The sequence below is a fragment of the Micromys minutus genome (genome assembly GCF_963924665.1).
Source record: "Micromys minutus genome assembly, chromosome: 8".
Classification (NCBI taxonomy): Eukaryota; Metazoa; Chordata; class Mammalia; order Rodentia; family Muridae; genus Micromys; species Micromys minutus.
This window is the reverse complement of record NC_137977.1, coordinates 66443121-66587299: the sequence shown is the minus strand read 5'-3', so window position 1 is coordinate 66587299 and position 144179 is coordinate 66443121. Positions and strand designations below refer to the sequence as shown.

At 44.1% G+C, this 144179-nt stretch overlaps 2 protein-coding genes across 2 annotated transcripts; one reads left to right on the top strand and one right to left on the bottom strand.

Annotated features, from left to right (window-relative positions):
* Positions 1–36418: 36418 nt before the first annotated feature.
* On the bottom strand, positions 36419–36754 carry LOC308423433 (V-type proton ATPase subunit G 1-like; the record flags this gene model as incomplete). Its single annotated transcript, XM_080920124.1, has 1 exon — positions 36419–36754. The coding sequence occupies one exon, from the start codon at positions 36752–36754 to the stop codon at positions 36419–36421; it is 336 nt and encodes a 111-aa protein (XP_080776250.1).
* Positions 36755–48063: 11309 nt separating this feature from the next.
* On the top strand, positions 48064–143440 carry ZNF236 (zinc finger protein 236). Its single transcript, XM_080919788.1, has 31 exons — positions 48064–48195; positions 57907–58049; positions 59250–59414; positions 65000–65178; positions 67609–67733; positions 70349–70521; positions 73083–73226; positions 76596–76799; positions 77624–77852; positions 87906–88178; positions 89146–89349; positions 92857–92998; positions 93584–93844; positions 97108–97364; positions 100767–100868; positions 101349–101500; positions 103215–103318; positions 103769–103920; positions 105305–105517; positions 108587–108869; positions 109911–110014; positions 111487–111852; positions 112422–112564; positions 112657–112897; positions 113302–113481; positions 122385–122572; positions 124093–124224; positions 127329–127526; positions 130334–130463; positions 132799–132975; positions 139406–143440. The coding sequence occupies exons 1-31, from the start codon at positions 48141–48143 to the stop codon at positions 139525–139527; spliced, it is 5541 nt and encodes a 1846-aa protein (XP_080775914.1). The 5' UTR covers positions 48064–48140; the 3' UTR covers positions 139528–143440.
* Positions 143441–144179: the final 739 nt, after the last annotated feature.

Genomic DNA, 144179 nt, shown 5'->3' with positions numbered 1-144179 from the left:
GAGGCTGGAGAAATGGCGCAGTGAGAAAGAACATTTGATGCTCTTTTGGAAAAACAGAGTTTAGGTTCTAACACCCACACTGGGTGTCTCATAACTGCCTGTAACTCCAGCTTCACTGATATGATTCTCTCTTCTGTCTTCCGCGGGTACCCACACACAGGTAGCATGCATTCAAATGAGTGCACACAAGCACACACACACTCACACACATGCACACATACACACACACAATCATTCGTATGCCTATGCACTGGGACAGTTAAGACAGTTCTAAGAGTCAAGTGTTGAGGCTGGGAGGATGGCTCAGTGGTTACGAGTGTTTGCTGCTTTATTACGGGACCAGAGTTTGGGTTCACAACACCCATGTTGAATGGCTCATGCATGCCTGTAACTTCAGCTCCAAGGAATATGATAGCCTGCTTTGACCTTTGTGGGCACAAGGCCAAGTACCAAGTAACTCTTATAAAGGACATACATTAAATAGGGGCTGGCTTTTAGTCTGAGGTTCAGTCCATTATTATGGCAGAAAGCATGGCAGCATCCAGGCAGACATGGTGCTGGGTGAGCCAAGGGTTCTTCATCTTGGCTGGAAGGCAGCCAGCAGGAGATTCAGGATCACACTGGCCAGACTTAAGCGCATGTGTGTGTATACACACACACACACACACACACACACACACACATACACACACACACATATATATACATACACACACATATATATACATACACACACACATACACACACATATATATACATACACACACATATATATACATACACACACACACATACACACACACATATATATACATACACACACATATATATACATACACACACATATATATACATACACACACACACACACACACACACACGACTTGAAAGCCCACCTACACAGTGACACACTTTCTCTAACAAGGCTATGCCTCCTCCACTAAGGCCACACCTACAAATATATCCCATGGGCCAAGCATATTTTAATTATTACACCCTAACATTCCTGTCTCTGCAAATTATTCTTCATCTTACTACAGCCTACTTGTAGGACCCCCTCTTCCCACCACACCTCCAATTCCAAATGCCCACAACTTGGTGTGGACAGGAACCCCTCAGCACAGATGCCCCTCTCAACCTTTTCCCCTGACCTAACTCCATTCCTTTCTTCCATCCACCTACCTGCAGAAGTAGACCAAAGATTTAAAGAGGGAAACAGAGCCCAAGGGGCAAAGCTCCTGCCCAACAAACATGGCCAGATATCAACACCTAGGATACTCAGTCACGACAAACCCAGGTACCGAACCACGAGTACAAAGAGGGGAACATGGACAGCGAGGACCGCATGCCTCCTCCACAACCCATAATGCTCTAGAGCAGGCTCTGAGAAACGAGTGTAATCGAAGCACAAGACAAGGACTTCAAGGCAGCAATTGTGGCTGTATCCAAGGACCTTAAAGAGGATACGAATAAATCCCACAGTGGAGTTTGCAAAAACACGGAAACAGGTAGACAGTGGAATAAAGAAGTGTAAATAAAGAACCGCTCGAGACATGAAGTAGAGAGAGAATCACTAAAGAAAACCCAAACAGATAAAATTGGAAATGAAAAATCTAAGAAGTTAAAACAAGAAGAAAGAAAACTAAAACAAACCAAAAATTTCCCCAAAACAAACAAACAGAAAAACAAAACAAAACAAAAAAACAAACCCTCAGTGGTAAGCTTCGCCAACATCATACAATAAACACAAGGAATACAGAATCCCAGGCATTAAAAGCAAGGTAGAAGAAATGGATAACTCAGTCAAAGAAAATGTTTAATCAAAAAAAAAAAAAAAATCCAGGCCCAAAACATCTAGGAAACCTGGAACACTATAAAAACACTAAATTTGCAACTCATAGGTATAGAGAAAGAAGAAGACTTTCAGGTCAAAGACACAGGAAATATTTTCATCGAAATCATAGATGAAATTTCTCTAACATAAAAAAGAAGGTGCCTCATCAAAGTACAGGAAGCATAAAGAACACCAAATAAATGATCAGAAAAGAAATTGTCTTTGACACATAATATTCAAAGTACTAAAAATGCAGAACAAGGGCCTGGAAAGGTGGCTCAGTGGTTAACAGCACTGGCTGCTCTCCCAGAGGTCCTGAGTTCAATTCCCAGCAACCACATGGTAGCTCACAACCATCTGTAATGGGATCTGATGCCCTCTTCTGGTGTGTCTGAAGATAGCTACTGTGTACTCACATACATAATGCAGAACAAAGAAAGAATATTAAAGGCTACAAAAAACAAGATCAAGTGACATCTAAAGACAGACCTACTAGAATAGCACCAGACTTCTAATAAAGAACTGGAAAGCCAGAAGGGCCTAGACTGATGTCCTACGAACTCTAAGAGACCACAAATGTCAGCCCAGGGTACTACGTCCAGAAGAATTATCAAACACAATAGATGGATGTGATAGTTTGTATATGTTTGGCTCAGGAAGTGACACTATTAGGAGGAATGTCCTTGTTGTAGTGGGTGTGTCCTTGTTGGAGGAGGTGTGGTCTTGTGGGAGGAGGTATGGTCTTGTGGGAAAAGGTGTGAACTTGTGGGAGGAGGTGTGGTCTTGTGGGAGGAAGTGTATCATGGTGGGCATGGGCCTCAGGACTTAGTTGCCCAGAAACCAGTCTTCTCCTAGAAGACTTCAGACGGAGATGTAGAACTCTCAGCTCTGCCTACACCATGTCTGCCTGGATGCTGCCATGCTCCCACCTTGATGATAATAGACTAAATCTCTGAACCTGTAAGCCAGCCCCAATTAAATGTTGTCCTTATAAGAGTTGCCTTGGTCATGGTGCCTGTTCACAGCAGTAAAAGCCTAACTAAGACAATGGAGAAAGAGAGATAATCCACATAAGACCAGTGTAAGCAGTATCTAGCTACAAATCCTGCTCCCAAGAAGGTATTAGAAGAAAAACTTCAATCTGAAGGGATTAATCACACCAAAAAAAAAAATAATACAAGGAATTAATAATCTCAGACCAGAAAACCAAAAGAGAGGACCCAGAGTATAACAAAATAACAGAAATAAATGTGCACTTTCTTTTTCTTCTTTTCAAAGGAGCTCTGGCAAAGTTTTCTTAAAGGAAAACTTTAATGTTCTCGCCAGTCAGTTCTGGCTTCTAATACTATCAGAGTCACCTGGGTCTGTGATAGCCCGTGTGCACACTCTAGTATTTCCCACACACTGTGCCCAACTCGGTGTTACTGACATTGTGGTGACGCGCACCAGTGTCAGCCAACATGGCGCAGTATTCTATTTCACATTTCCTCAAAGCTGGGCAGTTGTTGGCCAGGATAACCAACTTCGCTTCTCCTCATCTGGTCATCTTCAGAGTCTGTTTGCACCCAGCGCGTACTTTCCACTCTTCATAAAAAGCTGGAGCCTAGAGTTGATCGACTCCAGAGACTTCTTCGTCTTCTTTTTGGCCACCATCTTTTTGCCTTATGTGCGGGACAACTCCCAACCAAGATCAGCCGCTAAGATGGCCAGAGAGCAAGAATAAAAGGCAATGTGCATTGTCAATATTAATGGTCTCAGTTCTCTAAGAAAAAGACACACCCTAATAGAGTTGATGTGAAAATAGGATCCACCTTTCTGCTGCATCAAAAGATCACAACTTATCACCAAGGTAAAAGGATGGAAAATGATATTCCAAGCAAAGGGACTCAAGAAGCAAGCAGAGCAGCGTTTTATTGTCTGACAAAACAGGTAACAGACCAAAACTAACCAGAAGACATGGGGAAGGGCGCTAATCATCATCAAAGGAAAGCTTCACCAGGAGTTTGTTACAATTCTAAATGTCTATATACCAAGCAAGGTCATAAAAGAAACACTGTTACAGTGAAAATCACTTTCTTGACCCTCACTCTCACCAATAGACAGGTCATTCAGACAAAAACAAAAGAGGAGTTCATTCACAGTGAGCTAGGGAGAAAGGTCTTAAGAGTTCTTTTCTGAGAGCTATGCACAGTTGATGTCTTCTGGGAAAGGGAGAGGCCGTTTTCTTGAAGGGCGTATCCCCTGTTAAGTTGGCCACACCAGTGAAGGGCCTCACACCCAAAAGTGCAAGGGCAGCACAATATACACATACATACACATATAAACATATTTACACATATATATTTATACATACACATATATACATTTATACATATACACATATACACATATATAAACATATATACATTTACACACACATATACATATACACACATATACATATATACAAACACACATATAAAGATCCAGTGTAAGGACAGAGAAAGCTGATCAAAGGGACAGGCAGTGCTGACAGTATGAACCAAGGCTGTCCCAGTGAGACAGGAGGGAAAACAAGGTTGCTGGGGCATGTGAAAAGAAAGCACAGATGTAGAAGAGGCAGACATCGAAATCAGAAAGAAAAAAGCTCCCACTTAGAGTCATTTTGAGAGGGAGTAAAAACACTGCAGGAATTGGCCTTCTCTGAGGTGTGGCCTGCTAGGGTAGGGCATGTCCTGGACTTCGTCCAATAAGCAGTGTTCTTGCCAAGAGTCAGCGAGTGCTGCAGAAGAATGAAGCACACACGGTGGCAGGAGCCAGAAACCTCTTAACCCTCCCTCCTGCTGGACAGCCACAAGGGGCAGCTTGTGGGAAAGGCTGTGTGGGTTCTGTGGATGCCACAGGGTTGGCTTGACATTTCTGCATTTGTGTACATTTTGGAAGGGCAGAGAGGGCTCAGCTAGGACAGAGCAGGGAGTGCTTGTCCAGAATATGCACTTTATATGTAGGAGGGACTCTGTGGTACTGTGTGTGCCAAGCATGTAGGGTCGCAGAGGTGACCAAACAAACAACCCAAGCCTGAATCTCATATCCACTGTCAGTGGAATGCCTTCTGTGCTAAAGGTCGTGCAGAGGACTGGGGGAAAGGGGGGTTCCCGATGACTCATAAGTTGTGGGAGTGGGTTTTGGGCTCTTGGGTTCTCTCCAGTGATGCTGTGTCTCCTGTTACAGTGCAGAGAAAGAGTCCAGTGTATTATAGAAACCTGGGCTCTTCTTACCTCTTTCCATTCCAGGCCTTGTGAAAGCCTCGTGGCTTGCTTGGCCTATTTTCTAATAAAACCCAGGAGTTAACTGTAGGTCTGGGGTCAGTCAGAAGGGAGTGCTGTACAATAGTTTCTTCATACCTCCATCTGAAATCCATCTACACTTGCAGGCCTCAGGGGCATAATCAGCTCTTCCAGTTTCTCCCTCTGTGGCAAACGGGTGAGTCCTGTCAGCTGGAAAAGGAAAACTCTGGAACCTTAGGAGGCTGCTGGAATAATCTGGTTATTCACAGTAGGGGGTTCAAGGGTGAGTTTCATGAGGTGAGACTGTGGTTTTGTGGAACAGGAGTTACTTTCTGATTACGCAGGCCTGGCATCCCTCTCTTGTTTTCCTATGACCCCCAGTACATACATGTAGGCATGACCCCCGGTACATACATGTCTCACTGAGGACAGAAATAATATCATCAGTATTAATTTCATCATTCGGCTCTGCACATATGCCCTGCAGGCTCAGGACAACCCTCAAAAGTTATTTTCTCCCTCTTCTTCAAAGCCTGGGGAAGAAAAAAGAAACACAGAAATTGAACTAAATCTCAAAGAAGAAAGTAAATAATGGATCCTATTGACCTTTGCCCTCCTGCTGTATTCAGACCCTTGGGGGCATTAAGGTCTCAGGCTTAGCTCATGACCCCACTCTGTGCCTAGATAAAGTATCCCTTCATCTTAGTTTTACATTTCTGTGATACAATGTTGTGACTCATAAAAGAAAGTATTTAGTTTTAGTTTACAGTTTCAGAGGGTTAGCACCACAGTGGCAAAGCAAAGGCAGAACAGCTGAGAGCTCACATCTTGGTCTACAAGTAGGAGGGCAGGGAAGGAAAAGTGAGGGGGAGAGGAAAGAGGAGGAGAGAGAGAGAGAGAACGCGGGATTAACATGGGTTTATGAAACCTTAAAGGCAGCCCCCAATGACACAGTTCCTTCAACAAGGCCACGCTCTATCCCTCAATCTTTCCCAAACAGTTCCACCAACTAGGGACCAAGTATTCAAATACATAAGCCTATGGGAGCCGTTCTCATTCATCCCACCATACTCTCTGTGCCCAGACCAGCAGTGGGCGCCAACTCTGACCTCCACGGTCGCTAGCCAGGGACAACACACACAAAAGCTGTACATGAAAAAACGCTTTCATTCTCGGAGACTCCCCACTGTGGAAGAGGCAAGGCTTCCCAGGCAGAAGGCACAGACTGTTACACAAAGCAACACAGGTTTGTTCCCTCACAGGTCCGTAAGGCAAAAGTTCAACTTTAAGAGGTTGCAGGGGGGATGGGTGGGCTGTTTCCTTCCTTGGCCTCCTGTCTTGCTGTTCTGTTTCTCCCATTGTGCTTTCTGGCTTAATCTCATGTTGCTGGGGACTGGGCAGCGGATGGGGGCGCATCCTGCACCCACCCAGAGCCAGCTGGGGATTGTCTCGCTTCTGTAGAAGCTGAGATCGCAGAGACCAACCAACCAGAGGCCATGTGCAGTATAGCTTCATATTTGACCTTCATATTGGTCAGAGGCCTCTGGATAGAACTTTCCAGAATTAGCACCAGCACTAGAAACAGGAGTGCTTTCTGAGTGCACACATCAATGCCTTGGTGGGCACCCAGGCACACTCCTCATTGCTGTGTTTGCTTACGCCAATTCTTGATGTTTTGAACTCATCCCTGAGACTAGACAGCATCTTCCAGCAACCAACAAAGACGTTTATACCTCCACGGCTGAGAATTTTAAAGTGTCTTGGGGGACACTAAGACTTAGGTGATTCTGACCAAGTCCTCTATTAGAGTGTAGATTTCCCTCTGTGATTCACAATGAGGTCACTTGGAAAATGAAGAATACAGACTGGAGCATCCATCACCATTAGGAAAACAGTGTAGGACTGGAGAGATGGCTCAGTGGTTAAGAGCACTGACTGCTCTTCCAGAGGTCCTGAGTTCAAATCTTCACAATCACATGGTGGCTCACAACCATCTGTAATGGGATTCGATGCCCTCTACTGGTGTGTCTGAAGACAGCTACAGTGTACTTATATATAATAAACAATAAATAAACAAATAAATGTCTTTTTTAAAGTTTATAAAGTGTGATCTCACAGACCACACTCCTCCCAGTGTTGAATGTAAACAGACAGGCAGGTCTCACCACCCGTGATGCTTAGGTAGGAGGTGTTAGGGAAGAACTGGGAAACCGGTGGTTTTCCCTTCCAGGTGACCCAAGTGACTTTGCTTCTGTTTCTTACAACTGACCGCACCATCATGTTGGCATGACTCACAAGCATAAACAGGGCAGCTAGAGTGTTAGTTCTCCTCTTGCTGCTTCCCTAGAAAGAGTGGAGGGGGCTGGGGAGGTGGCTCGGTGTGTGAGCATGCTTACTGCCCAGCCTGACAACCAGAGCTCGATCCCAGGGACCCACGAGGAGGAGGAGAGGATTCACCCCGGAAAGTTATCTTCTGGCCACCACATGAGCACCAAGGCTTGCCATGCAACACCCGTCCCCCAGTGATTACATTTACATTTGTATAAAAGGCACAGATCTATCTGTTGCCGGAGAAAAAGGCAAAAAGAAAAGAGGGCAAGTAGCTCTTCTGAGTCTAGGAAGGGTGTCTGGACAGCCATGTAACATTTGCCTGCATCCGAATTTTCTAACTTGCAGTGTGACCTTATGTCCCACATCCATCTATCTATCTATCTATCTATCTATCTATCTGTCTGTCTGTCTGTCTGTCTGTCTGTCTGTCCGTCCGTCCATCCATCCATCCATTCATCAATCCATCTATTATTTTTATCCATCTACCTTCCTTTCTTGTTTTTTTTTTTATCATTTTGATTTGTCTTGTTTTGGTTTTTGATACAGGATTTGTCTGCCTGTACTGCAACTCACTCTGTAGAGCAGGCTGGTCTCAAACTCAGAGATATGCCTGCCTTGGCCTTCCAAATTCTGGGGTTAAGTACATCATCCAACACTTCCCAGTCGTGTCCCATCTGTTTTAGACAGCCACAGTTCCAAATATTTTGTTATTTTCATGCACACGTTCAGGTTTGTCAGGCTGTGAGTCCCCTTTTCTTTTTTCACTGGGCATCTATCTCTTCCAAGGGCATGTGCCTTTGGGCAAAGAGAAGGGAAAAATCAAGACAGCTTGTCTCTTCAACTCCAGACCAAAGTACACGGTGCTGCCTTCCTATGTGAGAGACTGACCTGGAGTCAGTAAGATGGATGATGTGTTAAATTGTTGGATGTGATCTGACAGGGAAGGGGTAGGGCCACAATCAGGTATGCCAGAATTCCGATGACAGAGGCCCAGCTGTGGGTAATTCACACACAGTTTAAAGAAGCTGCATACTATTCATGGTGGGGACCCTCACACATCAACTCAAGCAAGAAGCTGTCAAAATGCGTGTTGGAGAGAAGGCTCAGCAGTTGGGAGAAAGTTTTGCTCTTGCAGGCGACCCGGGTTTAGCTCTCAGCACCCATTTTCCCACAGCCACCTGTCACTCAAGATCTAGGGGATCAATTACCTGTTCTGTTTTCCTTGAGCCCCGGGTACATGCATGATACACAGACATACATGTGGGCAAAACAGTCATACACAGAAGAAAAGAGAAATCTTAAAAAGAAAGAAAAGAAACCATTGGAATGGAACATACAGGTTGAAGACAATGTGTTTCCTACACAGACCATTCAAGTGACTGTAGAAAGCATCCTACACTACTGGGATGTGACAGCCATGGGGACAGTAGGCAGAAGGACAGTGCTGACTGTGAAAGCAGAAGCCTTTGCTTTCTGTTCTCTTGTGCCCTCTGCAGGCATGTCTGAGAGTCTGGGAGCCAATCTCTGCCCGACTCCACCAACAGAAGGATGAAAAGGTAGAAGGAGACCAGGGCCTCAGTTCTGTAGTGCAGAGCTTGCCTAGTTTTCTGAACTGACTTCCATATCAACATATATACAGTTATCTCTGTATATAGATAGAAATAAAGATATATAGATATAAATAGATAGATAGAGATACACACAGAGACACATATACATACACATACATATACAAACATACACAAACGCACACACGGAGACACACACATACACACAGAGACATATACACATACACACACACATAGAGAGAGACTAAAAATGATTGCTAGCATTTATGATATTCATGTACATAAATATTGCTGACTCTTAACCAAAAGTTCAATAGAGCTGTAGTCTCCTCTTTCTAGATGCTAAAACTAGGGTCAATTGACATTACTAGAAACATGTTTGCTGACCTTTCTGCGAGTCCCACTGATAAGATGCTCTGTGCTTTACAGCATGGTGTCAGTAAAGCCTTGTGGGGCAGTGACTTGGAAGAACAGATACCTGTCATCTTCCTATGTTCATGGAAAGCCTTTGAACTCCTGACAACTAATACTGGGGGCTTCGAGTGTCAAGTTGTGGATTACTCATCGCGTCAGCCCCTCCCAGCTCCCTCAGAAAGCATCCTTTAACACATCCTCCTTGCTGAATGTTAAACGAACTTAAAAACAAACATTAAACTCTTTCATCCTAAATGGACCAGCCTGTGTGCCTGGTGGCAGATGACTGGATAAAGAAAATGTGGTATATACACACAATACAGTTTTCTTTAGCAGTGAAAGATGGAGTTATATGGCTGGGGCTGCACCTTCACCAACAGCCTCTCCTAGTACCAAGCTTCAGCTGCTCTCTATGACTCCTTACATGTCCAAGTTCAGCCAACAACATGAAGTACCACCTTGGCCACCTCTGGAGTACAGTGTCTGACCCTTCGAAAGCACCTCCCAGAAGATTTCACCTCAATGATGCTGGTCTCTTGATCACAGCTAATTTCTCAGTTTCAGCTGCTCCAGCAAAGCAAAGGTTTCATGTCATTACTTATGGTATCTTTCTAATCACATCTGATTCCTTAGCCCCAGCCAACTGGAACCATAGGATGTTAATTCAAATAACAAGTGCCCACTATAGTCTTTAAACTTAACCCTGAAACATCACAGGCCAAGCCTCCATCATCTGCATTGTCTTCAACCATCTCATCTTCCGTGAGCCTACAGAACAGCTGTGAATACTCCATGGCTTTTCTACCCCAAAGTTCCAAAGTACTTCCACAATCCTCCCCAAAATAAGATAGCCAGGTCTGTCTCAAACAACACCCCAATATCCTGGCACCAACTTGTCTTAGTTAGGGTTACTATTACTGGGATGAGACGCCATGACCAAAGCATCTTGGGGAAGAAAGGGTTTATTCCACTTGCACTTTCATGGTATTGTTCAACCTTGAAGGAAGTCAAACAGGAACTTGAACAGACCGGGATCCTGGAGGCAGGAGCTGCTGCAGAGGCCATGGAAGGGTGCTGTTTACTGGCTTGCTCATCATGGTTTGCTCAGCCTATTTTCTTATAGAACCCAGGACCACCAGCCCAGGGATGGCACCCTGCTCTATTAATCATTCATTTAGAAAATGCTCTACAAGTTTGCCTGCACCCTTGTTCCCTCCTTTCAAATGACTTTAGCTGTGTCAAGTTGGGATAAAGCTATCTTACACAGTCATTTTAAGTGACATAAGCCAATCTCAGATGAAGTGGAAACTTATGGTTTCTTTGGAATGTCAGTTGTATCAGATGGTGTATTGCTGGAGCAGACGCATAAAGGAACAGTTCACTTAAGTAGACACAGGTGAAAGGATGTTTTGCTAATGCAAACATGAAAGGACATGTGATATTAAGAAGGACCCAACAGATGGTGGACGACGCTGGATGGTATTGGTGCGCTTTACCATTGTTGATTGGTCCTCAGTTGTCATGACTTCTAGTGGTGTTCTGGAGGCTTCTGTGGACTCAAGCTGATTGGCAGAGTGATGTCAGCTGATACAGGCTCAAGTGGAGTTTTGCTAAGACAGACTCACGAGGAGAGACAAGACCTGTAGGACTGGCAGTGTTTGGAGGGAGTAATGGCAGGCTTGCATAGCTAGCTTTGCAGCACTTCACTAGTCTCTTGTCTTTGTCTTTGCTGATCTTCACTTCATGGAGAAAGGCATGGCAGACAACTTCTTCTGTTGTCCCTGCTGGGCCTGACTGCTCCTGCTGACTTGTGCTGATTCAGCAGATATCTGGCTGTTTCTGCTAAGTCATGCTATCCTGACTCCACTGAACTGTACTGCTGGTGTATTTGCCAAGTGTTTGCAAGTGGACCGAGTTGCCGCTGCTGACTCCTATGAACTGAGCTTCTGATTTCCTGACAATGTAGATTGGATTTACTTCAAAGAACAATTTCTAAACAGATCAACTTCCCCTGTATCCTAATAACCTTTCTTTCACACACTGGCAGGTGGTGGGATAGAAGGGAGGTTAAAACATTTAAGAACCCTTATTAAAAGTAGGGTTTGGAAAAAATCTAAGCCAACACTCAGAAGATAAATGTTTGTTTTACTACCACATCTATATCTCATATATCTAAATATGAATATATACATATACACACAAATATGGCATAGAAATAGATGGGAGATGAGAGGGAGATATCTAATGAAGTATGGGTGAGAAAGAGAGGTAATAGAGAAGGGAGAAAGGTAGATGATCATCTGTTTCATATGCAGGCTCCAGACATAACTTGTGTGGTATGTCCCAGGTAATTAGTCCTCAATGTCAATGCAGCTGGACTTTGAATCACCTAGAGGACATGCTTCTAACAATGTGTTTGAAGGTGTTTCCAGAGAGGTCTAGCTGGAGCCAAGAGAACCTGCCCCGAATATGGCGCAGAGCCATCACATGGGCTGAGCAGAAAGAGAAAACAAAGACAGTTGGGTTGGTCACTTTCCTGTTTCTGTGATAAAGCACCATGACTTATAGAAGAAAGAGCTTATTTGGACATACGGTTTCAGAGGATGCGAGTCCATGACGGCTAAGCAGGGACTCATCTCTTGACCCAAATGAGCACAAAATGAGGAGAGAGAGCTGGCAATCGTTAAAGTTTCTGAACTCTCAAAGCCTGCCTCTAGTGACATGCTTCCTTCCAGAAAACCTCCCTCTCCTCCCCAGACAGCACTTCCAACTAGGGACCAAACATTCAATTGCTGAAGACTAGATGTCTCCCATTCAAAGCACCACAGAAGTCAGCTGACTGCTCGCACTCCTGTCTCTGCTTCCTGATCTGCTCAGATGTGAGCACGCTCTGCGCTCTGGCAACAGGAGAAACCGTACCTTCAAACTGTGAAATAAACCCTTCTCCACTTAAGTATCTTTAAAAAATTAACTTCATCTCTAAGTTAAAATTAGAATAGAAAAATCTCTTTAGAGATGAGTTTGTAGCTCATTCGAAGAGTGCCTGCCTTAAGTGCACAAGTTCTGGGTTCACTTCCCAGCATTGAAAGAGAGGGCGGGAAACACTCTAAAACAAGATTTTAATGTACTATCAGTAGGTTTAGTATAACAAGCCCAGCAAGGGCTGTGGTGTGATAGTGTTTAGGGGGACCCGAGAGTAGTTAGTCCATGTCTTTGCCAGGCACAGACCCCAGTGGTCACATATGAACTTTTGAAAATGCAGTGCTGGACTGGATGCTTCCCTAACATGCATGAAAACCTTGGTTCCACCATATAAAACCAGGCATAATGGTACGCCCTTGTTATCCTAGAACTTAAGAGGTAGAGATGGTAGGGTCAGAAGCTCAAGGTCATTCTCAGCTTCCTACCAAGTGCACCTCCACACCTGACTGAAGGGGGTTGTTCTGATGCTAAGACTCTGTTCCCTAACTGGTTCTTGATTTGTCAGTAAAGAAAGCCTGGGTGGAAGATACAGATGGGACTCCTGGGTCCCAGGAGAAAAAGGCAGTTGTGAGAAAGGAGTTCTGCTATGATTTTGGGGGAGAACATAGCAACCATGTGAGGTCTTGGGGAGGAGCTGGGGCCTGTGGCCACTACTACAGGTGGGTGGCCAGGGATGTTTGACAGAGTCTAGGTAGAAGTTGCCACTAAGTTTAGGGCAGATGGAGACACAGAGATAATAAATTGGTAAGGGCGCACCTTTCTAGGCAGGACATAGTAATGCCCAGTAACTGTGCCAAGAAGGCAAATTGTAAAGAAATGAACTGTGTATGTGTGTCTTTTACCCACAGAGTCAAAGGAAGCTTCAAGGGCTGCACACAGCCACAGTCCTGAAGCTAATGGTGGGTAGAGCAAAAGGGAATCCAGGTGACGGCTGGTAGTGTGGTCGGTCCCGGAGCAAAGGCGGTAGTGTTAAAACTACACGCAACACCTGACAGTATTGCGCTTTGGTAGATAGGTGGGGGTGGGCTCTCACATAGTCCAGGTGGATAGTGGGGTGGAAAGGCACAAAAGGTAAAGCTTCAAGAGGAAGAGAAACAACAAAGACAGGTTTTTGTTTGAAAAAAGCCGCAATGAGGCAAAGCAGCTCATGGGATAAAAGTGCTCCCTGTGAAGCCTGGTGATCCGACGTGGATCCCTGAAACCCACACGGTGGAAGGAGAGAACCAACTCTTGCAAGTTGTCCTCTGATTCCCACATGTGGCTTGTGCTTGCCCCAAATCAATCAACCAATCAATCAATCCAATTAAAACAATATTTTCCACAAAATCTGATAGGTAAAGCAATCTATTTGATGAAATTATTTTGGCATTCTCTTTGCAACCCTTTTAATTTATCCTATGAAATTCCAATAAAACATTTAGATATGGATTTAAAAGCTTGTAGTTTGTGATGACTATTCTTGGTTGTCAATGTGAGTACATCTGGAATCAGTAAAACCAAAGTGCCTAGGTACACCTGCGAGAGATTTCTATGCATAGAGTCAAGAGATGGGAAAATCCATCTTTAATCTGGGCCACACCTTTTGCTAGCAGCCTATGTAAAAGACATGGAAGAAGGAAGCTTGCTCTTCTGCCTGCTCACTGTTTTCCCATTATCAAGTCCATCTCTTCACTGGCATTAGAGCCTACTTTTTCGGGATTCCAGGGCGAGGCAGTTGGCGGGTGGTGAAGAGTACCCTGGTTCTCAGTCAAGATAAGTGAAGCCCCGAGGAACCCTAAGGAATGGCATATGCTAGTTTCCTGAGAAAGCAGGCCCCTTCACGCTGCCACAAGCATCGCACTGCCCCCCCCATAAAGTGGTGTCAGTCATGCCCCAAGACACTTCTCTGCAGGTGAAGACATGACCACAGGTCACATAAGCTCCAGGCAGAAACAGGACCACACCCCCAGATATGTAGACAAGGTATTCCCAATCCCTCAGGCCAAGCCAATAGAAAGCACCTGTTGTCAGACTCTGAACCATTCCAAAAACTGTATGTATATGAGGGGACTGTTCAAAACTAAAGGTGCAAGAATCGTTCCATCATCTGAGAGCTTCTGTCATAGGAGTGTTAACACTGCTGTTTGGGAAGAGATGTCCTCTCCCGAAGCTTCTCGCACCCCGTGCCGGAGCATCCCACTGGCTTGGTTCAGCCTGGCCCTGCGCCTCATGGCAGCTGCAAAAACAGGAATCCAGGAGCTGAAGCGGCAGAAACAGTTTGCCCTTCCCTATATGGGGTTTCTCCTCTTAGCCTAAACCCACGCATCCAGCTGGACCCAGCATTGGAGGCAGCAGAAGCTACTACCGTCTCTAACCAGAGATCTCTGTATGAGGCTTCCAGCACCCAGCCTGGTCTAAAGTGTCACACTGCAGCATCTACTGAAAACCAGCTGGGACACAGTCTTGTAGACTGACCAACTGCTGGATTCTTGGGCTTTCCATTGGTAGATAGTGATTGCTGGACTAGCTGAACCACAGGCCTGTGAGCCACTCTGATAAATCAGTTCTGTTCCTCTAGAGAACCCTGGCTGATACACAGTTTATTCCTGAGTCTAGAAGATTCCATCTTAGATCTAGATGCTTCCTGGGAAAAATGAAATATCCCAAAACCAGAGTTAATAATAGAAGCCACCTGGGGCCTCAATGACTCTAAAAGGATGATTTGATTTGTCATAGCTTGTCTGACAACACAGTACAAACCAAATAGTTACAACACAAATTGCAAAATTAGCAGTTGGTGGAAACCAAGGAAAGAAGACAATAAATCTCTCACGATGGACATCAGGAGTCTCAGAACCGAGGGAAGGTTGGCAGTCAAGAAATATGGTAGAAAGGGTAAATGTAGAGTAGAGGGACTGGGCCCTGAAAACCTCCTGCTGCTGACTTGGTTGGGCTCCTTTGTCTTGCCTGGGCAATACCACAGGCTGTGCAAGTGCCTCTTACCCCACTCCACCCACCCCTCCCCATTCAGGGAAGACATCCAAGATATCGACTCTCTCTTCACCATGTAAATGTTTTATTGTATGTTTTAGGGCTGGAGAACCCAGATGAAATGGGGGAACTCCTTGGGTAAATCACTATCTTGTCCTTATCATTCTTTAATTCATTTAAACAAACAAAAACAAACAAACAAACTCTGTCCGTATATTTTTGGTAACAAAATTGATATTTCGTAGGCACAGATTATTTTTTAATAAGGGACCACAATAAAGTTAGTCCTCGTCAATTTCTAAAAGGCTATAATCAATTTAACTATCTTCCCTTCTGTTTTCTTTTTCCCTCATGTAGCCAAAGCTGGTCTCAAATTCACCATGTAGTTGAGGACACAACCTCTCAAGTGCTGGAATCAGGAGCACCCACCACCCTGCTGGCTTTATGCAGTGCTGGGAATTGAACTTATAATCAAGTACATGCTAGGCAAGCACACCACTCATTGAGCGACAGCCCTGGGCCCATAAAATGTCTTTTCTAATAGTCTTGTAGATCCTTAGGGACAACAGGAGTCATATGTTAATGGGTATCCCATTTAAATGGATAATTAGTGGAGTTTTTTTTTTTTTTTTTAAGTCGAATTTTACCGGGAAGACACTGTGGTAGCAGCTTAGGTCCATTTCCCAGTGGCATTCCTACCACATGTATCACTTGCTGTGACTGTCATGAATCTAGACCAGTCCCTGTAGGAGGCAAGTGGGGATGCAGCCTAGCTTTATTTCCAAAGATGTTGTCTTGCTGCATATCTCTTAAGAGTTGTCTCCGTTGCACACACGTTTCCCTTGGCTACAGGGTTGTGCTGTGAGCCCTGGTGGAGACTGTGTGGCCTGCCTGTCACTTGCTTGGTTTTCCCTCTTTGCACTGGAGACAGACATTATATAGATTAGTGGAGGAAGTCCCTCTCATCTTCAAGCATCTATCTGGTAACGTCAATGCAGAATTGCTGTTCTCTTGGAAAAACAGCTGTTCTCAGCATCACAGAAATAAAAACAGTTTATTTTGATGAGTAACCATGGCTCAGGAACACAGATTTAGGTCACCCCAAATTCCATGTTCCGGCATGGAAGCAATTTCATGAACTTTTTCTAGTAACAAGACAAATAAAGTCTTAAACCAAGAGACTCCAAAAATACACTGTGGTTGATGTCTGTATGCAAGTGAGGGCAGGCACAAGATAAAGCAAAGCCTGTGATTGGGCAATGAAAAAGAAAGGTGGGGGCAGAGTTATGGAAAGGTGGGGGAGATAGGGGAAGGGAGAAGAGAAGAAGATAGAGAATGGGGAGGATCACCCACCCCCATGTGGATTTAAACAGCCACAGGTAGCTATGAATATCTTATAAGGGATAGATTATTACAGGACAATTTGTGTTATCTAGGTGGGCAGTTTGTATCAATATCAGTTGGCTCTGAGTTTATTGTGTAGACTTTTTGTGGAGTGCGAATTTACTGGTATAAATCTGATGGATAAATTACAAGCTTCAAGAGTTTTAATTTTAATCATTCCCAGGGGCTCCTGGGAATTGTGACCATAACCACAGGGGTCGGATGCTGAGAATGTGTGCAGAGTCCACAGTGGAGAGCCGTAGGAGGGCGGCAGCTACTGGAGACAGAGAGTAGCAGGGGGAGCGTGGCATGGCGTATGAAACCGTTCCCCATTGCTTAGTGTTTACTGCTACAACACACCACTGGGAGCATTAACTAGGCGGTTATAGCATCGCCAAAGTCCCATCTATAGGGTTCAGCTGCATCTGAGCATTCTTAGGCCCGAGTTAGGGTTTTGTGAGTACACTTCCAGAAGCTTTTATCTGTTTGACAGGATGTTTGCCTGATTTTATTTGCTAGGGACGGGATGTTAGGCCTAGTAAAGAGGTGGACAAAAAAATGGCTCTTTAGTGAGCTAAATAAAGCCCGAGATTAATTGTAATTAGGGTCTGGATCTGCAACTTTCCAAACTTGACACTGTCATTGAAGTTATTATAATCAACCATTCAGCTTTTGTGGGCATAGCTTCTTTCTAGAAGTTCTAGTTCAGTATAAGAATTTTGAATGCTGCCCCTGAAGACCTCACTATCGGAGAGATCTGCCTGATTCCTGAGCACCAAACAAGACCCACTCAACAGTTGACACACGGAACACATGCTTTAGCTTCCCTGTAGAGAGGCTGAATTTGCTGAATATTTTGAGTGTCTCGGCTCTCAGTTTTACCCTTTCCTTCCCTGTGGGCTGCCTGCAGCTGCTCTCTTGGAGTAGAATGCCCTCAATAAGGCAGAGTCTGGAGGTACTGTCTGAACCCACCTGATGAGTAAGGTCAGAGCGGAACTCAGCACGTGAGGACCTGGGCCAGGAGCCACAAAAATGGTAGTTAGACTTGGAGCATGGATAACTCCAGCATAGGGAAAACATGCGGCATGGCTAACAGCATCTTTCTAGAAAGCCCTGTAACTTTGTCAGCAGGAAGGTGCTTCAGAGAGTGCCTGGTTTGGGCAGGGGCTGGTCAGATATGGGGCAAGAGTTGGCTGTGGAAGCTGGCCACACACCGACCTTCAATGCACTCAATGATGGCAGGTTACCATATTTCCAAAAATCACCGTTGGAGCTCCAGGACTTCTGCTGATAGTCATAGTATCTGAGATGTGTCCTGGATTTCTATTCGGCCTTCAGACCTTTTTCTGGCCGTGGCTGGCTCTGATTCTAATCCTGGTCACAGAAGGAGCCTCTTGCCTCTGCAGTACGCTGTGTGTGCATTTATGCCAGCTGCCTTGCCAAGACTGGAGATTGAAAATGCGGAGTGTCCATTTTTAATAACTGTGGTAAAATCTGTACACGCAGAATGAGTGGGACAGCTTTGCTCAGTACTTCACGCAGCCAGCCTGTCTCCTCCCTCAGAACTTTGTTAGTACCAAAGGAGCCCTCTTGGTTTGTTTTTGTTCAGTTTTCTTCTGTTCTACCTTCTCTGCCCAGGTAGACTGAAAAAATCTCTTAAGAAAAGAACTAAGTGTTTGTAGACCCAGCCCCATGGCCTTCTTTCCCTCCAACAGGGCATCCCACAAAGTTCTGTACCCAGAATGGTGGGAGGCAACCACAACAGCTTTGCGGGTCCCTCTCAATAATTGTCAACCCCAGCATTTCTTTGGATGTCTTCTCCAGAGAAAGTGAAGTTAGCATGATGTGAGCCCCATTTTATTTCTTCCCTTTTTCTTTTCCTGGTGAATTGGTCCATACAAGAATTTCTTCTTGGGCTAGAGAGGTATCTTCATGGTTAAGAGCACCAACTGCTCTTCCAGAGGACCTAAGTTCAATTCCCAGCAACCACATGTTAGTTCACAACCATCTGTAATGAGATCAGATGTCCTCTTCTGGTGTATCTGAAAACAGCTACAGTGTACTCAGATTAAATAAATAAATAAATAAATAAATAAATAAATAAATAAATAAATAAATAAATTCTTCTTGTAGGGGTTGGAGAGATAGTTCTGTGGTTAAGAGTACTGAGTGTTCTTCCAAGAGACCTGGATTCAACTCCAGTTTCCACATGTTGACTTACAATTGTCTATAACTCCAGTTCCAGGATATCTGGGACCTTTCTTTTTCTGGCCTTCCTAGGCACCAAGCAGACATGTAGTACACAGACTTGCATGCAGGACAAATACTTATGTACATAAAGTAAAATAAAGTTTACAAAAGGAAGAAAGGGTAAGCCAGTGGTGTCTGCCTATAAATCCAGCACCTGGGAGGCTGAGGCAGTCGGTTCATGAGTTTCAGGCTATAGACATTTCAACCATTGCATGACCCTCTCTACAAAGTTTTTAATAATTAAGAAGGGCACACACTTTGGTATTTTGGTACCGGTGCACAAAGACTTAGGTACCACTCAGGGCAGGCAATTTCATCACTCAGGGCAGGCAATTACATCACTCGAGGCAAGTAATTATATCACTCAGGGCAGGCAATTACATCATCTGCTGCTTTCCCTCATGTTGTGAGAATCAGGCTCGCTTCCTTGTGCTATTCATTAGCTAGTTAAATCATCTCTTTTTGATTAAAAAGAAAATCACCTTGGAAGTAGCATAGGTTTTCACCAAGTATCTTCCTAATAACTGTTACAAAAACAGCTTGCATGAAAGTAGAAATTTTTGGCCTCCTTTCTAAAAGGGCTGAAACTCCTGACCTCTAAGGATGCAAGATGCTTCACTTAACCTTGTAAGTGCTCCCTCTTTCCTGTTCTGCTGTGCTCCTCCATTCTCTCCTACTCAGCTCTGTTGAGATCATTAGCACATGCAGACTCCAGTCCCTAATCCTCGGGGAAAGAAACCTTTAAGGGCACTAAGCATGATTTAAGGAGGATTAATCAATTGCTGATTTGATTACCAGGCACAAGCTATTCTTTCCTGATGCATAACTGAAACGCTGTCTTCTAGCCGCAGAGGAAATTGCCTGTGATGTATAGATGAAAATGAAAACAAGGCTCCTAACCAGGACGTTATGAATGCCCGTGATGAATCTGAATCTGAGCACAGTAGAGCCCTTTCAGACTTCAGGGCAATTGAAATGTCAAATAATTCCTCAAGTATAATGCGCAGCTGTTAATCCCCAAGAGGGTCTTAATGCTCTTTGTGTGCGGAGGCAGATGGAATTGGGGCAGAGTGATGGAAGAGGAGAAAGCTTGCCCAGAGCATGTCCTCTTCTGGAGGTCCTGCCCAGAATGCTGCCTGGGATCAGCACCAGAGGGATCATGGAAACACATATCGATTCACTAGTGAATTCCAAGAGCAATGGCCACTAAAGGATGAGCAAGGTCAAGGGCTGGAAAATTTCTACCAAGTATGTAACAATGACATGTTTAGAATGAATTACTGGTTAACCACATCCGCAAAGATACTGCTCACGGATCAATTTTTAAGAGGCCACCCCATCACTCTGTCCCAGGAAAAATATGGTAAGAAACCCAATCAAGTATTCTCCAAAGAGAAAGCTTAAAGGGCCAGTGAACTAATGAGAAATGTCCAACCTCACAAATGGCTAATGAAACATGAAGTGAAAATGTAGGAAAATAAACCTTCCTTGTTAATTTAAAGACAAGCTCCCAGTCCTAACCAAAATGCTTAGATTTTGGAAAAAAACTTTGGAAATGTGCTAACTTATATGCTATTGCTGGGTTGCCCAGCTTTTCCTCACACAGGCAAGGATTAGAAAAAGCCATTTAAAAGAGAAATTTTGGCTTCTGGCTTTACTTCATGATCTTTATAGATGACCCTGGGACAAGGAAGGCATCATTATGGCAAATGTGGGTGGAATAAGCAATGAAGGACATAGATAGATCGTGGGTGACAGATAGATAGATTATATAGGTAGATAGATGATAGATAGGTACAGGATAGATGGATAGATGACAGATAGATAGATCCATAGGTAAGTAGATAGATAGACAGATAATAGATAGACAGATAATAGATAGATGATAGATAGTTGATAGATAAAGATAATAGATTGATAATAGATATGGATGATAGATGATAGATACATGAATGATAGATGATAGATATATAGAAATAAGATGATAGATGTAGATAGAAGATAGATAGATAGATAGATAGAAGATAGATAGATAGATAGATAGATAGATAGATAGATAGATAGATAGATATACTTATATAGAAAATGCATAGGATACATCATGGAAAGGAATGTTTATATCCTGTTCCCTCCAACTCCATCTTCTTCAGGAGCCATTACTTCCCAATGGTTCATTCAGTTACAGACCCATCTATGCATTGATCTGTCAATGGGGCCAGAGGCCTTGATCTTACCACTGAATATAGGTACTGTCTCTGCTCTGTTGCTGTAATAAAATACGCTAACCGAGCCCCAGAAGGGGGAACGGACTCCCTTGGCTCACAAGAGCAGGAGGCTGATCCCATTGCATCAGAAGTGACAAAAAGTGTGAGTGGGGAGTGGGATAAAGGACTGCCACAGTGACCCACTCCCTCCAGCCAGGCTTCACCTCCTAAAGGTTCCACGACCTTTTCAATCAGCACCACCGTGGGGACAGGGTGTTCGAACATCAACATGTAGCGGTCGTTTCAAGTTCAAACTACAACAGCTGAACTGGGGACCAAACCTTTACCTGTGAGTCTGAAGGGAATATTTCAGGTCCAGGTTTTTCTCTCAGGACGTTTTCAATCTGGACTTTCTAGTGACAAGACAAACAACGTGATTGTTACAGTTTCAGCTGTCAACTTGACATAACTCAGAGTCACAGAGGAGCGGGTAACCTCAAAAGAGGAATTGCCTGGATCCTATTGGCCTATGGACATATCTGTGAGGCATTTTCCTAATTGCTAGTTGGAAATTAGCAATCAGTAGGAGGGTCCAGCTGACTGTTGGCAGAGCCTTCATGGTTTGGACTGTAGACTGTGAGCTTAGGAAGCAAGCCAGTAGGCAACATTCCTCTTTGTTGTCTGCTTCGATTCCTGCCTCTGCAGTGGCTGCCTCTGCGGTGCCTGCCTCTGCGGTGCCTGCCTCTGCGGTGCCTGCCTCTGCGGTGCCTGCCTCTGCAGTGCCTGCCTCTGTGGTGCCTGCCTCTGCGGTGCCTGCCTCTGCGGTGCCTGCCTCTGCGGTGCCTGCCTCTGCAGTGCCTGCCTCTGCGGTGCCTGCCTCTGCGGTGCCTGCCTCTGCAGTGCCTGCCTCTGCAGTATCTGCCCTACCTTTCCTTAATGACCTGAAAGCTGAGATAAACCCTTCTCTCTTCAAGTTGGTTTTGGGCAGCATTTTCCCACAGGAACAGGAAGTGATGAGGAGGTAAAAACTGTAAACGCATCTTTTAATTTTAAATAAAGTAAGAAGTAAGTCCTGCATACCATCATTCTGTGCACCGCAGAGAAGAACAGACACATCCAAAGAGTCCATGGTTCTTTCTCCTCAGGGCAGAGAATCACCACATCAACTTCATGGTCACGAGTAATGGGAAATCTATGTGTTGAGGGAAAGAATGTGTAGCTGGAAGTTGGGTATATTGTGATCTTTCTTTCTTCCCACTTCCTCCCTCCCTCTCTCTTTTTCTCCCTCAAGTTCTCCTTCCTTCCTCCGCCCCTCTTTTCCTTCCTTCCTTCCTTCCTTCTTCCCTTCCTTCCTTCCTTCCTTCCAACCTCCCTTTATCTCATCTTTGAAGCATGGTCTCCACGTAGTCCAGACAAGCCCTAAAATCACTATGCAGCTAAGGAGGATGTTGAACTTCTGATCCGCCTTCGTCTCCTGAACGCTGGGATCACAGGTGAGCACCACCGTGCCTCGTGCTGGAGCACAGTGCGCTGTGCTTTATAGCAGTGCCAGAGACAGAGCTAAAGGCTCTCGGCTTGCCCGGCAAGCACTTTAGTTCTCATGTAGCCCAAGCTGACCTTGAATCATGACATAGTGAAAGCCTTGAACTCTTGGTTCTCCTGCCTTCCCATCCTAAATTCTGAGGTTTATAGCTGGACGCCACCATCGGGCTGAGATTTTCCTGATTATAAAAGTAAGATACTGTCGCTGTACTGGGAAATGGGAAAACCAGTGAAAAGTATAAAGTTGCAAACTAAAAAAACTTCACTTTTCAGAATTTATTCCTTCTCCATGAGTCTACACAGTTTTCTGCCATCTTGGGATCAGGAAATAAAATCAAAACAAAACCAACAATAAAACCAAACAAGATGAGAAAATTCTTCTGTTTTGGATAGACAGCATTTAGACGGGGAAAGACACATTTATTTACTTCTCTGCTGTTTATATCTTTTTGGGGGAATTGCTCTCGATAAATACTTAATACACAGCCCGTCAGTGAACATATAAGCATGCATAAGCCCCCTTTACCCCCTCCCTAAGGAGTGTTTTGTAAATTGTCAGTTGAGTGCAGAGATGAAAACTGTCCTTGGGATATTAAAACCTGACCTCCTGACCTCCTGACCTTCTATTGGGTCCTGCTGGTTCACCGCTGTGAGCCTCTCCCACCCACAGGCCTGATGAGTGTGCAACTTTGGTCTCTGGGTTAATGGTATGATGAAGCTTGCTGCTGTCCCTCAGATTCGGCTGCTCAAAGAACCGCTGTCATTCGAGATGAGGATCCCTCAGCTTCCGGAAGAGCCTTTAGCTCCCACAGAGACAAACATGCCCAGAAAATTTAGAGAGGGGGTCATACAACGACTTTTTTTGTTCTGGTTTGTTTTTCACTTGTGGGGGCTGGGGGAGGACTAGAGCCAGCATCTCATAGAGATACCAGCTCCACCCTGCTTATTACGGCCAGCAGATGACTAGATGAAGCAAGGGTGACAGACACAGGGGAGTTGTACTCAGCCAGAAACAAGGAAGAGTGTGGAGTATAGAGAGGAAAGATGAAGTGAGTTTAGTAAAAATAAAGTATCGTCTCTCTCTCTCTCTCTCTCTCTCTCTCTCTCTCTCTCTCACACACACACACACACCACTCTCGCAGGCACGCATGCACACACACGCAAATGCACACTCACACACACATGCACACACACATACACACACACACACACACACACACACACACACACACACACACGGCACTCAGGAAGCAGAGGTAGGTGGATCTCTGTGAGTTCTGGGACAGCCTGGTCTACATGGGGAGTCTCAGGTCAGCCAGGGTTTAAGTAGTAAGACCCCCAACTTGAAATAATCAAATAAACAAAGACAAGAAATGAAAGAAAAGACTGAGATTTTTTTCAGTTGCAGAAAATAAAAGTGGAGAATATCATGATAAACGAGATGAGCCAGACACCAGAAAGACAAAACATGCCACGTGCTCTCTCTCCTTTGCACAACCTAAGAACGTGTGGGTGAACGTGTGTGTGTGTGTGTGTGTGTGTGTGTGTATGTTGTGCTATGTGCATGTGTGTGTGTGTCCTGAAAGTAGACCAGAGAGGATCGCTGTTGGGTGAAGGATTCGAGCTAACAGAAAACAAAAGAACAAGAAAGGGTGAGTGTAAGCAGATGATAGGGAATGCCACCGTAAAACTCATTATCTTAAACATTTTGAAGAAAAAGGCAGTCAAAGACATGAATTTAACTGCTTTACAAAAATTGTTCCCCCCCCCCCACCGTATGCACAGGTTCCCTGTCTGTTCTGCGTGCCACACCAGCTTGTGTAAGGCAGAAGAGGTTGCCCTGAGTGAAGCCACAGTACAGCACTGGTTTCTGAGGTTTGGATTTTCCTGGGTTGTTTTTGTTGGTGGTGGGGATGTCCCCCAGGACAAAGCAAGTGTTCTCCACTGAGCTGCACCCCTGAACCTCGCTCTTTTAGCCCCTTTGTCAGGCCCAGCGTTCATATCGAACTGCGTTTGTGGCTTGGCAATTCAGTTGAGAACTCTGCTTTTCCTCCCAGAGTGCCCCACAGTGGTGACTGATCCTGAGCACCGAGGGCAGCCGCAGTCCTGGCTTAGCTGTGAGCCTTGAGTGAGTTCGTTCCTGGCCCTGTGGACACGTGTGACTGAAAGAGAATGGCTTTCTCTGTCAGCTAGAGCATAGACATGCTGCCCACCCACACGGGTGTCTGTTTTCACCAAGCACATACCACCAACACCACCACAACCACCAACACCACCACAACCACCATCATAACCACCATCATCACCACCACCATCACCACCACCATCACCACCACCACGTAACTACTACCACTGTTATCATCACACCACCACACTACCATACCATCTCAGTCACAGATGCCCAAAGGTTCCACAGTTGAAGAGAGAGGAGTCTGAGAGGGGTGTCATCAATGTCTCATTAAGGATTAAAACCAGAAACTTCCTCTTAGTGCTATTTAACCCAGGTTTGGGTTCTCTTTCTTCTTGTGTTTCCCATCTTTTTGTAATTTGTGCTTGGGGTGGGGGGGAGAAAGAGAGAGAGTATGTGTGTGTGTGTGCCTGTGTGTGTGTGTGTGTGTGTGTGTGTGTGTGTGTGTGTGTGTGATCTATCCCTGTTGCCTCTATGATCTGTCCATGTGCTATGCCTGCCTGTCCCTGACAGAGGGAATTTTCTCTGTATTAATTGCACAACACAGGAAAGAAGGCATGTGCCGGGGGCCAGGCCTGTCAGCTGACAGGGTTCCTGAAAGGAGATAAGGAGTCAACAAGGGGGAGTGAGTCGGGCATGGTGACCAGGGAGTCTCGCAGTCAGGCTGCCTCTTTATTTACACAGGTTTCACACAACAAAGACAGACAAAGATTAGCCAAGACATACAGTTTACATCATTTTCTTTCCAGACATGTGTTTGATTTTTCATGACATGTCCAGCATTGCAAGTTCATTCACAGAAAGTACAAATAGAGCACATTTTACTTTTATTATCAGCCCTATAACTCCAATTCAAAGAATCCAAACAATGTCTCCAACAAAGTGATAACATGGATTATATGACACCTTGCTTTCAGGCTGACAAGACTTGCGGTTTTAAAACACTCCAGATAGAAAATATCTGAACGGTCTTTTTATTAATAGCAAATACTAATACCTAAATCCTTTACTTAAATTCTTTTATCATCTGTGCTATAAAGTAGAAAAGGGTTATTTTAGTCAGCCTGTCTTATTTACTGAGTTCTATTCCTCTAGGGGACCTGTGAGACCCCCCCTACCGTTAAAGTACATTTCAGAAAGCTCAAGGTATGTTGTAAAAGTAGGGCTTAAGTTTGTTATCAATTGTCCTGGCCGGTTGGAGTTTGTCAGCTGTTTCTAGGCTTCCCTTGCTCCAATTATACTGTTTGAGTTTACTTAGGGGCAGATCCCCCAAGGAGAGTCCTGGAGTCATGACCTTATAGAGCAGTTTCTAGTGTCTTCATGCTTATCTGAGCTTATCAAGGTCCCCAAGGCTAAGGGAGACTCCCGAATGAGTCCAGATAAAGTTATTTCCCTAAAAGCAGAAGGGATAGTAAGTTTAGGACTTTCCTAAAAAGACTCAGGTATAAAATGAGTCACAAAGCAGGAAGTCTCCACAAATGCAATACACAGAGAAACACACAGAGTGATGCCCTCTTCTGGTGTGTCTGAGGACAGCTACAGTGTGCTCACATTAAATAAATAAATAAATAAAAATCATATGTGTGTGTATATATATATATACATACATACAGAGAGAGAGAGAGAGAGAGAGAGAGAGAGAGAGAGAGAGAGAGAGAGAAACACACAGCGTGATGCCCTCTTCTGGTGTCTGAGGACAGCTACAGTGTGCTCACATTAAATAAATAAATAAATAAAAATCATATGTGTGTATATATATATATATATACATACATACAGAGAGAGAGAGAGAGAGAGAGAGAGAGAGAGAGTTGAGCTGAACATAGTAGTGCATGCCTTTAGCCCCAGCACTCAAAGGACAGGTTTCTCCATGAATTTCATAGTTCAAGGCTACCCAGTGAGACCCTGCCTCAGAACCTGAACTAGATGGACAGAGATCTCGGCAGGCATCCGGCTCGGCTTCTCTGGAACTGTGTCAAACAGCTGTGCTGGCTTCATGGCTGTTACCCTTCCTAGTGGATTGGCTGTGTCACACATGGGGGAAACAGGGAGCTTCTTTACTGCCATCTGGAACAGAGTTTTGCAAGGGAAGAAGTTACTGTGCCCAACTGACCCAGAAGAACATTCACAACCATAAAGTAATGCTACCAACCTATGTCCACATGCTGCTTCCAACTCTCTCCAGCAAATGATTACCACAACACACACACACACACACACACACACACACACACACCCCATGGGGGTAGGAGCGTACATAACTTATGATTAAAGCTATGAATTTGGTTTAGGTTGTAGAACCCCACTGCATGGGAAATCCAAGGCGTAGTAAGGTTGCTACGCTGCTTTCTTGAAGGAAGACACAACAGGCTAAGCACTCAGTAAAACAGCAGGTTAAGGACGTGGTCTCTCTTTTTTTTTTTTTTTTTTTTTTTTTTGGACAGGGTTTTATTATTTAGCCCTGGCCATTCTGCGGCCAAAGGAGACTAGGTTGGCCTTAAACTCACAAAGATAAGCTTGTGTTTGCCTTCCAAATCTTGGAATCAGAGGTGGGAACTACAAACCCTGGTAAGTGTATGGTCTAAATTATCTCAGGGTACATTAGCTCAACTGCAAGGTCTGACAAAGCTCAGTGTCCAGCCTGGAGAGATGGCTCAGCAACCTCAGCAGCCCACTGGGCTGCTCTTCCAAAGGACCCAAGTTTGATACCCATGCAGAGGCTCCTAAATATCTGTAACTGTAGTTCCAGGGGCATCTAGCAGCAACATCTTCTGACCCTCTGTGGGCCCCAGGCACACACATGATACACAGACATAGATGCAGGCAAAACACTCAGATATATTTTAAAAAATATTTTAAGAGTAAAAGTAACTGGGCGTGGTGGTGCATGCCTTTAATCCTAGATCTCAGGAGACAGAGGCAGGCTGATTTCTTTGACTTTGAGCCCAGCCTGGTCTACAAAGTGAGTTTCAGGATAGCCAGGTCTGTTACACAGATAAGCCCCATCTAGAAGAACAACAACAAAAGAGTAAAAATAAAAGATATTTTTCGGAAATGTGTTCATACCGTTGTCACCGTGTCTTAGTCCTTACAAAGATGCTGAGTGGCCAGAGGTTATAAACTAGATCTGTAGTAAAGGCTCAACATCTGGACAGCTCTTCTGCGCCTGTATGAGGCCAGCGCTGTCCCAATAGCTCTAGTCAGTGGATGACAGACTGTTGCCAGCCCTCTCTGCAGCGAGCACCACCGGCCACTGTGACCTCCTGTGACTTCTCTCTGCTCTGTGATTGCCTGCCTCTGTGTGACTCTGGGATAGAGAGCCCTCTCTGTGTGTGTGTCAGGTCCGAGATGTCAGACAACCTTGAGCCACAGACCCCAAGCTGTGCTCTGCCCTTAATGCAGCGAGTGTTATTCTGCACACATAAAAGGATCTTCACAGCTGAGCTCCTTGTAGATAGGCCCGGCCTGTTTCTTCCCTTCCAGATCTCCTGGGCCTCTGACACAGCCACAGCTGGCTAGCTCTGGTGTGTCCATCTGTCCCAGCACAGGTTGCTTGGTCAAGAACACAGTTTGGGGAGAGTTTCCAAGGTACCTTAGAAACAGAGAGTGAGGGTGAAGGTCTTCCTGTGCTGCAGAGGAAAGCACACCTCCATCTAGTTCAGGTTCTGAGGCAGGGTCTCACTGGGTAGCCTTGAGCTATAAAATTCATGGAGAAACCTGTCCTTTGAGTGCTGGGGCTAAAGGCATGCACTACTATGTTCAGCTCAACTCTCTCTCTCTCTCTCTCTCTCTCTGGATGTGTGTGTATATATATGTATATATATATGTATATTTTTATATGATTTTACTTATTTATTTTATTTATGTGAGCACACTGTAGCTGTCCTCAGACACACCAGAAGAGGGCATCAAATCTCGTTACAGATGATTGTGAGCCACTGTGTGGTTGCTGGGATTTGAACTCAGAACCTCTAGAAGAGTAGTCAGTGCTCTTAACCTTTGAGCCATCTTTCCAGCCCCAATTCTATATATTTTAAAGTCTTCTTTTTTCGCCTTCTCTTTGGTCTTGAGGAAAGTTGTTGAGCCCCAGGGAACTGGTGAGAATGAAGGCTGGGAAAAGAGGAAAGAGCATAAGCAATGGTCAGTAATGGTAGGGCGGGGAGAACTCAGGTGTGTGTGTGTGTGTGTGTGTGTGTGTGTATGTGTGTGGTGTGTGTGTGTATGTGTGGTGTGTGTGTGTGTGTGTGTGTGTGTATGTGTGTGTATGTATGGTGTGGTGTGTGTGTGTGTGTGGTGTGTGTGTGTATGTATGGTGTGGTGTGTGTGTGTGTGTGTGTGTATGTATGGTGTGGTGTGTGTGTGTGTGTGTGTGTGTATGTATGGTGTGGTGTGTGTGTGTGGTGTGTGTGTGTGTGTGTATGGTGTGGTGTGTGTGTGTGTGTGTGTGTGTATGTGTGTGTATGTATGGTGTGGTGTGTGTGTGTGTGTGGTGTGTGTGTGTGTGTGTGTGTATGTGGTGTGTGTGTATGTGTGTGTATGTATGGTGTGGTGTGTGTGTGTGTGGTGTGTGTGTGTGAGGTGTGTATGTATGTGTATGCAGGGTGTGTGTGGGAGGGTGGTGTTTGTGTGGTGTGTGTGTGTGTGTGTGTGTGTTTGTGTGCACTTCATCCACTGCTGACTCAGCACTGCAGCACCCAGAGCTATGAAGGTGAGCTTTGAGGCACACCTCCTCCCTGCCCCACCCTCACGGAAGTCAGCCACAGGCAGCTGAGATGGTTACAACACTGTCAGAACAGTCCTCTGTGGGAGGGGCTCACAGCCTCACACTGCACAAGCAGGACTTGGGTACAGACGATCTCTCAGCCCTGCTGTTCCCAAGAGCTTGGCTGCCACGACATGGGCCTTAAGGTGAGCTCTGGATATTAACTGTCCTGGAGTAGCAACACTACAGCGACCTAAATGAAGCCAGCTGCCGAAATGTAACCATGGCTGCCATATATATTTAAAGATCGTCAGGGAAAAAATGTATCTGGGCTAATTTTGGATTTCATTTCAAGTCAGAAGGCTCTGAATTTCTATTTCCTGAATATATAATTATATTAAGTATTAAAGGATATAAGCTCCACAGTGACTTTAGACTCCACCTGTTCTTTAGAATAGATTCTTAGGGTTCTGGAGAAATGGCTCAGTGGTTAAGAGCACTGACTGTTCTTCCAGAGGTTCTGAGTTCAATTCCCAGCAACCACGTGGTGGCTCACAACCATCTGTAATGAAATTAGATGTCCTCTTATGGTGTGTCTGAAGACAGCGACAGTGTACTCATACATAAAATAAATCTTTAAAAAAAGAATAGATTCTTTCCTTGTTTGCTTGCTTGCTTGGTGGTCTCAAACTCATCGAGTAGCTGAGGAAGACTTTGAACTCCTGAACATTCTGTCTCTACCTTCAGAGTTCTGAGATTACAGGCATATGCTACCATGCCCAGTGTATGTGGTATTGAGGATTGAATCCAGGATTTTGTATATCCTAGGCAAGTAGTCTACCAACTGAACTCCAGAATCAACAGATTTAGTTGAAAGGACTTTTACCCTCCTTCTCCATGTGTGTATGTGTGTATGTATGTGTATGTTTGTGTGTATGTGTATGTGTATGTATGTGTATATGTGTGTATGTATGTGTATGTTTGTGTGTATATAAGTGTGTGTATGTGTGTGTGTATGTGTGTATATGTGTGTGTGTGTGTATGTGTGTATGTATGTGTATGTTTGTGTGTGTATATGTGTGTGTATGTGTATGTGTGTGTATGTGTGTATGTGTGTGTATGTGTGTATGTATGCGTATATGTGTGTGCATGTATGTGTATGTTTGTGTGTGTATATGTGTGTGTATGTGTGCATGTATGTGTATGTTTGTGTGTGTATATGTGTGTATGTGTATGTGTGTATGTATGTGTATATGTGTATGTATGTATATGTATGTTTGTGTGTATATGTGTGTGTATGTGTATGTGTGTATGTGTGTGTATGTGTGTATGTGTGTATGTGTGTGTATGTGTGTATGTGTGTGTGTGTATGTGTATGTGTGTGTATGTGTGTATGTGTGTATGTGTGTGTATGTGTGTATGTGTGTATGTGTGTGTATGTGTGTATGTGTATATGTGTGTGTATGTGTGTATATGTGTGTAGGTGTGTGTATGTGTGTATGTGTGTGTATGTGTGTATGTGTGTGTATGTGTATGTTTGTGTGTGTATATGTGTGTATGTGTGTATGTGTGTGTATGTGTGTATATGTGTGTATGTGTGTATGTGTGTGTATGTGTGTGTATATTTGTGTGTGTGTGTGTGTGTGTGTGTGTGTGAGTTGGCTGTGCTCATATATCCCATGTGTGCACTTATTACCAATGCTGTGTCCAGCTAGTCTTAACATCTTTACAGTCATTTGTTGTCATGGTGATCTGAAGGGCCAGCTCTGGGTCTACCTGAAATTTGTTTGTCTCAGGCCTCCATGGAGAGAGATCAAGTGCTTTCTTTTCTTGAGGCTGATGTCAGAGGAGCCCTGCTGCTTTTGTAGTGTCCTGAGAAAACGATTTTCCGTGTCTCAAGGTGAAGCCTCTCGGATCCTAGTCTTGCAGAAACGTTGGGACCATGGAGACGGCCGCTGCCTACACAGGGAATGGGTGTCCGAGAAGTGGCGTGGCACACAAGCCCTAACAGCAACCAGCCACATGAGCCCTGCTTCCTGACTGCGACGTTTCTGGTGTCACCGCAGAGTGCTGGTTTGGTTATTCCAAGCGTTCTGCCTTGCCATCCACCACTGGACGCCTGCCTAGGAAATGGTATCTCGGAGACTCCTGGGCTGTGACATGTCACCACTAGGTGGCAGCATCCCGATCCTTTTCTGCTCTCCTGTCTTTTTCCTTAGCTTCGGACTGCGCCTGACTACCCTGTCGCTCAGCTCAGGACAGCAAGAGTGACAGGAAAATTGTACATAACAAACACACGGGAAATTATAGGAAACCCCAGCAAAGTGCTCTTAGGATGGAGGGAGGCAATCACAACAGTGCGCTTTGATAATATTTATAATAGCCCAAAGAACAAACAGACAAAAAGGATAATCAAAAATAACCTAAATTTATTTGGCAAGAGAAAAAAAAAAACATAGTTATTGGAATTGCTACTTTGTGTTACTATGACCAAAATATATCGGGCAGAACCAACTCCGTGGAGGAGAAAGCTTATCCTTCTCTCTCTCCCTCCCTCCCTCCTCCTCCTCCTCCTCCTCCTCCTCCTCCTCCTTCTCCCTCTCTCTCCCCCCTCTTCCCCCCCTCCACCCGCTCCCCCTCCTACAGACTTCAGAGGCATGCCTCCCTCTTGTGGTGACCTACTTCCTCCAGCCAAGCTCTAACCTCAAAAAAGGTTCCAGTGTCTCAAAATGGTGCCACCAGCTGGAGACCAGGTGCTTGCTCCAAGTGGGAACCCGAAGAGAACAGGCTGGACCCGAAGCCTCGCTGTCACACACGGGAACTTGTATGGCACTGAAAGTGGGTGGACTGCAGTTTACACGACAGCGAAAACGACGTGGGAAACATGTACGCAGCCGCACACTCACGCACGCGGGGCGGGAAGAATGCTCTTCCCACACAGCCCTGAGACTCGAACGCGGTGGACGATGATGTCTTTGTTTCTTTTCCCCGATGTTATCACAAAATACTCTGACAAACGCGGCTGAGAAAAATAAACAGTGACCCTTTCTAGGAGAAAGGGTTTGCTTTGGTTCCTAGTTCAAGCCACGGTCCACCATGTCGGGAAGGTAAGAACTTGAAGCAGCTGGTCGCACGTTCCAGGGTGCACAGATGGAAGAGGGCAACAAAGGTAAGCTAGAGCTCAGCGCACGGTCCCGCCAGTTCACCGCCGACACCTTACCACTAGGTCCCGCCTAAAATTAAGATGGATCTTCCCATGTGGATTAACACTCGTCCTTTCCCCCTGGGTGTCCTCAGAGACACCTCTCCCAGGGGTTCTCGATTTTGTTAAGGTGACAACACTAACCATTGCAGAGGATGAGGCATCTAGTAGATGTCTGGAACCGCTACTGCCCACTGAGTCTCTGTGTGAGCGCCAGTAGTTTTCCTTCTGCGACCCAACCGCTGGTCTCTTCTCTGTTCCGCATCCAGCAAGATGAGCTCCACGCATCCAGCATCCACGAGACTGGAAACCTGACACCCTGCCAGGAGAGCAGGAAATGGAACGGGACAGGCAAGGAGAGCTAAGAGTCCAGAGGCCTCAGGTTTGAGGACAGGCTCTGGTGGCTGATGGGAGAGGAAGGGCTGGAGATAAAGCTGGGCACCTCTGGAGACCACCTGCAGGCAGCATTAACGGGGCCACAGGAGCACGGGACAGTTTGGATCAGCAAACTCATGGCAGACACAGGGATCGTGACCTTTTAACATGTGGGTGTGGGGTCACTGTGAGTCTGACAGATGTTGGGAGACTGCGTCCCAGTGTGCGCTACAGCTGGAGCTAGAGCCCCCTACACACCTACCAGAATGGGATGGACAGGGGGCTTGGAGAGTTGTCACCTCCAGGAGGCAGCCGTCCAGGGCGGGACTTGAAGCTGAGATTCTCAGGAGGCTGTTTGCAGATGATGAAGGCTGCCTATTGAGAAGGTAGGGAGAGCCTCACAATAAATGTGCTGCCTCTAGGAAATCCTGGGAGCGGTACAGTGAGGCAGCTCCTGGAAAAGCCTGCCTGGATGACCCTGGCTACATGGTGCCTCGGGACGCTTGTTAATCATAGGACCAGATGTTCAAGATCACGGGCACAAAGATGGTTTATCACAAGAAGGAGCAAGCTGCAAGTCACGATGACCTAAGTTTGATCCCTGGAACCCACCGCTCTCTACAGGTTCATCCCCGTATATGCACACTAGTGCACACACCCATCCACATTCAAGTTGTATGTTCATTGTCATTCTTAGCCCTTTAACACGTTTGTGGCCAGCCTGAGCTACAGCGGGTCTTGTACACCTGAGGTCAGCGGGGACAAGCAAATCATCATGGGTCACCTTTCCTCTTTCCTGCCTACCCGGCTCTAGGCTAAAGAGAAGGCACTGGGCATGAGCACCCAGATTAGAGAGGAGAGTGGGAGGCTGCCCTAGTGAGACTGTTCCTGCCAGAGCCTCCCTGGATGACTGTGCCTTGGATGCCTGTCTACCATACTATAACGAAAAGCTCATTGTCATTATTAGGGTTCCTATTCCTGCACAAACATCATGACCAAGAAGCAAGTTGGGAGGAAACGGTTTATTCAGCTTACACTTCAACATCACTGTTCATCACCAAAGGAAGTCAGGACTGGAACTCAAGCAGGTCAGGAAGCAGGAGCTGATGCAGAGGCCATGGAGGGATGTCACTTACTGGCTTGCTTTCCCTGGCCTGCTCGGGCCTGCTTTCTTACAAAACCCAGGTCTACCAGCCCAGGGATGGCTCCACCCACGATGGGCTGGGCCAGGGATGGCTCCACCCACAGTGGGCGGGGCCCCCTTGATCACTAGTTGAGAAAATGCCTTACAGCTGGATCTCATGGAGGCATTTCCTCACCTGAGGCTCCTTCCTCTGTGATAACTTCAGCTTGTGTCAAGTTGACACAAAACCAGCCAGTACACTCATCAAGGCTGCACAAGTGAATTCAGACTAAACTGCAAGCTTCTAGATACAGTGGAACAGCCCCTCTCTGTGGGGAGGGGATACAGGCGTGTGCAGTATAGTGAAGAGTAACTCACGTCCTCAGGCAGGTGAGTGGACATGACCTGGCCTTTCCTGGGCCCTGTGTGCTCAGGGACCACTGAGTCCTAACACCACCCAGACAACTTCCTGGAGAAAAGGAGTGCTAGATGTGTGTGTGTGTACAGTTTCCTTATGTATATGAATTCCCTATCTGCATCATTTTCATGCATTAGCTCGTGAGGCTGGTGTAGCTTTTTGATCCCTGAAGAGGATCAGGCTCATCCTTCCCGTTTTGTAGTCTGAGGTCTGGGCAGGTACAGTGCTTTCCTGGAGTCATTCTGCTCCACAGGGATTTTATGTAGCAGAAGTTTGTGTTTTCAGCTTCCCTTCCTGTTACTCCCCTCCCCCAAATGCTGACCCCATAGACTGTTCCCATTTCCTGAGATTTGAGGAAATGCATCCGTTCCAACCTTGTTGGGGGAAAGGCTAAGGCAGCCATTTTACACAGGAGAGTACCTGTCTCCAAATATGAAAGCATGTCCATGTCTGTTCAGGGGAAAATCACCCAGAAAGTAAACATGCTTTCTAAACCGACAGTCGGGGTGAACTAGCCAGGAGCCTGCTGTAGGAGCTGTCCACAGATTGCTGCCACACGCCATGTGTGTCTGGCTCACTTTCCAGATGAAGGCTCATGTCTCTGCAGTTCATGCTGCATGCTGCCCTGGTTGATAGAAATGGAAACCCAAAGACTTTCTGTCTTCCCTGGAGGTGGAAAACTAGTAGTCAAGGTTGAAAAAGCCATGGACTTCCATCAGAAAGGGACAAATGTAATTGCCCCTTCCTGGGAAGGTCTGCGTCCTCTGCCCAGGAGGCAGTTGTGGAGAAGTATGCAGGGTCAAGGAACACACGTGCCCTGCGGTTCTTCTGTGGCCCAGCTCTGCTTCCCGCTGCACTGAAGTCCTTGTCAGAAAAGGTGGGTAGGCCTGAACTGCTGACCTGTGATGTGAGCGCGCTGCCTCGGCTACTGCATCCCAGATGTGGGTGGAGAGGAAAGAGTTATCTTTACCAAAAGGCTTGCTCAGTGCAAGACACACACACACACACACACACACACACACACACAGAGCTCAAAAAAAGGACTACTTCAGTAACACTTGAAGCTTTGGTTTCTTTCTTTCTTTTTTTTCTTTTCTTTTGAAAGGCAAGACAAAGTTTTACTTTTAAATGATTACAAGCACACAAATAACATGTAGCAAGTTGAGTCCTAGCATCTAGTGATTTGGGTTAGGATACACTGACAGCAGCCTGAACAAGCACGTTCACTGTCCTAATGATCCAGGATAAAGCACCGGGAGGCTGGCTGCTTTTGCATAGGAGTTACAAATAGCTACTTAACTACTTTTTCTTAGATAACGCCCCTGACCTTTAAGAAAGTAGAAGGGAACAATTTACTCCTTTTCTTTCTTCAAAGATTTTTTTTTTCTACTAGACTAATAAAAGAAAAGCTACCATTGATACCCGTGACTTGCCTGGATACACAGGAAAACAGGTGACATATACTCCTTAAAGACACACAAGGTAAGAAGATGAAACTTCAGGTATATAATATGTCTGTACAAAAAGCTAGAATTGATGCTCTCAAAAAGTGAAGGGTCCCACAACAGCATAGAGAAATAATTTAATGCCTTCCAGTACAGACTCGAGTTCTGTGGAGGTTTCCTATTCTATGGGGGCAGATCCCATTCACCCCAGAGCAGGCTCCTATCTGTCTATGTAGTAGTTCTCATGGGTTTCAGGCCGAATGTCACACACAAAGGCCAAGAGGTTATCCAGGACCTCATCCCTGTTCTGCTCAAAGTACTTCTGGAGGGTGGTCATCTTCCCTGTCTCCTTTTCCATCTCACTGCTACAAGTGCCAGGGGACCGCAGTGCCACAGCTTCATTGGCCTTGAATTCCTTCTCCCTCTGCAGGCGGCACTGTTCAATCTCAGCCTGGGCTCCGTTGGCCTGCTTCAGCCTCCTGTTCTTTCGCTTGCGGGCCTCGGACACCTTCTCGGCCTTCAGTAGCTGCCGGATGCCCTGTGACTGACTCACCATTGCTGCGGGGACTTTCGGACAAGGTCCTAGGTCAACGACTCAAACACTCACAGACGCCCCTCCGGAGTTTTGGTTTGTCTGGGGGAAAAAAAGCGAGACATATTGTGCAAATGTGATTTCAGTTCCATCACAGGTATGGGATATGGGACTGACTGCAGCTGCCTATGATTTGCCTTGTGCTCTAGTTCGGGTGTGATTTTGCCAGCTGCAGATAGTTTCTGCAATCGTGTGACATTTGGAGTTCTTTTCAGAGAGACGTGGTGGGTTGTTGTTTGTTGTTGGTCACGGTAGTTTAAGTAGTCCTACATAATGAAATTAGAAATCCTGATGGCAGGGCTGAAGAGATGGGTCAGCGGTTAAGAGCACTGACTGTTCTTCCAGAGGTCCTGAGTTCAGTTCCTAGTAACCACATGGTGCCTCACAACCATCGGTAATAGGGTCAGATGCCATCTTCTGGTGTGTCTGAAGATAGCTACAGTGTACTACTCACATAAATAAATAATAAATCAAGTAAATCTTTGGAAAAAAAGGATCAAGAATTGACAAATGGGACCTCATAAAATTGCAAAGCTTTTCTGTAAGGCAAAGGACACTGTCAAAAGAACAAAATGGCAACCAACAGATTAGAAAAAGATCTTTACCAATCCTCCATCTGATAGAGGACTAATATCCAATATATACAAAGAACTCGAAGAAGTTAGACTCTAGATAATCAAATTATCCTATTAAAAATAGGGTACAGAACTAAACAAAGAATTCTCAATTTAGGAATACCGAATGGCTGAGAATCACCTAAATAAATGCTCAACATCCCTAGTCATCAGGGAAGGGCAAATCAAAACAACCCTGAGATTTCACCGCACACCAGTCAGAATGGCTAAGATAAAAAAACTCAGGTGTCAGCAGATGCTGATGAGGATGTGGAGAAAGAGGAACACTCCTCCACTGTTGGTGGGATTGCAGGCTGGTGCAACCACTCTGGAAATCAGTCTGGCAGTTTCTCAGAAAACTGGACATAGTACTACCTGAAGACCCATCTATACCATTCCTGGGCATATACCCCAGAGAAGCTTCAACATATAACAAGGACACATATTCCACTAAGTTCATAGCAGCCTTATTTATAATAGCCAGAAGCTGGAAAGAACCCAGATGTCCTTCAACAGAGGAATGGATACAGAAAATGTGGTACATTTACACAATGAAGTACTACTCAGCTATTAGAAACAATGACTTCATGAAATTCCTAGGCAAATGGATGGAACTAGAAGCTATCATTCTGAGTGAGGTAACCCAGTCACAAAAGAACACACATGATATGCACTCACTGATAAGCAGATACTAGCCCAAAAATCTCTGAATACCCAAGAAACAGTCACAGACTTTATGAAGCTCAAAACAAAGAAAGGCCGGAATGTGGATGCCTCAATCATTCTTAGAAGGAAGAACAAAACACTCATAGGAGGAAATACAGGGACAAAAAAAGGAACAGGGATTGAAGAAAAGATCATCCAGAGACTGCCTCATCTGGGGATCCACCCCATATGCAGCCATCAAACCTAAGCACTATTGCTGATGCCAAGAAGTGCTTACTAGCAGAGCCTGATATGGATACCTCCTCAGAGTCTCTGCCAGAGCCACCATACTGATACAGAGGAGGATGCTTGCAGATAACCATCAGACTGAACACAGGGACTCCAGTTAAGGAGCTAGAAAAAGGTCTGAAGGAGCTGAAAGGGTTTGCAACCTCATGGGAAAAACAACACTATCAACCAACCAAGACCTCCAGAGTTCCCAGCAACTAAAGTACCAACCATTGAGCACACATGGAGAGACCATGGCTCCAGGTGCATATGTATCAGAGGAGAGCATTGTCTGGCATCAATGGGAAAAGAGGCCTTTGGCCAGTGAAGATGAGTTTTCCCAGTGAAGGGAAATGCCAAGGTGCTGAGGTGGGAAAGGGTGGCTGGGAGAGGGAGCACCTTCAGGGAAGCAAGGAGAGGGGGAGGGAGATGGGAGTTGGGGGAAAGGGGATAACATTTGAAATGTAAATACAGAAAATATCCAAAAAAAAAAAAAAAAAAAAGAAGAAGAAGAAGAAGAAAGAAAGGAAGGAAGGAAGAAAGAAAGAAACCCTGAGGCAAAGATCAAACTTGCCCCAAGAACTAATCGGTAGGGAGTAGTTGAACAATACTGTTGCCCATTTTATAACCCCTGACTTTATTCAGGGATCTCTTTACTTTCCTCTCTATTCTTCTTTCTTTTCTAGCATTAGGGGTTTAAAAAGGGTAGAAGAAAAGGGGTGAAGGGTGTTGTGATGGCTGTTCCTGGTTGTCCATTTGACTACATCTGTAATGAACTACAATCCAGAAATGAGGGCTCACCTGTGTGATCCAGATCTTGAGGCTGGAAGACACAGGTTTCTCACTTGGATCTTGACATGGAGACCTTGAGGCATAAAGGCCGTGACAGGCTTTGGTCTGGGGAAGGTAGTACATGCATTTAATCCCAGGAGACTGAGGCAAGCAGATCTCCAAATTCAAGGACAGCCTGGGACCAAACTAGTCCCAGATTCAGGTGTGGTGGTTTACACCTTTAATCTGGGCTCCACCTTCTCTGGTGGCCTACACAAGGACATTGGAAGAAGGAAGATTCACTGTTTACCTGCTTGCACTTTCTTGCCAGCCTGTCTGATGGAACCTACTTCTGTCTACAAAATACCAGCATTAAGAAACTAGCCTAACAGGACTGAGCAACGACTGGATCCTTGGACTTCCCATTCACAGCTGAGCATTGTTGGGTAAGGTGACGCAACAGCACAAACAAGGTAACTATGGAAGTCTGAGAGCGGAGAGGTGGTTCAGTGGTCAGAGCACTGACTGCTCCAGAGGTTCTGAGTTCAGTTCCCAGCAAACACATGGTGGCTCACAACCATCTGTAGTGGGATCTGGTGCCCTCTTCTGGTGTGTCTGAAGACTGTGTCAGTCTACTCGCATACATTAAATCAATCATAAAAAAGAAAGTTTATCAGAGGGGATGAGAGCCCAGTGTGGCAGGGAATAGTGGCAGCTAGAAGGAACTGGGAGTGGTGTAGCTTTAAAAGTACAAAGCCCACTTTCTGGGACCAAATATTCAAACATCTGAGCCTATTGTGGGACGTTCTCATGTAAATCACCACAGTCAGCTACAGAAAACACAACAGAACAAAACAAAGTGGTTCTATTCAGAATGCTTAAGTTTTCGCCTGTTCATTCTTCAGCAGTTTTCTGGGCAAAATCTTTACTTGGAATTAAAACCAAAAATTACATGTGTGAGTGTTTTGCCTGCATGTATGTCTGTGTGCCAGGTACATGCCTGCTGGCTGAGGGCAGGAGAGGGTCCCGGAGCCCCTGGAATTGGAGGTGCAGTTTTGAGCTACCGAATGAGTGATGGGAATTAAAGCCAGGTCCTCTGAAGAGCACCCAGTACTCCTGATGCTGAACCACTGAACCATGTTTCCAGTTGCAGCCACTATTTTAATCTGAAGCTAATGTTGCATTTCTACAAGTTTTCCCATGAGAAAAGCGTGACACTGTCTTAACATAAGCCCAGTCTTCAGAGTTATTGCTTCTCTCTGGACATGCTGAAAGGTTTGAGGTTTGGGGCTCCAGGAGAACAGTAAAGAGGAGCAGACGTGTTACTAACTCCTTACACACGCGGAAAGCACTGTAGTGGGGTCCTGAGGAGAGTGCAGAGTGAGGGTCACTTTTCAGAGGAAGAGGCTCTGTCGCGTGATTAGCAGGTAGTCCATCCTACCTGCTTGCAGTTAGGCTGCCTCTGATTCCTGGCTGTAGGGAGAAGCGGGAGTGAATCTGTTATCCTGGGGCCTGTATGTACATTAAGCTTTCAAAGCAGAGAGCAAGAATCCACAAAGGCAACTCAAGGAGGAACTTTGCAAAATGACACGTTCCCTTGGCTAACAAGGATAGTTGCAGGCATGGGATTCTGCCTCCGAAGTCTCAGCAGGCCCCTGGTGCACAGGTTTCTCACCATCACTCAGCAACTATCCCTGCTGATGGCAACACAGCTAATCTTCACAGCTGTAGGACCCCTTCAGGGGACAATATTCTTGACACTTCCTGCCTTTCTTGGCTGTACTTAGAGATAAGACAGTAACTAAAATATCACTGAGTTCTAACCTGGATGTGGCTCCATTTTATCTAGCTGCTCATTTAAAAAAAAAAAAAACCAATTTTAGGGCTGGGGAAATGACAGCAGTCAGGAGCACAGGCCACGCTAGAGAACCTGGGTTCAATTCCCTGCAACCACATGGTGGCTCATAAGATAGACTAACAATTTTCAGCAGTGGACATAGTGGTGCTTGGCTTTAATCTCAGTACTCAGAAGACAGAAGCAGGTAGATCAGAGGCCAGATCTGGTCTGCAGAGTGGAAAAAAAATTAAATTAGACATGACCTCTTACTGGATCCTAACTGAAAGATAGAGACATTTTAGAAAAAATATGAATGGGGGCTAGATAGATATCAAATGTTATAACATGGCACTGTGGAATGTGCAAGACATTTTCTATTGATGTATGTGGGTAAGAAGCTGCATGCAATTTTTAGTTCAGCAAAATCTGTAGAAAAACAAATATGACAAAAATATCAAGAATAGTTGAATCTAGGTTTTTATCTTCCAAACTTTCTGTATGCTTGACAACTTTATAATCAGAAGTTGAAAAATGTTAGTACATTGTAAATCATTCTTATAATGGCAGTACTAGGGAGGCTGAGACAGGAGGATTGCTGTAAGTTCAGATAAAATAAACTCTTTTCCCAATTCCACTAGCAGTACCTTTCTATTCTTTAATGAACTGCCTGTTTCTGCCAATAAATGTTATAAATTTATTTATTTATTGTGGAAGAAGCATGTTTTAAAAGGAATCAAAATACAAAAGAAAACCTGAGCTGCCGATTTCAATCGATAGGTTAGGTGGTTACAAGGATTAAATTAGTTGCAGAAAAATTGAGAACTAGATTTGGGGAGACAGAGAATGTGAAAGAAACAAGGTCCAAATAAAAAGGCCTGTCATAAATGGGTAATTCCAGGAGAGGAAAAAAGCTGAGGTCATATTTATAGAACAGCTCTTAGAAATAATTCCTGAGAGTATCTAAACAGTCTGGGAGTATAAACTTAAAGGACCACACATAAGAACCACTGTGAACCTGGTACCACCACAGGCTAGGAGATTACACAGGCAGCCACAGAGGAGGAAGAGACACCAAGGAACCAGGGCTGACTTACTGTTAGTCATGGTTTAGACTGGGAGACACCCAGCACTTGGAGGTAGTTGTGTTTTACAGAAAAGTAAGGAGAGCTAGGGTGAGTTGTGTAGGGCAGGGTATGGTGAGGTAGTATGCCTCAGTGAGCCCATGCTGAAGCATCCCGTCCCCCAGATACCAGCCGGAAGACGGTATACGATATGAAATAAAATCTATTTAGGGAACAGAACGGGGAGTTGGGAAGGGAGGAGACGGGGAGAGGGAGAACAGAGTCAGAGAGAAAAAGACAGAGTAAGAGAGCAGGGGGTGGGGTACAGCCTTTTATATAGTAAGCCAGGCATACCTGGCTGTTGCCAAGTAACTGTGGGGCGGAGCCTAGAAGAAATGCTAACCCTCTTTCAACAGCGGAGGCAGCACAAACAGGAAAGCTGCCCCAGGGAGCCTATGCATCTGGCAGGACAGCACGTACAGAAGTCTTTCCGAGGTCCTTACCAGGTGCAGCTCTGCTCAAAACCGGTTTTGATCTCAGCTATTTGGGGACCTTTGAAAACCTACCCTGGGCTCCAACCATCTCCCACTCTTTCTTCTGCAGCCTCCATAGCATGGCTTGGTGGATAAAAACAAGAGAGGTCCTTGCTGTTAAACCTGTCAACCTGAGTGGGACCTGGTGGACCCACGCGTGGACAATGACTCCCACATTGTCCTCTATCTCCATGTATACTGTTACTTGTCCCCCCCCCCCCCCCCCGCTGCACGGATGAATAAATACAGCAAAAGTCTCTGTAAAAAGAATGAAAGCAAAGACAAAGTATTTCAGAGGAGCAGCTGCGGGTGTAAACCCTGATTCTGATGTCCCAGGCAGGGTGCCAGCCAGTGTCCAGCTCTGTGAGAAGCTCTATCTGCCTTCTGCTCCCCTGTGCTCCCCCCCTTCCCCCCACTGCTGCCGCTTCCAGCTGACTAGGTAGGTCCATTCCATTTTTGAGGTGAGTCTTCCCTACCTAGGACACAAAGACTCACCTGACACAAAATCATGCTTTCCTTAGACCTCCATGTTTCTTAACCCAGTCAAAGTCTGCATGTAAGATTCGTCATCACAAAAGCACAAATCTGGATGCTAGGAGTGAGGGGGTGGGACATTTGTATTGATCCTAAATGTATTAAACAGATAGGTCATAAAAGATTACAAAATGTCCATGCCAATGTTTGAAAACAGGTGAGATGTATAAATTCTTAGAAACTATGAACACTAACTTAAAATCTGAACAGTTCATCAGCACTGTTGAAACTGAATTTGTAATTTAAGACATCCCTAAAGATACATCAGCAGTATCTTCCACCAGTGTATGACTGCAGACTCTTGTGAGTGTTTCCCAGTGCGTTTGGGGGTGCTGTCTTCATCCTGACACTAACACAAACGTATCGGGGGTACAGACTGAAAGCCAGCTTCATTCAAGCTTAGAATCCTTAAGAGTGTTACAGACAGAACACACAGTGTAATACTGTGACTGGGCAGGACCACCTCTGAACACACCGGTTTGTTAGTTCGCCGTGTAACGTCAGAGCCTGATGTGGAGAGTAAGTACATCTACCCTGTGGCTGGTAGACAAAGGTGGCCTGAGCAAGCCCTGGGATTGACTGTGGGGTGGATGGTGACAGTGGCCCTGGGGAGGCTGTGTAGAGAGAGGGTCTTCAGTGAAGAGTAAGAAAAGGTTTGTACGTATTTGTAACAAAATGGGATGGCCTCACATCAGTACATAAACAATTTTCAAAACAGGCGCTGAAAGGGACGGAAATCAGCATGTTCTATTTCATTTTAGATTAGTGAATCAAACAGTTTCACAGTGACAGGGGTGGGGTCGGCGAGATGAGCGGTTGCCCGGGACGTGGGAGGAGACATTTGACGGTGACAGGCATATGAACTTGACATGCCGTGACAGTTTTGGTGTGCTAATTCGGGGGAGTCTGTACACTCTAACTTAGTTTGTTGAAAGTCAGCTGTATTGCAATGGGGCTGCAGAACAAAGTTCTTAGGTCCGGAGCGAAGATGCCCACTGTGAGCAGTGAGCAAGTTAGTAGTACACATATTTTCCAGAGGAGCTGTAAGAGCCAGGGTGCAGTGGCTTCAGTAAGAAAGAAGGCTGAAACTATGGAAGAAATATAGAATTCCGACAAATGTTTTATGTTGGAACTGGTTGCTAAAGGCAAAGCCTTATAATAGCGTTTTCCCTCACACCGAGGTTGTGCTTTCTCTAGCTGTGAGGCTGCCAATGGCCACTGCTCTAGAACCTATGTGCACAGATCTCGTGATGCAAAAGAAAGGCTTCTCTTGTCTAGAAGTTCCACTCTTTGCTCCCTTTTGGTTCAAGCGTGTTCACTAGTGATTGGGTAGACTCTAACAGGAGGAACCAGCCTTAAGGCCGGAGAGTGAAGGTGGGAAACACTCAGAAAATCCACACTCACAGGAAATCCGCACTCACGGGAAATCCACACTCATGGTCAATCCGCATTCAGGAAATCCGCACTCACAGGAAATCCACACTCACAGGAAATCCGCACTCACAGGAAATCCACGTGCTGCAATGCTCTCGTTGGACCCTGGGTACTTCTGAGGTCCTGGAACCCCTGCTTTAAATCAGATCCTTTCTGTGGTTTTGGCAGGATTACAGGAAAACCACCCACAGTGTTGCTAAGGCCCTTGCTTCCCTGACATTTTCTGATATAAGAAATGGCTGTTTTCTAGGAGGGGTGCTCTGAAGAAACAATTCTGTAAGGTGGTGCAGGGACACTGCCACTGAGAACGCACCTCACCACAGGCACATAGTTCCATGTGAACTGTACTAACTGCCCAGAGCAGTGACTGGAATGGCTGAAAATGCTGCTTCCCATTTGTCTTAGTTAGGGTTTTACTGCTGTGAACAGACACCATGACCAAGGCAAGTCTTATAAAGGACAACATTTAATTGGGGTTGGCTTACAGGTTCAGAGGTTCAGTCCATTATCAAGGCAGGAGCATGGCAGCATCCAGGTAGTTATGGCAAAGGAGGAGCTGAGAATTCTACATCTTCAACTGAAGCCAGGAACAGACTGAGCATCCTCAACTAGCAAGGAGGAGTATCTCCAAGTCCAGCCCAAGAGTAACATACTTCCTCCAACAAGGCCACACCTTCTGATAGTGCATTGCCCTGAGCCAAAGATATGCAAAGCATCACATTCCACTCCCTGGTCCCAGAGACCTGTTCAAACACACGAGTCTATGGGGGCCACACCTAAATTTAGCATAATAAAAAGTACATTTAGTCCAACCTTCAAAGTTAAAGATACTAAGTCTCTTTTGAGATTCATCCAATCCATTAACTATAATTCCCAAAGCAAGCCTGCCAGTAACATCCTTCGACTGCCTCTGCATTAGCTCCTGCTTCCTGACCTGCTTGAGCTCCAGTCCTGACTCCCTTCAGTGATGAACTGAAATGTGGAAGTGTAAGCTGAATAAACCCTTTCCTCCCCAACTTGCTTCTTGATCATGATGTCCGTGCAGGAATAGAAACCTAAGACTCGGTTCCATTAGAAAGACTGTGCCATTTGAACACATGTTGGTGAGGCTTATAACTGATCATGCGTGAACCTTTTCCACTTGGACTAAGCCTGGAGCCCAACTCTGAATCCACTTGAGATACTGAATGACTTCCCACATTCTCGATTCCTGGTTTATTCATTTGTCGCCTTAAATACGTATCTTGTGAAACTTTTAAAAATCCTTTTTGCAACTAAAAAGAATATGCACTCATATACTGTACAATTCTATTAGATTCACATATGCATAAAATTTTAAATGATGTTTCTTCCTGGGTTTGTACATAAGTGCACTGCCTCCAGTGGCCAAGAGGGGTCGTTAGATCCCCTGGAGTTGAAGTTCTAGGTGGCTGTGAGCAAGCCGAAATGAGTGCTAGGAGCTGAACTTGGGTTCCCAGTAAATAGCACCTGCCCTGACCACTGGGTCATCTCTCTAGTCCCCACTCCCGTTCGGGTTTTCTCAGCCCGTGTTCTTCTTTAGCTTGGATGCATATGAATGGACGTGGATTTTCCTGTGGATACATCTAGACACAGAATAGAGTAACAGTAGGTTTCAAGCCCTGGATCTGCTTAAAGCCTAAGGGGCCTTTAACAAAAACTTCTTTCATCTAGTTTCCCCCTGTACAGGACTGTTCATAAGACTGACTACAGGAAAGACCAGAGGCATTTTCTACTAAGGTCTGCAGAGTTACCTAAAGGCATAGACTAGGTTAATTATGGAAGTGACTCAATGGCTTGTGTTACCTGCCTTTCTGCCCAGTGTCAGGGCATACCCGACATTTTACGCCTGCAACTCTACTATCTGTGAAGTTGAGGCAAGAACCTGAGTTACAAGCAGCTTAGATACAAGTGAAATACTGTTTCCAAACCCAATTATGACTAAAAGTAACTTGTGTCCACCTGCAGGTGAGCCTGTGGGCAAGGGTCTTGTGGAAGTCAAAGTGCAACAGTGGAGGGGTTCTCTCAGCCTTCTCAAGGATTCTGAGACTCAAATTCAGGTCAGCAAGATTTGTGTAGCAAATGCCTGTACCCAGTGACTTTCTTTTAAAGTATCTTTCAACTAAGCTTATATTCCTGCTTAAGCTTTTTTTTCCAGTAACAAATATACACAGAAAATTTGCATTTTTTCTTTCTCTTTAACCTGGTTTTTACCTGGATTTTCTTTAGTTGTCCCTGCCTGTTAAAATTACCTAAAACCCTTTTCCCTATTTTTTAAGTTGTAACCAATCTTGTTCTCTGGTGCGTTGTTTTAAAAACATTACTATTGTGTGTGTGGGTGGGAGGGGGCAGGGTTGGGGCCACAACACACACATGTGGAGGTGCTGAGAGAACAGCCTTGTGGAGACAGTCTCCCCTGGCCTTCAGGGACTGAAGTCGGGGCGCCAGGCTTTACCCCAAGGAGCCAGTTCCCTATCCCAAGACTTTAAAAACTCCTATTCTAACATTTGATGTATAATATTTTTTTTAGATTGTATAAATCTTTTTGTTTCTTAAGCATTTGTTCCAGTTTTGTGTCTTCCTTACTGCATCCATACCGTGGGTTCTAAGCTCGCAGGAAGCTGGCATGTAGTTGGTAAACATGGGGTATTACTTTGAACTTCCTCATTAAGAATTCTGAGACCCTACAATACTTCTGGCTTACTGGAATAAATAGTCGTTCTGTTCTTTGATAATTAAAAAAATTTTTTTTTTTAACGTTTTGAGAAAAGGTCTCACTTAAGCCTGGAACTTTCCACGTAGACCAGATAGGCTATACATTATTATTATGGTTTTCAGACCTTCCTAGCTTTGCGATTAGGTGTGGCTTCAGGCTGTAATGCTGTGAATAAATCACTGGCTGGAGCTAAAAGGGACAACAGTAAATCGTACCAGACGACACACCAGAAACGGTAAACTTTAAGGCTTAAATGGAGCCTGGGTTTGGGTGGATATCTCTTAAGTCAGCCTGTTTCCAGGAGCTTCTCTGCGTCAGGTTTCTTGTCTAGGCCTTTCATCACTCCAAAGAAAGTCTGGGCACAGATGCTCAAAAAGGAGTCCGCAGCAGAAAGATGTGCTGGGACACGTTTCCCGCACAGAGGTGAGTTCCAACCCAAGTGGACGCAGGCGAGCACATGACAAGCAAACCACGTCTGAGCCCTTCCATTTCCTGGGGATTTGGGGGTGAGCGGGCTGGTGGTCCTGACCCGGGTTCGAGGTCCGGGAGGGAGCACCGAGAAGCCGCCGAGGCAGAGAGCAAACCAGGCCCAGGCCCTGCAAGCCAGCGAGGCCGGCGGATCGCCGAGCTAGGTGACGCCGCCGCCTGTCGGGCCGCGCATGCGCATAGCGGCGCCCCCGCCCCCACTGCCCGCTCCCAACGCCCCCGCCGCGGCCCGCGGGCCATGGAACCCGCCGAGGCCTGCGCGGTCCGAGCGCTGCTGCCCGCGCGTCCGGGCGCCGTCGCCCCGTGAGCCCGGCGGGCTGGGTCCGGCCGCCGCCGCAGCCCGCCCGCCCGCCGGTGCCGCGCGTGCGCGCCCGCCGAGGGAGAGCGCGAGTGAGGGGTGGGCCGCCGCGACGATGCCGCGGGGCCGCCCCCCGAAGCCCCGGGACGGCGCGGCGCGCGGCGAGTCCGGTAAGGCCCGCGGCGGCCGCCGAGTTCCCGGATGGGCGCGGGGTGCGCCGGGAGCGGCGCGGAGGGCGGGCGGCGGCGACTGGCCGGGCGGGCGCAGCGAGGGCGGACGGATACGGGCGCCGCGGCCGGGCCCCTCCGCGCTGGGCCTACTTTCCGGGCCGTGGCGGCGCGGGGGCGGCGGCGCGGGCGGCGGCTTCCTCCTCCTCCTCCCGAGTTCCTGTCGGCTCCCTCCCCGAGCCCTTGCTCCGGGCTTCCAGAGCCTCAGTCCTTCGAGTCTCCTCGCCGTGCTCCCGAGTCCTGATCCTTCAGCCTCCCCTAGTCCCCCGCCCTCCATGTCGCCCGCCCTGCGTCGTCGTCCCCTCAAGTCCCCTCCCTCCATGTCTTCCTGTCCCTTCCGCCTGTCCGCTGCCCGCCGAGGCCGTCCTCGGCACAGGCCCCAGGGAGTGCCCGCTCTTCCGGTGTATCCCGGGTTCCTACCGGGGGGGAACCCCCGTTTCGACCCGGACCGAGGCCTCACGGGGCCGCGGGGAGTGCGCACAGTAGGCTCTCCTGCGCACAGTAGGCCTCGGGAAGTATTTCTCCTTTATTTAAGCTAGCAGGCTGAATTCGTTTGAACTAACTCGGGTCTGTTTCTTCCGGAAGAAGTGCACAGTTTTACAGCAGGCAAAGGGATGGGGAAAATGTCATCCACACCGTCGCCTCTTCTCAGCCTGGTGCTTAGTGGGGGCCCCTCCTCCAGCTCGAGGAGGAGGAAGGGGAGGAAGAAACAAGCATCCATTGGTACAGCATTCTTTTGAGATGGGATGGGTGGGGGTCATCAGGTTCAGAGGCTCGGAGCTCAGCTGTGCGTAGGGTTTAGTCTCAGTCTTGGGTAATACCTGCCCTGGAGTCCCTGCGTTTGTGGTCCCGAAGCGACCCTGGACGGTTTGTGCAGTCAAGCTGGCTGGGAAAGGACCCTGCCTGGGCGTTGGGATGGCGGTGCCCGTCTGGGACGCAATGGAAGGTGAATCGCCCCAACTTCTATTATGTTTACATTGCAAGTTGCTGCTTAGTGACTCAGGGTTAGACTCTCTGTCCTTGGGGATGAGTGCACTGAGGTTCAAGAGCTGCGATCAAGGAGCCCCGGTGCAGACACACGCCCACGGTCAGATCCAGTCTGTACCTACAAAGGACTATGTTGGTTCTTTGGGAGGAAGGGATGAGGAGTTGGCATCAGTGCAAGCTTGGGAACAGGACACCCAAACTAGAAGTTATTAAAGTACTGCTGCTGTTTTTCACAGTCAACAGGCGTGTCAATTAGAGCAATATGAACACTTCATAAACTACAGCAAGTGATCTCACAGATTTCACACTGTTGTTTCATGGTTTACTTGGAGCAATGGTGATCGTAGGGTAATGTTAGCAGGTATGAAGATCTGTGATTGAGAATAACTGTTCAGAATAGTCATCCATGGCTGGTTTCTCACTGCTTTGGTTTTGACTGTTTTCAGTGTGTGTGTGTGTGTGTGCGTGTGTGTGTGTGTGTGTGTGTGTGTGTGTGTGTTTATGGTGTTTGCTTTTGTTGAGACGTTTTATTCAGTATGGAGGAAGGCTTAGAAAGAATGGTAAGATTTCTATCGAAACAGACTGAGGATTTATTCCTATCCCAGACTCTATATGTTTTACACATGGTATCACAGTCCACAAAGGACCAAATCTAGGAATAATTATGTTTCTCTTGTTTTACAAGACACTTCATAACTAAATCTTTTTTTTTTTTTTAAAAAACTTATTTTATTTATATGAGTACACTGTAGCTGTCCTCAGACACACCAGAAGAGGGCATTGGATCCCATTACAGATGGTTTCTGGGAATTGAACTCAGGACCTCTGGAAGATGTCAGTGCTCTTAATCACTGAGCTATCTCTCCACCTTCATAACTAAATCTTTAACAACTTTTAATTACATTCTTAAATTGTGTGTGCTGTTGGCAAGTGCTTATTACTGCGCTCTCCAGCTCCATAGGTTAAACTTACAGCTTCTTTCTCAGAACTGGATTTGCAGTCCACCACACCTTTCCAAAGTACCCACAGCTCAAAAGGTGGAGCTTTCAAACTGGACTCAGGTGGTCTATAGTATCACTTCTCACTTGGATGATCTCTCTAATGTGATCTAAGACCACGCCCTGATGAAACTTCAGAGTCGGTCACTCAGGATTTTGACGTAAACTTCACACTTCTCCAAACCCTTAGACCTGGGTCTTCAGCTCTCTCACTGTGCCTTTGCTGGTCCTAGATGGTGCCATTTTTGGCCTTTTGTTTTTGGCTTTTGTTTTTTTGTCTTTGGCCTTTCCCTTTTGAGAGATTATCTTCTTTTATTCTGTACTGCAACTGTTGCAGTTTCTTCTGAGAGCTCTCCCTTGGACCTGTTGTAAGGCAGCTGTGTAGCCTCAGATTCACCACAGTGATTCTCAAGTTGTGCTTGGGATCCTGAGGGCTTTCAGAAGTATGAACAATAAATATTTTATAGTGTCATTAAGAGGGCTTGGCTTTTCCACTTGGCTAACATTTGTGTGATGTAGTTATAGGAAAGCTGTGGCTAGGACTGCAGCCAGCTCAGCATACACTGTTCTTTACAGTTCTGTGTGACTACTGGGGTCAGACATCCCAGCCAAACACTTCACAACAGGGAGCATTCAGAGGCAGATATGAGAATCCAGCTGTTACTTTATTAAGTCAGACATTAAAAACTTTGTAAACTAGGCATGATGATACATAACCTTTAATCCTAACAATCGGGCAGCAGAGAGTGGTGTGCTTCTGACTTACAGACCAATCAGATACACAGTAAGACCGTCTCAGAAAAAGAAAAAAAAGATTTGTAAGTAATTTTGTAAAAATATTTTTCATAAAGATGTATCATGTTAATGTGCAACAAACTGATTTAAGAGAAATTAGATTTATGTTTGAGGGTTTTGCCTGCATGAATGTATGTGCATCACATACATGACTGTTCTTTGGAGATCGGAAAAGAGGATGTGAAATTACCTGGAGCTGGAGTTAAGGATGATTGTGAACCACAGTGTGGATGCTGGGAACCAAATTCAGGTCTTGTACAAAAGCAACAACTACTCTTAACCACTGAGCCATCTCTAGCCACCTGTTTTTATTTTAATTAAAGAATTGGTTAATTAATGTTGAGAGAGAGCCTGACACTAGGCCATGCTGGTCTGAGTCTCACTGTTTAGTTCACATGGTCTCAAATTCATGTCAATTCTCTTGCCTTCACCTCCCAAGTGTTGGAGTTAGGTATGAGCCACTGTGTTCAGTTTAAAACTTGGCTTTCTAGGATAGTTATTAATACAATCTGTATAAATATGCAGGTCTTTGAAGTCTTCATTACTATTTAAGGTGAGCCACATCCATCTCACCATCTATGATGAGTTAGCCAGTGTTTTGGTCACTACATTAGGGTCATTTTTAAACAGTGTCTTGCTGTGTAACCTTAACTGACCCAGAAATGCAGGTCCTCCTGCCTCTATGCGCTGTGATGCCCAACATACCGTGAACTGAAGGGTTCCCTGTGAGGGTTTGTAGTTGAGGTACTGAAGTTGTAGAGATGAAGTGATTCGGAAGGTGAATCCACCCAGTACCCTTGGGAGCACACAGATCTCTGTCTTCGTTGGAATGTATGTTTTGTTCTGCTTGAGAAAAGTGGGTGGGCAGGTTTGTTCCAAAGGAGTTGTGACCAACCATTAAGTATCATGCTGGGTACTGGGGACACAAAGCTATATTGGGGTGTGGCGTGACAGTGAACACATGCAAAAAGATAGGGTGGCAGCTGATAGCAGCCTGTGTTTCCTAGAGAAAACACTGGAAAACTGAAGTCCAAAAGAGGGACTGGTAGCCGGGCATAGTTCTGTAATCCCAGCACTTGGATGGTAGAGACAGTAGGATCAAGGTTCAAGACCATTATATCTACAGAGTTCAAGGTCAGGCTGGGCTACTTGAAACTAGTTGAAAAAGCACTAGTGAAGGAGGAAGAAAAATGTTGACCTACCCCAGACATTGATGGAATAAGCTTAGGGTATGTAGATAAAGAGCTCAGACTTGCTGGGTGTGGTGGTGCATACTTTTAGGCAGAGAGTCTCTAGGTTCTAGGAGAGCATAAGGTCTCCATAGCAAGTTCAAAGCCAGTTAGAGTTCCACACTGAGACTCCTATCTTGAGAGAGGAAAGGGATGGAGGGAGAAGAGGAAGAAGGAAGAAAGGCTTGTGTCACTTGTAGATAGGTAATTCAGCATTGAGAGAGCACCTACAAAGCTGTACCCAGTAAGGCAGTGTGCATCAAGACTCTGGCATTTCTACATTTATACATTTTAGGAAGTTCAATGTATTTTTCTAATAATTTTCAGTGTAGCTTACTTTCCAAACATTGGAGCTTTGGTTTGTTTTTTTCTTTTTTCTTTGCTTTTTCTTCCTTTCCTTTTCTCCTCTTTCATCTTCTTTATACTTTTTTTTTTTTTTTTAAAGATTTACATATCTTATGTGAGTACACTGTAGCTGTCTTCAGGCACACCAGAAGAGGGCATCAGATCTAATTACAGATGGTTTTGAGCCACTGTGTGGTTGCTGGGAATTGAACTCAGGACCTCTGGAAGAGCAGTCAGTGCTCTTGACCACTGAGCCATCTCTTGAGCCCCTTCTTTATTTTATCGCCCCCTGTTTTTCTGTCTGTCTCTGTCTCTTATCTGTCTGTCTCTCTTTCTCTGTTTCTAGAGACAGGGTTTCTTTCTGTAGCCCTGGCTGTCTTGAAACTAACTCTGTAGCTCAAGTTCACCTTAGAGATTTGCCTGCTTCTGCCTCTAGTGTTCTGGGATGAAAGGCGTACACCACCACTGCCTGGCTACATTTAGAGCCTTTTAAAATTTCCATTTCCCCCCCTGTGACTTGTAGCTCATTTGTCAGAAGATATGTTATATTATGTTCTTTAATATTTGGATTTATTAAGGCTTGTTGCATGTTCTTTGATCCATTTATTGCTACAATCTATGTATGCTATTATCACAAATACTCAAAACGCAGAAAAGTGTTATTTTTCTATTATTTATGTTTGGCCATTCTTATGAGTGGTATCTCTTTCTGGCTTTGATTAATTCTGCTCCTGACAGAACTGCTATAAGGAAGGACTTTCTTGCTTCAGAGGTTCAGAGGTTCTGGTCTGTTGATTCTAGTTTGCTTTAGTAAGGCTGAGAATTATATACAGGTCCTTCAGTAGTGGCAGATAGGAATTAGGGAAAGAAACAGAGAGGGGCCTTAGACACCAAGTGACCCCCGGGGACATGTCTGCAGTGACATACTTCCCAGTTTCCACAACCTCCTAAAATAGAAGCAACTGATTGTGAACCCAGCTTTCAGAACACAAGTGTCTTTGGGAGATACTTCATATCTAAACCACAGTGCTATCTTTCTCTGTGTTTGCTGATATTTTTATGTCTTTGGGAAAATGTTTATTACACTTGTTCCTCATTTCAGGCTTGATTGGTTTGCCTTTTGAATGTCGAGTTATATGAGTTCTTACTGATTGAATGGTTTTTCCCATCTGTAGTTAGTAGCAAGAAAATTAAGGCTTTAGTGATAATGTTTTTTGACATAAAGATATGAAATCCAATCTACTTGCTTTCTTTCTTTAATCTCTTTAGCTCAAACCTTTATGAGGGCTTGTAGAGATTAGAGACATGGTAGCACATGTCTCTAATCTCAGCACTCAGGATGCAGAGGCAGGTGGATTTCTATGAATCAGAGATTAGCCTGTGTCTACATTAGTAAGTACCAGGCCAGTCTGAGTTACACAGTGAGATCCTCTCTCAAAACAACAAAATCTCATTAAAAAAAAACAAAAACAAATTACAGAAAAACAAAACCCAAACAATAAAAGAAAATAAAGCAAAAACCCATTAGAAATTCAGTTCGGAAGGTTTTCTCTTAGGAACTCATGTAACTTTATTTCAGCACCTAGCATTGGCCAGCCTGGAGCACAGAGAGACCGCCTGCCTCTGCCCAGAAGTATTCTGTATGTAGAAAAGCAGAGTCATCACTATCACAATCAAAATTGTCGCCTTCTCCTCCTCCCCCTCCTCCTCTTCCTCTTCTTCCTCCTCCTCGTCCTCCTTTTGTTGCTGCTGCTTTTTTCTTTTTTAGTATTGTCAAGAGAAGCACCAGATTTTGCAGTATGCTATTGAAATGCCCTGTTACATTTAGATTACAAGTCTAGAACTCTGTACTAGGTATTCAGAAGTCTGTAGGCATTTCATATTTTATGTTGTTATAATTTAACTTGTAGTTTTGTTATACTCGAATGTCTGTAGATTACTCAAGTACATGTACCTTAGCAGTCAAAATTTGCAAGCAGAAAAAAAGATCTGTCTGTCTTAACAAAGAAACTGCAGGTGGTAAAGCAGGGTCCTTCAAATGGGAAACTGGAGTAGTGCAAGGCCTGGTGAACCCTGCACACACAAGCACTGCCCTTGTGGCACTGAGAGAACCCCAGGGCCAAACCTTTTCCTGGCCAGTATTTGCTGTTTGGATGTGAGGGAATTGATATTAATAGGCTCAGGCGTCTTGGCTTTTAAACTTTACTCATGCTCTGCTTTATGCTTCAGGTTCATGCATTTTATATCGGCTGTATCCGTGGATACTGATGATTTAGAACATAGTTGTTCAGTGAAACTACTTATGCTTCAGACATCTAGATAACTGGCCTGACTCAGAGTTAAATATATTTAAAGTTAAAAGAGCATACTCCGTCTTAGTCTTACACATTGGCATAGGTGGTGCTGAGGAAATCCCGCTTACTCTGCTCTCTTTATTTGGGCAGAAAGTAGGGACTGTGGTCTCATCTGAGATGACATCGTAAAAGAAGTGCTGAATTAGGAAGAAGCCTTGGATTTGTTGAAAATGAACTATTTATGCTGTTGGCAGGTTGGAAAATTTTTGGTTAATGGCACAGTCTCTAGAATGTTAGTTTCCTTAGCTATATAGTAGAGATGGAGATTGTGTGGTTCTTGTCTCAATCACTTTTTTTTAAAGGTAGACCTGAGAGTATAATGGTGGTGTATAGGGACTAGGAAGGGGTGGAGGCAGGGGATGGAGTCTGTAAACGGTAGAAGGAACATCATGCTTGCTGTATACATGAATAGAGACACTGCAGTGAAGCTGATAGGTACAGTTAGCAGGTGCTGGTAAAGGAAGACGATAAACCCGCAGCATGCAGAGTCAGCAGGTGGTCCCACCCAATTTAAGGCTACAGCCACTCCATCTTGGTTCAGATCACTCACCTCTTAAAGCGTCTGTTTGCCTCTCTGGCTATAGATCTTGAGTGGTAGGAGTCTTAAACAATTTTCAGTATTAGTTTAGTGCAGTAAATTAGGAAATATGGTTCTCTGAGAATAAACCTAAGAATAAATAGAATAAAAATTTCGCATATTTCCCTTAGCTATTAAGGAATGTATAAAGTTGCAGTGCTTAGAATTACTCAGTTTATCTCAAACTTTTTCCCACAGATCTGCTGGGGAATGTTTGTGCTGTCCTTTGTCTTGTGTGCCCCACCCCCCCTCTACCACCTTTCCTTGGCCACCTCTGAGATACTGTTTCTGGCTCTTGTCTCTAGCAGGAGTGCGAAAGGACTATAAATGTCTAGTGCTCATGGTTACCAGCTCTCTACAGAAGCAGAACTCAGCCTCATTTCTAGTCCTAGGTTTCTGAATTCAGATGGTTTTGGATCAGATTTAATTTTGAGACAAGTTCTTCTGTATCATAGACTAGCTTTAAATTCACTAAGTAGTTGAAGATAATCTTGATTAAACTTAAAAAAAAACTAATATCTTTTGTTTTCTGATAATTGCATATATACACACAGTGTATCATGATAATCTCCACCCCAAACTCCTCAGTCCCCACCCCCTTCTGGCTGTTCCCTAATATCACCTTTTTAACCTTCATGCCCTCTCCTTTCTTTTTGTAACCCACTGAGTACAGTTAGTGGCACCTGCTGGAATGTCAGCTGATGTTTTGTTTTAATCTTGTTGAAGTCTTGGGCAGGGAGTTGATACTGAGTGAGTTCTGGAATGCAGTGGTTGTGAGTGAGCAGAAGACCTGTGCCACAGTGCGCTTCCCCACCCTCTGCCCTCACATCCTCTCTGCCTCATCTTCCCTGGGCCTAGGACAGGGGTATTGTTGATATAGATGCCCCACTTAGGGTTTGATACCCTACAGTAATTTATTCTCAGCCTTTGACCAAGTCTTATTATAAGCTGCTGCCCATTGCAGCAAGAGACCTGCCAGGTCTTTGTCTATAAATACAAATACTTAGAATACACTTTGACGTGTTCATTTATCAAAACATGAGTCCCAGCTTCCCACTAGGGCCTCTGACCTTTGGAACCAGGATTACAGAGCAGGCCTGTCGTGGGCACCTGTGTGACCTTCACGCCATGACTGCATTAGTGGGCACATCTCCCAGGAGCTGGGGTTACAGCAGTTGTAATTCTACTGTGAAATTACACTGTACCTGGTTTATGTGGTTCTTGGGATTGAACTCGGGACCTTATGCATACTAATCAAGTACTTTATCAACTGAACTCCTCCACCAGTCCCCAGACTTGAATCCAAATGGCATGTGATTTGTCATCCTTGTATGGCTCTGGTGAATTATTTACTTATACCCTAATCACAAGACTTGAGATATGTATACTTCAAACATTTGTAGCTACTTAGAACATCTTTGATATTCTTGGCAGATTTATGAGTACTTGTACTATGTTGTCATATATTTTGATATTTGAAATAAGTTTGAAGTATTATTCCTATGTGAGAAATCCTTTGTACAAATAGAATTGGCTAAGCAAGGGATTGCAGTCTCTATCTGAGAGAACAAAAGTTATTTTTTCTTTCTGATTTAATATTTTTTGTTGCAGTTTTCAAAGATAAATGAATTAACATTTTTGTAGAGTTGAGCTTAGTAGTTTAAAAAGCTATTATACTCTTAATGTGAGTTAGATGTCTCAGTCTTTGGGTTACAGTAAAGGAAGCAGTATTGGATAAGCTGATAAAGTTCAAAGGAACTTGTGTGTGTGTGTGTGTGTGTGTGTACATACTTTATGTATGTGTGTGTACATACTTATCTGTATGTATGTGTGTGTACATACTTATCTTTATGTATGTGTGTGTATATACTTACCTGTATGTATGTGTGAGTGTATACTTATCTGTATGTACATGTATATATGTGATGCCTTTAGATATTAGTTTCAGGTTTCTGGAAATTCTACCAAGTATTTTTAATTTTCTTGTTCCATATCTCAGGCATCCCAACATTTCTCACTTCTGATTTAAAACTCTATTATAATTTTTCATATTCAGTATTTTACTAATTTTATCTAAAAGTTTCTCGTGAACCAGAGACCTAGCTCTGTGGTTGAGCACTCACTGCTCTTCCAGAGGGCCTGGGTTTAGTTCCCAGCACCCACATATCTCTTTACAACCACTTATAACTTGACTTCCAGGGTATCCAGTACCTGAAGACAGTCTCTGCAGGCACAGCTTACACTTGCTGCATAAGACATACATGCAAGCAGGACATAAGTGTAAAATAAAAAAAATAGCTAAATGATTTCATTTTATTTATGTAATGGAACTAACATCTGGTTTTCATTGTACATATGAAATTTTATAGATGGAATTTTGGCGTTGAATGATGATGACATTGATGATGACTGTCCGATTCCAAACTTCCACAAATGTGAAATCTGTCTGCTGTCTTTTCCAAAAGAGTCCCAATTTCAGCGTCACATGAGGGAGCATGAGCAAAATGACAAGGTGCGTATTTCCAAGAGGACGATAAAATGAGGGTTCCAAAATTGGAATCAGCACAGCATCATATGTAAGAAAGTTGTAGCTTATTTCACAGTATGTAAATATTTTGGCATTCTGAGAGTGCACTCTAGTGAGTGTCTGTATTGAAATTATTTATGAGTAAACAGAGAAATAGGACCTTTTGGTACCTTAGTTTCTTATACAACTGAACACAGGGTAGTTGGTCTGAGACGTCTCTTCCTCAGAGGGCATTTTGCTTTTATGTTGTCTTTGTGGTGTTCTTGAGGACTTACATTTTGTTTGACAGTGGTTAGTACTGCCTTGGGGGGTAACTGGGAAATGGGCCACATGAGGGCTTTTGTGTGTTTAGCATGTGCTCTACCATTGAGTGGCTTCTTCAGATATGACATAAAGAATTTGAAAGCAGCGTAGAAGCACGATTTGAAGGGCTGGCTGGCTTTACGTTATGTAGAGAATGGAAGCTGGTCTCATGTCTAGAGTGAGGGAGTGATGGCTCGGGTCTCCTTTCACATGCTGTCATGTATGGTGGGTCTGAAGGCTGCAGGGAAACACTGGGTATTACTTTGTCTTTTTACAGGTAAGAAGGAGAATGTTTTCCATGTAGAGGAAACTTTGGAGAGAAACAGTTGTTGAACTCTATAGGAAAATTATGTATTTATTTCTCTAGAAGTGATTTTTGTTTAAAAGTGAGTTTGTCAGAAATTTTTCTGCAGCATTTCACATTAGAGATAGTTGTGGAGTTAGGGGTTGTAGCACATGTTTATCCCAGACTTGCAAAGTAGAGGCAGGAGGATTGAGAGTTTGAGATCAGACAATAGAATGTTCACTACCATCAAGGAAAGAAAGGAAGTATTTTTACATGTGATGTTCTGTTTATAATCTTTTGGAAAACCTATAAGAAGCTTTACCATGTGCTTTTGGATATATCGACTTACTGGCTTGGATCCAGAAGAGACTGTTTTAGAAAGGCAACCTATACTTTTGAGACATGGTGTTTATGGCTTTCATGTAACTCACTACTCACTGCGTAGACCAGACTGGCCTCAGGCTTACAGAGACCCACCTGCGGCTGCCCCTGAGTGCTGGGATTAAAGATGTGTGCCACCGGTGACACCTGGTACTTACTTATTGATAGCACCTGTGGAAACATTATTGTTCAATTTCTTCCTTTATCTCAAATAGCCACACCGATGTGACCAGTGCCCCCAAACATTTAATGTTGAATTCAACCTGACGCTTCATAAATGTACGCACAATGCAGAAGATCCTGTCTGTCCCGTGTGCAACAAGAAGTTCTCGCGAGTGGCCAGTCTCAAAGCACATATTATGCTCCATGAGAAGGAAGAGGTAATTGCCATATTTGTTAACTGACTGTTAAATGCATGTTACCATTAGCCTGGCTTTATACTTCTGAAGCCTCAGCTCTCTAGAGCACTTATTTTCCTGTTACCACTGTAGCTACCTCTGTTACTAGTTCAGCCCACTCTACCTATGCTAAGATCACAAGTAAGCAAGGAAGAGTGTCCCAGTGTAGAGGGGCAGCACAGCAGAGAGTATTTCCTGGGTGAACTGGAAGTAACCTGGGAAAAGTAATCTGAAAAGCCAGGGGTGGCGTTGTGGCATGCAAATGTATGATTGTAGTTTGCACCAATCACAGCACAGTTTTCAGGCCCACCAATCACAAAGCCTCACATGAGGACCAATCAGAGGTCACACATTAAACCAATCACATTCTGCCATGTTACTGGGGGAGATGCTCCCTACACTGACCTGTTTGAGAATAGCCACTGCGTGACCAGGATCATCTAGCATTTTCAAGGCTCATCTTTCTTGAGGGGTCTTCCCATGCTGGTGCAGTTTGTCTGGAATGATTGTGAGTGGGGCAAGTCCTCCTGCCGTAGAAGCTGTACCAGCAGAGATTAAAGTGCTCCCTTTGTGCAGTTGGAGCATGACTTCTTTAAAGACCCACGAATGCCTTTCTGTAATGATATTCTCATCAGTGGGCAGTGGAGCGGCTGCTCTTCTCGAGAGGTGGTCAGTTAACCCAAGTGTCATCCAGCTGGACCCAAAAAAATTTAGCTTCTTTGAAGGAAAAGTGAATATCAGCGAATGCTTACAATAAAGACCTACTGTTAATATTAGCCTTTTGCTTTTATCAGTAGTGAGTTTTGAACCTATGGTCTCATGTAGTAGAGCCAAGGAAATGCTTTACTACTCAGCTGTATCTAAAGTCTGGGTTTTTTCTTTTAATTTCTGTTTTCCAGACTGGATTTACTCTCTAGTCTGGGCACTTGTTTGCTTTCGGTTTTCCCTGTGGCTACAGGCCTGCTTCACCAGGTCTTGACAGTAATAATGATTTCTTAAATGTTTCAGTGTATTTAACCCTTGCCAGATGCCCTAGGCAAGGTGGGAACTCTGGGAAATGGAAGCAGAGTCCAAGTAGGGGCAAGCACACAGATCATCAGCACTGTTCGGAATCAGTGACTGAAGGCTTTGTGGGTGTGTGGGTTCATTTGTGCTGCTTCGTAGCAGACAAGGCTTGCTTGGTCTTTGAGCTTAGGGACTGTGAAGCAAGTTCTGTGGAAGATCAAGGGGGAGGCACTGGGGATTATGGCAGGAGGGTTTACTGATGAACTGTGCAACCTAGACTGAAGAGAAACACAGAGCATGCTAGTGCTTTGCGTGATGTATTTGACATTCGACTTGTACTCTGTGCTTTGGTAAGGCCTAGTTCCAAGGAAACCGTAAAGAACAGCCACAGCTTTCCCATGAACACAGTTCCTCTACTTTTGTTTGTTTTGAGATAGGGTCTGATATATCCCAGGCTGACTTGGAAATAAAGTATGACCTTGAGCTCTTCTCCTTACGTCTTATAGAGCATGGTAGGTATGCCCTACTATGCCCTGTCTACGCACTGTGGGGTCAAACCCAGGGGCTCATGCATGTCAGAACGCAAACACTTGAGCCAGCCAGTCTACACACCCAGCCCACTTACTCCATCTAACCCTAGCATTTGTGAGGACACAGAACAGTTGTTTTCCCTTCTGATATTCAGATACAATTTAAAATATACTGTGCTTTCCTTTAGGACTAGAAAGAGGGATAGGTAGTCTTTTATCATTTTAAAAAGGCTTTGGATTCTTACACTCTATTTTCAAATCTTGCTTTTACTCTGTTTTCTACAAACTTGGTTCAGATTCTTTCTCGGTGGTTCCCAGGGTGGCACTTGCATTGTTCCCAGTGACTGTTTGGTCCTGTGGGGTCCTGGTTTTGCTGTTCTGGGTCACCAAAGCCTTGGGACTGGTGCTCCAAGTGCCGAGGGTGTGTAGCAGTTAAAAGTTACTCCTGGGGTAGAGACATGGCTCAGTGGTTAGGAGGACACGCTGCTCTTAGGGAGGATGGAGGACTTGTGTAATTGCTAGTGAGCCACACGGCAACTCTATAAGGGCTTGTAGCTCGGGTTCCAGAGAGCTGGTGTCTTCTTTTATCCTTCTTTGAATGCTGCATGCTTGTGATACACTTATATACATACAGAGAAAACACTCACATATACATGCATACACACACACACATACATACACACATAACTACATATGTATGTATATATGTGTCTATATATAAATAATAAAAAACTTTAAAAGTTACTTTTGAAATGTGTGCTTGTTATATACAGATTGATGTGAAAATAACATAAAAACACATTTTAATGTTTGTACTTATGAAGCATAAGTGACTTTAATTTAAGAATATTTATGATAGAAGTATTTTTAGGGGCTGGAGAGATGGCTCAGTGTTTAAGAGCACTGACTGCTCTTCCAGAGGACCTGAGTTCAAATCCCAGCAACAACATGGTGGCTCACAACCATCTGTAAAAGGATCAGATGACCTATTCCAATGTGTCTGAAGACAGCTACAGTGTACTCATATATAATAAATATATAAATCTTTAAAAAAAAGAAGCATTTTTAGAACATTATAAACTTTTCTGTACTGCTTTACTGAAATGAGTATTCTCAAATCTCTAGAGATCAATGCTCTCAAAATAGGAAAGAAAAATAACTCTAGGTTTTAAACATTAAGAATATTTCCTGGGCTGGAGAAGTTGCTCAGTGGTTAAGAGCACTGACTGCTCTTCCAGAGGTTCTGAGTTCAAATCCCAGCAACCACATGGTGGCTCACAACCATCTGTAATGGGATCTGATGCCCTCTTCTGGTATGTCTGAAGATAGCCGCAGTGTACTTATATATAACAAAAATAAATCTTAAAAAAGAGAATATTTCCTTATTCACATAATTATTAATGTTTTTATTGTGTTTAATCATCTCCTTTTAAGGCTGCTGTTGGCTGTCTGGGGAATAGCAGATGCCTTCCCCCAATACCTGGCAGACAAGCACTGCACAGATTCAAGGTGGCAGTATGTCCAGTGATGTAGGGTGAGTCCTGTGTAAGGAAGGAGCAGTGCTCTGTGGGTGATCCTAGGCCCCTGCAATGCTGGGTCTTTGCCACACATTGCAACATATTGAGGTTGGAAGCTGATGAGAGAGGAGTCAGTGTTCAAGCCTTGTGAAGGAGTGTTTTTATTCCAGGAGCTTTGAGGCTGGAGAGCAGTTAATCTTGGATGCTCTGGGTCTTCACAGATGGAACGTTGTTAGCTGACTAATGTGCTGTGTGAAATTTCCCCCATGACCTGTGCTGATACTCAGCATCCTTATAGTTACCCAGACTTGATGGTAATGATGTTGTAGAGGAGGCAGTCACTAAGCAGGTGTTGCCCTCTTGCCTGGGACATCTTTAGTTATCTCCATGGTGCTGAGAGTTAGGGAGGAAGGCCCTGGCTTCTTTAACAGTCAGATTAGTCGCAGAGCCACAGTGATGGCACCAGGTGCTGGCTTTATGCTGCAGCCTCCTTTCTTCCTCTGAGCAAAGCATGTGATGCTCATATAGATTGCTTCTAAGATGTATTCATCTGATATCTTTAAAAACGTGAGAGAAAAGGCAGTGGGTGTGAGAGCCAGAGTAACAGGAGAATGGGAGATGTCAGACCCCAGTTCTATTGTGTCATTTTAACAAGTTGTGTATGTATGTATTTATGTATGTACTTATTATGTAAATGTATGTGTTCCTGAGTTACATAGGTGCATCATGTACATTCTTGGTACCCAAAAGAGATGAAAAGAGGCATTTTATCTCCCAGAACTGGATTTGTAGACAGTTGGGAGCCACTGTGGAAGAGTAACCAGTGCCCTTACAACTAGGCCGTCTCACCAGCCCTGTCTGGTAACTTTGAGACTGGTCAAGTGATAGCATTGTTAATAAAAATAAATACTTTCTCTGTTAAGCACATTCATGTGTTGCAATGGTAATTTTTTTCTTTTTGGCAGAGTTCTAGAGTGAGTTTCCATTATTGTCAAGCTACTAACAATGTATAAGATTACTAATTCATTGTTATTGTATAGTAATGTCAATTAAAAGTCATTTACCTTGAAATCACTATTAGATTTCTTAATTCCCTTCTCTCTTACCTTTTTCTGCAGCAGAGCAGAGCTTTAAGAGCATCAGTTATTAACCTAATTTTAATTGAGCTTTGCATTCAAGACTGGTATACAGAATAATAAAGACATTCTGATGGAAAGATATAGCAGGGCTGAGGAATCCAGCTCAGTTGCAGAGGACTTGCCTAGCATGTGTGGCCCTGGGTTCAATCCCCAGTACTACTTAAAGAGGGTGTTGTGGCGTAGGCTCTAATCCTGGCACCCAGGGGAGTGGATCAAGGAGGATCAGAAGTTCAGGGTCATCTTTGGCTAAATAATGAATTTGAGGCTGGCAGAGATTCTGAGATGATGCTTCAAAACAAACTGAGTCCTCTTACTTCCCATGTTTAGACAGCTCATGAGCATCATGGTGTAAGTAAATGCTGCATATGAGTCTGCAGCTGTGTGTGTGGGTTGAAGTTATCCTAATCCAGCAGTTGCCTTCCGTAGACGGGACTGTCACTGCTGTGTTTGTCGTTGTCATCATTTTGGCATCATCTCACCTCATGCTGCCCTCTACTGATGTGGAGGCTGGAAGTGAGCGAGCGCACCAGGGCTCTTGTCGCCTATCGTAGGCAGCCCGGTGGTAAAATCTAACTCAGCTCTCTGTGGCTAGCCACACTGTCCTTCTAAACAATGAGACAAACAAATGACATCCCACAAAGAAACTGCTCATCATGGCGCACACCTTCATCTCCGCATTTGGGAGGTAGGAGCAGGCAGATCTTGTGAGTTCGAGGCTAGCCTGTTTACATAGTGAGTCCAGGCTATCCAGGGCTACACAATGAAGTCCTTCCTAACAAAACCCAAAACACTGAAACCAAAGCAGAAATTCATTAAGCAAGAGAGATAAATTTGTTGAATATACGCAAGTATAAGCTGAAGACTTTAGGGCTTTTTTTTTTATGGCTTTGGTTTGGCATAGAGTGTAATGTCCCAAGCGTGTCTTCTACTTACAGCAGCCTATCTGCCCATGTGAGGTACTTAGCCTATAGTCAGAATTAAATGGATAACAAAGCTTTTCCACTGACAAATGTAGCACTTGTCATTGTGTCGATGGGGTTTGTAGATTATAATCACAACTAGAATTCTCTTCTGACACTTCTGTGTTAAAACCCTTCTGTTTCTCCAAAGTTTTCATGAACAAATGGATCAGTTGTCAAGCGCCCAATAGCCTTTGATGCACAATTCACTTTGTTTGAAAACTGTGGGGTTTTTGTTTTTTATCCCTTACTAGTAGAATTGATTTTTATACATTTCAATTTGGATACAGTGATGCAGTTTTGAGAGATGAAGGTGGCATTTCTTCCAGAATAGAGGAAGGTGTCGTCTGTGGACTGATGTCCACAGTGCCACCAGTGCTTCTAAGGAGCAGTGGCTTGGAAATGTTCCTTTTCCAGAACCTCATTTGCTCTGAGTGTGGGGATGAGTTCACGCTGCACAGCCAGCTGGCCATACACATGGAGGAGCACCGGCAGGAACTGGCAAACAACCGAATGCACACCTGCAAGGCCTGTAAGAAGGAGTTCGAGACGTCGCCAGAGCTGAAGGAACACATGAAGACTCACTGTAAAGTTAGGTATGGGTCATTCCTAGACTAGCACCGTGAAAATCCTGGGCAGCATACAGAACACTGGCCTGCCCTCTCGCTTTGCTGTGATTGACTGAAGTATTTGGTGCTCTAGGAAGAGAAACAGTACGTGTGGCACACATGACTTGTAGCATTGCACTGCTGTTAGCATGTTCAGGTTGAAGCAGTTTCCTCTCTGCTCTTTGGATACCTAATAGACTCCTGGCCTAGCTTAACATTTTCTTAGGTTCTTATATTTACTATTTTTACTTCAGTGATTTCTTTATTTTCTTCTTTTTTAAAAACTATTTTTAATATATTTTTGACAATCTGATAATTTATATAATGTATTTTTGACAATCTGATACTTTATATAGTGTATTTTTTAGTGCATTTATATAGTATATTTTTGATAATCACTTACATTATATAGTGTATTTTGGACAGTCTGATACATTCATATGGTATATTTTGGACAATCTGATAATTTATATAATGTATTCTGACAGTCTGATAAATTATATAGTACCTTTTGGACAGTGATAAATTCATATGGTGTATTTCAGACAGTCTGGTTCATTTCTCTGGTGTATTTTGTTCATATTCATCACTGGTCCCTTTTCTACTCTGCAATTCTTCTTTCCAACCACTCTCCTACTTGCGCATGATTGTGGTATTATTTACTGAATCATTGACTGCTTACTAGTGGTTACACTTCTGGAACAAAAACAGCTGTTAACCTCCAGTAGCTCCTCAGCAGGGCAAGGGCCTTATGTGCCCCTCCTCCATCTGTTTTGGAAGGTGGAGAGGCTCCGTGTTGTAAAGATCTTATGCAGGCAACCACACTGATGTGGATTCACGAGTGGCCACATCTTGTCTAGAAGATGGCTCACAGCATCCTCCCTCTTCATCCTCTGCCTTAGAGTTTTTCCTCTTCCTTCTCCAGTATCCTCTGAGCCCTGGCGTGGGAGGGATTTTGTTTCTTAGTGAAAAGGAAGTGAGGGAGGCTCTCATGGCCGCTGTGCTCATGTTTCCTGTGGTGATGGTCAGTTACCATTTCCACCGAGCTGAGTGCTGGTTTCTGGCATTTTTTTGTTTTGTTTTGTTTTTTGTGTATGTGGCTTTTGTTTTTGTTTTGTTTTAAAGACAGGATCTTACTATGTAGGTCAGGTTGGTTGCTTACTTGTGGACATCCTCCTGCCTCTACCTTGAGAGTACTAGGATATCAGATATATCCTCCATGCCTGTCAGCAGCTGATCTTGACAGTTTTGGAGTTGTTAGCAGTTGTGTCAGCGGTTAGTCTGCCACATGCTGAGCTGTAACAAGTTCGTCTTATATAAGTCACTCAAATGTGTATGAATTCTACACATCCGGAAGCATGCAGTCTACTTTAGACAGGGGACCTGGTCGGTGGTCTCACCTCATGCCTTTCATTTTGCCTATTGTTAACTAATATCCCCTTTATTTTAGTGTCTGATTTGGTTTTGTTTTTTGAGACAGGGTTTTGATGAACACAGTTCAGCTGACGTTAAACTTGTCATCCTGAATACTAGGGTATAGGCATACATTGCTATTCATTATTACTATTACTTTAAAAATACAATGCTTGTTGGGAGTGTAGCTCAGTTGTTAGAGTACTTGTCTATCGTGCATGAGGTTCTGGGTTCAATCCCTAGCTCTACAGAAAGCAGATGTGCTGGTGCGTATGTATAATCTGAGCAGTAGGGGTGTGGAGGCAGGAGGACTAGTAGTGTCTGTATGCATGTGTGTAAAGTGTGTGGTTTATGGGATTGGAAATGTGTGGGTGGTTCCTACTTCATAGAGAGTTGGCACCAGGAGGCTGTGGTGCTCCGTGGATAGCAGTGCTCTCCTGCAGGAATGTTAGTGATGGAAAGAAGACATGTTTGAGATTAAGATGCTTGAAAGTAAAACCAACAGGGTTTGAAGATGGATTTGAAGTCTTGTGTGATCTCTTAAGATTTAGACCTAGATATCCGAGGAGCTCCCATTTCTTAGCCTGGAAAGAAGCAGGGTTCTTTTTGATCTGTTGGCTGTGTGGCGAGAAGTGGGCGTTTGTCAGTGTCCAGGTGCTGCTGAGCACAAAGAGCTGTGGAGAGCCCAGGCTTGGCATTGGAGAACTTGTATCTACATGGTCCTGACTGATTAACCCAACAAGCTGTGCTTTAAAAGATGCCTTCTGCCTTTGCTCCCCAATCACTGAGGAGCTGAACAAATCAAGCTTCTTTTTCATCAGACATAGACAAAAATAAAATTTATATCACTAGACTAATAATGTGTGCTTTTGTGTTTGTATGTTGGACACAGACATTAGAACATATTTTGGTGACTAGCCAGGTAAAGTTTGTCACAATATTTTTACTTTGAAGATACAGTGTAAGGAGGATGATGCTAAATGTTTCTCCTCGATCTCGCACTAGGGCATCAGGTACAAGATCTTATAATCGGAACATTGACAGAAGCAGCTTCACGTACTCATGTCCACACTGCGGAAAGACGTTTCAGAAGCCCAGTCAGTTAACACGACATATAAGGATACATACAGGTATGACATACATTTGCTTTCAGGTGGTTTTCTTTCTGCTGTGAAGGAAGGACTTGCCCCTGATTTGACTGAAGTATAGCCCTGGCTGCTGCACTGGGTCCTACAGCCCTGTGTGCTCAGCTGTTGTTCCTGTTCTCATTGAAACAGTAGCGAGCCTGTGTCTGCCGTATAGTTGTCCTAAATTACAAACGACAAATGTAGAAGTGTTGGAGCTGACAGTATAGTAGTTAGTTACTTGTGTGGCACCTGTAGTTAGACCAGTGTAGCACCTGGGCTAATAGATCTAAAACAGGGTCTGTGTGCTGTGGCAATTTGGCTTTAAAGAATCAAACTATAAAATGTTAAGGTAGCTGGGCATGGCAGTACAGATCTGTAATCCTAGCACTCGGGAGGCTGACGTAGCAAGATGGGCAATTGAGGATATCTCAGCTACATAGTAGGTTCCAGGCCAGCCCTTCAGTTGAGATCCTGCATCTCAAAACCAATCAACTAGCCAACTAAAAAGCATTAAGGTAACAAAACCTTTGTTTCTATGCTTTATTTGGCTTGTTTGTTAGGCTTGCTTGATTAAATTAAATTAAATTAAGTTTCACAGCTGAATATTCTGTCAAATTTTGTGTAAGACGGTTATGCTATTGTGAGTAATGCACATTTTCTCTGCTAGAGAAAGATGAAGGAAATGGCAAATACGTATTTGAAATTAGAATAATAGTAATCCATGCTTTGCCATTGTTTCCTGTTCTTCTGGTTTGCTTTTCATTTACAGTGAAAATACAACATGAACTCGGAGCTGTCTGGTTGACTACTGCACTGACCGGTTCTGATTCTGCTTTGTTGCTTTTTTCAGTTTTTGGTGTCTTAATGAAATGTCTCATATGCTGTATTGCAGAATCACTCAGATAATCTCTTACCTCATTAATTTGCCAGTATACAGTTGATATTTCCAGAGCATCATTCTATATTTCTTAGAGCAATGTAAGAAAAAGTACTATCAATTCCTGGTACTTCTCCAGTAGGAAGGAGTCAGGAGGGTCAAAAGTTCAAGGTCAGCCAGGCGTGGCAATGCTCACCATTGATGCCAGCATTCCAGAGGCAGAAGCAGGTGGACCTGAGTTCAAGGCTCGCTTTGTCAGCATAGGGATCTCTAGACCAGACGGATACATAAGACGACCTTGTCTCAAAAAGAGTAAAGAAAAATTTAAGGTAATCCTTAACTACGTAGTAAGTTTGAGGCCAGCTGAGATACATGAAACCCTGTCTCAAAAAAAAATGTGATAGAATGGAAAGTTTGTCTTCCTTGAATGAAAAAGTAGCTTGAAGGGTTAATCAAAGTAGGAACATGGAGAGAAAACTGTGTAGTCAAGATTTCTTAGATCTTATGTACTCTGAGTTTGATGTCTGCCCCTTTTCCTGTACATCCATAAAAACGTGCATCAGAAGAGTACACTCCAGGCAAAGTGCTGTTTCACACTTTATGTTCTCCTCTTGACTTTGAGTTTTTAATAACATGTAGTCATGTTGGTTTCTTGAATGCCTGGGATGTTGGGGAAGGTAGCTTGCCCGTAGTCCTCAGCATCTTCTTACTAGCCTACAAGGCTTGAACACAGGTAGGCTGTTGAAAATGCTCCTAAGTAGAAAGCTTACCTGCTCTCTGCATGGTCTTTATACCTTACTAAGCATGTGATGATGTGATGTGGTCATTTCTGGTGTTATGAATCCCATCCAGAAAACATGAGGTGCCTCTGGTAAGGACATCATGCCCAGGGCCCACTGTTCTTGCTGAGCTTCCTGTCTGTCCCTCCCCACTGATCTCTCTTCTCTAGGGTCACCTATCTCAGTAATTGAACCCCCTCAGGTTAGTTCAGAAAAGCAGGGATCTATCTTATTTAGATGTTGAAGTAGTTACCATTCAGTGAATGAATACTTACAGACTAGAAATACTGAAGCCAGAGTCATGAACAGACAGTTAAAAACCTTTCTTTCTTGGAACATCTATTGTAGGAGAAGTTGAATGATAAGTGAACTGAAAAGTCACTCTTGTAGGATTGCTGTGCCAGGGCCAGAAGAAGCATGAAGGAGTGAGCTGTGTGGGTTTTCAGGAAGGGTGGGCAGGCAGAGTAACAGCAGCCTTCAGTTCAGCCATGTCCGTTGAGGACCAGTAGGTTGAATAGAGAACAGGTGGAGAGGGGACCTGAGGGAGATGGAGGAGCTATGGAAGCGTTGAACAAACCAGACTTGCTGTGAGCTCTGAAAGAGCTCCTCTGTTGCGTTGACACTAACCCATAGAGGTCCTGGCTGAAGCAACAGGGCTGGGCAGGGGTTATGGGGATGCATGGGGCTGTGCTCTGGGGTAGACAGTAGTTGGGACAGCCAGCAGGGCTGATGTGGGAGTACGTAGGCTGAGAAAGCTATAGAAGAATGGCCCTTTAAGAACCGCTATGGGCTTTGCTTGGGATATGAAAAGGTTTGTCTTAAACAGGTTGAAAATTTATGACATGACTTTAGCATCCCTAGGAGATGCTTTGGCTGGAGGGATAGGTTGGAGCCTGGATTTTGGACACCTTGCTTATTTCTCTCATTCTAAAACGTTCACGCCAATTCTTCTCTCTGACTAGGTGAAAGGCCATTCAAATGCAGTGAGTGTGGAAAAGCTTTTAACCAGAAGGGGGCACTGCAGACCCATATGATCAAGCACACAGGAGAAAAGCCACATGCTTGTGCCTTTTGTCCTGCCGCCTTTTCTCAGAAGGGGAACCTGCAGTCCCATGTTCAGAGGGTCCACTCAGAGGTGAGCATGGCATTTGGGCTCTGCGCACTATCCCAAAGTGTCATAGATGTCTCTTGAGTTAATGGCTACCCTGAGAAATTGTGTTACAGCTTTGAAAATGCAGATTGAGTTTATGTACAGTAACCTATTTTAGCAAAAGCCCGCTGATGGGAACATGCTGTTTTGTTGCTGTCAGGCCTTGGCTGGTGTGGCACTCAGTCTGTGGCTCGGGCCAGCCCTGGACTCACTGCAGTCCTCTTGCTTTGGCTCCTGAGTGTTGGAATTACAAGGGCTACCACTGGAGCAGGTTCTTGGGAGTTTACTAAATGGAAGAAATACAAGATCCTGTGTTGTCTTCTTACTATGAATAAATATTTTGAAATGATAATGCCTTTGTTAGATATGACCTGTCGACTGTAGTCCTCTAGTTCATGAACTTGGTAGGCACTGACAAGTGTGAGAGGCTGCAGAATGAGGCTGGCATCGCCCCCATGCACTTTTACACAGACCTGCCTATCCTAGCCATGGCTGGCTTGCTGCATGTGTCTGCTCCAATGATCGCACGTGGCTGTTGTCTACAGGTCCTGTTTTTCATGGCATGAAACCTTAAGTACCATCTTACTGACTGGGGAACTAAAAATTTTATAAAAATAAATGACTGACACCTATAATCAGCTTTTGAGGCTGAGGCAGTAGGATTGTGAGTTTGAGGGGAGTCTGGGCTACTTAATAAAAAACCAAATAAACTCAACAGAAACCTCCTTGATAAAAACAAAGCTAGTGCTCTGCCTAAAGTGCACTTTGTAAGCAGGAGGGCCCCAGTTCATTACCCAGAATCCATGCTGCAGGGTGGGTGGGGCAAAGCATGTGGCACATACATGTAATTTCAGTGTAGAGATAGAGATAGGCAGACCTCAAGGGCTTGCGAGCCAGTCAAACATAACTGAATCAGCAAGTTCTAGACCATTGAGCAATCTTGTCTCAGAAACAAAGGAGATGACCCCTGAAGAATGACATCCTCTGGCTTCCACATGCACATTCCCCCTTCCCTCCGTTCCCCCTCCCTCCTTCCCTCCCTCCCTCCTTTCTTCCCTCTCTTCCTCTGTCTCCCTCTCTCTCTTTCTACCCCTCTTACACAAACACACACACAGACACATACATGGGGGTCTTGATAGGTTTTGGAGAAGAGGAATGAAATAAACAATTAAAAGGAACTTAAATATTTCACATAGTTTTAGAGAAAGGATCAGAATTCTATATGTACTAAGTTATTTCTTTTAAATCCTTTATTTAACACATGAAATAGTAGTAAGGTACTACATAATTTTGTCTCAGAAGAATACACTGGGGCATCAAAATTGTTCTTGTCCATTGCCTTTGAGTAGAGTTGATCACTTAGGACTACTGTGCATTTGTGTAGTATATATTTCAGAAATGCCTCTCATTGAGAGCCCCATGTTAGGACTCCTGCAGTCTGGACAGTGGGGGCATTTTGAGACTTGTCCTGTGATGGGTTTCTCAAGAAAGGGCCTCTAAAGATGCATTTTAAAGTATTACCCAATCCTGTGAATGTCCAAAGCCTTACATTTGTTTTTGGGGAGTTTGTTTTTAGTTTTTCGTTTTGAGACAGAATCTCACTATGCAGCTGGGGCTGTCCTGGAAATCACTATGTAGACCAGGCTGGCTCAGATTCACAGAGATTCACCTGCCTTTGCCTCCCAGTACCTCCCACGTGTTGAGAATAACGGCGTGTGCTAGCACACCTGGTTTATATCCAGTTCTTATGAAGCACTACAGATGGGGTGGAAGTCGTCTTCTCAGGTGTCAGTTACAGGTGACTTGTGTATTTCAGGCCTGCCTGAGGGTCAACCACTGTTAGGTTTGATTGATAGGGAATGTTTTGGACACATGCTCTGATCATAGATGCTCTTTTTTCTTCTTGTTTTAAGTTCTACTTCTTATGTGCACAGTGTTCTGTCTGCATGTATGCCTATGGGGCAGAGGCAGGCACCAGAGCTCATCACAGCCCAGTCATACATGTTCCTAATCTCTTCAGTGTTAAGTTGTTTTCCATTTCTGGCTTTTTTGTAGTTCTAAGAGTTAATCATAGATAGATTTTAACCTTAGCAAGTTTTTGTTTGTTTGTTTTAAAAATTCTTTAATCTTTTTTTACAATTGAGTTGTTACCAGCCCAGCATGACCGATTGTCAGTTAGATGTTGACATGATATTCCCAGCCACACCTCCTTCCCGGGGAACACATTTGGCAGTCTAAGAAGATGAGAACACATGATGACATTTTGATGTTTAAATTATGATAACAGAAAAGTGTGCTTCTTCATTTCTAGCCCCTTCTCATTTAAGAAAACACTGATTTCAATTGATCTTAAGCTGACAACACGATTTAAAAAATGGTGTCATTGATTCTCAAGCTATCTAATTTAAAGCAAAACAAAACATACCCCAGGGCTAGGAATGTATTATTATCTCATTCTGATTAGACTGGTAAATTTTCTTTTCTGTAACTTAAATATGTTTATCTATTACCCAAAGATTGGAAAAATGACTTTTTTCTTTTTTAAGGTAAAAAATGGACCTACCTATAACTGCACAGAATGTAGCTGCATATTTAAAAGCTTAGGTAGCTTAAATACTCATATCAGCAAGATGCATATGGGTGGGCCCTCAAATTCTACAAGTTCTACAGAGACTGCGCATGTTATAACGGTAAGTTTAATAATTTGGTTTATAGAAGGGTTTTGGAAAAACAAACTCAAAGTTTCATTTTAGATATAAAATTTTAAGTTAACTATTTAGTACCAAAACATGCAAATAAGGTTTTCTAAATAAGGTGCTATTTTTTTTTTAATAAATGAAAATTAATCTGTCTAAACTTCAGGGTAATGATATGTACTTTTGATTTATGGTTTGTCGTGTAAACCTGTAAAACTAAGAAAAATGTTTCAATAATTTATGAAATTCAATTCCTGCAGTCAATGCTGTTAACAACCATTAAATATTGTTTATATTACAATTCAAGAGTTAATCTACTTTGTAGATAATATTTCTCCTTATCTCATGTGGCAGTGATAATTTTTCCTAGGTCTTTTAGCTTTTTTGTTACCAAGTTCTCCTTTTAGTACATATATTTAGAGAGGGAATAACTCAAGCACAGACAGGCATCCTCACACATACTACCCACAAAACCCCAGTCCCACACAGATGCACACACACACATCCACAGTTTTGTGTGTTTCCCTTAGGATTTTATAACAGCTTTATTCAGTTACTTTTAGCATATCTTATTAATTGATAATAAATTGCAAACTCTAAGCACAGGACGTGGTATCTTTAAGAGTGGACTACAAAGTGCAGGGGTTTCATGGTCACTCGTGCATGAGTGTGTGGTGCAAGAGACTTGGCTGCCACCCTTCAGTGCCGGTTAATATCTGGTTGTTAACATGAATGTCCTTCCTTGTGATTTGTTTCTTTTTTCGTAGTTTATTAGTTAGGGACAATTTCCTCAGTTTATTTTTAATTAGAGAAATAGTTGAACAATTATGAAATTTAAAGATTCTGGTTTTGGATTCATTATTTAAAAATTATTATTTTAGTGTGTCAGTAACCAAATAATAGTTTCACCACTTTGGTAGCATGTAAACCAAAAGATGGTTATACTAAATAATCTGGATGGTAATGTGTGTGGTGTTTGTGTAAGTGGGAAAGGGAGGCTGCCACAGAGAGAAAGCATAAGAATGCTGTATCCACAATGTGATGGCTTCTTCTTAAAATGTTATGTTCCTGACATCAGGCACTTTTCTCTGAAATCCAGTCCTTGCTGCATCTGATGTGCTGAGTCATCATCTCCTTTCTTCCTTCAGGACTCTTGCCATCTGGCTTCCTGTTTGTGTCTCAGAGGACAAAAATAAGCCAGATTTCCATGCACAGCTGGTGAAGGCTTACTTTGCATGCATGTAACCAAGTGTATTCATCTATTTAGAGGAATAGAACTTATAGAATGAATATCTGTCTGTCTGTCTGTCTACCTACCTATGATCTATCTATGATCTATCTATCTGAAGGGAATTTATTAGAGTGGCTTACAGGCTGCAGCTCAGCTAGTCCAACAGTGACTGTCTTCCAACAGAAGGTCCAAGCATCCAGCAGTTGTTCAGTCCACAAGGCTGGACGTCTCAGCTGGTCATCATTTACCCTGGAATCACAGAGATGTAGCTCTAATGCCAGTGAAGGAGTGGACTGGCTAGCAAGAGTGAGACTAAGCAGGCACAGAGAGCGGCTGTCTTCTTCCATGCCCACGTACGGGCTGCCAACAGAAGGGGTGGCCCAGGTTATAGGTGGGTCTTCCCACCTCAGAAGTTCTGAATTAGAAGTTCATCTTCCACTGCAAATGAATTAACTAATCAAAGGTCCCTCACAGGTGTGCTCAGCACTTGTTTGGTTTTAGTTAGTTCCCAGATGTAGTCAAGTTGACAACCAAGAGTAACTATCACACCAAAGAACCTATTATTGTATTGTGTGACAGTTTTGTCTGTTTGTGTGCTGAATCTTCGCCATCTTCACTCATCTACGGCCTCTCACTCTGCTGCCTCCCTCTCTTACCTCTCTTTCCTCAAGCTCCCTTTCTACTCCTGTGCTTTCATTCCGGTGTGGCCATGGCTTCAGGCTGCAAACTGTTTACTGCAGCCAGGCCAGGGCAGCTTATCCATGGCTACACCACTAAAGAAAATGACACTCTTCTTCCTCCTCCTGCTCCTCCTCCAACAACTATTAGTTGCCAGCGGGGGTGTGGCTCAAACATAGTGAAAGTCTAGGGATTTAATCTTGTGCAGGTAATCCCAGTTACAGCGAGTTCCTGAGTGTAAAGGCTGCGTTAGTATCAGGAAGACATCAGCCTCTGTGCCATAGTCTTTCCTCCCCTTCCCCATGGAAACCTTCTCTTAAATGTGCAGCGCGAACACAGAAGACTGTACTTTGAGGAACTAAATGCCATAAAAAGTGCCGAGTCTTGCCAGATAGTTTGTTCTTTTGATTTTGGTAGAGGCAGGCCCTTGTGGTTTTATTCACTCATTGATTCATTTATTCACTCATTGACTCATTCATTCATTTATTTATTCATTCATTCACTCATTGACTCATTCAATCATTCACTCATTCATTCACTCACTCATTCACTCATTTGTTCATTGTTAAAAGATAAGTTCCATTGGTTTTATGGAAGATGGCAAGGGGGCTTTTTATTATTTTTTCAAAATTGTTATTATTTTGTTTTTTGGGACAGGGTCCTACTCTGTAGTCTTGGCTGACCTGGTACTTGCTATATAGACTAGACTGGTGAACTCAGACCTGCTTTTGCCTCCTAAGTACTGGGATTAAAGGCACACACCACCACCCAACTTTCAAATGACTTTTATAGCAGTTTTGGCATATAGAAACTAACATAGTAAATACAGGGTCCTCCCAGTCTTTGTCTCAGTACCAGTTTCTCTTGTCACTGCAAGCACATGCATTGTTGTGGTACACTGCTATAACTGAGGAGTGAGTTTGTAGGGTGACCTTAGGTCATGTGCATTCTGTAAGTGTAGACAAGTATGACCACCTCTGCAGTGTGTGGCTGAGACCTTGACACTACCCATGAGCCTTTGGACCTGGCATATCCTGAGTTCTGGTAGGAATCAGGCTGTATTTTCTAGAACTTTCTTGGCTGTAGCATCTCAGATGTGTTAAATGTTTTGACCAATCTTTTTCCCTTTGTGCCTCTGTTTCTGTTTCTCTTTAACATTATGCTTTTTAAAATTCAGTCACCTATTTTGGTGGATAATGGAGAAGTGGATGAGAGCTCTTAGACTGTTGTAGAAGGGTTTGTTGAGTGTGTGTGTGTGTGTGTGTGTGTGTGTGTGTGTGTGTGTGTGTGTGTTTTAAGGGGCAAGTTTTACCTCATAAGAAATCATTGAGGAATTACATTTAGAATTTATGTTTGAGAAGCAATAGTTTTTAATGCCACTAAGGGGTGTTCTTTAATATATTTTGTGTTTAAATTGGAAGTTGTGTTGTAATGAAAATGTTGCTGTGTTCCAGGCCACGATCTTTCAGACGTTGCCCCTGCAGCAGGTGGAAGCCCAGGTTGCTTCAGTGTCCAGTGAGCAGAATTCTCAGGCAGTGACCGATGTCATCCAGCAGCTTCTGGAACTGTCTGAGCCAGGGCCAGTGGAGGCACAGCAGTCCCCACAGTCTGGGCGACAACTGAGTGTGACAGTTGGCATCAACCAGGACATCCTCCAGGTGAAGCACGCTTACCTGCTGGGCAAGATTCTCACATGTGGGCCTCAGAAGTCAGTCTGTTAGTGAGCAGGGCAGATGCACAGACACTGGTTATACATGTGGCTACACTGTAAGTGGTAACAAGAAAAGAAAATGTACCTATGTGATTACCAACAGGAAGTGCTGAGGTCTAGATAGTTCATTAATCTGTACATCTAAGAAAAATGAAAACTATTTTAAATTATTCTGTACGTGAACTGATGGGACAAGGATAAGGATTTTTAAAGCTTGTCCTGTTGAGATAGTTGGAGTACGTCAGTCTTCCTGAGGTGGGTGGACTGTTGCTTTAGAGCGTCCTAGGCATGCATTGGTGTGTGCATGGCCAGCACATCTGGGCCAGAGTGCTGTGTTTGCAGAAGTGCTTTACCTCCCATGAGGCACAGTCCTCTCCTCTCTGTACCACAGGACAGGTTGTTTGGGGGGTTGGGTCTCAGGAACTCTGGACTGAGTGTGTCTTAAAGGTGTTCCTGAGGTAATTTGTATCCCAAATATGTATAAAGACAGCCTAAGTGGTTTGAGACAAAATTTTTGAATGTTAATTATTTTTAATTCTACTCGTTTAAGAAGTGTAACTAATACCATGTTTTGTGGTGAGGTGAAATGTCAGATATTAGAGGGTGTACTGGCAGCCTGTTAGAGTGAACAGTCTCTTGGAACTGTAGAGTTTATTTCTTGGTGTGGTGTTAGAGTTCTGTGGGTAAAACTTTATAGCATCTTGGGATAGCTTTTGGTAGGCATATTTGGGGTGTCGCCTTTTCTAACCTCATAGTTTTGTTCTGTCTCAGCAAGCCTTAGAAAACAGTGGGCTGTCTTCACTTCCAGTTGCAGCACCTCCCAGCGACTGCAGCCATGCACAGACGCCTGCAGTGTCCACAGAGAGTCCACATGCCTCCAGCGTCTCTGCAGAGCATGCTGATCCCATGGGTGCAGAGCAGGAAAAGGGACAGGAAAGCCCTGAAAAGATGGATAAGAAAGAGAAAAAAATTCTGAAGAAGAAGTCACCGTTCCTACCTGGTAATGTGCTGTGCTTTACACTTCAGACACTTCCGTAGTGTTATGCTCCTGTTAGGAAGTGAGCTTCCATTTTTGAAGTGTTATCTTCATGGCATGTTGTGAATCTGAAGTGCAGTTGCCTGGTGTTGAGAAATGATGAGTTCTGATGTGTTTCTTAACTCAGAGGGCTCCTTTCCTGAGGCCAGTCATGGGGGTGTGTGGGCACTCAGCAGCTCTAGGTCCATTGCTTCCTCAGCTCTTGCTTTGATACTACTTGCCCTGTGGTCCCTTGTCTCACAGCACCCGCCAGACAATCCTCATTCTTCCTGGGTACTGCACTTGACAGCTGCGTCCCACCTCAGCTGCCAGCCTGGCTCACCCTCCCACGCTCGTCTTTGCTCCAGGTCTTCCTCCATCTTGCCCAGCCTGAGCTTGGCTTTCTTGCGTTATTCCAGATGCCGTTTTCACTGTCCCAAACATGCTTTCAGGGGCTTTTCTGCACTAAGAATGTGTTTCTCCTTAAAAATTGTATCTGTCTCTCCAGACTTAAATGGTGTGCATGGAGGCTGACTGAGTCCGCCTTACACTGTGGGATGGCCAACAGGGGATGTCGGGCTGACACAGCCAGTGTCTCTTGCTGCACGGCACCTCTCTAGGCTGCACTGAATTTTCCTCAGTTGACTCCCTGGCTACACGTTGCTCTGTCACTGTAGCAGGCATTCCCATTGTCCTGTGTGGTACAAACTCGTGTGACTGTGAGCCTTGGGCGGCATGGCCGTCTCTGTAGGCATGTCCTTCCCATAAAGTAACCGTTCCTCAGTGGCGACTTATGAGTACAGAGCCTGGCTTCTCATTCAACCCAGCAGTTCTCCTTTATCTGCCAGTCACTCTATGTGAGAAATGGGATGGTGCAACGAAGCATCTGACTTTGAAGGTCTGTATGGAACGAGGGAGAGTAAAGCAAATATACACACATATTTGTGTCTACGTTTCTAATGAGCAGATGGAAATTCAAAGCCCATGGTATGAAATCTTTTACATGAGATACCGTGGCTCTTGTCTAGTTTGTGCTAAATTAAAGATGTTCACAGATCTGTCTGCAGGCCACTGAGCTCGTGAGTTACTTATTTCATTACTATGGCTAAGGCTTTGAAAAAAGCCACTTAAGCGATTATTTGTCACATGGTTTTAGAGTACAGATGACCTTGGAAGGGAGAGTGTGGCAGCCAGCACATGTGGTGACGGGTCACAGTACATCTCCAGGTCAGTCAGGAAGCAAAGAGGGATGGAGGCTGGTGCTCAGTTGACTTTCTCTTTTCTCATTCAGCCTGGGTTTCCAGCGTATGGAATTCTACCACCCGCATTACCCGCATTTAGGACGGCTCTTTATTTCCGTTATAGGTCTCTGGAAATACACGCTTACAGGTGTGACTCAACATTAGCATAATGGAGAACATTGGCCATCATGATATCTTATACCTGTGAGCATGGTTTTCTTCCTCCTGCACCCTCTTGTCTTAGATTCTAAGGAGCTTGTGAATTTTCTGTTGGATTTACTCTTTTATGTCAGTGTGTGTGTGTGTGTGTGTGTGTGTGTGTGTGTGTTTAAATGAATTTCTTTTGGATTGTATTTCCTGTTTGTTGGTATATGGAAAAGTGATTGAGTTTTGTCTATTGATTCTGAATCCAGCAACTTGTAATGTCTCTATTGTTAGCAGGTAGACTCATGATGATTCTGTATTTTCTATGTAGACAAAAAATTGTTAGATTACTTATTTACATGTATTTGTGTGTGTGTGTGTTTAAGTCAGGATTACTAGCTGAATTTCTTCCTTCCTCCATGTGGGTTCCAGGGACTGAACTTGGTTCTGACCTGGCACTTTACCCACGGCTTTTTAATGTATACGTGTATGTCTGTGTATGGTCTGTGCACACATTAGTGCAGGTGCCAACAGAAGCTAGAGGTCTCCAGTCTCCCTTGAACTGAAGACACGGGTGGTTGTGAGTCACCAGGTGTGTGTTTTAGGTCCTCTATGAGCAATGCCATCTCTCCCGCTCCTGTGCAGACATTTGTACTGTTAGAGCAGTGGCAGTTTGGGAGTCGTTTGCAGCACGATGCGCCTGTATGGCTGTGGCTGATCTGTAACTCAGCACATAGCCCAACAGCACTCATTCTCCTCCCCAAATGCTACAGTTACGGGAGCTTACCACTGTAGTCGGCTAATTCATTTTGTTGTTGTTACTATTTTTGAGATAGGGTCTCTCTCCATTAGGTCGGTTTTGGATGAAGGTCTAAGTTATTCTCCTGAGTGATAGGTGTGTCCCATCACACCGGAGTAGTGTTTCCCTTCTTACTGTGTTGTGATCTTTCTCACGGGGAATTGTGAAGATGTGCTGACACAAGTTTGCTTCCTTCTCAGGTTCCAGGGAATGACTTTAATGCCTTATGATTGAGTCAGATTTAGGAAATGCTTTTCCATGCTCATTTTACTGAGTATGTGCCAGCAGTCATGTGAGGATTCCCAGCGCTCTTCCTTTTCCTTTGTGTTGTGATCATATTGGGTTAAGCTTACTGCAGAGTGTGTAAGTTACAGTAGTTGGCTTATTAATATGAAACAGATCATGCTGTACGTAGATCCTTCCTCACTCTCTTACTCTGCAGGGAGAGAAGTAAGATGGAGCCAGAAATGCTAAGCACTGAACTCCTTGGTCCTCACCTCACCCCCAGCCTTATTTTTTTTTATAATATATTGCTAGACTTGATTGGACTTGTTAATTTATATTTACTATAATCTATATGTATACATCTGATCTGAAGGAAGCATGAGGAGACCTAGTGTTTGGGGCCTTTTTTCCTTGAAGCAGAGCTGGGGATAATTATTTGAAACTTCTGCATGGACTGTGACACATTTCATGGAGCTCCGAGTCATCGGCAGCACACCTTCACGTGCTCCTTGCTGAGGATGCCGTGCGTAGCTGGGACACATGTCAGATGCATTGTTTTCAGAATCTCTGCAGAGCTTGGTAAGACTAGGTGTATCTTCCAGGGTAGAAGTTTATTATAAAGGTGCCAGAGAACACTCAGGGTGAGGTGCTTAGGAACAGATCTCCCTGTGGCTCTCCAGAGTACTTACCAGCTGTGGGGGAGAGCACCTTTCTGGCATTTGGACATTTACATTCAGCTTCTCCTTGGATGGCAGTAATCAGTCCCATGACAGTCTCTGCTGCACAGTGAACTACCGGAAGGATTTGAGGGAACACAAAGCACTGTCTTTGCACTGCCTGCTCTTCCAGTGCTGGTCAGAGGCTGAGCTTCTGTCATCATCAGGACACCTTGTCTTCCACTGGCCTTGTCTTCCTGCTGCTGGGGAGAAGGAGGAGCTCCTGGCTCTTCCTTCAGTCTCTTGCATATGTGATTGATGAAGTGGTAGAGACAGGACTTACTGGTAAATGTGCTGGATACTTTATGTCAGCTTGACACAAGCCAAAATCATCTGAGAAGAGGGGGCCTCAAGAAAACGTTTCCATAAGATTTGGCTGTAGGCAAGCCTGTGGGCATTTTCTTAATGTGATTGATGGAGGAGGGTCCAGCCTATTGTGGGTGATGTCATCCCTGGGCTGCTGTTCTGGGTTCTATAAGAGCGGGCTGAACAAGCCATGGGGAGCAAGTCAGTAAGCAAAATGCTTCCATGGCCTCTGCATCAGCTCTGGCCAAATAAATCCTTTCCTCCCCAAGTTGCTTTGGTCATGTTGTTTGTTGTAGCAATAGAAATCCCAACTAAGACAGTAAATAATCTGGTATTAAAGAAGCACATTAGCTTTGTTTCTAAGAATATCTTTTTGTTTAAATATTTTGATATTTTATTTTAAAGTATGTATATTTATATGTACACATGGGTACAGGTCCCCATGGAGGCAAGAAGAGGCTGTCCAAACTACTGGAGCTAGAGTTCCAGACATATTTTGTGAGCTACCTCTCAGAGATGCTGGGAACCGAAATTCTCTGGAAGAGTAATACATGCTCTGAACTACTGAGCCTCTCTGCAGCCCCAATGAGAATCTTTCGTGAGTTACACCTGAAAATTGCCAAGAATTCTGAAGCAATTCAGAGAAATTTTAGAGGACCCTATTTTATGGTCTGCCTACTCTTGGGAGCTTTGTAGGGTCATCTGGCATGTGATAGCCTGGTTGAGAAAGTCTGTCTTCTCTGTGACAGTAACAGCTTTTCTAACAGCTTAAAGCATCTCTGTTGCTAGAGTTGGCAGATTCCTTCTCAGTGGTTCTCGTTGGTCTCCTAAGCCTAGTCACTGTCTGTAATTAGCACCAACTGTCTTACCTCAATGAACAGATGATCATCACTTACCTCAGGCAGAGGGAACTCTAGTACTCTGTGTTCAGAGGATCCTCAAGGAAGTGTTTGTGTTTGCTGAGAGCGGGTGGATCTGAAGTAGAGGGACTGCCTACTGAGACTGGCCTAAGATGCTGTCGGTGCTCATCGGATATGTTGAGGTTCAGTTCTGAAGTTCTCCATATCTAGTGAGAGTTAATTTTAAGTTAAATTTAATTTCTAATTTTTATTTGTATGTATGTGTATTTGTATAAATATATGTCATTTGTGTGTGGCTACATGTAGAGTCCAGAAGAGGGTAACTCCTGGAGCTGGAGTTTGAGGATTAAGAACTGCCTGCTGTGGGTACTGGGAATCAAACTCAAGTCCTCTGCCAGAGCAGGAAGCTCTCTTAGGCACTAAGCCATCTCTCTAGCCCTTCAAACCAGAGAGCCTGCATATTTGCTGGTAGAAGCTGACTGTTGACACTACTAACGTCTGAATTGTTCCTTTGAAATAGTAGTGACTCCATCCCTGACAAGTGTCCTCACAAGATACTGTGCACACATGTAGCAGGTTCAGTATTGTTTCAGCTTCTACAATCATAAAGTCTACTACTGGAACCTGTAGGAATGGGAACTCAGCAAGCCGTAGCTGGCAGCAATATCTAAAGCATAAGTAAGCCAGTTTTAACAATCACACCTCCTGTTTTTATGCTCCATGAGCATGGCTTCATCTTCAGCATTGTGTTGAAAGGTGAATTGTTTGTCATTCGTTTCTTCATGGTAGCCGGTATGTTTATGTCTTCATTGTCTTTCTTGGTATAAGAATTCCAAGCTGCTTTGAAATGAAATATCAAGATTCCCAGAGTAAGAACAGTCTCCTGTTAAGAGCAGGATCATCTTTAGTTAGTCACTGCAATGTCAGGACCACTTTTGTTTCAGCAGCTCCAAGTGCTTCTTACGCATTCTTGATATCCAGTCTACATCAATGAATCCAGCTGACTATTGGTGACTGTCCTTCCGCACTTGTGAGCCTGAAACATCTGGCCAGGAGGGCGACATCTTTCTGGTGAGTGCTGGCAAATCTAACACGAGGGAGTACTTGATTCAAAGGCTAGACTAGTTTTACTTTGTCAGTACGGTCCAGTGAGAAGTTTAGGAAAACATCACATGCGTCTTCCTTTCAAAGAACCTTCAGCATGTGCTTGCCTGATGTCTGGGAGAATCCCTTGATTCTCTGGATAGGCCTGGCATTTTATCTGTAGTAGTTAATCTTGCTTGCTAACTTAATTGGATCTAGAATTGCTTTTGGAGATCAGCAAAGCACCTGTCTGGGTGTGTCTGTCAGTGTGTTTCCAGGAAGGATTAATTCGAGGAGAGTCAGTATGAATGCAGGTGGCACCATCCCATAGGGAAGTAAAAGAGGAGAGGAAGAAAACCATTAATTGCAAGACAGGCATTCTCTGTGCTTCTTGACCACCATGACATGAGCTGTTCTGTCCTGCCTTGCTTCCCCACCATGAGGAACTGACACTGAAACCACTGGGTAAATGAATCCTGTTTGAAATGCTATGTGTCAGGTGTATGCTGTGGTGCTGAGAAGGTGACTAACACACTGTCTTACTTTGTTGGGGGTTTTCTGTTATAAACATTTGCCTCTGCCACCACAGAAGACACAGGCGCCTTTCTTTTTACCCCATCTCACCCCTCTTTCTCTGCCAGGGGCTGACCAGCAGGGAGGGCCTGCCTTGTCAGTTGCCTGCCTTCTTGTCCTGGGCTACGGCTGCCAGTGCTGAGGATGGAGTTGGCTGGACCATGTTCCTGGGTGTTGTCTCTTGGGTGAGCTGCTGGGGAACAGTGAGGAAAACAGAAAGGTCTTATGTCAGATCATGGCTTCAGGTACAGCTAGTAGAGAACCATTTTGCTGCCAGAGAAGTTCTTCAGCATTCTCCTCCTCTTAAGTTAATCATACGTCAATCATGCATGAGTTTAGGCACCATCTTAGCACTTGGAATGCTTTACTGCTCATCCTTGGTTATATAGTTGGACCTTCCTTCGTAGAGCTGTCATTTTAAGGGACTTGTTTGGTTCTTTTAGAGCTTGGTATAGTATTTGACATTTGAAATATGCCAGATATCCTCTTTGAAATAGCTGCATTCAGATTCCAGGACCACAGCGGTCTTCATCGAAGAACTGAGTGAGGAATTCTGGGTAACATGGTGTCCTGGTGCCTAACACATACACAACAGTATACGCTTAGTGATGGTCTATAAGGAAGGGGCCTGGTCGTGCCATATCTCAGAGGTGCTGCAGGTGACGCAGTGAAGGTGGAGAAGCAGTTCTCTTCCTTCTGTGAACAATGCAAACATCCAGATAATGTTTTTGGCAGGAATGGTGCAATATATGTATTCTGCTTTTCAGGTTACCTTTGCCACTTGATAACAATTTCCTAGTTTTGGTTGTTCAAGATGCCTGATGAGAATTCAGTTTTCTGGATGTGTCACAGTTTCCACGGTTTCTATGGCCTGCTCCGTGTGCACAGAGTGGGCAGACTTCTTTCTCTTCCACTCACACAGCATGCAGCACATGGCTGTAGATGTTTTTCACTTACCCTGATTTATCTTCAGGGCACAGGCTTCAAAGAATAAATTCTGTGAACTCTTGGTTAAGTTTAGTGACTCATTTTTGTCTGTGTGTGTTAACATTCTTACCAGGTCTTAGTTTTGGAATCATTCCAGTCTTAATAGAAAGGTTTCCAGCACTGGGATCCCCTGTACCACTCGACCAAGTTCTCTAGAGTGAGCTTTCTAAGTGGTTCATAGCCACACCCTTTTACTATAAATACCTTGATGCATGTTTCTTCAAGTAAAGGATGTTCTCCTGCGTTATTATGTGTAATGGTCATTGAATATTGCAAAAGTAAAATTGACTTATAATATTATCCAGTCCACAGACTTTGGGAATGTCAGTTAAGGGTTTGGTAAGGAGAGAAGCTAGCACATACTTGTAGTTTTCTGCTTTTAACACAGGGGCTCAGGGAAACCGTGTAGCTTTGAACTGTAGCTGAGCATGACCCCAAACTGTGATCTTCCCTGTCCCCACATCTCCTGTGCCAGGGTTACAGGTGTGTGCCACCACAGTTGGCTGTTTTGTGTATCATTTTGAAATTTTGATAGGTATTTACACTTTCTGAGGTTGAAAAGATTTATTTGGAATTCCTGTTTCTTAACAGTGTTTTTAAAGAGATTTATTACCAAAATTTGAGGACTGATAGGCCAACAATGGCACATTATTGTAATTTTAGACTCATATCTTCTTTTAAGGAACAAGGGTGACAGCACCATCTGTATGTTGAGCACTTGCATATTAGTGTTGGATTAATTCTAGTTTTATTGGCCCTTGTACTTTAAATAAAAATATAATATTTTTTCTTCTTTGTGGTACAAATTCTTCTTAGGTTGCCATTTTTATGTGATTGGGAGAAATGTTTTCTGTTTATGAAGCTAAGTTTTCAAGCATGTTTTGCATTTTGAGCCGTGTGGCATTTACATTTCAACATTGTGACAGAAGCATGACTTTCTCTTTAAAGTTTTAAATTATGTTTGTCTGTCTATCAACGGTGTGCCTGTCAACGGCGTGCCTGTCAACAGCGTACTTGTGGGTTGGTTCTTTCCACCATGTGAGTCCCAGAGATTGATATAAGATTATTTGGCTTGGCCACAGGTACTTTTGCCCAGAATGCCACTTTTCTGGCTCTGAGCTGCCTAGATTAATATTAAATATTAATATTAATATTTACCCCTTAAAAGCACTCATTTGTCTGAATACTGTTCATTAAGCTGTTTTTACTTGCTGGATTCCAGCGCCACCTTTATTGCGCGTCAACCTCCAGATTCTGGGGTCTTTTGGTGCCTCTACTTCACTGCTCTGCAAGTTCATTCCGTATTGATAAGGTATTTCCATCTTTTCCTGGCTTTAGACTTATTTGTAAAAGTTAAGACTAGATGCTGAGTCATAAAAAAATCAATTTTCATCTTGAAAAATGTGATTATTCTTGTAAATGTGTGAATATATTTGAGGAGGAAGGTGCTTGCCCAAGTAGGGAAGCTTACTTAACTGCTTACTTAATCTTGTTTTCCAAGTCTTTCTATTTGTTGGAATTGGATTTAGTTTTTCTTCCCCCCACCCACATGTACATATTATGAGACAGCCTCTGTGCTGTTAGTTTGAAGTCTCTTTTACAGCCTATTCTTAGAAATAATTATAACTTTATGGTTTGTGTTATGTCATCTTAAATATTATAGGTCTGTATTTTTCATGTTCAGAAACTATATCTGATTTCTAGGGCAACTTAACAAATTTAGCTAAAGATACTGTAACTCTGCTTCTGTTTCCCCTCCTTTCTTACTCATTCCCTGATTTTGTGTTCCATCTTAATTATTCTTGGAAAGAACATTATTAGATAGGAATGGCAGTAAATATTTAAGAACAGAGGCTGGAAAGGTGGCTCCGTGGGCTAAAGTGTGTATTGCTCTCTCAGAGGACCAAGTTCAGTTCCTGACATCCACACTGTGCCTCCGACAATAGCTCCATGGGGTCAGACACTGTTCTGGCCCCTGGACCCTGTGTATTTCTAGTTATGTACCATTTCCTGCCTATATATATGTACATAACTAAAAATGGAATCTTTAAAACATATCTACAATAAAATTTTTATAGGTTTTATTTAAGTTTTTTGGTTTTTAGAAATCACTTGTTTCCATTCATTGTTGTATTGTTGTTGTCCTCATTGTTGTATTGTTGTCGTTGTTGTTGTCATTGTTTGTTGTATTGTTGTCGTTGTTGGAAGACAGGGTCTTTTGCTTTGGTCCATGAATTCCCCCGATTTACACACAGCTGTGTCTTTGCCTTAACTGTTATTCCCTGTTATTGCTTTATATCTTGCCCTTTCCTAACTATTTGCATGAGTTTCTGTTGTGGTTTAAGATGCCTAGTAAATACTCAGTCATCTTTCTGTTCTTGTCCTTCAGGTTGATCGTGGAGTCATTTTAAACAAATATTTCTTGTTGAGACTTTCATACAGTATGCCTTGACTCTCACTCTGCTTCCATAATTGCCCAGAGCTGCCCTCCCCATTCCCACCCACTAGACCCCCGTTCATCGGGTCTGCTTGGGGTTGTACGTGTTGTGATGTAGCCACTGACTTTTTATGTATAGATGTTCTGCTATGTCGAACACGCAGTTTCCTTACAGTAACTCACTGCCTCTCACACCTTCCTTGCCCACCTCCTTAGGGATCTGGAGTCAGTTGGGTGCAGTTCTGTTTAGGGCTAAGCAGTCTTCAGTCTCTTGCTCTCTGCACCATCCGGGAGTTCTCTGACCACATACATCTTCATCTCACTTGGGGCTGAACTGTGTCTATGAGCCCTAATTTACACACTGCTGCCTGTTAGCTGCTCTAAGTGGGCATTATGTGTTGCATCTTCACAGAATTTTAGGGCTGTTTAAAAGATTATCATTATTGATCATACTGTTATAATCTTATGATGTTAATGTCAGTAACAGTAGGGCTTTCATTTTTCTGTGATGGATCACGTGTCTTTGACAGAAAGCTTATATATTTTTTCCATTGATGCAGTGAGCTGCCTTAGCCTGCCATTTCTAGAGGGACAGGACATTGTAGGCCGTTTATGGGGTACAGTAGTTTCTATGTCTTCTGGAATATTCTCTTCCTTGTTACTGCAGGCTCCATTCGTGAGGAGAATGGGGTACGGTGGCATGTGTGTCCCTACTGCACGAAGGAGTTCCGGAAGCCCAGTGACCTGGTGCGCCACATCCGCATCCACACCCATGAAAAGCCCTTCAAGTGTCCACAGTGTTTCCGCGCCTTTGCTGTGAAGAGCACACTGACTGCTCACATTAAGACTCACACCGGCATCAAGGCCTTCAAGTGCCAGTACTGCATGAAGAGCTTTTCTACCTCAGGGAGCCTCAAGGTGCACATCCGCCTACACACAGGTGTGCAGTGCTGGTCAGGAAGAGCAGTGGCCGTACTCTCAGAGGCCTTTCCTCCCCCTCCTCTTCCCTTTGTTGATTTGTGACCTTGATCTTCATGGAACCAAGGTTATAGCTGGAGAGCCATTAAAACGTAATATTTATAAATGTAGCAGTGGGTGAAAAGATCCCTTTAGGAGACCAGATGGATGGAGCTTTAGACCATCAACCTTTGTGAGGAAGAAATGTATATTTCAGTGTTAAGAGGCCTGCAGACCTTAAGTGGGGTGAGGGGGTCTATATCTTTGTCAGTAACAGTGCTATTAAGGTATAATTTGCATATCTCAAAATTCATAAAGTCAATATACAGTTCTAATTGAAACATTTTTATTACCTTTCCCCACCCCAAGCTCCATCTTGACTGTCAGTCATGCACCCAGGGCTCCTGAAGAAGCTACCGCAAGTCACATTCTTGTCCAGGGAATTGTAGAATGATGGGAGGAAGTTACTTTATAGAAGGGATATTATAGTCGAGGATGATGGGAACTTCTTTATCTTATCCGTTACTATGTAGTGAGAATTGCCTTTAACTCTTTCTTATGAGACACTAATTGTTGTCTGAACAGTGACTGGTTGTGTGCAATCGCAGCTGCCCAGAGGGAGCATCTGTTCTATTTTATGGAAGTCAGTTGGAGAGACTGAGTTGACATAGTTTAGGTTTCTCCAGGATGACTTGTTATTGAACATGCATATTGTACAACTTAAGGATTTGACCTTAAAGTAGCATGTGTCCTTTCTTAAATGACGATCTTTTATATATCCTGACTTCTATATAATAGTGCTATTTACAAGCAGAGGATGACAGCTGATTCATAAAATGTATGTACTCCTAATGTGGAACAAGTGTTCGAAGTATTTTATATGGGCTTTGGTTGTTTTGTTGACCTTTAATTGCTTGAAATAATTCTAAAACATTCTTTCATTTTATTAGGAGTTAGACCTTTTGCTTGTCCTCACTGTGATAAAAAATTCCGAACCTCAGGACATAGGAAGACTCATGTGGCTTCCCATTTTAAGCACACGGAGCTGAGGAAGATGAGGCAGCAGCGGAAGCCTTCAAAGGGTCGGGTTGGCAAGAGCAGTGTTCCTGTCCCCGACATTCCTTTGCAAGAACCAATTCTCATAACTGACCTAGGTAAGATGGATCCTGGAGTTCTTGGCTGATTATGGCCTTTCTCTGGGACCTGGGGAGATGTGCCCGTGTTACGGTCATGTAAGAAAATACTTGAGGCATGGTATTTGTGAAGTCTTCATAGAAATTGCCCTGGGGGCTAGTATTTTCCACAGTTAGAATTAAAATTCTAAAGTACTGCTCAAATTGTGGTTTTTGTTTTACATAAATAGTATGAAAGGAAAATAGTCGTGTACGAGTCCTCATTAAAGAGATCTTCTTTCTCTGTGGGTCTGTCAAGGTGAAGAGGATTTACTGTGTTACACTTGTCTTTGGGTTTCATGTGGTGTGTTATCTGTTACTGTTCTGGCTCCGTAGTCTTTGCATTGAAAAGAAAAGAAACATCACTAGTTTCTGAGTTTGTTTTACTGTCCTGATAATCTAATGAAGACATGATATGATTTGCTGAGCGAGCAGAGCTGTCTGAGGGCTCCTCACAGACACTGTCAGGTCACGTGTGCACAGTGCATTGTGCTCTCAGGCAGAGCTCAGTGCCATCTTCATCTTTCTGCTGTTCCCTTCTGTGTCTGTAATGACAGCCATGCCACACCCAGGAGACAGTGTCACTGCATTTCTTTCATTGAGATGTCGTATTTTGACCCAGGTCTCAACAGTCTGTTATTCACAGCATTTTGACCAGTTAGGAGTTGACATTTGTAGGGCCTCTTTTATAAGGACTTTGATTTCATTCATGAAGGCTCCACCTCAGTAGTCACCTCATGAAGTGTTCTCTCTTTATTACTGTCAGGTTGTAGATACCAACATAAGACCTTTATTTTCGTTTAAAGATTTATTTATTTTATGTATGTGAGTTCACTGTCACAGTCCTCAGACACACCAGAAGAGGGCATCAAATCCCACTACAGGTGTTTGTGAGCCACCATGTGGTTGCTAGAAATTGAACTTAGGGCCTCTGGAAGAGCAGTCAGCGCTCTTAACTGCCAAACCATCTCTTCAGCCCCCAAACTAAGAGTTTTGTAGGGATATATGCATTTTGATTGTGGTACTAAGTTTTACAGGTAAGTTTACACTTTGTGCAGTCTCTGTATTACACAATTTACCTAATCAGGGTAATCTAACCCAAGCTGTACTGTGACTTACTATGACAGGGGCTGGGGACATATGGAGTTATATATCAGGTTGTGGTTAAATCACAGCCTGACAATGAGACGGTCAATGTAACCATGAACTTTTTAAAAGATTTATTATTATTAAAAGTGTGTGTTTTGCATGTGTGTGTTTTGTGGTGCATGTGTATCAGTGCAGGTATTTGAAGAAGGCTTAGAGCTGGAGCTACAAGTGGTTGTAAACCGTCTGATATAGGTGCTAGGAACTGAACTTGAGTTTTTACCACTGTATATGTGTTTTTTAGCTGCTGAGCCACCTCTCTAAGCCCTTTTGAATTTTTATTTATCTAAGATTATGTTATAAAGAGGTAGAGGCCAAAAAATTGAGAAGAGAAACCTTAACATTCTGAAATGTATAACCCAGTCACAAAAGAACAGACATAATATGCAGTCACTTATAGTGGGATGCTAACCCCAGAGGCTTGCACTCCCCCAGAAACAACTCACAGACTGTATGAAGTCCAAGAAATAAAGAAAACAAAAAAATATACATATATTTACAAAACAAGAACACTTTGACTATTTCCATGTTGCGTTTTGTTTTGCATGTACTTTACGCTTATTGTAACTATTAGGTTTTCAATGCATACTGTCAAGCCCTTAAAAAAAATCAAGTACTGACTAAAAAAAATATATTCATATGGTTATATGTAAAAATTATTTTAATGTCTGAAAAAACAGTACTGACAAAAATGTATAATTTTAAGCAAAAAATGTTTAAAATCTGTACATTTATCTTTGTTTTGTAAAATAAAGTCGTTTAAAAAAAGAAAACATTCTGAAATGTAGCAGGAAGCCATCAGAAGGATCAGCTTGAACAGGGTGTGTCTCAGTTCCTGGTTGCAGTAGTGAGGTCAGGTGTATTTTTCCCTAAGCTCCACTTTTTGGTTATAGAAGAGATTTTAAGGAATTTAAAGTCATTTCTAGTTTGCTTTTGACTTACATTGACTAAATTTATTCATGACCTTCTTTGGAGCTACTGGTTTCTTAAGAAGCCAGAAGTCCAATAGAAACAAATGGCAGATGGAGCCCGTGTGTTAGGATTTGTTGTTCATTTTATTTATTCTCGTTTCTCTTCTTTAAAGATTAAAACCTTATAATTAGCTTTGTTTTTATAGACCTTGTCTAAACAAAATTAGCAGAAATAAAAATGAGTATTACTTTATTTAATGACTCATAGGATGGCCTCTCCCCTCCCCCCAGCCCAAATGCTTTGGTGTCTTTTTTACAAATCATGTACTTGGAAAACATTTCAGATGTCGTAATTGCATGCAAGAGGGAAGAAACTAAGGTGATGTTGTGTTCTTATGTTCAGTACCCAGGGAGCCCAGCACATGGTTACTGTAGAGGTCTGGGTTAACATGAGGAAGACAGTATCACCTATAGAGACTTGGAAAAGGTGTTCAGGGTCTGCATGAAGTATGAGCAGTGAGTTTTAGGGAAAAGAATTGGAACACAGCCTGCTCTTGTAGGGAAAGCCAGAAAATATGGAATGCCTTAAAAGATTACTCTGTAGACGTTAGTGGCAGTGAGGGGAGGAGGTTGGGCATGGAGCGTTAGAGGGTAGAGTGTTAGCAGGTGCCCACTGAATCTTGACAGCAGGAGGGACAGGCTAGTCTTCCTCTTTATGTTCCAGATAACCATTCAGTTACTGATGGGTGACAGCTACATTTGTGCTGAGTTGTGTGTTTAGCCCAAAGGCATTATCACTTTGTTTATAGATGAGCAAATGAAGAAAGCCCTTTATTTAATAAAAGCATGTCAGTCCTGATATACATAGGTCAATAATTTGAAAATTTTTATTTATCTTACTTAATGTGCATGCTTTGCCTGCATTGTGTAGATGTACCACATGTGTTGCCTATTGGATCTCCTGGAACTGGGGCTGGGGATGGTTGTGAACCATTTGTAAATACTCCTTTAAACTTAGGAGAAAATGCTGCCTTTACAGAACAAAGTGTCATGTTAGATGTATTTATGTTTTGAGTTTATTATTGTACTTATTCAGTACTTATACTGAATAAAGATGTAAACTCTGATGTAAGTTTTGGATGTACATATGTAAATCTCATGCCAGCATGTGCCTTAAAATGATGTAGACTCCAGTGTCCAGTACATACAAGCTCTTCAGAGTCAGAAAAGAGTTACTGATAAACATTGTACTATAGGGATGAAAACTGCTTGATAAATAGATAATAATTCATGATGTAAATAAAGTAGCATTTGTTGTGATCCTGGAGTCTACAGTCATCAGAACTTTCACCTTTACCTTAAAGCAAATGTCTTCTGACATGTTAGTAGAAACACCATCAGTGAATATTCCTGCTTTTCTTTTGGTTTGTAGGTCTTATCCAGCCCATTCCAAAAAACCAATTTTTCCAAAATTATTTTAATAATAATTTTGGCAATGAAGCAGATAGACCATACAAATGTTTTTACTGTCATCGAGCATATAAAAAGTCTTGCCATCTTAAACAGCATATCAGGTAAGATCTGAGAAGAGGTGGGGTGTAGTGTAGGTACAGAGATTCAGTGATCTGCTGACTAAATATTTAGGCTGATGTTACCTTATGGTTAATATTTTATTTGACCATAATCTTTTTGTGACATGTTTTATTCTTGAATATATTCTTTCAAATATTTTAGTCAGAAATTACCTGAGTTTTACTTATTTTCCAGTTACATTTCAATGTTTGCTATTTCCAGCATGTGTCAAAGACCTAGGTTTAATTTTTTAACTTTTACGGATGTTCTCGCCAGAGCTTAATTCTCGGTGAAATTAATTCAGTTGATTCATCAGTGAAAAGAAATTGAAATGCGCTCAGGAGAGATAGTGTGGTATTCTGAAATCAGAGCTCCACCAAAAACTCGCTTGTTCACCTCAGGGCGTGCAGCTCCGTGTCTTTGGGAAGTCCCCTGACTGAATCTCTTTGCTCACTACAAGATGGAGAGAGTGACATTTTTTCTGGTTGCTTTAAAGAGTGTCATAGCGTGAAGCGTCTTTGATTTTGCATTTGTTAGAGTGTTATAAACATGTAATGAGTGTGTCAAGGTTTTTAACTGCCTTTTAGATCACATACGGGTGAAAAACCTTTCAAATGCTCTCAGTGTGGACGAGGCTTCGTCTCTGCAGGCGTGCTCAAAGCCCATGTTCGAACGCACACTGGACTGAAGTCTTTCAAGTGTCTGATCTGTAATGGAGCCTTTACCACAGGTGGCAGCTTACGGCGACACATGGGCATACACAACGACCTCCGTCCCTACATGTGTCCCTATTGCCAGAAAACATTTAAGACTTCACTGAACTGCAAAAAACACATGAAAACTCACAGGTAGGTGTACTGCTGATGTGATGACTGCAGTGTGCTTCTTTTTAATTAGTATTTTAATTCCCAGATGAAGGTGGGGAGCAATTAGCAAGTATTTGTCTCTGATGTCTATGTTGTTCTTCTAGTGGTATGTGTCAGGCTAAGAAAGCTGACTGTCTGTGTTTAGGGTCTAATGAGAGCCATAGATGACAGCACAGACTTACGTATTTTTAACTTTAAATTTTTCTTTTGAGCCAAGTGTGATAATGGCTCATGTCTGTAATTTAAGGACATGAGAGTCTGACATAGAAGAATTGCTGTCAGTTCAACACCAGACTGAGCTAGAGAGTAAGAACCTGTCTACAACAAATAAACCAAAACAACCCCCCACACATAAACAACAACCTCCCAACAACCCGCTATACACAACGACCCCCCACAACAACCCACACAACAACTCACACACACACAACACCCCCCACACACACCTTTTTTTAAAAATGAAAACAGGTGTCACTGTGTCGCTTAGGCTTACCTCCTGCTTGCTGGGGATTACACCATACCTGGTTAACATTTTTTACTTCTAATACAGAAGCAATCTATATTAGGCAAAATGCCTTACTGTAAATTCTTTTTTATTTTTTCAGCTGATAGTCAAAGGCTAGACCTAATATAGTTGGGGTGGTAATGATTTTGAAAAAGAAAATCTTAATCTTTTGATTTATAGGTTTTTAATCTTTTTCATGTGTATGTGAGTGTGTGTGGGAGGAGGGAGGAAGGGAGCAGAAGAGGGGGTGAAGAACAAACCTGTGGGAGTTGGTTCCCTCCTATTCTGTGGGCTCTAGGGCTAGAATTCAGGTTGCTTGGTTTGAATAGGAAAAGCCCTTACTTGTTGAGCCATCTCCTGGCCTGACTTCTAGGCTTTATAAATGAATTTCAGTGGTATTATATTGCTGAATTACAGATCACACATGATTCTTAGATATGCTGTGAAGCGTACCCTACAAAGCAAACCCCACATGGTAGAAGAAGTTAACTGTAACAGGGGAGAAGTTAACAACAACAGGGAAGACGTTAACTCTTAACAGACCATTTTGGTTTTGCATGTTACTTGTTTTGGTGTTTTTCTTACTTGAACGTACATTTAACACAGTTGACTTGGTTTTAAAATATTTAGCCAGGAAGTTACCCAGTGCCATATCATACTGGTGGTATTCCTCACAGTTACATGTCTGGCTGTGCCACGTTGCAGTCTGTGGAGGAGTCTTGCAAGCCTCCGGCTATCTGAGCAGGAATGGTACTGCACATTCTCATCAACAGGGAATCCCAGGTCCCAAACACATCACAGTGGAGAGTCACCTCTACAGACTGCAAGGAGAGATACAGCCCATGTTTCCCCTTTTGTCTATTTTGGAGTTCCCAAAATTCAATACACATTTATATTAAAAATGCAGGAGAAAGCCCAAGTGGCCTCAAGCCTACATAGAGACCTAGAGGCAATAAATAATACTGAGAGCAGGGTAAACACTATCCCCAGGGAAGAGCACCACCTGGTTATTCAGTTTTCCAGTATTCAGCATCTATACATCCATCCATCCACCATCCATCCATCCATCCATCCATCCATCCATCCATCCATCCACCCATCCACCCACCCACCCACCCACCCACCCACCCATCCATCCATCATCCATCCATCCATCCATCCATCCATCCATCCATCCATCCATCCATCCATCCATCCAGTAGCTACAACTAATTTTTTTTAAAAGGCCATGAGTTTGAGAGAGAGAGCAAGGAGATAGCGGATAATAGATAGACAGAAATGATGTACTTATAATCACAAAAAGTAACAAAAAATATCTTTATCAATAGACGTACATGATTATAAAAGTAAAATTTATAAAAATGAAAGCCAAATAGCTAGGCATGGAAGCAGATGCCTCATGAGAGAGTCATCAGGGAGGGCGGGTGACTGCTTGGGCACGCAGGGACCTGGCTGTGCGGCTGAGGTTTACTTCCTGACCACTACGTCATGCGTGTGTTCCATCTGTTCTGTAGTACCAGGACTTGAGAATGGATTCTTAGTACTGGCAAGTGCAGAGGCAAGATTCTGGAACTCAGATGGAGCACCGGAGGCAGATACACTAAGATTCTGGGCTTGAACATACATGTCTCAGCTGTGGGCTTAATTATGCACATAGGAAAGGGGAGGGTGACTCAACATCTTAGATTCTTTGTTTGGTAGCTAGTCAGTTAATCAGGTAATTGATGTAGTTTTCTTAAAGTCTTTGAATTCTTTCACTAAACTTTATTGTTCATCTCTCTCTTTGAAGATAAATTGTAGATCCTGGTGAATATATAATGGGTATGTTTTATGTTTGTAAACATTGCTAAGAACAACATTAGCATGAGAAAATCAGAATGGACTATGCCTCATATTACATGTTCTGAAACACGATGGTTAGCTGAATTTGTCAATTGATTTTTCAAAGGATGAACCCCTACTTGACGTTTCAGAGGCTTCATGGTGGTCACTTAGCACCATAACTTGTAAGCTGTACTGGTGCTGCACGTGATGGCAGAGGAGACATTTGACAGTCTGCTAGTCTCTTGCCATTGAGGAAGCCAAAAGGCAAAGGAACAGTCAGGGACAAGTGACAATCTTCAAAATTCATGCTTCTTGGAACTAGTATCTACTTCCTGTTGTTTAGTACCTCCTCCAGAATATTAAGAATTAGCAAAGCATTCTGCCATTGAGTAAGTCAGACCCTCCTAATGCAGTCGTTTCTTCAGTCTCCCTTCTGATTGATACTGGAAACAGTCTTCACCACACGACTTGTGGGTGGGTGGGGCTCTATCTCCATACCATCCCACAAAACATGCCGTCCCTGGACTAAGAGGCAGCAGGTAGAGGATTGCTTGTCAAGGAGTGTAGGGTGGTATGGACTCCATTCCATTCTGTAGTCCAGGGTAGCTTTGAATCACAGCTGTTCTCCTGCGTCAGCCGCCTAGGACTGAGCTTCAGGTGAGCGTCATTACTGTGGCTTGGTAAGCATTAGGGAGAGTTGTGCATGCTGTCCTTCCTGCCTTTGAGTCCTGTGATTGCTGACAGCAATCGAAGGCAACAGAAGTTCCCTTAGAATCATAAAGTGGTTAACTTTTAGCTAGATTGACGCCATGACTTCAAAATGAAATAATTGAGAGCTAAAATTGTGTTTTAGTATCTTCTACAGCTGTATTTCCACTGTTGATAGTGTCTTATAAATTGTTGTGCTTTTCTGAAGATACGAACTGGCCCAGCAGCTCCAACAGCATCAGGAGACTTCCTCCATGGATGACGATAGCACTGTGGACCAGCAGAGCATACAAGTGTCAGCTCCCTTGCCTGTGGAGATTGAAAGTGCAGAGCTGCAGCAGACTCCAGAGACAGTGGCAGCAGACGCTGAGTCCATACTGGAACTGGGGCCACAGCATGTGGTAGGCACTGAAGATGCAGCACTTGGACAGCAGTTGGCCGACCAGCCTCTGGGAGCTGATGGAGGTACTGTCTCAGGAGCTTTAGCTTTTCTGATGATCCCAGTAAGAGTTGTCTTCCTGAGATTCAGTGCAGTCCCTGGGGCCTTCTTTTTGGTGCTGGGTTGCCAAGGGCCAATCCCGTTGTCCCCCCCCCCCCCCCCCGAAGGGGAGCATAGGCGAAGGGCCATTGTTTGATAAAATATTTACCATCATAGGTCTAAGTCACTTTGCTACAGTAGCTGACCTGCCTGCTTGAATTCCTCTGAGCCCAGAAACTGCAGTCTCTGGCTCTCAGCACCTGATAGTAAAACAGAGGGGATTAAATCATGGATGAATTGTTAGAGCTTTTCCCCTCTTGTCCAGATGCTTCTCACTTGTCAGTCTTGGAAATGTTCAGAGCAATTAACTTATTGAATCAGGAGAAGAGAGTCATTCCTGGATAAGTAAAAACTTCTACACAAGCAAATACAAATTAAACTCATAAATTCATATACAGATCTATGCATAAACATTCATACATTTCCATTCAAACCAGTTGGGCCCAGTTACATATTTACCTCATAAGTGTGCACGCACGCACACACACACACACACACATCCATACTTACATATGTGTATAGAGCAAAGATCAAGCACCAGTGCAGAAAGGACTCACTCATTCTGGATGAAAAATGAGCTCCAATATTTATTGCTTAGAGAAAGAAAAGCTTCTACCCTTTTATTGCTAAATGAATTAAACCCAAGTTTGTAAAAAGAAAGCTTGGTTCCTTTAGTAAGACTAAGCCTGCCTTGCTGATAAGAAAGTAGCAGAAGCGTTCTGTCCGTGGTAAGGAGAAGCTTGCCTGCTCCTTCTGCTCTCTGCATTCAGCATACCTAAGTTATTCCTCTCTGCACTCTCCTCTCAGGCCTGCTCCCCCCTCCCCCCTCTGATGTGATAAAGCCCTTGCTTTCCCAATGCTCTTAACCCCCAATGCCTTCCTTGCTCCCAACGCTTTTACCCCAAATGCGATGCAATGTCATGTTTCCTAGTCTTTTATACTTTTTCTAGGAGAATAGAACACATGGTTTAGTCAAGAATCCCTTTTTTACAAAAGTTCTTTAGAAGTTCAAATCATAAATTGAATAAGAAGTTTACAACAGAGAACATTTATAAGAGTATTTATTAAGAATAATTATCTGGCTAAACATTCATCTTCTGTTACTAGCTAGAGTTAAAGGCCATAACTAAGTTATCATTGAAGTTTTGTATGGATAAATCCAGTCAGTGTTTTATTTTTTTGTTCTTGTACCTATAGTAAATCATTAGTTCCCTTTTTATGACCTTTGGTTAATTTTTAAAAATTAAATTATTTTTTACTAGATATATTTTATTTACATTTCAAATGTTATCTCTTTTCCTGGTTTCCCCCACCATAAACCCCCATTCTATCTCTCCTACCCCTGCTTCTATGAGGGTGCTTCCCCTCCACCCACCCACCCACCTTCTCCCACCTCCCCACCCTGACATTCCCCTACACTGGAGCATTGAGCTTTGGCAGGACCAAGGGCTTCTCCTCCTATTGATGCCCAACAAGGACATGCTCTGCTACATATGTGGCTGGAGCCATGGGTCTGTTCATGTGTACTCTTTGGATAGTGGTTTAGTTCCTGGGAGCTCTGATTGGTTGGTTGGTTGATATTGTTGTTCTTATGAGGTTGCAAACCTTTTCAGCTCCTTCAATCTTTTCTCTAACTCCTATTGGGGACCCCATTCTCTATTCAATGGTTGGCTGAGAGCATTGCCTCTGTATTTGTCATGCTCTGGCAAAGCCTCTCAGGAGAGAGCTATATCAGGCTCCTATCAGCATGTACTTCTTGGCATCAGCAACATTGTCTGGGTTTGATGGCTGTATATGGGCTGGATCCCCAGGTGGGGCAGTCTCTGGATGGCCTTTGCTTCAGTTTCTGCTCTACATTTTGTCTCCATATTTCCTTCTGAGAATATTTTTGTTCCTCCTTCTAAAAAGGACTGAAGCATTTGCACTTTGGTCTTCCTTCTTCTTGAGTTTCATGTGGTCTGTTAATGTGTCATGTGGCTTGGTTAATCCGAGCTTTGGAGCTAACATTCACTTATCAGTGAATACATACCATGGGTGTATTTTTTGTGATTGGGTTACCTTACTCAGGATGATATTTTCTAGTTTTATTCATTTACCTAAGAATTTCATGAAGTCATTGTTTTTAATAGTTGAGTAGTACTCCATTGTGTAAATGTACCACATTTTTTGTATCCATTCTTCTGTTGAAGGACATCTGGGTTCTTTCCAGCTTCTGGCTATTATAAATAAGGCTGCTATGAACATTGTGGTGCATGTGTCTTTGTTAGATGTTGGAGTGTCTTTGGGGTTGATGCCCAGGAGTAGTATAGCTGGGTCCTCAGGTAGTGCTATATTCAATTTTATAAGGAACCATCAGACTTATTTTCAGAGTGGTTGGTTAATGGTTTTATAACCTCTTGGAATGTGGTAAGTTGCAGATGCCTGCTTGCTATGTCAGAAGCAATTAACTCATGACACTTGAAGACTGGCAGAGTTCTCACTGCAGTTTTGACATCAGAATGAACTTAATAGCATTCCTGTTATAAAAGATCTTAATAATTACTAATATAATTTCAGGAATTTTTATAGGATTATTATTAAGAATTAAGAAATCATCTATTTATTTATGTAGCATCACTACAAGATAATATATCTTGGTTGTTTGCCTAAATCTGCTCAAAAGGGTGGGCTAATAACTAGTGAATGTTATATACATTTAACAATAACAGGAAAAGTATATTAATAGCATAAGTCTTTCCTATAAAGATCCTCTGTCTTGCCTAGAGAAGCAAATCCATCATTAACTTTGACAGTTGATGGTGGAACCATCTCAGGAAGATTGTCTGCTAGTTTTCAGCTTCTCTTTGATGGCTCATGGCTCTGGGGATAATATCCGGAGCATTGTGTAGTCTAAGCACTCCACTACTGAGCCGTATCAGCTGTCCTGCTTGTACCCGTTACATGTGTGTGCATCTGTGCTCGGCTGCACCCGTGTGCTCACTGTAACCTGTGGCCTGCACTCCGGCAGGCCTCCTATCTCATCAGGCTTGCTTGCAGACAGTTTGCCAGCTGGTTTATGGTTTTGTTCTGTGAATTTCCTATTTAGTCTATGGGCATGAATGTGTATGTGTTTTATGCCCTATGAAGCCTGAAATTTATATAATTATTAAGTATAATTGCATTTCAGAATAATGACATATATTAAAAAACTTTTAGAGCAATGAACATTACCTTCTTCTGTCTTTTCAAAACGAGGAGGCTAAGTTTTGAAAACTCAGTAGCATGCTTCTGGATGGTTAGCAGTTGGAGATGAATCTTCACCATGTGTGTTCCTCTCTGTTTGTCCTTAGATGGTTTCGCAGCTTCCCAAGCTTCTCTCCCAGGGCACATGGACCAGTTTGAAGAGCAGGGCACTTCACAGCCATCTTTTGAGTCGGCAGGACTTCCACAAGGTCAGTGTGACCTTCAGTAAGCTTGAAACCAGCTCACCTGTGCTGGGTTTAGTTTGCAAAGGTCTGGTGTGTCTTTGAGGGATCTTGTAAAATTTATGGTTTAAACTCAGTAATTGCATGCATTCATGATTGTTGTATGTAATATTTTGTAATCTCATATTTCCTAAAAATGAAAATTTCAGCCATTCTATCCAGGGTTTCCATCCCAGAGGAAGCAATGAGTTAAGGCTAGAATAAAGGTATGATTGGAACTTGTGTTCATGGCTGGAGTATAAACCTGTGTTTCTGGGACAGGACAGGACAGGACAAGACAGGACAGAGCGTCTCACTGCCTGTTAGCAGAGACTTAGAGTTGCTGAAAGAATGTTCTCTTGCTTCTCAGCAGGAAGCTAAACTGTTTGGACACATCTTCTCTGTAACTTTACTTTATGTTTGTGTAACTGACACTTGCTGCACAGCTCCCGACCTGATTTCTTTCAGGCTTCGCAGTGACTGACACGTACAGTCAGCAGACCTCCTTCCCGCCTGTGCAGCAGCTGCAGGACTCGAGCACCCTCGAGTCCCAGGCCTTGTCCACCAGTTTCCACCAGCAAAACTTGCTGCCGGCCCCAAGCTCTGATGCCATCACTGTGGTGAGTGTGGAGAGGGTTGGATAGCTCCTCAGCCAGCAGACATCTTTCTGTCTTCTACTGGAACAGTCACAATGCTCTTGCTCTGGCAAACCTACATCTGGTACACTCAGGTTACTACATCCGATGCATCATGGGCAAAGCATCTTAACTGTACTTCTATTAAACACCATTTTGATGGAAAGCCACCGATTTACTGCTGTGTTATATCAGAAGCTATATTTAGTAGTGTATTATATAAGAATATTGCTTTTGTTAGAAGGAAAATAAAATTATTGTTGATATGTTAAAAACAAATATTATACAAAACATTGTTTATTTGTTTAAATAATAGGTTTCCTGAAAAATAGCATTTTTATTCATAACTAATTTTTATTCTCTTACTCAAATTAGGGACACTAAAATGCTTGATTTTTTTTTTTCCTTTTCCAAGGTTTTAGATATTATTTAAAATGACAGACAAATCAATAATTTTTAAAAATCTATGGATGTTAGTAGTGGGCCTGCAAAAGTCACAGCAGTTGCTTTGAGGTGGAAGCCACATAGCAGGTGATGAGACTGGTGTGCAGTGCATGCTGGGTAAAAGTGAGCTTAGCTTTACTGCACAAGCTCTGGGTAGAACTTTGCCTACACGGTGCACGTGATGAAGCAAGATGGATAGACAGGGCTTCGTCTCATTTGCTCATGGAAGGTCCGTCCCGGGTTAGCATGTTCACCCTGCCCTTTAGTTAAAGAAGCTTCCTCAAGTCTGTGCTTTCTGTCTACTGTGAGCAGGGTCTATTTTGAAGTCAGGAAGCATTGAGAAGGCTGGGTTCAGTGTTGCTGTGGGGCTGTGGTCCTTTTGTCAGGATACAGGTCAGGGTGGCTGTTCTGTGGTACTACTGTCTCTGAGAGGTAGAGGTAGCTTTTCTTTCCCTAGGTCTCTTGAGACAAAAGTCTTTCTCTTTTCAGAAGGTAGCATAGTCATTCACACCAGCATGTTAGCATCCCACCGATATGATGGTGTACCTCAGATAACCAACCTAAAACCAGGAGAGGGTTATTTTCATCACAGATTCCAAGATTTTAGTCCATGATTTGCGAGGTCTATTGCTTTGGGGCCCATGACATGGCATAAGATTATCCTGGGGGCACATGTGGTGGAAGAGAATGGTTACCTTGAGACATCTGTGGGAGGGAGGAAACAGTTCCTGTTTCCCCTGCAAGAAGAGTTGTCTCCAAATGGTTCTCCCCATGAAAGTTCTACCAGTGACTAATAGTGTCATAGAATAGCAGCCAATCCTTTAGAATAGAGGGTGTTTGAGACCCAGGCATTCACAGTAGAGTCAAGCTGGTGAAAGTGTAATCTCTCTTTAAGATAAATTATGTTTGTTTATACTTTGTACTAAAGTTGGTTATTAGTGAGACTTGGAAGTTCAGGCTATAATCCCAACACTTGGGATGCTGAGCTAGGAGGACCATGAGTTTGAGACAAGCTTAATCAACATAGCAAATTTCAGTCTAACTCTGGCTAACTAGACCTATGAATAGTTTAGTAAAAAATAAGTACCTATGGTGCCAATGATTTATACTTTGTTTCAAAGGATTACAATGGGATACTTATGGTTTTTCTTTTAAAACTGCATTATGAACATTTCTATCTTTGGTATTATTGAGTCATCTTAAAATTATTAATAGATATTCATATATTATTGCTTTATATTTCTGATCATTCTAGGCAACTCGTTTGCTTCCAGAGTCATCTCAAGAGGATTTGGACCTACAAACACAACGTCCACAGTTCCTGGAGGACAGTGAGGACCAGAGCAGGCGCACTTACAGGTAACCACTGTGTCCAGATCCAGCTCCCGAGGCTGAGTGCCGGCTCTACACCTGCAGTGGACAAGTGCTTTGCAATTCGGTTTTCTTGGATTATGAAGTAGGCTTCGGAATCACTGCCAGTTTATAAAGCATCCAGACAGTTGTGCTTCTTACACTCCGTTGATTAAATGCTTTGTGTCCTGCTGAGTTACAGCATTTACCAGTTTCAAAATAATACATTTAAGATTACTAATATCTTGTACAGAACTTAGAACTTGATCTAGTAGTTGACTGTTCTGCCTCTGTTTTGTGCTGCCTATTGTATTCCCTGAGTGTGGGGCAGTGCCGTACTTTATCCAAGACCAGGGAGCATGCTGAAGCTGCTTCGTTCTCATGCGCTGCCTGGTCTGGGGCTGCTTAGTAATGGTCTCCGAGTGAGAAGGACCTGAGTTCTCTATGCTTCATTTCTAGGTGTGACTATTGCAACAAAGGCTTCAAGAAATCCAGTCACTTGAAACAGCACGTGCGCTCACACACGGGGGAGAAGCCCTATAAGTGCAAGCTTTGTGGGCGTGGTTTTGTCTCCTCTGGTGTCCTCAAGTCCCACGAGAAGACACACACAGGTTACTGTCTATTTCCTGTAGAAATTATGACTTTTTTCATGCTATAGCTTTATTGATGTAATCCATACATCATTCAGTTCACTCAGTTCACTCTGTCTCCAGAGTGCTGAAAGTGACACTGTTTTTAGTATGTTTTTATTGCATCCAAAAGAAAGACCTTTTATCATTCACTCCCCTATTCTCTTAATATCACCAACTATAAACTATCCTTGATCTACCTCTGCCTTTGTAGATTGCCTGTTGTAGATACTGCTCATGAGTGATCTCAGAGATGGTCTGTAGTGATCATAGTCTTTCACTTAGTACAGTGCATTGTTCAGGGCTCATCTGTATTGTAGCATGTATTAATATGACGATCTTTTTATGATCCATAATATTTCATTATACAGACAAAGCAAGTTTAATTTACCTACTTACTGGATGTACTGTTTGATTTGTATGCATATGGATTTGGCTTTATCATCAAGGAATGCAGTTGCTGGGCCATAAGAATAACCCTTTTAGGGCTGGGAATGACTGGAGATGGTGATTATTGGAGAACCAAGCATGGGCAAAACCCTGGGTTCAAAACACACAGCAAATTCATTTGTAAACTTTCATGTTCAGTACAAACTGTCATCCAGCACATGTATGGAGGTCTGACTCTTCCACATCCTGCTCAGGATATTGTGTGTTTTCTTGCTGTCACCATTCTTGGATGGGCAGTCATCACTTGTTGGGGTTTGATTTGTGTATTCCAAGTGGTTCATGGTGTTGAACTTCTTCCTGTGCACTTGCTGAGAATTGTCAATTCTAATCATTCTCCCACGTCAAAGTTAAGTCAATTGTTTTATCGTCATCAATTTGGTAATTCTTTTAAAAATAGAGCATGGCCAGTTATGATTATTAGATCTTTAGCAATTTTGGTTTATGATTAGATAATAGTTACCTGTTGAACACATTCCATTTAATACAATTAAACATTTAACATATATATTCTGTATATGGCTTTATTTGAAAATGATGATGTATCACTTACAAATGCAGAAAGAAGAAAATTCTATGGATGAGTCTGTTGGTGACTAGGGTGTGGTTATAAGGGCTGTTAAGTTGGTTCTGGGATAGTGGTTCATAGGAAGTATTGTCAGGAGGCAGGGAGAATCGGTTTATTGAGGCAAGGCAGAGTCAGGTAGGCGCTTCTGAGGCACAGCACAGTTGTATCACACAGGCTGTTTATTGTATGAGAATGTAATGAGACAGGCTCTGTTAGTGTCTGTGTTTCTAGCACTGTAGAGTTAAAATCTCATAACGGTAAGCCACATATGCTCTGCTGGTACAGGGTTGTTTGTCCTTGAGTGCCCATGATTTCAAGCCGCTGCAGTGACACTCTCTCTTGTTCTTGTAGGTGTCAAGGCATTCAGCTGCAGCATCTGCAATGCGTCCTTTACGACCAATGGCAGCCTCACGCGGCACATGGCCACACACATGAGCATGAAGCCTTACAAGTGTCCATTCTGTGAAGAGGGCTTCCGCACTGCGATCCACTGTAGAAAGCACATGAAGAGACACCAGGCAGTTTCATCTGCAGCCTCAGCAGCTGCAGAGACAGAGGGAGGAGGTAGTTTCTGTTTTGAATTGAAACTTTACTGGTCACATGTCAGTTTAGTTATAAATTACCAATCCATTTGAATATTGTAGTCTTACAAAATTAAGAATAGTATTACCTTGAATTTTTAATTTGAAGTTTATTATGAATGAAAATGATTTGTGTATGTGGATGTACACGCCAAGGGCACATGTGTGGAGGTCAGAGGACAACTTATGGACTTGGTTCTGTCTTTCCACCTTCATGGGACCTCAGGAATTGAGCTTGAGTTGCCAAGCTTGTGCAGCAAGTACTTTTTACCTGCATCTGAGAAGCCCCTAAATTAATATAGCTATAATTTATCTCTCCCTGTGTGTGTGTGGCTTTATTTTCTGAATGTGGAAGCCTGCATGCCCTGTGAGAAAATGTTCAGAGACTCAGAGTTAAGGCAAAGAGAGTATTGGGTTTTCCCGTCCCCACACGCTGACGTGGCTTTCCGTTCAGTGTGCGCTCTTGCCCTTGCAGTCAGCGAGCACTGTGCAGAGCGCATTTCTAGCCTGTGCTGCCTGTGATTCTATGACCCAGCATTTAATTTTCCTCAACTGAGATTTGTTCATAGATTTGGCACAGGTCTGCACCAGATGCATATATATAGTTGTATTTTGTGAGTTGTGCTACATGATGTATTAAGCACACGTGTACAGCATGCCTACATGTAGTTACTATGATGTGCTGTGAATCATGGCCGAGCTCATTTTTCATTTCCCCTGAAATTGTAGAGTGAGCTGTGAGTTTCCTTCTGGCCAAGGTATGCTCAGCTTCACATTGCAGTACCTCATTTAATTCGTACCAGGCACTGCAGTTTGAGAGACTCATCTTGTTTTCTACCAAACACCACACGGGTTAATTGGCCCAGCTCCGTCTCCCTGAGCTTATTACTTGGTGCTCATGCTTCATCTGTTCAATGATGGTTTGTTTCCTTTTGTAAACCCACAGATGAAGTTGGAGTTGGAATGTGCATGCTTTATTTCACAAGTGATACTAGCATGCAGCACTGTCATGTTAATGAATACAGTTCTTACACACCCATGCAGTATCTGTGTGTGAGTGTACACTATGTGATTTTTTCTTGTGTTGTACCTGGTGATGTTACTGGACAGTGTGCACACTGTCGGGTCCGTGCCATATAAGGTCTTTGCTCAGCTTCTCAGAGATGAGATCTGCTGAGGAATTCCTTCCCTCTTCCCAGTTGTTATCCATCCCTTGGTTGCAGTCAGTTATGGATGTCATAGGACCATTCCTGTGCTACATTTAAATGACGGTAGTGTACCTTTGTCTTATAGTTTGCCACCACTTTAAAGTTGCAGAAGCCTTGACATGCATGGTGTTACAAAGCTTCTTTGGTCAGCTTCTTTAGTAGATAGTTCTGAGACCTTTGGCCTTCTGTGCTTCAAGGAGTAGATGGTCTGGTAGGACGTACTATGGCCTTTGTTTCCAGCAGCCACAGTCTGCCGTGAGCTGTAGTGAGCCATGAGAAGCAGGTCTATCAGATGCCCAGACAGTACTGCTCAGGCCTGGAGTTTGGGCCGTGTCCACTAGTGAGCTAGCATGAATGTGCTCAACTCACTAGGCCATCTTAGCAGTGAAGAAGGCATAGATTGCAGTCGAGCTAGGATTGCTTCGTGGGGCTCCTCCACCCTTTGTCGCCTGGCACTCACGTTCACAGACACTGATGTGTCTTGTTTGTCTGCAGGCACACTCTTGCCCACAGGAGTCAGCCATTTTTCTCTCTGCTCACACCGCTGTGTGTGGTGGGGAATTTAGTTCTTCACAGTTAGGATGGTTAGCTATTTGGCCTTACATGAGCCATCTTCTATTTTTGCTTTATATTTTATTAATTTTATTATCCTTTTCTCTTTTATTACTTGTCTTATTGATCTTTATATATTTTGGTTATTTAAATTTTTCAGCACAATTCTGTCCATGTTTTACCGTCAGTGTTGGTTGGGGCACTGTATATAACTTGCTTAAATCTTTCTTTCAGACCTAACAAATGTGTTAGGAAGTCTTTTATGTGTATTTTTTAGAAATTCTGTGAGTCGATGTTGAGTTCCTGACTCTGTCTTCCATGACTGATCTCTTTTCCCACCTCTCTCCTGTTTTCTGTCTGTTTCATCTTTTTTCTGAATATCAGTCCAGTTGTTTTTCCTATTTACTGATTGGAGTTAGCACTGTTCACTTCAGTACTTCCCCTTTCTGTAGGATTTATGTCTTTCAGTCTCATTTCGTCTTACATTTTCTGTGTTTTTAATCCTACTCACATGGACACTGCGTGCGTGCACCTGTACACACACACGTAAGCGTACACCTTCACTCTGCTGCTTTGTAGAGTGCAGCCGCTTTGTTATTGTTGATATTGTTTTGTTTTGTTTTTCTTTGAGACAGTGTTTCTCTGTGTAGCCTTGCCTGTCCTGGACTCACATTGTAGACCAGGCTGGCCTTGAATTCACAGAGACCCACCTGGTATGGCCACCACTAACTATATTTAGAGTATCATTGTAGTTTGGTCTGCCAAAAAGATGGAATTTATCCCTATAATGAGAGGATACGTGTGTGTGTGTGTGTGTGTGTGTGTATGTGTGTGTGTGTGTGTGTGAGAGAGAGAGAGAGAGAGAGAGAGAGAGAGAGAGAGAGAGATTTTAAAAGTTTCTTCTCTGTTTTCATTCTTTAGTTGAGGACTCTTTGCTATTTTATTATTTTATTAAGTTGGCATCTGGTTTTATTTACCTTAATAATTGGTGTTGGCCCCTAGTCGCATAGTCTGTGAGTCCTGGCTTTGTGGGCTGTGATGGTTTTTAAACTGCTGGCCCTGCACTGGAAGAATTTGGCCTTTGCCCACAGAGGTCTCTTCTGGTGCCTCTCTTGCTTGTCTTCCTCCTTCCTGGTCAGATGAGTTCCCATAAACCCCAAGTGGAAAAATAGCTGTTTGCTGCCTGAAATTCAGCTTACTAACTCGTAACTGTACGTGCTGCTGCTTCATTTTCTTGCGTTGAAACTTAATTTTTATTGTTGATTTTGTACCCTTTTTTATGCTTTTAATAGACACATGTGTGGAGGAAGACGAAGAAAGTTCTGACAGAAGTGCATCAAGAAAGCCTCGTCCTGAGGTCATTACTTTCACAGAGGAGGAGACAGCCCAGCTGGCCAAAATCCAGCCCCAGGAGAGTGCAACAGTGTCTGAGAAGGTCCTGGTGCAGTCGGCTGCAGAAAAGGACCGTATTAGTGAGGTGAAGGATAAGCAGGCGGAGCTGGAGGCTGAGCCCAAGCACGCCAATTGTTGCACATACTGTCCGAAGAGCTTTAAGAAGCCCAGCGACCTGGTGAGGTGAGCCTGCTGCCGCTCTTACCTGCAGCTCTTACAGACTTGAACGTGTACGTCAGAGCTTTCCACTCTATTGTGAAAAGTTACCCATGGGTATGTGGTTCTAAGCCTACATCAACTTGGTAGTGAGCTCACATAGAGCAGTCACGAGGAACTCCATTGCTTATGCAATTTTCTGTATGATGGTGATAGAAGTAGAAAATGAGCCAACTTAATGGAGACACGCAGCATGCTTGGCTGTGTCAAGTATAGAAGACTGGCAGATATCTTCTTACAGAGGCCAGAGCATCAGTGGGAGAACACAGGAGAGAACTGGTGACCAGCAGATGTCATAGTCAAGCAGCTGACTGATGACTGATTCAGGATGGAGTGTAGCACAGTGGTGAGGAACCTGGGGTCCTGTCATAGTGAAATTTCCATTGCTGAGAACAGACACCATGACCACAGCAACTCTTATTAAGGTCAACATTTAAATTGGGGCTGCCTTACAGTTTCAGAGGTTTAGTCCATCATTACCATGTTGGGAGGAGTGGCAGCATGCCGGCAGACATGATGCTGGAGAAGGAACTGAGAGTTCTACATTCAGATCACAAGGGGCAGGGAGTGCACTGGTTTGAGCTTCTGAGACCTCAAAGCCCGCCCCCACAGTGACTCACTGCATTCAAGAAAGTACACCTACTCCAAGGCCACACCTCCTAATTGTGCCACTCCCTATGGACCAAATAGTCACACTCCTGAGTCTCTGGTGCCATTCCTATTAAAATCATCATAGAGCCTGAACGAGAAGTTGGAGGAGCTCCAGAGCTGTGTAGAGTAGGAAGAACCCAGCCATACCAGACCGTTCTCCAGGTTGCAGTCAGGACACTAAGCCTGGCTCTAGGATCCGGGAGCCGGCTCGTAAGGCACTTCAGTAGCCAGCACAGCTGTAAGTCTTCAGACACTCATGATATGTGGGGTGCGCATTTTGTTATGTAGTGAAGCTTAGTTTAAAATATGTATGCAGTTACAAATAAAACCCCTTAATTAGAAATGCTTTTTCAATAGGCATGTTAGAATTCATACTGGAGAAAAGCCATATAAGTGTGATGAGTGTGGAAAGAGCTTTACTGTGAAGTCCACTCTAGATTGCCACGTGAAGACACACACAGGTAAGGAGCGGCCCCTCAGGCCCCTCAGCACTGCAGGTGCCTTAGGGTGTGCTTGATGTTTTTTGCACAAATGTTTCAAAATTATAGAGAACTAAGAAAACATAGATGTAAAAGGTTTTTAAATTTATTTCTATATAAGGAAAATGGTTTAACTCTTTAAATGGGGGAGGGGTAAAAAATCTTAAAAATCAAATTATAAATTATCAATGTTCTTACTTAGCCTTCAGGTCTTCTTTCACAAGGTTCCCTGCTAGTCTCATTTGAGACAAGATTCATTTTGCTGATGTTTGGAAATTCTCTTGATTGTTACCAGATTATACTATCTTTTTTATGTGAGGAGAAAAATGTTATCAAGGGGAATATGATGTATTGTTTTCTTGGCTTTTTTCATCATGTGATTTGGGGATCTGAAAATCAGTTGTATTTAAAAAGCACAAACTTTTGTGTGTTAACTTTGAGATCTGCAGTTGTAAGGCGTTTTCTCTAAGCCACAGGATCCCTGTGTGGCGTGGGGCTAGTTGTTATTATTGTGTTATTATTAATACAGCACAGTCTTCCCAGCTCCGTGGAGACTGTATTTGCACTGAGGCAGAACTAGCGGAGGTGCGTCTGTGTGGAAGAGCGCAGGGACTCTGCAGTGCGCATCAGACGTCGCCACCATTGTCCAGTAATATCTACAAATGGACTTTCATACATTTATGTGAAGTTCTGTTATTCCCTCCTGATGGATTATTATTGACAACTAAACAGGGATCAACTCACCTATTAAGAGTGTGTCACACCGTTTTCTCTTGTTCTGTCAGGTTCCCAGTGACTTTCCCTTATGATGTACTAAAAATCTTGCTGAGGGTGCATGGGCTAGCTGTGCCCAGCTTGCTGAGGGTGGTGGGCTAGCTGTGCCCAGCTTGCTGAGGGTGCATGGGCTAGCTGTGCCCAGCTTGCTGAGGGTGCATGGGCTAGCTGTGCCCAGCTTGCTTCCAAGTCCAGTACGCTGAGCTCACATGCTTGATGCCTGGTGGTGGTGTATACAGTTAGCATAGCCACCCCTCAGCTTAGGTGGGAGCTACATAGGTAAGAAAGGTTTTCTCTCCCTCTGGAGACCCCGGAGCAGGATAGGATCACAGATTTACTACAGCATCTGACTCTGCCTGATCATTCCTGGAAACAGCAATACTTATTTCCTGGGTTCTTCTATGGCAGTCCACTGCCAGTAGCATTTGTTGTGCCTTGGTGGTTTTTATGATATAGGCGCCCATGGGAAGACCCAGAGGGGTGGTACATAACACTAGACACAGCCTGCCTGTGGGCTCAAGATGTTCCCCGTGGAATATGATGATTTCAGGACACAAAGTCTCAGGGTTGTGGGAATATTAACTTCAGACTGAAGACAGTGCAGTGTGTCCATTCTGTCTGATAGAGGGTGAGCTCAGGTCATCAGTAGCTCCTGCTCATTCTTCCTGATGTTCTTACAGGCCAGAAGTTGTTCAGCTGTCATGTCTGCAGCAATGCCTTCTCCACAAAGGGAAGTCTGAAGGTACACATGCGTCTGCACACAGGAGCAAAGCCTTTCAAGTGTCCTCATTGTGAGCTGCGCTTCCGTACTTCCGGGCGACGGAAGACTCATATGCAGTTTCATTACAAATCTGACCCAAAGAAGGCCAGGAAGCCTGTCACAAGAAGCTCATCAGAAAGTCTCCAGTCTGTGAACCTTCTCAACTCCTCTTCCACTGACCCCAATGTGTTCATCATGAACAACTCTGTTCTAACAGGGCAATTTGATCAGAACGTGCTTCAGCAAGGCCTGGTGGGTCAGGCTATCCTACCTGCCTCTGTTTCAGGTAGGAAACCAACACGTGCCTCTGTTACCACAGCAAGACACTCTCTGAGCCTTTCCCTAAGAAGGCAGCGAGAAAAGTTGAGTTCTCATTTCTTTTCCCACTGTATCTGCTTATATAACACTTATGTTTTGATAAGCTTCTGTTTCGGTGAGTCTTAGCACCCTTCCCTCCCAGTTAGCATTCTCTCGACTTTAGTGGAGTTATTCTGTTGCCATTGCTTCCACATACATAAAAGGTATTGGATATGCCACTTAGAAGTAAGTGCTACAGTTTTTGCCCCTGTTGGACATCCTGGGGACCTTCTGCATCTCTGCACTTGGGGCATGAGAGAGCTAGACTCCCACTCAGTAGTTGCTGTTAGATTAAACTGTCGACTAGTCAGTAGTCTTTTTTTTTTTTTTTCAGTCTGTTTTCTGCTGTTTGAAATCCGTAAGATTATTTCACAGGGGCTGTTTTGTTATAGGCAGATAATACAGACATATTTGTAGTCAAAATACTTGTATTCCTTAACATGTAAAATTTTTGTGTTCTAAAATCTCAAGTCCTTTTGTTTCTCATTCTCTGACCAGGTGGGGACTTGACAGTATCTTTGACTGACGGAAGTTTGGCCACTCTGGAAGGCATCCAGTTACAGCTGGCTGCTAACTTGGTTGGACCAAATGTTCAGATTTCTGGAATTGATGCCTCCAGCATCAATAACATCACATTGCAGGTATGGTGACTCCCTTGGTTTCCTGTGCTTCAGTGTCAGGTGAACCACATGGAAGCAGAGCACTTTGACTACGAGAACCTGTTGCTTTACAGATCGACCCCAGCATTTTGCAGCAAACACTGCAGCAGGGCAGCTTGCTTGCGCAGCCAATCACAGGGGAGTCTAGCACAGCCTCCCAGAACAGCTCTCTTCAGACATCAGACAGTACTGTTCCAGCCAGTGTTGTCATCCAGCCTATCTCAGGCCTGTCCTTACAACCCACGGTGACGTCTGCCAATCTGACCCTTAGCCCCCTGTCTGAACAGGACTCTGTGCTGACCACCAGCAGCAGTGGTAAGTGCCAGTGCTCTTTGGCAGGAAAACCTGGGAGCTCATGTTGTTGCTCAGGGTAACACGTGTGGCTTTAGGTCAGTGTAGTGACAGTTTTCATTTCTTTGTAAAGCTTACCAATGAAACAAAAATCCCACAATGGCCTTAGCTTCAGTGGTCCATTTTGTTGTCACTGAATGCTTTGCTCACAAGCCTTTGGTTTGTCATTTCACCTACTGGGGAGTCAGACTAGAGCCTGTGAACTCTAGGGCAAGTGTTATCCTTTCAGATAAAGCAATTAGAAATGTTGGATAATTTTCCTGAGTCTTTGTCTTTTAAAATGATCCTTTAACTAAGATGCTTTTTCCTGTAAACCAGGAGAAGTGTGTGAATTAGGTCTCAGTTGTTTGCTTTGTGATGATGGGCAGGGACGCAGGACCTCACTCAAGTGATGACTTCACAAGGCCTCGTGTCCACGTCGACCGGCCCGCATGAGATCACCCTGACCATCAACAACTCCAGTCTCAGCCAGGTCCTAGCCCAGGCCGCCGGCCCTACCGCTTCTTCATCCTCCGGCTCTCCACAGGAGATCACGCTGACGATCTCTGGTTAGTAAATTCACACTGTACACATCTGTTGGCCCACAGCTTAAGGCCATCTTGTATGTGTCTTTTTCAGTACAGTTTTGCATAAACACGCTGTATTTCGTTTATCTGGCAGGTCCAGATCTTGTGACATGTACTGTTAGAAGCAAAGACTGGCCTCTTACTTGACTCTCTGGTTCTGTAGAATTGATGGTGTAACTGTTTACAGTTGGATACTTTTGCATATACTTTTATTTAGCAGAGACCACCAGAGCAGGTAACTTCCTGATTCCTGTTCCTGTTCTCTATACTAAGGAAATATCACTCATTTGAGCTGTGCCCAAGAAGAAATTGTCAAAACCCCTTCATGGTGTCATGGCGTCTTGTATCTTTAGGACACTGCTAGGATTGTGTAGAAAGTTCCAAAAATGACAGAGCACTGAAAAAATGGGTAAATACTATTTGCAGTAAAGTACACTTGACATTAACAAGTCACTCTAGTGTTAGCCCCTGGCCTAAGATGTCACCCTCCTTGCTGTACCTCCCTGTTCTCTGCTCCCTCTCGTGTGCGCTCTGGCTTGTGTAACATGGGCCTGGTATGTTTGGTCCACATGATTCCTTGCTCTGCAGCCTTCAATCCGTCATGTAAACCAAGTCTTTTTTAAAAAACAAAAAGCCAGTATTTTATGTAGCCTAGGCCTGCCTCAGACTCGCTGTATAGAGAATGACGTTGACTCTCTGACCATGCTTTTGCCTCCTCAGTGCTCAGTGTAGGCAGACACCACTGTGCCCAGTATTTTAGTCTTTTTGTTGTTGCTGTGATAAAGTACCATAATTAAGGCAACTTATACAAGGAAAAGTTTATCTGGGTGAATGGCTCCAGAGGGAGCATCTATAATGACAGGAGAGGCAGGCAGGAAGCAGCAGGAGCCGAAGGTAGAGGGGCCTCTCCTCTCGTCTGCACAGGTGAAGCAGGGAAGAGTGTCCCCTGACCTGCTTTCTTCACAAGGCTACTCTAAAGGCTCTACAGTCTGCCCAGCGTGCCCAATGGGGAAGAAGTGTTGGGATACAGGAGCCTAGGGGGACGTTTCTGGGTCACAGGATCACCTCTAGGGTGTAGAGTGCTGGGGAGCAAACCCAGGGTGTTGTTCATGTTGGGCAGGCAGCTGCACCGCAGCCCACATGTCCTCTAACAGTGAATTTACATAACCACTTCACAGTGCTGCAGTTCCAAGCAAGAGCAGTTTACCAGACAGTCTGCTTACTCCCTGGAGGACTTGGTATGAAGGAGGAAGCATCCAAGTTTCATTTGGAATACTTGAATAATTGCAGCCAACTGCAAGGCCAATCCAAGGTTGTGGGTTTCTAGTTTCAGTGAGATTTCCACAAAAATTCAGAGTGGAACTGAGATCAAGCTTATGAAGAAGGAAATTAAAAAGAAGAAGCTTTATTATCAGGAGGGTCTTACTTCTGAATGACGCGCCATGGCTTTCACTAGCTGCAGGACAATGCTCATGAACGTTAGGTTTTGTGATTCAGTAACCCTTCTCTTTTGATTATACAGTCTGAGTTCTAATGTTAGAAACATAGAAGGGTATCTTATTATTTTAAGAAAGGTGTTTGGTCAGGGCAGTGGGTGAAAAGCTGCTTTCTATCTTAAAAAGGTTTGTGGTGAAACAATTTCTGGTTGGTTAGTGGGAGTTTTACGTGCCACTTGTTGAAAGCATCTTGGTGCCGTGAACACATTGTCACTTGTTTGTATAATGCACAGTATGACATGTGGTGCACAAAATGAACCAGTAGCAGATGCTTCTTTAGGAACACGTCACAGGCGTGTTCATGCATGCCGGTGAGCAGTGGGAAGACGCAGGCAGGAAGCTGTCAGCACAGGGATGCTCTGCCTTGCTGTGTCTGCAAGCTTGTTGATACCTGTGACCAGTGACTAGTCTGCAGGTGGACACGGCAGCGTTGTTGTATCAAAGTAGGCAGGCATTTGGCCACGGACATGATAGTATCTATAACTGTGACAGACAGCATGACATCTGGGTAAGGAGCGAACTAGAATTTCATAACTGAAGGAGCTTGTAGCTTTAATTTCTTCAGAACTTACTGATGGCTCCTATATGCTTTAACCTCCCTTGTAGCCCACCACCTACTAGAGGTAGTGGGAAAGAAAGGATATGGAGGAAGTGGACCTGTTTAGGCAGGTTCTCTGGAGCTCAGCAAAGCTGTGAGACTCATAAGCTTTGCGCAGTTATCTCGTAGGCAAGCCAAGCTTAGCCCTTCACTGCTGGTGAGTCCTCTCTGTGCTCTCGAGGCACCATGTATCTTCCATGTTGTCTCAACATGGGTCTTGCCTTAGCACGCATGTCTGTCCCAGCTGACATCACTCTGCCAAACAGCCCCCATCTGCCGCAGCAGGAAGAAGCTGCAGTGTACCACCAGAAACTTTTTGGTACGTTTTAATGGTGCCCCAACAATGCAGCTCAACTATGAAGTGTAAGGTGGACCAGTACATGTGTGACATTAGCAAAGAACCCTTCACCACGTGTCTTTCCATGTCTTAGCAAAACATCCTCTCTCCTGTGTCTGCTTCAGTGGAACATTCCTTCCTGGGTTTGTCCTAGCAAAATGTCATGCAACTGACTTTGTAAATAATGCTTTGGGTTCTATTTCAGGAACTAGACTGTATTCGGGGGCTGGGCATTGTGGTGTGTCTATAATTCCAATACTCTGCAGGTTTAGTGTCACAGTGCACTATGCCAGAAACAGTAAGTGCTTTTTTCCTTTCCACAGTTTCAGAACTTTTTTATTTTTATTTTTTGAGTCCGGGTTTCTCTGTGTAACCCTAGCAGCTCAGGAACTTGCTCTGTAGATAAGGGTGGCCTTGAACTCAGAGATCTGCCTGCTTCTGCCTTCCAAGTGTTGGGATTAAAGACATGTGCCACCTCTGGCCAGCAATTTCAGAATTTTAAGAGTAACCACAAATACACAAGTGCACAAATACCAAATACATTTGGAGACAAAATACACAAGTGCACAGCATCATCTTAGTGACAGCGTGCTGTGGTACGGAGTCCTGCCTGCTCCGGAAACCTCGGCTAGATAAATGTAGGCTTTTACTTAAGTTTTAATTCCTGATATTATCATATCACAAGCATACAGTAAATGTATCTGTATGTGCATATGTCTGGTTTGCAGAATGATTAACACAATACAGAATAATTAGTACAGAGGCATCAGTAAGTAAGGACATTTCTTTGTTTGCTGATACTGGGTGAGGGTCTTTTAGCATTAGCTTTCTCTGGATTTGAGGACAGTCTATTATTTCTCAACAGTTCAAAAACAAAACATACCAACTTTTACAACAGAGGCAAACACTTGCCCATTTTTCAAATTACTTCTGAAGTTTTATAAAATTACAGTATACTTTTTTAGACGACAAAATATTACCTCAATATATTTAAAGCAGTATCTGCTTTTATTAGTATTTTTTTTTTTATGTTTGAGATTACGGTTGGGTCATTTCCCTGTCCTTGCCTCTAAGACTTCCCCTCCATGTTTTGTGAAGTCCATGTCCTTGTTACAGTAACTGTGACATGCATGCATGCATCTGTGTATGTATCTATCTCTAACTATAACCTGAGCTGTCTTGATATGCTACTTGTGTGAATTTCCAGGGCTGACCATTTTTACTGGATAATAAAAATTAATTGGTGTGTTCTTCCCTGGGGAGGATATTTCTCCTCCTGTCAGCATCCCTAGCTGCCTGTAGTTCTTTGTGTAGCCTCATGGGCTTTTTGTTACTCATTTGGCTTGTCTGTCGTTGTCCATGTCCAGCGTATGTCCAGGGTCATGTGGGTGGGGCATTGTGGGTGTAGCTTCTGACATTACTAATAGACATAGTCTCACACCCAACTCCCTGGTCCTCCAGCCCTTGCAGTTTTTCCACCCTCTCTTATACAGTGTTCCCCGAGCCTTACTTATGGGAGTGTTTTGTCCACAACTCTGACTTGTGGCTGGTTGTGGTTTTCTGTGATCTCTGCCTATTGCAGAGAAGTATTCTTGATGACCAGGGAGGTCTACACTTCCCTGTATGTATAAGGACCAATGCTTAGATCATTATTAGGGATTATGTTGGTTTAATAAAATGGTGGATATAGGATCTCCTACAAGATGTATGACTTACCTAGCATTGAATAGTTAGCTAGGTTTCTAGTACTAAACATGGTTTCCCTCTTGTTGAGTATATCTTAAATCCAATTAGAGAGATGTTGGTTACTGCCAAGGTATATGGCCATTACTGTTCTCTTAGGGTCGCTGTGCCATGCCAGGTTTTCTGGTTCATAGGTAGGATGGCTGGGTAGGACTGCTGGTTGCTTACCTTTTTCAGAAGCTTGAGTGATACCATCTGCTACTAGTAGATACAATCTTTCAGCAAACTTCCTGATCCTCTGGCTCTTAAAAAATCTTTCTATTCCCCGTCCTCTCCCCTCACCCTTTCACAATAGTTTTTGAACCTCAGGGAGGAGGCTTATAAGTCATTTCCAGCTCAGGGGCCACTAGGCCCTGCTTTTGAAGTTCAAGTGTCACATCAGATAGAGGCCTAATATCCAAGGTGTACAAGGAACTCAAAAAGCTAGACACCAGAGAATCAAATAACCCTATTAAAAAATGGGGTACAGAGCTAAACAAATCATTTTCAGTTGAGGAACACCGAATGGCCGAGAAACATCTGAGGAAGTGCTCGACATCCTTAGCCATCAGGGAAATGCAAATCAAAACAACCCTGAGATTCCACCTCACACCAGTCAGATTGGCCAAGATCCAAAACTCAGATGACAGCAGATGCTGGCGAGGCTGCGGAGAAAGAGGAACACTTCTCCACTGTTGGTGGGGTTGCAAGCTAATACAACCACTCTGGAAATCTGTCTGGCGATACCTCAGAAAATTGGATATAGTACTACCTGAAGACCCAGCTATTCCACTTCTGGGCATATACCCCAGAGACACTTTAATACACAACAAAGATATATGCACCACAATGTTCATAGCGGCTCTATTTATAATAGCCAGAAGCTGGAAGGAACCCAGATGTCCTTCAGAAGACGAATGGATACAAAAATTGTGGTACATATACACAATGGAATACTACTCAGCCACCAGAAACAATGACTTGACCAAATTCTTAAGAAAATGGCTGCATCTAGAGAAGATCATCCTGAGTGAGATAATCCAGTCACAAAAGAACAGACATAATATGCAGTCACTGATAGTGGGATGCTAACCCCAGAGGCTTGCACTCCCCCAGAAACAACTCACAGACTGTATGAAGTCCAAGAAATAACTGACAATCTATCTCTCCAGTCCCCTGTTTTGTCTATTTATACATTTTCTAAATATATTTAATGTGTATAAAAAAAAGATGTAAAGTAAATAAACAACTTAATCAACAAAAACCAAAAAAAAAAAAAAAAAATTGAAGTTCAAGTGTCAATCTCTTGATGGGGGAAAGGCAGCTAAGGGCAAGGGCAGTGTTTTAGGAGTCTCATGGACAGCCTTGACCAGTAACTCATGTCTAGTGTATTTTTTTAAAAGTGGTTTTTGACTCTTGGAGCATTTTCAGTCCAGGTGAGAAGAGTTCATTTAAACTGCATATGTATATTTATATACAGAATTACATGTATTGTGGTTTCTTTTTAAGGTAAATAGTTAATAGTGTGATTTCTTATGACTTTTTCAGATGTTCTTGTTGCTCTTTTCTCTCCCTGATCTTCCTGTCTGTAGTTAATCTGGTGTATGTGCTCACATCTGAGGATTTGGTGCAAGGAGCTCCTAATGAACACGGAGTGCAGTGTTGGTCTCTCTGGGATTGGGATACATGGGCAAGCGTCTGTGGACTAGGATGGGGAGGTCTTTGGGCATATGCCCAGAGTGCTACAGCTTGGATATACGGTAGTTTATTGTTAGCTTTACCATCCCACCATTGGTGAGCAAGGGGCCCTTTACTGCACGCCCCGTCCAGCATTTATTGTTGGTTGCTTTGATGATCTTTGCCATTCTGACTGGGATGAGATGAAATCTCAGAGTTGTTTGGATTTGTATTTCTCTAATTGATAGCAATGATGACAGTTTTTAAGATATTTCTTAGTCACTTTCTCCTTTAAGGACTCCGTTCAGGTCCCAGGACAGTGGGTCTTTTGGGGGTGGGGTTGTGGGAGAACCTCTTTAAGTTCTTTATATATTCTGAATATTAACCGTCTGTCAGAAGACAGAGCTGGTAAAGATGCTCTCGTATTCTGTGGACTTGCTCCTCACCCAGCTCATTGTTTTTAGTTTTGTGGAGATATGTTACAGAGACACAGTAATAAAAACAAGACACTGGCACAAAAACAGACATGTGGACCAATGAAAGAGAACTAGGGAAGACCCAAACACGAGTACACTTAACTTTAACTACTTAGTGCATGATGAGGATGGTAAAGAAAAGAAAGCATCTCTACGAAATGGTGCTGGGAAAATGTATTTCCACATGCAGAAGAATAAAATTATGTACATACATATCACTTTACAGAGTGATAGATCTAACCGAAATGGATCAAAGGCCCAAACATGGATCCTAAAGCAGTCAAAGCACTAGTAGGAAACAGGCTACCTGCTCCGTGCTGTAGACATAAGAAAGGACTCCCTGACTGGGACCCGAGAATTAAGGCCAACAACCGCCAAGTGGGACGTCACTGAAGACAGGTGTTTTGTTTGTTTGTTTTTTGTAAACAGGCTCTTAGGTAGCCCAGGCTAGCTGTGTAGCCTTGTACTCTGGAGCTTCCTCTGTTCTATATGCTGGCAGCATAGGCATGTCACCACACCTGGCCTATTAAGTAACTTACAAACATAATCATCATAATCATAATGTAAACTAGTATTTGTCGAGTTGTGTCCTGGAGAAACAGCTGTTTCAGAAAAAATAAGTAGGAAGTAAAGTCTGTTTCTTACTTAAATATTAAACTGTATATGCATGTTGTTGGGATTTTAACAGATAATCACCAAGAGCTGTTTAAAGCTTATCCCCACCTGAATGCTTAAAGAGACGTCTCTGCTTTCCTATTGTAGCTTTGTGTCCTTTTCTGCTGTACTTGGGGTAGCTCTTGACAGGCATTTGTCTAATGACAGCTTTGTCAGTATTGAGTATGAGCTGTGGCATCATCTGAAGCTGTTCCCTGAACCAGGGCTCTTTCATTTCTTTCTTTAGATTCTTGTGTTGTGTCGGAGCTTTCTGTTTGTGATCACTAGCAAGTGAGGTACATTTTACTAGTGGGTGGGAGAGGCCCTTAGGTTCTTTTCCCTCAGCAGGCAGAATGAGGTGACTTCTGGGCTACCTAGTAATAAGGAGCAGTGTCAACTTCATTTTGCTGTTTTGAAGAATGACCCTGATGGGACTCTGAGCAGTCACTCTGTGACGCTGCCCTCGCCCCGCCCACCACCAGGGGCCTTTTTTTTCTTCCATTTCTGTTCACTGTGCATGAGCAGGGATCTGTGGAGGTGGCACAGGAAGCACTCCGGTGTGACCTCTGGAGCAGGAGTGCTGGTGCATGAGGAGCCCTCCACAGACCCATCTCCATCTGCGCATTAGCACTACGCAGGATGGGAGCAGGCGGGAGGGAGCCCCAGCGGCTGCTTCTGTGCACACGGTCCTAGCCTCCTAATGGTTATACTGCTTTTGAAGGTTCCAGGTCTGTGCAGCACATTCTGGGACTCCACGAGTGTGGATCTATGGAGGCCTTGTATTTGGAGAACTCCACTTACAAGTAAGTAGCGCCTGGCTTTCCTGTTGGCCCCTGACTTCTAGAAGAGGCCCTGGATTGGTGTCACACAGGTCACAGAAGTGTTGGCAGGAACCTGTGTTCGTTTTTACAGGTTATAAGGACATGGTTTTATGAACTCAGCTTCAGTGTTTCTTTAGGGTCCTCAGTACCTGTTACTGGGCTGGTCCAGGATGATGAGCATGTTTGTAGGTTAAGGGTACAGACTTGTGAGAGCATGTAGACCTGACTGTGCGTGTGTGCACAGTGCTGGAGCCCTTGAAGGATGCAGATAATCCTATGTAGCTCATCTCACTTGGCCAGGAGGGTATAGAAGTGTGCTTCTGGAAGAAAGGGCTTGTCTGGTTTTGCTTATTCTGCTCTGGATAGCTTCCTTTCAGCATTGGCTGCTTGGGATAAAAGTTGATGGTTTTGGTGCATCAAGAGAAAGCCACAGGTGTTGTGCTGGATATGTTAATATTGACATATTAGTATTAGTGTGAGGTTTCTTTTGACAGCCTGTGTTTTAGAATAAGTAAAACTTTAGCGTGAAGTAACGAGTGTAACATTTGTTCAGTCAGCTTTATAACTAGTTGCTTCGTGACTCCCACCTGGTTCCTTTCTTTAGTGGTCTATGGCTCTAGAAATTCTTGTAGAGTTTTCTTTCTACACAGCCAGCAGTGATAAGGGCCAAAGGCATAGCTACCATCTTCTGGATTTTTTCTATCAGGGATTTCTAACTTGCAAAATCATATGTGGCACAGGATAACTTTGAATGTAGACCAACACAAAATTGTGAATTTACTTATTAAAACCTGACTTTTTCCCCCTTTTTGTAAACTCAGTTGCATGGTTTTTAAGCATGAGGTTTGTAGATGATAATCATGTTTTGGAGAGTCAAAAGGTTAAATACACCCGCAGGATCACGCTGAAGAAGCAGAGTGCGCTGTGTGTGTGTTTAGAAATCAAAAGAATGCCTCTCATCGTTTTGCATCAAAGATTTGAGATTTCCTTATTGTGGTGTCAAAGGACTAGTACCAGTGGCTTCACTGATCTCAGACGGTTCCTCCTGGGCCCCAGGTTACGACCCCAGCTTACTACTTGATATTTGTTTTGCTTCTTCTGTAGAACTTAATCCTACGAGTGGGAGCCTGCCTTCAACAGCACCGATGTCACCGTCAGCCATTTCAGCCCAGAACCTGGTCATGTCTTCATCAGGGGTGGGTGCTGATGCCAGTGTCACGCTGACCCTGGCCGATACTCAGGGCATGCTGTCTGGAGGGCTAGATACTGTCACACTGAATATCACCTCTCAGGTGAGTGTCTGCGGAGAGAGCTAGAACCCTCTGAAAAGGTTTTGTTAGTTTGTTCTTTATTAAATATATAGTTCTGTTTTCTTATTAAAGTAATATATTAAATGTCAAAAGGAGAGGTTATGAACTCTCTCAAACTATGGACTAGTTGCTATCTTATTAATGCTTTTTATTGTTGTGAAAAGACACCATAACCAAAGCAGCTCATAAAAGCAAGCATTTAGTTAAAGGGTGGCTTACAGTTTCATAGGCTTTGTTATGGTGGGGAGTGTGGCAGCAAGCAGGCAGGTATGGCGCTGGAGCAGTAACCAAAGCTTACTTCTTGACCCCCCAGGTACCAGGCAGAGAGAGAGAGAGAGAGGGAGAGAGAGAGAGAGAGAGAGAGAGAGAGAGAGAGAGACAGAGAGACAGAGACAGAGACAGAGACAGAGAGAGACAGAGAGAGAGAGCTGGCCAGGCATGGGACTGAGCCTGGCCTAGACTTTTAAAACCTTAAGGTCCACTCCACACCACCCCCAGTGACTGACTTCTAACAAGGCCACACCTCCTGATCCTTCCTAAACAGATGACCAACTGCGAACCAAATCTTCAAATACACACACCTGCCTGTGGGGACACTCTCATTGAAACGACCACAGTTGTCATCCACCAGTGTCCAGCTCTAGTCAGTTTCCATGTCAGTTCCTCAGCCTGGTCACCATACATCCCAGTCAGGAAGCAGAGAGAGAGAGGAGTCCTGGTGCACATCTTGCTTTCTTGTTTTTATTCAGTCCAGGGCGATGTGTTGCCCACATTTAAGGTGAATTTTCCCACTTCAAGTAACTTGGTCTAGACATTTCCTATTAGAAATGCCCAGAGGTTTGTCTGCTGAGTGACTGTAGTTGCAGCTAACAGTTGGCATTGACCGTATCCTCCCAACAACCTCTTTCCAGGTTTGTCTGTCCTGTTTATGTAAGTGTAGTCAAACATCATGGGGCCTTTTTACTTGGATGGGTTTCCAGGGTGCACCCGTGTTATATGCCATGTATCTACTTCGTCCTTTTATTGCTGAAAAATATTTATGTGCCTAGGTCACAGTATCATTCCTTTGCACGAATGCCCCTTAGTTCATCTCCATAGGCAGGAGTGGAGAATTGGGCAAATCCCACTTTTAGGCCGCTGTGACTAAGACCTTCTGCCAGGTGTCAAGTAGGCCTGTGTTTCGTTTCTCTTTGACTGTGGGTCATATAGCAAGCAGATGGTCTGCCCAAAGTGATTGTGCCATGAAAGGTTTTTCTTTTAATTACATTTTATTTAGTGTGTGTGTGTGTGTGTGTGTGTGTGTGTGTGTGTTGTTTAGGCCTGTGTGGGGCATTCATGTAAAGTTAGTTATCTCCTACTGTGCAGGTCAAACTTAGGCTATTAGACTTGGTAGCAGATGTCATTACCCACTGAGCCACATTGCTAACCCTTAAAGGCCTTTTTAAAAGATGGCACGGCTTGATAATGTGAAAACTTCTAAAACAGTAATTATCTTTTGGCAGGGTCAGCAGTTCCCAGCATTGCTCACGGATCCCTCTCTCTCAGGCCAAGGTGGAGCAGGCTCACCACAGGTCATATTAGTGAGCCACACCCCGCAGTCCTCATCTGCTTCTGGGGAAGAAATAGCTTACCAGGTATGGTACCTATACAACTCACACTCGGTACCTGAACATAGTGAAAAAGGGCCATGTGGGGTGGCCCTAGTGAATTGGGCCAGCGTCTGAAGTGTAGTCCCTGTCAGACCCAGAGCAGAGGTACTGAACTTTGTGGGTCTTGTGACCTTGGCATATGGTAGCTCCAGGATCTCAGTCAGTGGCAAGTGTAGCTTAGAACCACCAACTTTGGTGTGGCCAGTGGCCGATGGTGAACTGATGTGCTTTCGAGCTGGTGTTTGCTGTCTGCTTCCTGCTCAGTCTTACATCTTTTTACTTGTACTTACTCTTCCTTTTGGTGCATTTTCTTGAAACATTTATTTCTTCTTCTTTTTTTGGTTTTCCAAGACAGGGTTTCTCTGTGGACCCTTGACTATCCTGGAACTCACTCTGTATGTAGACCAGGTTGTTTCAAACTCATAGCAATCCATCTGCCTCTGCCGTCTGAGTGATGGGATTAAAGGTGTGCACCACCACTACTTGGCTGATTGGTCTTTCTTCTTAAAGCACATGTTTTAGAAACCAAAACTGTAGTAAATGATTGTCTGAACATAGACAAATGTATAAACATCTCGTAATACTTTAATGAGTCAGAACTAAAGAATAGATCATTGTTGACCTTTGCCTTTTCTAGTCACCTGAGCGTTTTAGTTCCTAATCCAGTACCAGTATCAAGGCTTCCATTACCACTTCCTGTTTTCCGCAACTAGTAACTGTCCTTTGATCTGGGACTTTCTCTAGCATTCAGTTTTATCTTTACAGTAAAGTTAATTTGAAGTTTCTCTACTCCATTTGAGTAGTAAGTACTAATGAAGTGATCTACATACCAAAAGCTTGATCTAACTTGTGATTCTTTTTTTGAGAATTTAAAACATTAAATGCAAAAATGGTGGGGGGGCAAATGTGGGTAAAGTTGCACAGATGAGCAGTTATGAGCCATTTTCTTAGGTGTTTTCGTGAGTTTCACTACTAGGGCTCTGCCCTCTCTGCCACTGTCAGTGTTTGAGTCCTACTCATGCCTTGAGTCTGCTTGCTTCTGTTTACCCTATGCCTTTGGCAGGAGACTGTCAACATAGTGGGGAAGTTGGGTCTTACCCTGGGCAGTGTGTACCTCCCGGTGTGAACACACTGACCTGCTGAGCTGTGAGGTCTGCTTTAATAAGAGCAATAGTTAAGACCCCTCATCAGTAGGTTATAGCAGCATGTGTAGGGGTCTGAGTCCAGGTCCTAGTGGAGCACGTGTTGAACAGGCAGTGACTGTTACAGGACACGGTGAGGTCTTGCTGTCCTGTGGTCAGATTCTTGAGCAAAAAGCTTGTCTTTTCTTTCTTGTGTTCCTTCGTGGTTCATTTGGAGAGAAATCCATACTGGAACAGCATATATTTTCTGTATAAATTGTCTGTATCTCTATCCTATAAGCCACGTACGGCCTCCTTACCAGCCTACCTGCCTTTACAAGATGACAGTAGCTCACTTTCATCATCTCTGCCTGAGGGTTAGGAAGCCTGGCATGGTACCGACCTCACATGAGTCAGTTTAAGCTCAGCTAGTGGGGCCCTGCATTGCGTGGCCATTCCTTCTTCTGCTCATATTGCTTCCTGTGGAGAAAAAGCTAGTACCTGTTGCTGTTCCTGAGGTTGATCTTCTCCGACCCTGAGGTATGAGGACAGCCTTGAGTGATGCAGACACACTGGTGAGAGCCAGAACTGCTGCCTGTGAACAGCAGCTTTAGACCCCTCTGTGCTGGCTTCTTGTGTGCTGAGTCAGCTGGCGTCTTTGGACAGAGTGAGGCCATGCTTCTGCAGACTTCTGTTCTAGTCAGTCTTTATGGCTTGTCTTTTCTTTTCTTTAAAGACTCCGTTTATATTCGTATGAGTGTTTGCCTTCACATGTCTGTTTCATATGTGTGCCTGCAGAGGCAGGAAGAGGGGGCATCAGACCCTCTGGAGCCAGAATTACAGACCATTGTTGGCCACCATGTGGGTGCTGGGAACTGAACCTAGGTCCTTTGCAAGAACACCAAGTGCTCTTAACTGCTGAGCCGTCTTTCCAGCCCTGCTGTCATTTTCTCTGTCACCACAATTTTTCATGTATTGCTGCAGAACTGACAACTATTCCAAGGTTTTTAGGTCCTTTTTCATTGACAAGTGGTGCATTTTGTGAGTGCCTTAACAGGTGTTTGTGTTTTTCCACGGACACACTCTTGTACATGAGGATTGCATAATAACACCTCTTTTCTCCTCCTCTTCTCCATCTTGTTCTTTATGATTTTGCAATCCATTCCTCTATAGTCTGGTATTTTGAGAAAGTATCCAACAAACTAGTAATAAAAATGTTGACAAGTTACATACATATTTTTTATAATTGCTCCATTGATCATTTATCTCTATCACTGAAGTCCATTGGTTCTGTCTTCTCTGCATTGCTATTTTTGTAAGTTCAAATAGCATCTCATGAGATTGACTTGGAAACCTACCCATTAGTTGGGATATACAGTCAATTTAGTTCAAGCAAAGCTAATTAAACACCACTGATTGTTATTGAGGTCTTTAGTATTGTACATGGAGATCTGAACCACAACATTTATAGTGTGTTTGTATGTTATGTATATGTGCCTTGTGCATGCATGTGTGTGTAAGCATCAGCACATGGGAGAAAAACCAGAGGACACCTTGGAGAAGTCAGTTCTCTCTTCCAACATGTGGGTCGTGGAGACTGAGCTCAGGTTCTCAGGCTTGGAGGTAGGCATCTTTATCTGCTGAACTAGTTTCCTGGCCCAAACCACAGTTTTAAAAGAATGTCTAACATCGTACATGTGTGCTATATTTCCTCTTCATCAGCCCTAATGGCAGGCTCTGATGTGAGCAGGAGGGCAGTCTGGAAGCTGGGCTAGGCTTAGTGAGCACATGGGGGCACATCCCATGCTCTCTTATGAGCATTGTTCTCAGCACGAGTGTCCCAGTCTTGAGGGTTTTCCCAGGAGATGCTGTGCCGTGCTGAGTAGCACAGCACTCCCCTTACCTTGCCTGTCCGGCAGACTGTAGTCCACACCCTTGTCATAGCCTAGTACTCCTGACTCTCTGCAGGTGACCGATGTCTCTGCCCAGCTGACCCCCAACAGCCAGCCTGAGAAGGAGGGCCCTCTGCACCAGTGCCTGGACTGCGACCGTGCCTTCTCGTCAGCGGCCGTGCTCATGCACCACAGCAAGGAGGTGCATGGCAAGGAGCGCATCCATGGCTGCCGAGTCTGCAGGAAGGCCTTTAAGCGTGCCACACACCTCAAGGTACACCCTGGGGACCGGGGACAGCCACAGTTGAGAGTCTACAGTGCTTCTAACTGAAGTAAAAATGAGGGACACATGTCTGCTATATTTTAGAAATGATGATATAAACGTGTGTACCAAGTTGTTGTGGGCATTGGCCTGTTTCGTGTATGTGTATAGATTGCACATTCATGTGCAGTTCACATCGGTTTGTAATGTAAAATGATGCCAGACCATCACGTCTCACTAGTCACACGGACAGAGGCTGTGGGAAACGAACTTAGGATGGCTGGTATCCTCCAGGGAAGTACCGGGTGATGACTAACTCCATGTTTACCTTGGAGCAGCCGTGCAGGGACCCTCTTAGGCTGCACAGGGTGAACATGTGAGATCCTTAGGGCTCAGCAGAGGTGGAGGATAAAGGGTGGGCATCCCTCGGGAGAGCCTTGCTTTTGTGTACAAGGTACGCAGAATCTTGGGAAGTTATTTCAAGTTAGGGTTCCCCTTTTGGTTGGGGGTGGGGGTGGGGGACAAAGTCTCATTATACAGTCCTGGCTAACCTGGAACTCTCTGTAGACCAGGCTGGCTTTGAACTCACAGAGATCTGCCTGCTTCTCCAAGTGCCGCAATTAAAGCATGCACCACCACAGCCAGCCTTTCCTCTTTCCTTTTAAAGGGAGCCCTGTGGACAGCAGGGGAGGAGGAAAGAGAGTAGCAAAAGCAGACGGATGTGCAATGGGAAAGCCTGTGAAATGCTTCAGACACTGCCATGGCTGTCACCACCCTCATAAAGCCAGAGATGAGAGCAAAGATGTGACCTACATGGGGGAATAGCCAGCAGGTCACAGTTGGGACATTCTGTGTAATAGGTTTGAGTCCTCAAACCTCTCATGGCTGTCTGAGCCAGCAGAGAACCTGTTGTGCCAAGAGGGAAGATGCTTGTGTCATGCAAGTCCACAGTAGAGTGTCCCTGCTGTTTTGAGTCACAGCGATGCTCCGTGTCGTGTAGCAGCGAGAGATGGGGAGAGCCTGTGACTGAGTGTGTCATTAGGGACATGGGTGTACTTCTCATCTACTTTCCTGTAAATCTAAGCTGTGTCAGTCACAGAAATATGAGACCTGCTGTGAACCTTGGCTGTGCGTACCCGGAGAGGCTCCAGCAGAGCTGTAGATAGCTTGACTGTACCTCACCTCTTCTGTGCACCCTCAAACTCTAGCTCATTGTCCTTGTGGAACTGGGACACTGAGGCTCCATTCTCACCCACATCTTTATCATGGGAGTTGGCCTCATTTCCAATGGGACTTTGGCCATCACCCTGTGGGCATTTGAGGATGAGGTGTTAGCTGCCCCAAACCCACTTACCTCACACACGGGCTCATACACACACATATGCACCTTCTCCATTGTCTTCTTCCTTACCTCTTACTTCATCGTGTGCCCTTAGAGGACTCTGAATGCTTCCTGTCGATGCCTGCCACACCTCTGCTTTTTACCTGGGAGCTCTAGGAAAGCAAGCAGTCTTAGCTGAGGATATAAAGAAGTTTATTAAGAGACAGAAGTCATCTGCAGAGAGGGCATAGGAACTGTTGAGTAGCTCTCTCTGGGTCCCTCTAATCAAATCACTTCTTCCAGAGCATCGATTTTCCTTTTTTAATGCACTGGAAGAAGTGATTATCTGATGGGAAGGGGGTTAGGAGTGAACAGGGGAGTACTGCTGTCCTTCCCTGGCTCTGCTCCCTGTAGGGGATGCCTCCCAAGGGCCACCCACCACCACCCAAGTTTCTGTTCTGTCTACCTGGCCAAACCGAGGAAGTCTATCTGTCCCCTACACGCTCTAGTTTTTCACTTACTCAGTATAAATGCAGGAGCTCCCTGCAGAGAAAAGTTACACTAGCACTGTGGTGACAAATCAGAGCCATGCTTGACTGGACCTCTGGCAAGAGCTCTCCTTTTGGAGAGCCATCAATTTCAGTGTAGCAAAGTCTACCTGCTCTGAAGGAATGCAGTTGTCACTGGGTCTTAAAACCCTCAGCTTCAAGCAGCAACTCTGATGCTGTAACACTCCTCAGTTACTGCAGCAGCTCTCCTTTTCTGGCTTACAGAGTTACAGCATGGTCCTTCCTGAATAATGGATTGTCACAAATACAGGGTCCTCCGCAGGCATAGTGTTTACATAACTATACTTAAAATGTCTCAAGTGATGTGGGGACGTGTCAGTTTCAGGTGTGAGCAGTAGACACAGCACAGCATTGAAGTTACTGCTGAGGCCTGTGCTCTGCAGCCTGCCCTGAGCTTCCTGACCACCAACAGCTTTCTTACCTCCCGTTTGTCCTGAGGAAGCCAGATCACACAGATGCAGAGCCACTGACAGGTGGCTCACACACCACTCAAAGTGCAGCAGTCGGATGCCATCAGAGGTGTGAGATGCATCTGTGATTGTGGAATTATGTGCGGTAGACTTGTGTAATTGGTGGAACCTGCACAGTCACCGACGGCGTTCTGGGGGAGTTGCTTAAACGGGCTCCATCTCCCTAAAGTTTTAGGCCAGGCATTTGTGAGCTAGCTGTGGGTCTTGACTTTGAGTTAGACTTAGAGAATGTTGCACAGAGGCTTCATCAGGCTCTTCACTGGGGTATGCTGCATGAGGGAGACAGTGCCACTTGTGTGGACAGGGAGCTGCCAAGGCCTTGATTTCTACCTTCCTGACACTGAGAGACAGTGTGAAAGTCACCGTTACTTTGTCCTTACAGGTGACTCCTTGTGCAGTGATGTCTCAGCTCTCTGCTGTTAGGGACTAACATTTTCTGGTTTCTGTGTGTTCTGCTAGGAGCATATGCTGACACACCAGGCCGGTCCCTCGCTCAGCTCTCAGAAGCCCAGGGTATTCAAATGTGACACTTGCGAAAAGGCATTTGCCAAACCAAGCCAGCTGGAGCGACACAGCCGCATTCACACAGGTAGGGATGGGATGTGCTAGTGTGCTGTGAAGAAGACTGTTGGTGAGAAGCAGGAGCGAGGCATATAAATATCCGTGTGGTATGTGACCCACTCTTTACACACAAGGTCCTTGTGTTCCACTCTCTCTAGTTTTTGATCAACTTATCAGGCTGACTAACTTTTCCACCTGAGATTTGGCAGTTGTTATTGCGAGCTTGGGAAACACAGTGTTTCTGTGCTGTGGCCCCCTTCCCTCCTTTGGGTTAGGTGGAAGGCACCTCTCCCACCCTCCAGCCCACTGTAGTGCTCTCCCTGATGACTGCACACTAGTGTGTTTACTGTCTGTCTGCTCATGCCTCGCTTCACAGAGAGCAGCAGTCACGGGGATTTTCTCACTGGGAAGGCAGAGGCTGGAGGGTACTGTGGCTCACTGCCCAGGCAGCCTAGACTCCAGCAAAGAAGCTGGACATGATGGCCTATAACCCTAACCCAGCACTGCACAGGCAGAGGCTTGTGGACTCTAGTAAGTCCGAGGTCAGCCTTGTCTACATAACAAGATCCCGGCAAGCAGGGTTACCCCGTCTCAAAGAAAACAAGAACAAACAGAGTAAACAAAACCAAACAAACCACCAGACAGCTCGTAAGGAATGACACCAGAGGCTGTCATGTCCCTTCCATCCCCAGAATGTCTGTGTACCCTCTTACATACAAGTACAGAGACGCTCAGCTACACACATAAAACGCAACATGCTTTCATTTGACTTTTGGAAATTGTATTGTTGCTTCTGAGTGTTTTCATTTTTTTCCTGTAATGGGGCACTATTATAACTACTGTCCCATCTAGAGCTATATGGATGATGGATAGTGAACTTTGAACAGGAAAATATTGAACTGGATGGTGGTTGTGTCATGCCCTCTGATAGGCATTGATGATGTATGATTATTCCCTGCTGTCATTTTGGGGTAGGGACACTGCTTGACTTCCGGGGCCCGAGCCCTTGGCACACGTCAGTTGTGCACTGAGGGTCCCTCTGCCCTGCTGTCTCACTCTGCACAGTTAAGCCAGCGTGGCATACTGGGACTGCTCTCCCTGGAGCTGTTCTTACCTCTGAGGTAATAAAGCACAATAAATAATTAGCTGAGATCGTAAAGGACGCAGGGCTGGGCATGTGTGCTGCTAGTTTGTTCCATGGCAGATGGCACAGTGTCTAATAGATCCCTGATCACCTCCCAGCTCTCGGGGTCACTGGTGCAGCCGAGTTGCTCTGCTCTGTCCCTTGCTTAGTCTTACAGGGTAGAGTTAGCTACCAGTCCTTTGCTTGGGCATTCTGGAGAAAAGGCTGTTTCTGACTTTTCTAAAAAGTTAGTATAGCCTAGCTTCCATGCATGTGAAATACTCCCAGCCAGATGAATGCTCCGAGAGGCTGTGCTGTTAGCCAGAGCCTCCTGTCATTTCCTCCTCCCCGGAGGCTGCTAAGAAGCAGGCTGGAGTTGCTGCAGTCAGGTGGGGGTTCATCTACAGTGAGGTCCATGAAGAGAAGGAACAGGACCAGTTCAGTGAGTCAGAGCAACGATGTGGGACCCTGCTGCTCCCCTGTGGGGAAGGACTATGATACTACAGCAAGAAGCTGCCAGGCAGAGTCTATGGGAAGAATGTGTAGGCAAAAATGGAGAAGCACACTTTACCCAAAATAGTTCATTGATTGGGGGGGATTGCTCCCAAGAGGCAAGGCCACCATGGCTTGCCAAAGGAGACAGTGAAGTCTGGTGGGAAGCTCCCTGCAATGCCAGGCTTGGCAACTCTTAGGTGCTACATTTACCTGAAAGTAATTTAGTGGCATTTTAAAGATTCTAGAAAATCATGAGCTGGAGAGATGGCTCAGTGGTTAAGAGCACTGACCGCTCTTCCAGAGGTCCTGAGTTTAAATCCCAGCAACCATATGGTGGCCCACAACCATTTGTAATGGGACCCGATGCCCTCTTCTGGTGTGTCTGAAAACAGTGACAGTATACTCACATACAATAAATAAATTAAATAAAAAAAAATAAGAGAAAGAAAATAATACTTTAAGTAGCTTTGATATTCTCATGTTCAAATGTCTCTTTCTTGTATCATATAAAATGTATTAAAACATTTTAAATAATATATGCTGTATTTGTGGACGTTTATGAGTCTGGGTACCTCTTGAGTTGGGCTCCATTTTGTCTCGGCATGGCGTGCTTTCACAGCATGCTACTTACTAGCACTGTGGTACCTTTCTCAGCATCGAACTATCTGGATTGAGTGACATTGTGTTCTGTTGAAGTGTGTGCTCATGAGGAAGACACTGACTGTGGCTCACGCTTCGTACACAGGGGAGCGGCCGTTCCACTGCACTCTCTGTGAGAAAGCCTTCAACCAGAAGAGCGCGTTGCAGGTGCACATGAAGAAGCACACCGGCGAGCGTCCGTACAGGTGTGACTACTGTGTCATGGGCTTCACACAGAAGAGCAACATGAAGTTACACATGAAGAGAGCACACAGCTTTGTGGGTGAGAGACCTGTCCCTGAGAAGTGACACATGGTTAGACGCTTAGGTCCCTGGATATTTCCACATGTTCCTTTAGCACATTTTACAGCACTGTGAATTGCAGTTCCTATAAGGACTGCACTTTATAGAAGAGGCTCGTCTTCTCTCCCTGGTTCCCCTTTCCTTCCCTTCCCCTTTTCCCTCTTCTCGTTTCTCTCTTCTTTCTCCTGAGACAGAATTGAAGTATGTAGCCCAGGCTGGCCTCCAACTCTCAATCTTCCTGTGCCCTGTGATGTCAGTCTTTACCAGTATAACGAGTCAATGCTATGGAGGACGCTCTCAGCCTCTTCCCACAGCATCAGAGCACATGGGAAGCGAGTGCTTCAGACAGCGCACAGAGTGAGCAGTAGGAACAGCAGGCTGGCTGTGTTCAGTCTCTCTGGGGCCCTTTCAGTAGTGTGCAGCCGGAGGCCCTCACCTTAGTGTCGGGAGGCAGACAGTCTGCAGACTGTTGGGCACCATTGCTCCATTCTGTCTTAGTCCAGGCCACACAAACCCTGCCTTCTCTGTAGCCTGCAAGTGATGCTGCCCTCAGAATCAGGCTTTAGGCTGTGAATGACTGCCAGCCCTGCTCCAGGACCTCTTTTGGACCTCAGAGTAACATAGCAGTAACATTTTATTAATCATTTAGGCTGGGTTGCACTGGTAGCAGGAGCTATGCAAAGCAGGGGTGTGTGATAGTAAAATCCAAGTCACCCTGGGGTGGGCAGTGAGGTTTACAGCTGTGTATTTTAAGTTCATTTCATTGTAAGAGAATAAGCTTGGTTAGTGAAGCTAGTCATCTTCATGTGGTCACTGTGATTGTGTCCAGACATGTCTGGGGTACCCAAGAGACAGAGTCATTTGACCTGTGGAAGGAGGATTACTGCTAGCAGTAGCTGCGTGCTGTTAGGAGTGTCTGTGGTGCTCATGTGGTTGTTGTTGTTAAGAGTGTCTGTGGTGCTCATGTGGTTGTTGTTGTTAAGAGTGTCTGTGGTGCTCATGTGGTTGTTGTTGTTAAGAGTGTCTGTGGTGCTCATGTGGTTGTTGTTGTTGTTAAGAGTGTCTGTGGTGCTCATGTGGTTGTTGTTGTTAAGAGTGTCTGTGGTGCTCATGTGGTTGTTGTTGTTGTTAAGAGTGTCTGTGGTGCTCATGTGGTTGTTGTTGTTGTTAAGAGTGTCTGTGGTGCTCATGTGGTTGTTGTTGTTAAGAGTGTCTGTGGTGCTCATGTGGTTGTTGTTGTTAAGAGTGTCTGTGGTGCTCATGTGGTTGTTGTTGTTAAGAGTGTCTGTGGTGCTCATGTGGTTGTTGTTGTTAAGAGTGTCTGTGGTGCTCATGTGGTTGTTGTTGTTAAGAGTGTCTGTGGTGCTCATGTGGTTGTTGTTGTTGTTAAGAGTGTCTGTGGTGCTCATGTGGTTGTTGTTGTTAAGAGTGTCTGTGGTGCTCATGTGGTTGTTGTTGTTAAGAGTGTCTGTGGTGCTCATGTGGTTGTTGTTGTTGTTAAGAGTGTCTGTGGTGCTCATGTGGTTGTTGTTGTTGTTAAGAGTGTCTGTGGTGCTCATGTGGTTGTTGTTGTTAAGAGTGTCTGTGGTGCTCATGTGGTTGTTGTTGTTGTTAAGAGTGTCTGTGGTGCTCATGTGGTTGTTGTTGTTGTTAAGAGTGTCTGTGGTGCTCATGTGGTTGTTGTTGTTGTTAAGAGTGTCTGTGGTGCTCATGTGGTTGTTGTTGTTGTTAAGAGTGTCTGTGGTGCTCATGTGGTTGTTGTTGTTAAGAGTGTCTGTGGTGCTCATGTGGTTGTTGTTGTTAAGAGTGTCTGTGGTGCTCATGTGGTTGTTGTTGTTGTTAAGAGTGTCTGTGGTGCTCATGTGGTTGTTGTTGTTAAGAGTGTCTGTGGTGCTCATGTGGTTGTTGTTGTTGTTAAGAGTGTCTGTGGTGCTCATGTGGTTGTTGTTGTTGTTAAGAGTGTCTGTGGTGCTCATGTGGTTGTTGTTGTTGTTAAGAGTGTCTGTGGTGCTCATGTGGTTGTTGTTGTTGTTAAGAGTGTCTGTGGTGCTCATGTGGTTGTTGTTGTTGTTAAGAGTGTCTGTGGTGCTCATGTGGTTGTTGTTGTTGTTAAGAGTGTCTGTGGTGCTCATGTGGTTGTTGTTGTTGTTAAGAGTGTCTGTGGTGCTCATGTGGTTGTTGTTGTTGTTAAGAGTGTCTGTGGTGCTCATGTGGTTGTTGTTGTTGTTAAGAGTGTCTGTGGTGCTCATGTGGTTGTTGTTGTTGTTAAGAGTGTCTGTGGTGCTCATGTGGTTGTTGTTGTTAAGAGTGTCTGTGGTGCTCATGTGGTTGTTGTTGTTAAGAGTGTCTGTGGTGCTCATGTGGTTGTTGTTGTTGTTAAGAGTGTCTGTGGTGCTCATGTGTTGTTGTTGTTGTTAAGAGTGTCTGTGGTGCTCATGTGGTTGTTGTTGTTGTTAAGAGTGTCTGTGGTGCTCATGTGGTTGTTGTTGTTGTTAAGAGTGTCTGTGGTGCTCATGTGGTTGTTGTTGTTAAGAGTGTCTGTGGTGCTCATGTGGTGTTGTTGTTGTTAAGAGTGTCTGTGGTGCTCATGTGGTTGTTGTTGTTGTTAAGAGTGTCTGTGGTGCTCATGTGGTTGTTGTTGTTAAGAGTGTCTGTGGTGCTCATGTGGTTGTTGTTGTTGTTAAGAGTGTCTGTGGTGCTCATGTGGTTGTTGTTGTTGTTAAGAGTGTCTGTGGTGCTCATGTGGTTGTTGTTGTTAAGAGTGTCTGTGGTGCTCATGTGGTTGTTGTTGTTGTTAAGAGTGTCTGTGGTGCTCATGTGGTTGTTGTTGTTAAGAGTGTCTGTGGTGCTCATGTGGTTGTTGTTGTTGTTAAGAGTGTCTGTGGTGCTCATGTGGTTGTTGTTGTTGTTAAGAGTGTCTGTGGTGCTCATGTGGTTGTTGTTGTTGTTAAGAGTGTCTGTGGTGCTCATGTGGTTGTTGTTGTTGTTAAGAGTGTCTGTGGTGCTCATGTGGTTGTTGTTGTTGTTAAGAGTGTCTGTGGTGCTCATGTGGTTGTTGTTGTTGTTAAGAGTGTCTGTGGTGCTCATGTGGTTGTTGTTGTTGTTAAGAGTGTCTGTGGTGCTCATGTGGTTGTTGTTGTTAAGAGTGTCTGTGGTGCTCATGTGGTTGTTGTTGTTAAGAGTGTCTGTGGTGCTCATGTGGTTGTTGTTGTTAAGAGTGTCTGTGATGCTCATGTGGTTGTTGTTGTTGTTAAGAGTGTCTGTGGTGCTCATGTGGTTGTTGTTGTTAAGAGTGTCTGTGGTGCTCATGTGGTTGTTGTTGTTGTTAAGAGTGTCTGTGGTGCTCATGTGGTTGTTGTTGTTGTTAAGAGTGTCTGTGGTGCTCATGTGGTTGTTGTTGTTGTTAAGAGTGTCTGTGGTGCTCATGTGGTTGTTGTTGTTGTTAAGAGTGTCTGTGGTGCTCATGTGGTTGTTGTTGTTGTTAAGAGTGTCTGTGGTGCTCATGTGGTTGTTGTTGTTGTTAAGAGTGTCTGTGGTGCTCATGTGGTTGTTGTTGTTGTTAAGAGTGTCTGTGGTGCTCATGTGGTTGTTGTTGTTGTTAAGAGTGTCTGTGGTGCTCATGTGGTTGTTGTTGTTGTTAAGAGTGTCTGTGGTGCTCATGTGGTTGTTGTTGTTAAGAGTGTCTGTGGTGCTCATGTGGTTGTTGTTGTTGTTAAGAGTGTCTGTGGTGCTCATGTGGTTGTTGTTGTTAAGAGTGTCTGTGGTGCTCATGTGGTTGTTGTTGTTGTTAAGAGTGTCTGTGGTGCTCATGTGGTTGTTGTTGTTGTTAAGAGTGTCTGTGGTGCTCATGTGGTTGTTGTTGTTGTTAAGAGTGTCTGTGGTGCTCATGTGGTTGTTGTTGTTGTTAAGAGTGTCTGTGGTGCTCATGTGGTTGTTGTTGTTGTTAAGAGTGTCTGTGGTGCTCATGTGGTTGTTGTTGTTAAGAGTGTCTGTGGTGCTCATGTGGTTGTTGTTGTTAAGAGTGTCTGTGGTGCTCATGTGGTTGTTGTTGTTAAGAGTGTCTGTGATGCTCATGTGGTTGTTGTTGTTGTTAAGAGTGTCTGTGGTGCTCATGTGGTTGTTGTTGTTAAGAGTGTCTGTGGTGCTCATGTGGTTGTTGTTGTTAAGAGTGTCTGGTGCTCATGTGGTTGTTGTTGTTAAGAGTGTCTGTGGTGCTCATGTGGTTGTTGTTGTTAAGAGTGTCTGTGGTGCTCATGTGGTTGTTGTTGTTGTTAAGAGTGTCTGTGGTGCTCATGTGGTTGTTGTTGTTGTTAAGAGTGTCTGTGGTGCTCATGTGGTTGTTGTTGTTGTTAAGAGTGTCTGTGGTGCTCATGTGGTTGTTGTTGTTGTTAAGAGTGTCTGTGGTGCTCATGTGGTTGTTGTTGTTGTTAAGAGTGTCTGTGGTGCTCATGTGGTTGTTGTTGTTGTTAAGAGTGTCTGTGGTGCTCATGTGGTTGTTGTTGTTGTTAAGAGTGTCTGTGGTGCTCATGTGGTTGTTGTTGTTAAGAGTGTCTGTGGTGCTCATGTGGTTGTTGTTGTTAAGAGTGTCTGTGGTGCTCATGTGGTTGTTGTTGTTGTTAAGAGTGTCTGTGGTGCTCATGTGGTTGTTGTTGTTAAGAGTGTCTGTGGTGCTCATGTGGTTGTTGTTGTTGTTAAGAGTGTCTGTGGTGCTCATGTGGTTGTTGTTGTTGTTAAGAGTGTCTGTGGTGCTCATGTGGTTGTTGTTGTTAAGAGTGTCTGTGGTGCTCATGTGGTTGTTGTTGTTAAGAGTGTCTGTGGTGCTCATGTGGTTGTTGTTGTTAAGAGTGTCTGTGGTGCTCATGTGGTTGTTGTTGTTAAGAGTGTCTGTGATGCTCATGTGGTTGTTGTTGTTGTTAAGAGTGTCTGTGGTGCTCATGTGGTTGTTGTTGTTAAGAGTGTCTGTGGTGCTCATGTGGTTGTTGTTGTTGTTAAGAGTGTCTGTGGTGCTCATGTGGTTGTTGTTGTTAAGAGTGTCTGTGGTGCTCATGTGGTTGTTGTTGTTGTTAAGAGTGTCTGTGGTGCTCATGTGGTTGTTGTTGTTAAGAGTGTCTGTGGTGCTCATGTGGTTGTTGTTGTTGTTAAGAGTGTCTGTGGTGCTCATGTGGTTGTTGTTGTTGTTAAGAGTGTCTGTGGTGCTCATGTGGTTGTTGTTGTTGTTAAGAGTGTCTGTGGTGCTCATGTGGTTGTTGTTGTTAAGAGTGTCTGTGGTGCTCATGTGGTTGTTGTTGTTAAGAGTGTCTGTGGTGCTCATGTGGTTGTTGTTGTTAAGAGTGTCTGTGATGCTCATGTGGTTGTTGTTGTTGTTAAGAGTGTCTGTGGTGCTCATGTGGTTGTTGTTGTTAAGAGTGTCTGTGGTGCTCATGTGGTTGTTGTTGTTGTTAAGAGTGTCTGTGGTGCTCATGTGGTTGTTGTTGTTGTTAAGAGTGTCTGTGGTGCTCATGTGGTTGTTGTTGTTAAGAGTGTCTGTGGTGCTCATGTGGTTGTTGTTGTTAAGAGTGTCTGTGATGCTCATGTGGTTGTTGTTGTTGTTAAGAGTGTCTGTGGTGCTCATGTGGTTGTTGTTGTTAAGAGTGTCTGTGGTGCTCATGTGGTTGTTGTTGTTGTTAAGAGTGTCTGTGGTGCTCATGTGGTTGTTGTTGTTGTTAAGAGTGTCTGTGGTGCTCATGTGGTTGTTGTTGTTGTTAAGAGTGTCTGTGGTGCTCATGTGGTTGTTGTTGTTGTTAAGAGTTTCTGTGGTGCTCATGTGGTTGTTGTTGTTGTTAAGAGTGTCTGTGGTGCTCATGTGGTTGTTGTTGTTGTTAAGAGTGTCTGTGGTGCTCATGTGGTTGTTGTTGTTGTTAAGAGTGTCTGTGGTGCTCATGTGGTTGTTGTTGTTAAGAGTGTCTGTGGTGCTCATGTGGTTGTTGTTGTTAAGAGTGTCTGTGGTGCTCATGTGGTTGTTGTTGTTGTTAAGAGTGTCTGTGGTGCTCATGTGGTTGTTGTTGTTAAGAGTGTCTGTGGTGCCCGTGTGGTTGTTGTTTTGGAGTGTCTGCAGTGCCTGTGTGATTGTTGCTTATCACTGGTTGTGTGTTGGCATAGCCCTCAGGGTGTGAGTGCCCACATCACAGTGGCTGTGACAGACAGACACTCTACCTAGGCTTCTGTACTTGCTTCCCATATGCCTGAGGCCCCGGGTTGCAGGCCTGAGGCCCCGGGTTGCAGGCCGACATCTTCAGGTGAAAGATGGTTCAGTTGGCTTAGCTTATTTCATTTCACGGAGATGTTTCTTCTCTGTCTCCATAAGCGCTTGTTTAAATGTACATGATGGCCTGCTCCTGAGATCTGAGTCCTTCTTTCTCTTTGCTCTACAGGGACCTTGCAGGCAACCACTGTGGTCCAGGAGCAGGATGGGGAAGAGCTAAGGACCCTCCACTTAGAGGAAGTGGTGCAGGAGGCGGCGGGTGAATGGCAGACCCTCACCAATGTGTTCTGATGCCATGGGAAGAGGCTGAGAGCATCCTCCATGAAGCTCCACGGGAAGATGAGAGCACCCAGAGGTTCTTTCTGAAACTTCAGGTGTTAAAAATCTACCACAATAATTCTTTAGCTAAAATTATATGAAGAATCATTGTCATTCAAAGACTCATGGGAAAGCAACTGGGAAATGCACAGATGCAGTGTCGTCATTGTCTACAGGTCACAGAGCTGGGCACTACCGTGGTCACTCACCTTCTCATGCCTTCTCATGGACAGTGTATGTCCTTAGCCGACGAACTGGATCTGAATATCATTGCGGTGAGATGTGGTAGCAAAAACCATATTAACATGGGAAAACACGTGTGTGGTAGTGCATGAAGTTCAGAAGCAGTGCCATCACACACAGATGTTTTTCCACTTTTTACTCTGCATTTTGCTAATTAGTAACAATCGGTTCTTTAGCCCACCCTTAAGTTAATGTGACTGATGCTTTGAGAGATGGCTGGACCAGTTCTCTCTCACCACAGATACCTGATCCTTAGTTAGAAGAACACAGGATCTGGCACAGCAGGGCCGTGGAGGAAATCTGACCTGCAGGCGAGGACCAGCTGCTCACATGGATGTCCACAAGCTTGCTGGATGAATCTGTCCGGTCACGTGGTTTAGGTCACTGCAGAAGCACAAGCCATACCCTGTGAGCAGGAAGTGACAGCGTTGTCTGAGGGACAGTGTCTGTCCCTGTCCACTCGGTAAATGTCTTCGTAGGTTAAGGCTGCGGACACTCAAGAACCGTGCAGCTGTTCTCTCCGTGCATATGGAGGCGCGATTGTTTCAGGGACAGTTCAGTGCTGTCCAGCAGTACCCCACGAGACGTAAGACACACCCCAAACCAAATCCTCCTGTGCTGAACAGTGAGCGCTTCAGCATTCCAAAGACAGACAGTTCCCACGACGCTATTTATATGTTCTATATGTAAATACCTGTGCACATAGACAGACACATGGGCCTCCGTGTGGCTGAGGAGTATGTTTTGTAAATAGAAGCAGGAGTCCTCACAGAGCGCATCTGCGGCCACTCCCTGGTGCACCTCAGACCCGTGTCCTGCTCACTGTTAATAAATGGGCATCTTTTTCACTGTAACATATAGCTGGGCTCTATTTTTTTTCTGAAAAAAAAATAATTGCCTTTACTTTCTTTCATTGCCTCCTTGGTTTCAAAAGAGAGCAGTTTTATTATAAATATTATGTGGACTTGTTCACTAGAGTCCTCAAGAGAGACACTTCACTGTTACTGTGAAAGGGCATCTTTTGATTTTGTTCACTCTTGTCATCTGTATATAAGGAATATTGACAGTGACATAAAAACTTTTGTTATGTGAAAATATTTAAGTCAGAGAACTGTTAAATATTATTACTTTTTTTCCAAACTGATTTGTGTATTGTATATTTTTTTAAGAAGAAAAAAGCCTTACTTGACTTGTTGTGATACTGGACTTAAAACCCAAGGCCCTGAATGTCAGTGTGCACACCTGGCTGTGGTAGTGTTTTCAGAGTAATTGTAATTGTGCGAGAGTTTTAAAGTCTCTGCTATTAATGCACTTTTTCTTTTATAATTTTGTATAAAAATATTTTAGAAATATTAATTAATTTTAGTGAACAAGTATCCCCAAAATTGAAATTATCGGATTTAATTTTTTGCTCTATCTGGGCTATTTATTTTCCTTTCAGCATTGAATGTCATCTCAGGACATCGTAAGGAGGTCGGCTAGTCCCTGGTTGTGCAGTGAATGCAGGGTACTGACTGTGACAGTCAGTTACCTGTGCAAGTAAGACCTGACCAGGGGAAGATGAAGCCTGCTTTTTTATTTTGGTTAAAGAAAAGAAAATTTACCAGTAACCCATTTTGTGTCTTTTCTTGACTTATTAGCAAACAAATATGACATGTGTTTATTTTGATTTACTTCCTTACCATCAAAGCTGCTTCCTTACCAACATTCCTCGAGAATACAAGGTTCTGAGAAGATAACTCACTTGAACATTGTGGTTTACAGGCCAATCTCTGTATTTTAATGTTTGAAATGCTGTTTTAGGAAAGTGGTTTCTAGCCTCATGTGTAACCAGGGTTTTGAGGATAGAGAACTGTATTTTTAGAACTCTATATAACATAACTGTTTTGAAATAACTAAATGCAAAATGACATTAGGAAATGTGGTGTATGTGTGGTTTTTTTGTTTATTTTTAATCATGGTTCAGATAGCCTAGTTGGGTGGGGAATACATTTCAATTCAGGTATTTTTTAGCAGAAAACGAGACCTGTAATGACATTTTCTTTTACCTGTGTGAAGTCCAGAGAATGCACATCTTCTTGGAATCTTCCTGAAGTATATGGAGCTGACAATTGGACGTGACCCTTGACGGCAAATCCTGTGCCTGGCGTACTCTTTGCGGTGTCAGTTGCTCCTTCAGCTCTGTGGAATCACTCGGTCCCCTGAGGAGGCTCCTGGCTGGGAGAAGAACAGCTCAGCACACTCCTGCTGCTGTCACAGGATGAGTACAGCTTAGGACAGCAGGGAGCAGGAGAACTTGGCGTGGACAGACCCTTGAAGGCCAGAGGTGAAGGTGGACCGGTGATGGGAACAGATGCTCCTCACACGCAGCAAGGTCTACAGCCCTTGTCAACGCTGGAGGGAGCTGAGGAGCACCCTAGGAGGCTAGAGAGTCAGGCTTCTCAGAAGTTGCTTCCATCGGGAGGTGCCAATATGGTAGGCATTGTGCACCAGAACACTGTATGCAGAAATCTGCGTTCAGTTCCTCCAATTCTCACAAGTACTAGTGAATTTAGCACATTTTCATAGTCCAGATCTTAAGAGAGCAGCTTTTGGTTCTGTGGACTGTCTTCTGAGAAGTGTATTCACTCACTAAGACTCGTGTTCCAACCTCAACAGCCTCACACAGATGTGCGTATGTGGCGCTTTCTAAGGGAGTATGTATCTGTAGGCCTACTCTTGGGTTCTGTTACCAGGGAGATCTCACGCCTCCTTGCATAAGGGGTTTCTCTCAAGCCAGCTTCAAAACCCGTCCCTTTACCCGCCCCACCCTCCACCAAGAGTGGTCCGGCTGCTGTGCTGACATGTGACCCATGACTGGGCAAGAGTGACCCATAGCCCCTTGTCTTTCTGCACTTGGTTTATACGCATGGGATGTGAGTGGAATCCATGTCACTTAGAGCAAAGTGGTAAGTGGGTTGCAACACTTACATACTTACAAACACTTGTAACCCGAACATTTGGGAAACGGAGGCAGCCATGCTCCATAGCATGCTCCAGGCTAGCCTGGGCTACCTGACACCCTGTCTCAAAAGACGGAACCCAACCAAAAGCCAAGTAAAATAAAATTTCAAAAGAGCTACCCATGATAGCCCGATTTAGTCTCACTTAACCTGTTTCCTTTTTTTTTTTTTTTTTCTTTAACCTTATTTTAGTGAAATAACTTGAAATCCGGCTGTATCCTCTTTGCTGTCTAAAAATGACAGCTACATAATTCATGGGAATTCTAGCAGTGCGGTGGCTGCCCACTGCTGCCTCCGACCGGCCCCTTCCCACACGTGCTCATGGTTTGGTGGACATTTATTCCATTTCACAACCGACCTGCACAGGCACTGTGGTCATTTTTCTGGGTGGAGTAAATGGTAGAGATCTGTTAGTGTGTCAGGAGCAATAGGCTGTAATCAAACAAAAATGTGCTATTTAAATCTTTTCTATGTGTCCTGCTCACAGCATGAAGACTTTTGTATTGAATCAAGATTTGTATATTTGACAGGTTCTAAAATGCCATAGTGATTGTTCTTCAGCACCACTAAGGAAATTCAAAGTTAATTTTTTAATTTACAGGAAAGTTCTCTTTTTATCTTCAGAATTGTCTCATGGTCTATTTATACATTGGATGATATTTATTTAATCCAGTTTTGTATTAGAAATTGATAGTTATGCCAAAAAGCCACTGTGCTGGCTTAAAAACACAATAAAAATAGTTTTTGTATTATTTTAAACTCCTGTACATTGACTTCTTGCGGCCTGGAGTGAGTGGTAGCCATGCGCCCAGCTTGTCGTGAGACTCCCTCGCGGGGCACACTCTGGTCCTCTGTGTGGAGATACAGGTGAAAGCGCTCACACCTGCTGATGGGTGCGCTCTGCAGTATGTGGGGCTCCCCAGAGGATCAGTGAGTGACCCTCTAGTGCTCAAGGCTGTGCTTGATTCTGTCACTGTCCCAGGCTTCATGGAACCTACAATCTCTGCTCCCTTTGGGGGCCTCCCATACCTCTGGTTGGGGTCAGGCAGAGCAGCTGAAGGGACAGATGCAGAGTGGGGAGGAAGGACAAGTTTTGTCTTTGGGTTTCTGGGGTGCTGGAGACGTACGACAGCTGCTGCGGAGTGCAGGTGTTTCAAGTGCCTGTCTATGTTTAAGGTGACCAAGGCCTGCCACGGAGTGATATAAAAGCTTCATCTACAGGCTAAGCTGCTCGGGTTATGTCCTGCCCAGTCAGTCCTGCCTGTGTTCTGTTTTTACGTAAAGGGCCTTGAGCTTTGGGGGCTGCACAGGTGTTCTGTGGTTACCGGTCCAGAGGGAAGAGCACAGCCTTGGCTTCTTCTCCAGGTTGGGTGGTTGGGC

What these genes read in the sequence shown, in the direction of transcription:
- ZNF236 (XM_080919788.1), top strand. Translation starts at nt 48,141, where the DNA reads ATGCCGCGGGGCCGCCCCCCGAAGCCCCGGGACGGCGCGGCGCGCGGC. An exon ending in AAACACATGAAAACTCACAG is followed by an intron (nt 93,845 to 97,107) that starts GTAGGTGTACTG and finishes GCTTTTCTGAAG; the next exon opens with ATACGAACTGGCCCAGCAGC. An exon ending in CCACGAGAAGACACACACAG is followed by an intron (nt 103,921 to 105,304) that starts GTTACTGTCTAT and finishes TTGTTCTTGTAG; the next exon opens with GTGTCAAGGCATTCAGCTGC.